Source organism: Bicyclus anynana, chromosome 1 (assembly GCF_947172395.1).
Source record: "Bicyclus anynana chromosome 1, ilBicAnyn1.1, whole genome shotgun sequence".
Classification (NCBI taxonomy): Eukaryota; Metazoa; Arthropoda; class Insecta; order Lepidoptera; family Nymphalidae; genus Bicyclus; species Bicyclus anynana.
Genome location: NC_069083.1, coordinates 3,851,988 through 3,996,166, shown reverse-complemented (window position 1 = coordinate 3,996,166; position 144,179 = coordinate 3,851,988). Strand labels below are relative to the sequence as shown.

General features: G+C 36.4%; 2 protein-coding genes across 2 annotated transcripts; one reads left to right on the top strand and one right to left on the bottom strand.

Annotated features, from left to right (window-relative positions):
* Nucleotides 1–28,326: 28,326 nt before the first annotated feature.
* Nucleotides 28,327–99,176, top strand: LOC112052649 (tyrosine-protein kinase Dnt-like). The gene is made up of 14 exons (XM_024091821.2): nt 28,327–28,417; nt 28,671–28,900; nt 58,640–58,767; nt 62,450–62,556; nt 64,606–64,736; nt 74,922–75,108; nt 84,088–84,215; nt 87,730–87,845; nt 92,899–93,076; nt 93,480–93,642; nt 95,454–95,597; nt 95,936–96,095; nt 96,683–96,819; nt 97,153–99,176. Exons 2-14 carry the CDS (start codon nt 28,792–28,794, stop codon nt 97,262–97,264), a joined length of 1,800 nt encoding a protein of 599 aa, XP_023947589.1. The 5' UTR covers nt 28,327–28,417; nt 28,671–28,791; the 3' UTR covers nt 97,265–99,176.
* Nucleotides 99,177–122,894: 23,718 nt separating this feature from the next.
* LOC128198104 (uncharacterized) lies at nt 122,895–124,595 on the bottom strand. Its single transcript, XM_052881653.1, has one exon. The coding sequence runs from the start codon at nt 124,593–124,595 to the stop codon at nt 122,895–122,897; it is 1,701 nt and encodes a 566-aa protein (XP_052737613.1).
* Between the last annotated feature and the right edge of the window lie 19,584 nt (nt 124,596–144,179).

Sequence of the window (144,179 nt, the reverse complement as noted above, 5' to 3'; positions counted from 1 at the left end):
TTGGAGGTCCATGCAAGAGGCCTATGTCCAGCAGTGGACATCTATCAGCTGATAAGGTAAGTTAAGGATGTAAGGATTGTTTAGGTTGCTTCGGCTGCTTGGAAGTAGGATTAAAACCTAGGGTCTAATTTTCCAAAGTTGTGTAAAATCAAAGTATGACTTTGATTTTACACAACTTAATTTTGTATAAACTTAACTTAATTAATTTACTTCAAGGAGGCTTAATTTACAAGCACTTTTGAAACGCCAGGTTTTGTTATGCTGTTATGGTGATAAGTATAGTCGAGTTAAAATTAAAGCTACGAGGGTACCAAACGCGCCTTAGTTTGAGAAGATTAGGTATAGGCTTATCTATAGTAACCTAACCACTGTACCGACGAGTCAATTAGCTAATATTATTATAAATAGTTAATTAGTGTGTGTATTCAGTGTTCCGCATGTTGTTGCAGCTGTGATGTCTCAGCAGAACTGTGCCACGGCTGCAATCACAGCCGGATATAGGCCAAGAGGCTGCGTCGACTTTATGCGTACGATGACGTATAAAGAGAGAAAAGAAAATTAGCTTCATTCTTACTTCCTTGTATATAACTTTTACAATTAAAATGAACGAAGAGTCAATTGAATTGTGTCGTTTTGTTAAAAAATATATTGCCGGTGCATCATACAAAAACATCGACATCAATTGGTTTTTTTTTCAGTCCTGTATTAATTGTTTTTATATGAGTATTGCCTATTCATGCCCGTTTTTTTGTTGTATGGCCATTTTATTTAGTATTTAATATAATAAAAACTTTTTATACACTCACGACAGTCAATAATTCACCTTTTTTATAATGGAAAATGCTGATATCTTTTTTTGTTGATCTTATTCCAAAACTTCATATCCTTCAACGCATCTACATTTAATTCTAAAATTATCAATAAAACCAAAATTGATCCACCCGTTTTGGGGTTGCAAATTCTCAAATAAATAAATAAAGCAAACTTTAACACTGCCCTTAATATAATTAAAAACTCGTTTACTTTAATATATATTCAATGATTTAACAACTTCTACGAGTATAAGTACCTACTTTGCTGCGAGCTACGCGAAGCGTTTGCGCGGACAAGAATTCTTTCGCAAATTTTATGCTTTACTTTTTTATGATAAGTGTTAAATAATTGGAGTTATAGAAACACGGTGACTTACAGCGCAAGCCAAATAAGTATTTTACGAGCCTTTTGAGACATCTTTTAGAGTACCAAAATGAAAGCGCATACTAGTTAACCGACTTCCAAAAAGGAGGAGGTTCTACGTTCGGCTGTATGTATGTTTTTTTTTTACAGTTTATATCTCTCTCTCCGAGGTGAAATGCTTATTTGACTGGAGTATGTAGCACAAGAGTAAACAATTTAAATATCCGTATGCACGTCATAATATTTTCAGGTAAGCGCGACGTATGAAATGGATCCGCCTGCAGTAATCTCACTTGAATCTGTGCCAAGTTCGCAATCATGCTGCACAGTATGTAGGCCAAGAGACTGCGCCAGTTTCACGTGTATTAAATTATTCGCACAAGTAATTCTTTATAGGTATCGTTTATGTAGGTCGTATTTATTTTTAAGATTCGAGAAAATTTGTTCTTAACCACTTATTATTTTTTTGAAAGTGGGCACACTGGCATTTTTCTAAACTGTACTTTAGCAGAGATATATAACAATGCATAGTGGGTCGACAGAAACATCACCAAACATAAAATTGTAAAACAGTATTTTGTTCACCTTCCTAAGTTCTGACGGTAAACAAATGCAGGAAATTGCAGTATTTGAGACACGTCATGCAGCGGGACAATAAAGGAACTTGCATCATGTCTAGTACAAGGGAAAATCCAAGGAATCCGAAGATCTGGCAAACGCATCATGGTTTAAAAAACGGCGAGTGGTACAAAATAGGTAAATATCATTGTTCCGAGAGAAGAGGAGATGGCACTTCAAGAAGAAGAAGATGGTGGATTTTATAGTAGACGACGCCCCGCGGTTTCACCCGCGTAGTTCCCGTTCCCGTGAGAATACAGGGATAAAAATCTGTGACATTCACAAATAACGTAGTTTTCTGGAGAATTTTCAAAATCGGTTCATTAGATCCAGAGATTACCCCCTACAACACCACACACTTTACTTCTTCTTAAGTACAGATTTAGGTAGTCTATTCTTTGTATGGATCATTTTTATGTAAAACTAACAGACGCCGCGCGGTTTCACCCGCGTGGTTCCCGTTTCCGTAGGAATACGTGGATAAAATATAGCCTATAGTCTTCCTCGATAATTGGGTTATCTAACACTGAAATAATTTTTCAAATCCGGACCAGTAGTTCCTGATATTAGCGCGTTCAATCAAACAAACTCTTCAGCTTTATAATATTAGTATAGATAAGTAAATATATATTTTTCAGTTTATATATCATATATGATTTTACTCGTTGTCTCAATAAAAAGCTCTACTGAAATTAAATATCCGTATTTCCGTAGAGCTACCGTAGCTTGAAAGAGGACCCAAGACCCAAACAAAAGAACGTAAATAGTGAATTTCGTTAGAGCGAAAGTTCGTGATATATTCCACAGCGTGAATACGGGAATATATTAAAACATTCCAGCTCCGTGTTCTTACGGGGGTGTCGGCAAAGCCTTTTTTGCAGATATTTGTCGGCAAACCTGTCTCGCCGATCAAACAACATCTCCGATGGAATATTTGCTTGTGTCGCTCTACAATCTTGTATTATTTTTGGTGTAAGTTATAAGAAAGTGGCAATACCAAGTTTCTTCACAGTATTAACAAGATAGTTATAATAATAATCAACCTTATTCTACAGCTTACTACAGGGTATTACTTTATTTCCTTGTAATAAGAAAGATTCTTCTGCGGATCTGCTCATTTCCGATTCGATCACGCAGAGATACTCCTAATTCCATCACCCGCTGTGTTACTCTGATCCTTCTTATGAAGAAGAAGAACAGCCGCAGAAGAACCAAAGTCGCCGACATAGCTCATCGAGTTGCGAAGCTGAAGTGGCAATGGGCGGGGCACATAGTTCGAAGAGCCGATGGACGTTGGGGTCCCAAAGTGTTGGAATGGCGACCCCACACTAGTAAGCGCAGTGTTGGCCGAACCCCCACCAGGTGGACTGACGATATCAAGCGAGTCGCAGGGATTCGCTGGATGCAGGTGGCTCAGTATCGTGATGTTTGGAAGTCCCTACAAAAGGCCTATGTCCTGCAATGGCTCGGCATCAACATCCATCGGCTGATATGATGATGATGATGATGATGATGATGATAATGATGATGAACAAGAAAGGGGAAAGGGGATATTTACAACGCTGCTCCAATGGGGGTTTGCAGGCATAATTTTCTTTATCGACTTCTAACGAAAACGCTGATGTTAATGATAAATACAGGTTTCGACGGCTTAACTTGTTCTTTGATGCGAAGGGGTGTTTAGAGCCTCAATAGCTTAACGGTAAGAGTGGTAAGACTTATCACCGAGGGGTGGTAGTTCGATACCCGCCCCGTTGGTCTATTGTCGTACCCACTCCTAGTGTACAGTACAGTCTTTTCAGACTAGTTGGTGGGGAATAGGAATATTTTACATTTAAAAAAGATATGGCATATAATCTTAAAAAAAGCATAGGTACATTTTTCTTCTCAGGTTTCAAGTTAATGAAATTTTCTTAGAAGAAAGAAAACCTCAATGTTTTATAGCCTAATTCAGCCATTCTTGATCCGAAGTCACAGCTAAACAAGGCGTTATTTTAAAATGGTGATATGCAATCATAAACCATGATGATAAGTTTACTTAATTTTTTTACACACACACACACATTTTTTTACACAGTTTATATCACAGTCATATCAGCATTACTACGCAGTCTATACTTTGATAGAATTTTTGAAAGCATTTTGGATTAAATCGCTCTCTGCTTACAACTTAAGCCGAACTAAAAGATAGGATCGTAGTGTTGAAAATGTTTTCACTTTTCTACACCGTTGAGCCGGATACCATGAATACATACGGGAAGTTTGAAAGTGGGAATCATCCGGGGCGACTGCATTTTGAAATTTTAACGTCTCAGCTTCACTTCAACGTCCCGGTCTGCTCGTGATGTTGCTTGAACACGAAAATGGTGATTTTTAAGTTGTATTCATATTCTTGGAGGAAGACATTTTGACGTACCTACGTGTGAGGTGTTACTAGTAACATATTTACATACTCTGTCATGTCATTTTTGGGCATGTGTAGAGATTCCAGGTCAAATTACAGATTAATATAGTACCAACGATGGATCAAATGTTTCATATAAGTAATGTATGTGTTTTTGACAGCCTCCATGGCGCAGAGGTATGCGCGGTGCATTTACATAACGGAGGTCCTGGGTTCGATCCCCGGCTGGGTTAATTGAGATTTTCTTAATTGGTCCAGGTCTGGCTGGTGGGAGGGGTGGAGGCTTCGGCCGTGGCTAGTTACCACCCTACCGATTAAGACGTACCGCCAAGCGATTTAGCGTTCCGGTACGATGTCGTGTAGAAACCGAAAAGGGGTGTGGATTTTCATCCTCCTCCTAACAAGTTAGCCCGCTTCTATCTTAGACTGCATCATCACTTACCATCAGGTGAGATTGTAGTCAAGGGCTAATTTGTAAAGAATAAAAAAAAAAGAGGAACGGAACCTCGTATATAAATTAGCAACAACTACAGATCAAAGAAAACGCTAGCTAACACATACAGTAACTGTCTTACTAGTCCTAATTCAGTCATTGATATCTTTGCTTGGGAATATTTAAAAATTCAAAGAATTAAAATTGTCAATTATTTTTATAGTAAATATGGGTTCTCCTTTAATAAACAACAATTCGCAGATTAATATTTAATGCTTGCCTTGCTAAGCCGAGGCTCGCCCGATAGAATACAGTGGGTAAACCATTGATTTATGCTATCACAGTATATCACAATGTTACGGCCTGCCACTGTAACAGCGTTAGCTAAGTTAGGTTTAAAAGCGGTAATAGCTCTCTAAGTTGCCAAGTAAAGCCTAATTTACGACTCCATTAACTGCACAATGTAGCTGTACCCACAATGTTGGCCTGTCAACGTTTTTGTTACCGCGAAACAACAGGACGGTGGGTTTGCTTAACCATTAATAACTTGGTTCAAGTTGAAATTAAGCTTAGATAGGCTAATTAGTGCCAGCAGTTGTTAATTGCCCGGAGGAATACGATGGCATAGGCTGTGTTTGTAGGGAATAATGTGGCTACTCCATTACTGTTTTGCTTTAGAATATCGTTAGCCATATCCTATATTTGCGCAACTCTACCTACTGTATTGAATGTGGAAATAGTGAGTAAATAAGTACATTTTTTTTTCGTATACAGAAGGAGAAATCCTCATGGACACCTAGATGAGTTAGGTAGTGCCGGACTCTTACCGGCTAAAACCCCTCCTGTTCCTGTTTCCCCTCTTACCCGCCTTTCAGCCTATAAATATATAAGTACACTTGTGATTAAGCAAACAACACAAGAAAAATAAATATATTATCATGTGAAAATGGCTTATATCTAATAATAAAATGAGTCCATTTTATTATTAGATACTAGCGGACGACTTTGTCCGCGTGGAAATCAATTTCACCCCCATTTCACCACTTTAGGGGTTGAATTTTATATATATATTTCGCATTTTTTTTCATGATTTATGGATAATTTTTTATAACTGTAACTCCTAAAATGGAGTACTTTCCATACAAACTTTCAACCCTTTTTTCATCCCCTTCTGATTGTATTTTCCCTAAAAAAAGTATCCTAAAACCATCTCCATATCAGGGTCTTTAATCGAGTAAAAGTTTTATTTGAATTAATTCAGTAGTTTCAGCGTGATGCTCGAATAACAAAAAAACACGGACAGTCAGACAGACAGACAAAAAATCGAAAAAAAATATGTTTAGCTTCAGTATCGAATAAATAATTCCCCCAATAAACATTTTCAAAATATCTTCAATGTACAGAATTCGACCTGTTACAGTTTTATTATAAGTAGGTATTACCTACTTATGATAAAACTGTAACTGTAAGATAATGAAAAACCGGTTTAGTACCCCCTACAATATAAATAAATATATTAGTACAGAAGATGTCGCTTTATTTTTAAAAATTTAGAAAGAAATTGTATATACGATTAAACCACCTTCCTAAATACATACCTAACTATAAATTACCTACCTTCCTAAATATTACCATTATCCTATAATCCTGGCTATAAAGCTATCTATAAACTATCCATCTATAATCTCATTACCAGATTATGTCCCGTGGAGTGAATTCGGCAGGATAATTAATACTTTAAGATAATAATGTAAATTCCTTTAGATTCAGTTGGCCGAAGTCGCAAAGTAGATAACATTCAAGAATCCTTGGCGCGCATTCAGACTTTAGCAGTTAGATCAGGATCGTAGCAAACTTGTTGGACTGAAAAACTTTAAGGGTCATTAAAAGAAGCGAAGTGTGTTACTTTCCGTTTATCTAACTACTTTGCTAAGTGATATCGTTCATATTTAAGAGAAACCCAATTGTTATTGTTCGATAGAGATCCTCCAACTGAGTTGCAGATCTTTCTGCACTGAGTAAAAGTTAACGGAACGAATAGTTTTTTTTAAAGAATATTTGCCATATCTTTTAATTATGACCAATATTTCCATTCACCTACAACTAGTCGGGAAAGGCTGTATTAGGAGTAGGTACGACAATAGACCAACGGGGCGGGGATCGAACCACCACCCCTGATGAGTCTGACCGCTCTTACGGTTGAGCTATTCAGGCTCTAACGGTGTTAGTATAACTCGCAAGTGCGAGTTTTGAATTTATCTCTTTCTTACTCAGTCTAACATGATACGATAGAAAGAGAAATATGGAGGTGAATTCGAACTCGCACTTGCAAGTTATACAAAATACCGTTACAGAATAGCGTGTATCAACACTTAACGTATTTTTAATTTTAAAGCCAGAACTAATCTAAAGGTATTGCCAACTTACTACTCCTGAGCATATTTTTGCCGCCAAGCAATTCTGTATTCATCACAAACGATCTATTACAGCCACTGATAGTGGTGGGTAGTGCCAACTTCATCCATGTCCGTGGGTTCGATTTCCACAACTGGAATATATTTGTGTAATACATGAAAATTTAAAAATATTCTTCTGTCTAGGTGGTAAATATGATATATATATTTCAAAAGTATTTATTATTTTTAATAAGTGAGAAGTCATTGAATATTTAATAAATAAGTATATGTTTCTCCCTGTTCTAAATGGGGAATAATATTTATTTTGGAAAAAAAACCATTATTAATTAATGAAGGTTATACTACAGCCTTACTGGATGTGTACTGTTTACCAACGAACAAATTAGATTTAAGTACTTAATTAATTATCACAATATAATGAAACCGGCTAATTGGATATTGCTTTTTATTATTTTTTCAGTAATAATGGAAGCTTGGGAACCAAATAAAGTAAAGGGTTTATGTACCCCCATCATGCTAGAGCGTTGACCAATGGTCATTTGCATGACAGTACATCGTTTGATCAAAAAATAGTGTGGTCCAAAGAGTACACAAAAAGCGTTTTTAATTATTTTATTATGTTACTTCTGTTTATTTTAGTCCGTGAATTACTCTGTAAAATACGTTTTTTTTTCGGATCATTTTTTCTTAGGTTTGATTTTAGTTCGATTTAAGTTTAACTTAATATTTCCGCGAATATCTATTCAGTCTAATAGATCTATTTTTGCGAAGCTTACACAATGAAATATTTATTACTATTAACATTATTCACATTAGTATATAAAAGTAATCATCATCTATATTAACTTTAACTTTCTAAGATACCTAATTAATTAAAATTATTATATTTACTAGTTCATTTAGATACATTCTTCTAGTAAATATGCATTTTTGTATTGAATATATTGACTAAAACATTAAAAACTTTTAAGGTTACCTTTTAATGCCACATCTGATATAACTAAAGCTGAATAGATTCACTTTTCTATTTTTATACGTGATTGATGCAAAAGATTACTAATTTTTATAGCGTTTGTTTAGAAACTGTTAGGTCTCTTACTTGGGGTACAAACGAACAAGCTCCTGTGGTTTGTACCACGGCATAATCGCCAATATTAACCGAAGTTTCTAGGTTTACGACTTTATAACGACGCGCTAAGCAGTGAAATATGTGCCAGGGAATGTGTCGCATGATTATTTAATGCCAGCAGCGCTAGATTGTAAGAGGTATTTATTATGTAAAGTTTTTCTTTCACTCTGAAATGAGGTTAAATTGTTGGAGAAGGAAATGTTTTGCAATTTTTTATATATGTTTGTTTCGTAGCAGGTAGTTAATATTTGTCATCATAATCATAATCATTAACAACCCATAATCGGCTTACAGCATAAAGAGCAGTGATAGCCTAGTGGATATGACCTCTGCCTCCGATTCCGGAGGGTGTGGGTTCGAATCCGGTCCCGGGCATGCACCTCCAACTTTTCAGTTGTGTGCATTTTAAGAAATTAAATATCACGTGTCTCAATCGGTGAAGGAAAACATCGTGAGGAAACCTGCATACCAGAGAATTATCTTCATTCTCTGCGTGTGTGAAGTCTGCCAATCCGCATTGGGCCAGCGTGGTGGACTATTGGCCTAACCCCTCTCATTCTGAGAGGAGCCTCGAGCTCAGCAGTGAGCCGAATATGGGTTGATGACGACGAATCGGCTTACTGAGCACAAGTCTCCTCTCAGAATGACAGGGGTAAGCTTTAGTCCACCACGCTGGCCCAATGCGGATTGGCAGACTTTACATACGTAGAGAATTATGAAAATCCTCAGGTGTGCAGGTTACCCCACGGTGTTTTCCTTCACCGTTTGAGACACGTGATATATAACTTTTATAAAATGCACGTAACTGAAAAGTTGGCAGTGCATGCCCCCGGATCGGATTCGAACCTACGCCGAATCGAAGGCAGAGGTGATATCCACTGGGCTATCACATCCCCTTATATTTGTTATATTGTCATCATATCACACACATAGCGCTAATCAGTGGCATGCACTTCATAGATGTAATATAGCATTGCCTAACCTGAGGACTCATTGCGATCCTGTATTGCAGCAGGAATATTTTGTATAATTTGTACGTGTAATGCCTACCCTAATTAAAAGCTCTATGCACGCCACTGCCAATAGTCCACAAACTGTTAAATGTAGTTGGATGTGAAGAACTGGTAGATGAAGTCTTTATGTATATTTTTAAGTCTGTGGTATATGTATTGTTGATATAAAATACTAAAGACGACTGTTGACGTTAATCCATACTACTAAACATAACGGAGCTAACCCAGAGATAAAATTTTGCATCCTCACAATGTAGCGGCAGTTCACTTTAACTGAAGTGCATTCGACTATTCCCACTTTATCGTCAATATGTGCACACGTATATGTCGTAGGATAATCTGACAAAACGGATCATTGCAAAAATCCTGGAACGGTCGCAAAACTATACCTACGGCTATATACATGCAGTTTTAACTGAACATTCAAACTATTCAGTTAAATCGTCCGTAGTGTTCATCAGTTTTATCTGCACAGTTTTTTCTATAAACTTTGATTGAAATAATTTTGATTCAATAAAACTGTACAGTTAAAACTTCAAACTGTACAGTTAAAACTTAAAACTGTACAGTTAAAACTTAAAACTGTACAATTAAAACTGAAAGTCTGTAGCCCAGGTAGGTCAGGTTTTCACTCACTCACTCACTAACCCTAAATGAAACGAGAAATGTCTGCCATTAGGCTAGGTTGAAGCTTTTGTGTGTACGTAGACAACCTCTCCGTTTAATTTTCTGCTGTTGGGTACCTAATAACATAAGGCGTAACAAATACTCGTATAGGGTGGTAGATTGTGTCGCTTGCACTGCATATTGCTGTACGTTGCTGCGGCCATTTTGCTTGTTCCGTTAACTATAAATATATAAAAAAGTTACGTTAAGTTTACTTTATTGATTACACAAGGACACTGCAAAGTAAAAAAAGAAACATTGTACAGAACTGGAATATAAAAGACGACCTTTTTTATTTTGTATAAGCAAGCGCTTAGCTTCAATCACGCCTGATGGTAAGTAATGATGCAGCCTATGGTGGAACGCGCTTGCCTAGAAGATGCCTATTGACTCTTGACTTGATGATACTCATATTGTAGGTGGTGGGGATAACTGAATCTGGGAGAGCATTCCACATCTTCGCAGTGCGTATAAGGAAAGAGGAACTAAACCGCTTAGTACGCGTTCGAGGAAATTCGATGACGTAGAGGTGCAGATCTCTGCGATGCCTAGCAGTCCTGTGGTAAAACGGCGAAGGTGGCACAAGATCGAAAAGTTCCTGAGCGCACTCCCCGAAATATATCTTGTAGAACACCGATAGACAAGCAAACTTTCGGCGATGCTCTAAACTTTGAAGCTTAGAGTTTGTTATTGCCTCATTACCAATGAGCCTTCTAGCACGTTAATCCACGGAATTCAAAGCAGCAAGCTGGTATTTGGCGGAGCCATCCCACAAGTGAGAGCAGTACTCCATACACCACCGAACTTGAGCTTGATATACCGCTTCACTTTATTAAGGATGCCAAATTTTTTGCCTGCAGCTTTCGCCTTAGACTCAATGAATTGTCCGAAGTTGAGTTTAGACGACAATATTTATAAAACCTTGTCGGATGATATCAGAAACGCTTTTAGCCGTGATTTATAATATCCTCTGCATGTAGAGGATCACATGCATCTGCATGTGATCCTCTGCATGCGTCCTAGGATTTTTACAATGATCCGATTTGCCTGATTATCCTACAACATGCATGCATGGGCGAGGCATAGCAAGGTAAACTTATCAGCTACGAGGCTACGAACTCTGCAACTTTAAAGTCAACTATCAGGCGATGTAGATTAGAAGTTGAGCTTCGGAAGTGTTCGGATAACTTCGGATTGTTATAGGAAACAATGCGAGAGAACTAGTGTTTGTTTGTTTAACCCTAACGCTTCTTAATTTTGTTTTGTTTAACGATGTTCGGAGTTCCTTGTTTTTGTTGCTGTTTGGTTTAGTTGCCTTTATTATCTTGCCAGTACAATGTTCAAAATGCAACAAGATTGAGCAGAATACAATATTTAACAATCTATGCGAAATTCGATTAAACCTGTGATTGCTGATACAATTTAGTAGCGTATATACGAATAATTATTTTAATTATAGGTTTGAACAAAATCGAAGTTTTCGGATTTATTTGGAAGTTTTCGGTTAGTTATTTAACTAAGTAAGTAACAAACTTACTAATGCAATTATATTCTGTTTTAAAATGGCTTCAATTTTTTAATTAATTGTTATTTTCTTTTAAAAACTCTATATTTTTGGTAGGCAAAGGTGAAGAGATTGCATCTTATTGATATTTGTTTGTTTTAGACCATTTGCTGATTAATTTATTTCGTGAGATTCTCTAGCGAGATATTAATTCTGTGCCGTTGTTTCAAACGATCAAGTTTCAGAATTTTAATGTAGCCAGATTGTATAATCGCGGGATTTACGAGCTTGTTATTGTAGTGTCGCAATTTCCAGCGGAATATTCAAAGTTTTAGTCGCCTTTGTGTGTAAAATGCTAAGCGGACAAAGAGAGACGGGTAACTAGATGCAAATCATTATAAACTCTTACAATAATAAACTATAGGACCAGAGGGGCGACGTAAGAAGCCCGAGCCACGTGGCAAGAGTGGCTAGGTTAGCCAATGTTCAAGATTTATATTTCCAACAACACCTGCAGATTATTACTGTCATTCTACTTTTTATTAAAATTCCGCCATCTTTATGAAATTACCTTTGTAAGTTATTTTACCAAAAAATTTAGCTCAAAAAATAAAATAAATATTTACATATATTTTATATTTTTTTAGCTGTGACATCGAAATGTACATTTTTGCAAGAAGGGTTATGCTTTTCGCGCGTATCTTGTATCTAAGTGTGTAATATTTTTCATTACCTCTTTTCCAAACCGTTGAATGGATTTACGTATTTAATAACCCAAGTGTTTTTATATAGATTAAATTAAAAAAAAAAACAACACGACGACTGTCAGACGCTATAGACTCGAGGTGAAAAAAAAATTTTTTTTTCGAATATTGCGATATGGGTATCAAATTCAGAAAAAAAATTGAATATCATGGCCATATTAAAAAAAACGTGCAATTATTAGAAAAACGTTATTTATTAATCGCTATACAAAATTCAAGTGCGAGCAGGTTAGGCAGTCGGGTTTTCTAATTTTTTAATTATAGACTTGTTCATAGATGAAAAAATCACTGTCTGAAGGAATTTTCAAATTCATTTTGTATTATCTGTACGTATAATGCCTACTCTATTGAATAAAACCTTATAGCCACTGTTTGAAATATTATGAAACTTTGTATTAAACCATTAAATGTTTCACTAATTTAAGTAATAAACCCATTCGATATTCCGTTTAGACGTTTCCCCGCAAAATGCAATCTGATTTAGGTAACCGCTCGCTGCCGGTGACGGCATCGTAATGGAGGGAGTGGGGGGCGCTGATTGGTGGATCACATGCGAGTTTCATTTTGTATTGATATTTGTTGGGCATGCGGTTGTTAATTGCACTCTGTTTTCATTTAAAACCCCAACGTAACAAAGGGGGTGCTATATGATTTTTATAATAATACTACCTTCGCCGCGCGGTTTTGCCCGCGTGGATGCCCCGTTCCCGTAGGAATACGGGGATAATATATAGACTATAGCCTTCCTCGATAAATGGGATATCTAACACTCAAAGAATTTTTCATATCGGACTTGTTCCTGAGATAAGCGCGTTCAATCAAATAAACAAACAAACTCCTCAACTTTATAATGTTAGTATAGATGTGATATACCAAGTAGATGACATGATAGTAAAAAACCAACAGCCTCTAAAAGCCCTATTTGACGATGGTGCCAAAAAACAAAATGAACTTTAAGAACCTATTAAGCATCGCACCGCTTTCGAACTAATCAATAGAAATGGCATAGGTACAATGTTCGCTTGATTTCTCATCTTTGACATCAGTTATTTTTTTTTTAAATATGTTTTTATTGTGTCCTAGCAAAGTGACCGTAAACGCCACAATATCAATTTAGTCCAATAATTTCAGATACCGATGAACCGTTTTTCGTGAAAATTAAATGGAACCAATCTGAAAGTGTATCCTTTCAAACAAAAAAATATTTTTTTAAAATGGGTAATAAATGACGATGTTATTAGGCAAAAAAACATACGCGTCGAATTGAGAACCACTTCGTTTTTTTTTAAATCGGTTAAAAACGGAAAAAATTCACAAGTTATAAGGAACCTAGGTATCTACAAAGTGCCTTTCTGTGTCCATCAAGTTATTGGCAACAAGCACCGGCAAGCAAAACGATTCTGTGGTTTTAAGTAGATGATAATTAAAAAAATATAGTTATTTTTTTTCTTTTCAGAAACAGAAACAGAAGCACCTTATATTATTTTAATTTCATAACGTCGCGTTACTGTCGGTTCAATAAATAGTTCTTTGAAATCAAATTAAAATGAGAGGCTTCTTTGTGTACGGCGTTTCAACAAATTAATTTAAATTCCCACTAATGAAAGCGTTGAGCGTATTCCAGATTGTTTTAAATATTATCTTCTTATCTTTATTTTGTTTTAATTTTTATTGTTATTTATAAAATTAAAGAATATGGTCCATTTCAGGTCCACTCTTGTACTTATCATCTTCCATATCATTAAAATTAAAAAATACAAGGATTTTATTGATATCTAAATAAATGAATAAATCTAACTAAATAAAAAGAAATAAATAAAATTAAAACCTAAATTTTTGAGTTCTATCAAGATGGCGCCCATATAGCAACTATGACATGACAATTGACAGCAAACGTCAAATCGACTACTGCATTGAAAACGTTATCAATCCATTGTTACCCATAGTAGTGTTGCATTTCTTGGGAGTGAATGAATATTATTTCAAAAGAATTAAAGTAAATTCGTAGATTTGTATAATCAAAAATAGTTAAAAAAAATATTTTCTTTTATTTCCGCCAGTGTACAATGACTCATCTTGGGCTCAGTCATACAATTTTGGATCATCTCCTTTGTAGAAAACGATTATCCTTAGATCTTATATTAGTTCCACGTCTCTGCTTCAATATTGATTGGCATGATAGTTTTCAACTCTGCTGGCCTATTCAAGTATTCACTATTTTGGTCTTAATTATCAACCTACTAAAATAAACATCAAATACCGGGTGACTTTTTTTTACAAAGAAGCTCATCATCATCATTGTCAACCCATATTTGGCTCACTGCTGAGCTCGAGTCTCCTCTCAGAATGAGAGGGGTTAAAACATTAGTTTACCACGCTGGCCCAATGTGGATTGGCAGACTTCACACACGCAGAGAATTGAGACAATTCTCTGCTATGCAGGTTTCCTCACGATGTTTTTTCTTCACCGTTTAAGGCACGTTATATTGAATTTCTTAAAAAGCACACAACTGAAAAGTTGGAGGTGCATGCCCCGGACCGGATTCGAACCCACACCCTCCGGAATTGGAAGCAGAGGTCATATCTACTGTGCTAGCACGGCTTTTCATAGTCTCAATTTCGTATATATGTCAACTAGCATACGTCAAAGATACGTAAATAAGCCTGCTGAAATTGTTGTGAAAAGGAACCCTCGTAACATTAATTTTCAATTATCGTTTTTAATTACCACCATTAAATAATTGACGTTTCAAAAGTGCTTGTAAAATAAGCCTAATTGAAATTAATTAATTTTGAATTTTGATCACTATCAGTAGTATGATATTGATCGGCCTAACATGCTTTCCGAAATACGGGAATGAAAGAATATCATGATTATCAGCCTATTTTATCGGCCTACTACAGGGTCAGGACTCCCTCCTTTTAAGAGAGGGGATATTGAAAGCCCTTGACTACAATGTCACTTGTGAGTAGGATGAAAATCCACACCCCTTTCGCTTACTACTCGACATCGTACCAGAACGCTAAAGCTTAGTCATAGCATAATAAATGACTGTACCTAATCCGAGAATATTTAATAGAGCTAAGTAGGCAGTTTTATTTTTTAGTTTTTAGTGTAATGTAGTACTTGTAGTGATTTTATTATTTTTAGGCATTGTTTATTTAGTTATATTTTATATGTTTGTAGTTATACTTCCACTGAAAACCAGCGCTGCAGCTAGCTGCAGCTTTAAGCTGAGTGGGAGACTTTTATTTGGTCAGTGCGCTTTTACTTTCACTTTTCTTGTTCTTTGTAAAATATAAAAGCTTACTTTTAAGTTTACTGACCAAATAAAAATATTTTTCTTTCTTTCAAATCCTATCTTATAATAACAAAAGTACTCTGCTCGTATTGACAAGCAATCCCGCTATTCAGGACAATCTTCAGTGGGTGTAGGTTCGGTTTGCTTAGGCCCTGTTTGTTGAGACGGCAAACATTCTCACAATATCGGGTGGACATCTTTATGATAATCTCTGATGGAATGATATAAAATACTAGCAGATACCACGCGGTTTCATCCGCGTAAAACGGGCATGTGGAACTCACAAATAATGTGGCTTTCTATTGGTTAAATATTTTTTAAAATCGGTTCAGTAGATCCAGAGATCACCCTAATAACCCTAATAACCTCATAAACTTTACCTCCATATAATATTAGTATGCCCCAGACCGGATTCGAACCCACTACCTCCAAATTTTCAGTTGCATTTTAAGAAATTAAATATCCCGTGTCTCAAACGGTAAAGGAAAAACTTCGTGAGGAAACCTGCATACCAGAGAATTTTCTTAATTCTCTGTGTGAAGTCTGCCAATCCGCATTAGACTAGCGTGGTGGACTATTTGGCCTAACCCCTCTCGTGAAAGGAGACTCGATCTCAGCAGTGATCCGAATATGGGTTGATAATGAATATTAGTATATAAGTACTCTTTTTATATTATACTAGCTATTATACGCCGCGCAGTTTCACCCGCGTGGTTCCCGTTCCCGTAAGAATACGGGAAAATGAGATTAGCGCGTTCAATCAAACAAACAAACTCTTCAGCTTTATAATATTAGTATAGATAGACAAATATGCAGCTTAAATTAGGACCTTTGATCCTGATTCACACTGTGATTAGCTAATAACTTTTTACCAAAAATCTTAATTGAAAAAGAAAACCGCGTTATCCGTTCAAACATTTGGCAGTAACGATGCCACTGACAAACACATAAATAAAATACACCGTAAAAATACAGCCCACTTGTTTTCAAGTTCTTTCATAAAATAGTAATTGAAATATATTAAACTTTGTAACAAACAGTTAATTTTAACCCAAACACTACTGTGATTTTTGAATATCCTCACTCATTATAATATTTCCTTACTAACACGATTTTGTTGTTTTAAACTAAAAATAACCGAACAAACAATATACTATTCATCAAATATAATGTGTTATAATTATAGGTTCTTACGATCTATGACTAACTAATAAGGGTTTGTAGTAAATATTTACGGGTTATCTAAATCCGTGCCTATTAATAATCACGTGCTTAAGAACGTTTCACGCATAGATTATAAAATGAAAATAGATCGTAAACTTATTATCTTACTACTGTTTATAATCCGTATAGGCTTTGTTTAGGCCGTTTTAAAATCCCGGAAAGTATTACTTACTGACTTGCTTTTTCTTTTTACATATACTCGTATTGAAAAGACCGTTGGCTTTGGCTCTAATAGCAATAGTAGCATTAGCAAAGTAGAAACATTTTATATATTATCACCAGCTGTCAACATTTGCTAAGCAACAGTTTTTTGTTAGCATGTTCCGATGTCAGGTAAATATCAGGTAATAATTTAATAACGCCTTTCTGCGGCGCTATCGGTTATTCAGTCTACAGTCTACAGCATGGACCTATGTCTACACACACATCAGCCGAACCGTCCTCCTGACATTAGGATTATTTTATAGGAATATTAGGATTAGGATTTAGGATTTATTTATCTTGCTATTTTAGTGCATGAGGACCAGATCTGAGAATTATTATGATGATGTTGTGGACGATGAAGTCGGAAGTTTTTATGTAGTAATACTTGACGGAGCAATTGGCCCTACCTGACGTTATGTAGGAAATCTTCGACTATGAATGAGCAAGAAGGCATAAAAGAAAAATTTCGTACTAATGTCCATCAAACAAATGGTAGGCGTACCGATCCGCATTGTATGTATCAGACGCCTCGCATCAAAGGGATTTTTTAATTTTGCGGTCGATAAAACTTATTCGATGCGATACGTACGATGGGAATCAGTGGACGCACTTGAGTATGAGTTTCTTTACAAATGTAACTAAAATTCGTTTGATGTGATGCGTCCGATTCCTACGATGCTGATATGTGGACGCCTACCGTAAGACGTAAATATAAAGCTTGTTTCCACCGTCTACCATTATGAGGCGGCAGAATTAAATAAGGTATAGATAGGTATAGACTTTTCGAGTGTGAGCTCATTTATATTGACACACACTGGTGTATTGTTTAAGTGTTTATGTAAAAGCTTGGGTTTTGTAATAAATTTTAAAAGTTTAATTTAAACAGAATGGTAAGTATTTGTATTTCATGGAAATTGAACAATTAAATAATCATAAGTTTCTCAATCAATAATTAAACTACATTTTGCGCGGCGCTATATGTTTTGTATTTTACGAATTTTCTCAATTGTGCCGTATATAATAATAATAATAATAATAATAATAATAATAATTTATTTATTTGCTTTAAACATGGGTTACACTTGTTATAAAATTAAATATACAATTAATTATTCGATCCAAACATGTCTTGCCTATAGGCGTGCAAAATATTTATGAAATGTGTCGATGGAACAATACCTAAATTACAAAAGCTACAAAATTACAAAACAAAAAAAAACAATATAAGAGAAAATTATGTCAATTTAAAAAAAAAATGTCAATTATTACAATTAGTCAAAATTTCAGTTGAAAATAGTCTTTGTAGTTATATATATTTGCATTAATTAATTTATTAAAAATATAATTTTTGAATTCATTCAATGTCATATCTTTCGCCTTTTCGGGTAAATAGTTAAAAATTTTTACCGCCATACAGTAGACATTATTTTTATAAGCACTCATTTTTTGTAACGGTACTTCTAGTTTTTGTGTTTGTAGTTATATTATAGTATATACATAGTAGGCACCGACCCACAGCCAGTGCGGACAATATTATTGTTCAAACGAGAGCACTAGTATGAAACAAAGCCACAAAGCCGATGCAAATTGCTTTGCATGCGTTCTAGCAGAAATATTGGAACCCGTTTCGATTTTTAGCTATAGCGTGTTATTTAGCCAATATTATAAACACAAAGGTAATTTTTGCTAGATTATCTTCGAACTTTAAAAAGTTAGATACTATCTAAATAATATCGCAGAAGAATTTAAATTAACTTTCGTTCATCATTATCATCAGCCTATCCACTAATTGACTAACAAACTGACTCTAGGGAAGAGGACATACAGCTTAGACTACTACACTACTCCAATGCGGTCTGCAGGGTTATTATGTATCTCGGTGTACCACGCAAATAATGAGTCACTACATCGTTTTTCATCGTATTTTCATCGTTTTTTCATCGTATTAGAATCGTGATCATATAACATAATTATTTCATCGACATGATTTTGGCAAATGGCAGTGATTTTTTTTGTTTTACGATCCATCTTAGACTGCATCATCACTTTTTATTAAGATTTTAGTCAACGGGCTAACTTGTAAAGCATTAAATAAAAAAAAATTAAACTCTTTACTCTTTCTCTACCTCTTAAACTCTCTTATATTAGTATAGATAGATAATGGAATGGCTTAACCAATCCAAGGCTAATTGCTTAACGTGCTCTTCGAGGCACGAAGGTGTAAACTCAAACCCAAGACCTCGTGATTCGAAACCACATTGGCTAACCAATGGATCAGCGAGGCAGTTAAAGTTGTTATTTTAAAAGTTGCCCCAGAGGATAAATATTGTTTTAGATTATACTTTAGTCTTCAAAGTAAATCTGTTGACCTTTACAAAAGGCCTAGGTGAATCGCTGAATCATTATTATTAAATATTGATATAGATAGAATAAACTTTGTAAAAGAATAAAGGCTACATTTTTTGTTTGAAGTTTCTTTTGAAAATTTTCTTTATGGAAAGAAACAATAAATATTTAAGTTTTTATACAAACGCAAATAATTAGAGAAAAACAAAGAAAAAGATTACACTCGTATCAAATCGAAATTGGTAATTTTGAATGTGAACGCATTATAATCTGCTAATGGACTACTGAACATACAAATATGAAATTTGGCAGGGAAGTAGTTTACGATTAGTTGATGTCCACTCAGAACGGATTTTGCAAGAGAGCCGGGTTAGAGAGCTCTAAGGGCGGACGAAGTCGTGGGCGTTCGCTAGTAAATGATAAATAGAAAAAAACAAAGATCACTATTGCCAGGATTCCTAGAAGAGAACCTAGGACTTCATGATCTGTAGCCATATACCACTGTACCAATGAGTAGATACCTACTCAGTTTAATAGTGATGGTAAGTGGAAAACGGACCTTATTGTCCTGTTAAATATACGAAACCGCACCGAGCAATTTGCTTTGCCTACTTTATTGGAACAATATTCAGACTTTCATATTTTGCACCGCGTGTGCGTTTTTAATAAATGCTTATTTACGGTCTGGCTTAAATACTTTTGCATATGTATTTTTTTCGCAAGCAAATAATCTGTATGCATATTAATAAATTGAGGAATACATTTGAATGACTTTATGCTGTCAAAAAAGCTTTAAAGATGATTTTCCTTCAATAATTGATGAGATTCCATCCATAATATTGAAGCCTCAATAGTTCCACGATTAAGGTGAACTTAGTACTGAGAGGTCTGGGTTCTATCCCCGCCCAATGGACTGTTATGGTCTAAAAGAAAATGCTACTTGCGTCGTCACATTGGGTAAGTGTCATTTATTTCACCAACACTTTAGCTATTTTCTCGTTTCTTTTTCTCTCTCTTCTCTCCTCATTGTGTCTTCAGGGAGACAAAATCAAGACCGGGAACTGCAGCAGAAGAAGCTGAAACTGGTAACCAAACCAAGTATGCCTCTCTAGCCAAGAGTTCATATTTGTTTTCTTTGCCTTGGAGACTCTTGGGCCATGGAGTCGCAGTGACAAAAAAACTCTTCGAATTATTTCACTGCAGCGAGTTTTTCTGTCTGCCTTTCTGTCACCAGCTTTACCTGGTGACAGAAAGGCAGACCACCTTTTTGTATTTACGAAAATCAGCCTGACTGTCTTACTCAGAAACGCAGCAAGTATTCTTGAGACACGTGGGCATGATTAATTGTTAACTATTACCTAGGATGAGTTGGTTTAAGTTTCTAAAAGTCTAGTCATAATATACGCAAAATAGTTAGAATACTATGTTACAAAAAAACTGTCAAAAAACCTAACCTAACCTAAAGGTATATTTTTGTTATTAAAAGAAATTCAATGTATAGTGGTTTTAGTATTTTATTGTGATATAGAACAAATATGGAAGGACTTCAACCGGGTAAATCATGGTTCTCCATACTGCTTCACGCCAGGCATACGGATATCCGTTTATTTGGCCAAGTAATCCCATCCGGACCGAAGTACCTCTGGTAACAGGAGATTTACGGCTCCAACCGCCAATATTGACTCAGGCCTGGCGAAATATGAGATAATGTATTTGGATTGCAATATTAGTCGAGTGAGGGTCCCTATCTATGCTTTCTGTTAAATTGTGAAATTCTGAATTTTTCGATTAATAACATCATGGATTTTTTTAAGTCGTTGGCTGTTTTTTAACACTATATTTTACCCTCGTCTTTGCTGGCATGTCAATCAACTTAGTCGTATAAGCCAAGTTGGCATAACTTTTTTTTATGACAAAATAATATTGTAAGTTTCATGACAATCGGTAAGGTAGTTTAGTGCAACAAAAGGAAATAACGGGAAGCCATGTTTGCTAAATACTTAATGAAACTACTCAACTAAACGAGATGCTTTCTAGGAAAACGCGACATTAAGCGTCCTACATAGGTATATGCCAACATCAATAGGTATAAAATATTGTTTGCTGCAAAAGTCAAGTAGACAAGCCATAAGGATTAAACAATTTGCTTACTAAAACCAAATTTTGTCGATGATGTTTTCAAACCATGAATATTGAAATGTGTTTTTTTTAGGAAACGGCTTCAAATGATTTTAATACGACACCGGCTTAGTGCATCGTCTTCAAACTTATCAGCAGGTAGAACATAATAATATTATGATGTTATTTTTCGCTTTTTAACAGACTTCAAAAAAAGGAGAAGATTTCTCAATTCAACCGATCGTAGGTTGTATTTTTATAATAGCTATAATCTTTTCATTTATCATTTTTTTTTGAGTTTAAATATTTAATATACCTACTTTAAATAGATCGTAGATAGAAAACTCCAACAAGTAGACTGATTTCAATCCACCGCTTTTGGAAAATAAAAGTAAAAGTCCAGTAAAGTGAAGGGAAGTGCTATGAAATGCGTTGCTTAAAAGTGCATAGGTTAGACACAATGGTTCGGTTAGCATTCAAGTCTCTAAAATGGATAGACAGCTTAAAATTAGCACCATTTCCCAATTTTGTAACAAAATGTCAATCTATTCAGGTATCAGATTCTAAAAATAATTATTGAAAAGAAAATAAAGCAATTTAGTTAATTAACGAATAGAAAAAACAAGAGAGAAAGATCAAAAAACACCCACTTCTAAATTTAAATTTAGACATTTGTATTTTGTATCATAGATGCCTATTTTAACGACCATTTCCTGTGGTTTTTAATAGGGTTATTCTGAGTTCGTTTCCAAACTCGGGTCAGTATAGGATTTTAGTATTCTTTGTTAGAAAGTTACAAGTGCGTCCACTGATCCTCATCGTCCATGCTGTTACGTACATTAATAATATTTATAGTCTGTGTAATTGTCAATGTCAATGTTATGTTACTTGTCTGTCTAATTGTCTTGTCTATTGTCTACTGTCATGTCCTAAAGTCTGTACACGTACTTATCCTATTAAATAATATAATCGTCAAGCATCCGTAATTTTATTTACTATTACAAACGTTACACATGCGATGCTTCCGATATGTACGATGCGGGTAAGTGGACGCCAACGTTAAGACTGCATCGTCACTTAACATCAGGTGAGATCGTAGTCAAACGCTGACTTGTTTTTGAATAAAAAGATTAATAATGTTTTATTTTTCTAATAAATTCCATTAGGATGTAGGTAATCCAAGAATAAGCCGTCGACATTAGTCGTTGCAGGAGTGTGATGGGTCTATACTCTAAAATTATTTGTTTACGTTGTTGATGATGAGGACTTTAGATTTATTTATTATTTATTTATTTATTTACAAATTGATTTGATAAAATTTAATTCTGGCATTCTCAAAAATGGACGCAGTCGTACCTAGTCTGTGACCCCCTTGAAAAGCTGGAAAACTGTGTTAAAAATTGAAAGGCTTTCCTCGATGGAAGTCTAAAGGGAATTAATTGAGTTTGTCTCAAGGGAGCGGCTCTTCCGTTTTGCATTAGACCCATTCGCGCATCGCTAATAAAATTATCTTCTCTTTTATGTAACGGCAGAGTAAATATTATATTTAGATCCGAGGCTTGTGTTTAATGACATTTGTATAGCAGTATTTATGTAGCATTTTAGAGATATTAAAGTAGAAACTCATTTTATATTGTCCTCCTGATCTAATATAGGCCACGGTGGCTCAATTTATGTTGAGATTAGCATCTACGCAGGAGGTTTTTTTTTATTCTTTACAAGCCCTTGACTACAATCTCACGTGATGGTAAGTAGATGAAAGCGGGCTAATTTGTTAGGAGGAGGATGAAAATCCACACTCCTTTCGGTTTCTACACGACATCGTACCGGAATGCTAAATCGCTTGGCGGTACGTCTTTGTCGGTAGGGTGGTAACTAGCCACGGCCAAAGCCTCCCACCAGCCAGACCTGGACCAATTAAGAAAACCTCAATCGGCCCAGCCGGGGATCGAACCCAGGTACTATAATTATACTGCTGCTAGGCCGTCTTCAGGCTGCAGATGGGGGCAAGTTGATAATTACGTGAAGGATATATATAAGAAAAATAATAATTGTAGGTAGGGTCAAAAGCAAGCAGCTTATCACTACTTGCACCACAATACCTCTACGGTGAATGTAATTGCAAAGGAAGTAGACCGAATGACGTCAGGATTTTTTGACGGCCTCCGTGGCGCAGTGTTTGCACGGTGGATTTACAAGACGGAGGTCCTGGGTTCGATCCCCGGCTGGGCAGATTGAGATTTTCTTAATTTGTCCAGGTCTGGCTGGTGGGAGGGTTCGGCCGTGGCTAGTTATCACCCTACCGGCAAAGACGTACCGCCAAGCGATTTAGCGTTCCGATGCCGTGTAGAAACTGAAATGGGTGTGGATTTTCATCCTCCTAATAACAAGTTAGCCCGATTCCATCTTAGACTGCATCATCACTTACCATCAGGTGAGATTGTAGTCAAGGACTAACTTGTAAAGAATAAAAAAAAAAGACTGCTTGGTTGCTTTACATTTAACAATTTTTTTAAATCTCTATTTAGCTGACTCTGCCTGCCCCGCCTTGTCCATAAGCATGCGCGTCATAACAGGGACATGCTATTTGCTCACTCTCATTGTCTGACGGGACGGTAGACTGGCCTAACCACAGAAATATTCAGGGGTAGGACAGACCGATTTACGTGTTTTCCGAGACGAGGTATTGCATTATTAATTAGGTAAAATGCAATCACTTAAATTTTGCTTAGGAGGACGTTGTTTGCATTGTTTAGGGACCACCAAACACCAGAATTATGCGTTTACTGTAAAAAGTTTACATAATATTTCAAACTTAACATCATAAACAGCATATTTTTACTGCCCACTATAGCTCCCTCCTTTAAGGAAAAATTCTTGGAAGAAAGAGCTTTTTTTTCTTCAAGCCGAACGTTAACAATTAACTTCTATTATTTTATTTATATCTGATAAGAGTAACAATAAAATACGTTTTAGTCACACGCAAATACGAGTAAAAACTTTACGTTTCAACTCGTGCCTGTTTGCAGGTACATCTTATAAGGTTTTGGAAAAAATACTGTGGATCATACATTTATAACACATAGATAGTGTATAGTCACAGGATCTGCAAGCATGTTTTATGTGCCCCGAAATGGGAGCCCTTGACGCATCGCTACGTTTACACAAGAATGCTTGTGTGCGTGTCAGCGAGTGAAATCAGCTTAGCTCTTACGCTCACATAGCTACAGAAGTGGCTTACGTTTGGAGTAAAAAAACCTATTAGGTGATGCGGGTACATGTAACATTGTGACGTCATAAAATGGACATTAGTCTAAGCTGTGGACGAATGTTATCATTTTACAAAGAGTGGCGTAACTGAGCAGCTGAGCCTTATTACAAACTAGCCGATACTAGCGACTATGTCCGCGGTCTGTGGCATTTTGGCAGTCCTGCACCTTTTCATTCTTTACAAATTAGCCCTTGACTACAATCGCACCTGATGCTAAGTAATGATGCAATCTAAGATGTAGGCGGGCTAACTTGGTAGGAGGATGATGAAAATCCACACTCCTTTTTGTTTCCACACGACATTGCACTGGAAAGCTAAATCGCTTGGAGGTACGTCTTTGCCGGTAGGGTGGTACTGGTAACTACCACCAGCCAAATTATTTATAGTTACGCCACTAATTACATTTTTTACAGTTACGCCACTAGTTATATTTGTTATAGTTACGCTACTACTTAAAAAGTACCTCGGTTTACGTCAGATGTTAATAGACGGAAGAATTAATATTCAATTTGTTGGGAAACATAGAAAACAATACTGTTTTTCTTTCTTTTGCCTCATGCATCATACAATATCCTGGAACGTTTACCGCTAGTTCGAATGTATAAATAATCGCGGAACCTCGGCACTGACGAATGAACTGGCTTTATAAAAAGAAGGATACTGTACCACCGGTTAACTATATAACTACATAGTTTACCATGTATCGTGAGTTACCCTAAATTAAATGTAATAAAATAATTCGTAGTTTCGTCATCATCATCACCATCATCATCATCATCATATCAGCCGATGGACGTCCACTGTAGGACATAGGTCTTTTGTAGGGACTTCCAAACAACACGATCATGAGCCACCTGCATCCAGCGAATACCTGTGACTCGCTTGATGTCGTCAGTCCACCTGGTGGGGGGTCGACTAACACTGCGCTTTCTGGTGTGGGATCGCCATTCCAGCACCTTGGGACCACAACGGCCAGCGACTCTTCGAACGATGTGCCCTGCCCATTGCCACTTCAGCTTCGCGACACGTTGAGCTATGTCGGTAACTTTGTTTCTTCTGCGGATCTTCTCATTTCTGTTTCGATCACGCAGAGATACTCCGAGCATAGCTCGTTCCATTGCCCGCTGTGTGACTCTGAGCCATTATTAGTTTCCACGGTTTCAATTGCTGTTATGGGAAGAAAAGAATATCTTATGTATTCTTTTAATTTTGTTATGTTATATTTCTATTCGTTATCAATTTTCAAAGGTCCGACCTAATCGTTGTTTGAAAGTCGTTTTAAGAGGCTTGTATCTAGTCATCCATAGGCTGATTATGATGAAGACAGAAGTAATAAATTCGTAAATATTTCTAAATAACTAGACTTGACTAGACTAGATAGCCTTACGTCAAGATCAGCTGGTAGGTATAACTTGGAAAGGAAGCCTATAAGTATGTGGTAGAATTCGCGAAAAAGTAAATACTTCTTGCATTTTAAGTTCCAAATAAAGCAAGTTACCAACTATTACCTCCCAGCTTGCGGTGAATGTATAAGTAATTAAGCGAGGAGCAACGACAATGATGGATGGATCTGCTTCATAAACAGGAATAAACCTACGGAAAGGTTTTGTATTTTCATTGTACTTTCTTTTTGCCAATTATTTTTATTTCTCCTATTTATGTTTTACCTGCGTACTTCCCATTCCTGTGGGAATTCTAGATTAAAATATAGCTTATGCTGAGAATACAATAGGGAACTTAAGCTAACTTATCCTAATAACTATACAAATCATGCCCACGTGGAATGGTGGCAAGAATACTGGCTGCATTTCCGCGCTGGACAGCCAGGCTGATCCTTTGCGCAAAAAATGAGCCAGCCCTTCTGTCACCAGTCGAGGCAACAAGCCGCGGTGAAATGGTACGGAAAAATTTTTTGGCACTGCGACTCCATGGCCCAAGGGTCTCCACGGCAAAAGGTACAAATATGTAACTCTCTGTCAGAGAGGCATACTTGAGCCACTTACCGGTTTCAGCTTTTTCTGCTGCGGCTCCCGGTCTTGACTCTGTCTCCCTGATATGACACGGTGCTAATGTGTCGACGCATGTAGCGTCCCACATTAGGGCCCGCCCCATTTCCCAGGGAACCAGCGTCAATCCATCAGGTCTCTTACCATCATCCCGACTGATTACTGACGGCTCGATTAGCGCAGGAATATTTATGGTGGCAAGAGCCCTTTTTATTATGTCATTAAGAGAGTCATGCCGAAATAGCCTACCGCCACTCCTTTGGCATGAAAGCCCGTGGATTCCAAATTTACTCACCTCTTTCCGAGGGAAAGAGGTGCTTATGCTCATCAGAGATAATGCAGAATTCTAATTGAGAAAGAATTTTTGAATCGATCAAGCAGTTTCAATATAAAGAAACAAACATTTAAATCTTTCCTCTTTATTATATTAGCATAGTATTAATTAGAAATAAACGGACACTATTATTATCTTTTCAATTTGAAATGAAAATCTAAATGAAATAGCTAAAGTTGGCACTCAAATAACATTTGCAAATGGGTGCTCATACAAAACGACTCAAGTATAAAGTCTTATTCACGATATTTCTATTTGCCGTTTCAAACGTACTTGTATTTCATATTGAATTCGTGTTTCATAAACATAATTACTGGCATAATATTTCGCATTATATATATTCGCTTCGTATTCGCGCGATATTCGCTACGGATGCACCTACGCTCGAAAGCGCGCTCTTACGGAAAATTGTAGAAACTCACGCGAGCGTGGAGTATGCACGTCGTGTCCTCGCAAACTTTTCGCTTGCTTATTTTTTTATGTTTCAAAAAAGGAACGTCTATTGAATAATGAAGCTGTGACGCTAGAGTTTCGAGCTCCAGTGCAGCTTGTGAAATTTTTGAATTCCGAATATATTGTTGGTTTTTTTTTTTAACGCATGGCGTTTTTAGATAAGTGTTTTTTATTTCATATTTGGGCATAGAATAAAGCTCGGAGGAATTATGTTAATTCATTCAGGAACTAGAGACTGTGGAAAAATTTCAGAATGCATAAATTATCAACTTAATTTCTACATATTATTTACATTTAATAATGTTAAAAAAGTACTTCCCTGCCAAAAATTACAAAAAAAATAAATAATTAGAAGACCATTTTAACACCTTTTTTGACTTCGTACTTTTATAGTAAAATATTAGGTACGTTAGTGCAAGCTAAATTGTACCTATATATTTATTGAACCTTGGAACCTTCATGAAAATATGTGCAGTCGTTACGGAGTTAAGTGTGAATACTTACAAAAACCTATTTCTTCAATTTTTGCGTATTTTTTCTCACAAACATAATATCCGTAACCGATTCACATCCAGGTTTCTATTAACCAGGCAAATCAAGCAGTAGGCGTTTTAATTAATTAAGTATCCTGTAAAGATTTCAAATACTTTTATGTACACAGACTTAGTTACATTTTTGTGGAGATGTAGGATCTACGGAACTTAGAAACAAATTGATACAAGACTCGAAATTAATCACTTTCAAAGGACTCATCAAAAGCTCGACCTTCCCTGAAAATAAAATAGCTTCATTCCCAGCCTATATTGTAACGTATTATTAAAATTATGAACATTTATTTTCATGACTGTCATAGTTCACACAAATATTATTCATTAGTTTATAGACGAGGGTTGGGGTTAAGTGCGCATGTCTGAAACTAACTTGTTGGCTCAGTGTTTCCGAACGTCGACGGCAGTGCGGCGCGGTCGGACGCCAAGCGCGCGCTTCACGTTCGAATTTCGAACGCTTCCAAATTTGAAATACGCGTTCGGAAATGTTAGTTGGCTTTTTGTTTATATTAATATTTTATTTTTTTCTAATTACATAAATAGTTTATTATATTTTTGTTATATTAAAAATATTGTTTAAATTGTATTATTCATTTGATAGACAGAAAAACCGATTATGTTTTACTTTATTTTTTAAAGTCTTATTGCAAATATTACTGAACTAAGATTGTTTTTTTTTATTAAGTAGTGCTAGAATCCAGAGATTTATATTTTAACACAGTTTAATATTTTTTTAAAAGAATTAGGGTAGGTAAATAAATATATATCGATTTTGACTGATACCTAAAATGGATACTACATAAAGTGGACGGTGCGAAAATGTATTCAAAAGTGAAACTGAAATAATCGAACAGTGAAATAATGGCGTCCAAAAGGCTCGTTATCGCTTGGGCGGTCTGGCTCGCGTTGCCCCTGGCAACGGGCCATCTCAACGTGCTTATCAGCCAGGCAGAAGTTATGAAATTGTTAGGTAAGTGTTTTTATACGAAAATAATTTTCAATTAACGCTGTGTATTTCATTTGGTAGGTAAGCTTCTTTCAGACTGCAAGAAGGGTTATGTTTTTTGAGATACTAGTTAAAAATTCTTCGGATTCGGTTTGAAATTCGAACGTAACCTGTAAGCCTAGCTAGCTATCACTATATTTTTTTGATCTAAATACCCTCGTTCGATAAAAACAAATTTTATATCATCTGTAATCTTATTGATTTGTTATCATTGTACAATATAATAAAATTTTATTCAATCTAGTAAAACGATAATGAACTATTTAAGACCATTTAAAAAAGTGACAACTAGCCTACTAGTCTGTAAAGACTATGTTAAAAGTGGGTACGACAATAGTTTAGCGGGTGGAGATCGAACCTACGACCTCTCGGTGTGAGTCCAGCACTTGCTATGGGGCTATTTGAAGATTGGAGTTGGGAAGTAGGTGGTATCAGACTTGGCGACATTTTGACGGCCTCCGTGGCGCAGTTCGATCCCCGCCTGGGCCGATTGAGATTCTCTTAATTGGTTCAGGTCTGGCTAGTGGGAGCCACGGCCGAAGCGTGGCTAGTTACCACCGTGCCGTCAAAAACGTACCTACCGCCAAGCGATTTAGCGTTCCAGTACGATGTCGTGTAGACACCGAAAGGGGTGTGGATTTTCAGCCTCCTCCTAACAAGTTAGCCCGCTTCCATCTTAGATTGCATCATCACTTACCATTAGGTGAGATTATAGTCAAGGGATAAATTGCAATACAAAAAAAACCCTGAGCCATGTGCATGTTAGGGCGGTCACTCCCGGACATTATAAATAACATATTCTAGTAATGATTGATTTGACGGGCTCTGGGTTCGATCCCCGGCTGGGCCGATTCATTTTAAATTTGTCCTGGTCTGGTTGGTAGGAGGCTTCGGCACTGGCTAGTTACCATCCTACCGGCAAAGGCGTACCGCCAAGCGATTTAGCTTTCCGGTACTTACTATATCGTGTAAAAACCGAAAGGGTTGTGGACAAGTTAGCCTCCTTTCTTATTAGATTGCATCACCACTTACCATCAGGTGAGATAGTAGTCAAGGGTTAACTTGTAAAGAATGACAAATTGTATCACCCTAAACCCAACTCGCATTAGACTAGCGTAGTGGGTCAAAGCTTCAAATCTCAAAGAGTAAGGCCCTGAAGCGGGTTTGATAAACTAGGCTGATTAGATAAGCGTTAATTTACAATTAATCTTCAATCTAGGTAACCGATTTAAATAATAAACAGTTAAATATAAAAATACCGTAAAATAACAAGTAAATTAATAAAAATAAAAATAACAAGTAACTGCAATAGCTCAACGGTAAAGCGGCTGCATTCGGACCGAGAGGTGGTGGTTCGATCCCCGCTCCGTTGGACTATTCTCATACACACTCCTAATACCTACAGTCTTTCCTGACTATTTGGAGGGGAATGGGAATGGGGGATGGTCAACTCTAGGGCGTTTTTAAGGAAAATTAAAGAAACGATAGAGTCTGACTAAATAACCCAAAAATGTCCAAGGAACGTGTGTTCTAAAATGAATATTTTCGGAGTAAAAAATATTTCTTTTGTAAATAGAACTTAAATTGTGTCCCTTATAACGCATCTTTATATTTTGACCTAGCCACACTTATTGTGTTGTACAGTGATAAATATCATGAAGTAGCTTACTAGTGAAGTGCGGAGTGCCAGTTGCAATATCTCGTCGATATCGTCAGTCTCCTATAATTACGTATTTTAAAATGCAAGGAATAGATAAGTGTTAATAAGATAAGATGGATGGTCGGAATTTTTTTGAATTACTTTGTATGAAAATATATTTTTTTTTAGTAAAAAAAAATAGTTATACATTCGGCTCCTTTAGGTGAATTTGTCAACACCTTGAAGTTATGGGAAATACTCGTAATATCTTGTATAGGGAACATACAAAATCTTAAAACTATGAATGCAGTGGAAAAGGCGACCTTATCACTAATAGTGATTTATTCCAGGCTACTTAGCATGAAGGGGTGTGACCGTGAACGTGTGACGGGTATAGTATAGTCGCAATAACATAAGAACTTTAAAAAAAAATACTTAGTCCTATTTGATCCAAAGTAACTTCAGTTTGGATCGTACCACGTTGCAAGAACCAGCTCATGATTAAGGCTATGGGTTCGAAACTAGTCGGGGATAGTCCGACGTTATATGACGTCAGTTTTGGCTGTGTTTCATAATAAATTATTATGAATAACACTCACGATAGTTTAAATTCTGAAGTACTTAGTCTTCATATATTAAATACCGGTAGAAATATAAGTAACTAATTGTCATAAAGTGAAGTGCCTTTGAATATAATTTTCGTGTATACGGCGGTAAAAATCGTATAAACGTCACAAGTTTGGAAGTTACGAGTATTTGCTATGGACTGATCCGCCTAAGCACAATTGGCTATGAATGTAAATATAAAAGCGCGTATTTACAATAAGCTGTAAAGAAAACAATCGTTATTATCGTTTAAAATATTACGTATTATATAAAATAAACTAAAACGTGTTTATTTAATTTATATTTAATATTATCTACATTTTCAAGCTATAGGTAGTCAAAATTATAAATTAAAAACACTAAAGAAATTTAAAAAAACATACTTTTTAAAAATTTCTTTTCAGTTGTGCATTGTTGATCTGAAGAAAACATTACTAAAGTGGTTTCGCAGTAAAACATACTTTCGTATAATTAATCAAATAATAACTTGAATCATGCCACATATTTATTTACTGAGTAAGTAAATTGATATAAAAACTTATGTTATACTACCCTGAGCCTCTTATTTATGCATTATCAACGATTACCTCGAAATGGCAATTTAAATGCTAATAAAAAAAAACTTTATAAACATTCTACAAAGTTAAAGTTATTATGAGTTTGTTGTGAGAAAATGCAGGTTCTCATCAACAAATCAATAAATAGTTTACCCATGTCCAATATCTTTGACACTATCAAAACACTAGCACAAAGACTTGACACTCCGTGTGACGTCATCCCCCGAAGATCAAAAAATGTAATTATCTACCCCCGATCTACCCTCAACCATTTATATTTGTTCTACAAATTCGACGTATTTCCTATACGCAATTGACAGTGTTTCCATTGTAGTGTACGTCACGACTTTATTATATGTGTAGGTATGCAGCCAAGTACTTTTTTTTTTGAAGAAAAATTAAAAATACTTTTACGAAATTTTTTTTTTAGTTTCGATATGAGTAAATTATATTCTATTAATAAGTAATTATAGTAAATAAGATAATATAATAAACAAAGTACTTAAACTACCAGAGTTTGCTGTGGGCTTTTTTTTTCAGAAAATGTTAAAACATATTCTGCTAAAAAAAGACCACAGCAAACTCTGCTAGCTTAAGTATTTTATTTGTTGAATATTTTCACACTCGACGAAATTTTCAAATTTAAATCCGTTTCTTTTTAAGTGGACTTGATTTACAAGCATTTTTTAAACGTCCAGTTAGTTTGTTATTAGTGATTACCAGTACCAAAGATTTAAGCTAAGCAAATTTTATCATAATACGAAATTGTAGCACAAAAAAATATATTTCTTTACAAATACAGGTACGTATAGAAAAAGGTTCTGTAGACTGCGGACTGTGCTACACACTCGGAGGTACATCCGTCTTATAAATTATTCGGATCGCTCCGTGGAATGAAAACGTAGCCGCACTGTACCAGTGGTTTATTACTTTAGGGAGCCCGCGACATGGAATAGGGATCTTATTAGAGATAAAGGAACTGTTTGCTGCACTATGCGACCGTAACAACCTGTCGAGAGCAATGAGATGAAATAATATGACGGGAAAGTAAAAAAAATAAAGCAGCTTTGAATGAGTTGAGCCTTTTACTACTAGTTTAGAGTGGTAGAAACAGAATTTGATGTTTTGATTTTCTTTTTAATTTTTTACAAGTTACCCATTGACTACAATCTTACCTGATGGTAAATGACGATACAATCTAAGATGGAAGCGGGATAAACTTGTTGAGAAGAGAATGAAAATCCACAGTCTTTTCGATATCTACACGACGTCGTGCGGGACGCTAAATCACTTGGCGGTACGTCTTTGCTGGTAGGGTGGTAAATAGCCACGGCCGAAGCCTCCCACCAGCCAGACCTGGACCAAATCAGAAAACCTTAATCGGCCCAGCCGGGGATCGAACCCAGGACCTCCGTCTTATAAATCCACCGCGCATACCACTGCCTGCGCCACGGAGGCTGTCAAAAGTTAGTGGTTAAGATCTGCTGACCGCAAACGTATTGAATCGTTTGAAATGTGGTGTTGAAGCAAAATGCCCATGATCCCGTGGACTGCATTTTGGACCAACGCATCTATACTAACCCAACTCAATAAAGAGTCAAAACTAGTCTCTTTACCATCTTATATTTATTCAACTCAAGATCATCCAGCAGCACCATCTGCATCAAGCGAATCCTTGAGTAGGTAATTCGGACAATTTATTAAGAAATATGGAGATAAACTCGAGACACTGATGGTTACTTGCATTGTGGAAGTGTAAAGTGTACTAATATTATAAACGCGAAAGTTTGTATGGATGTTTCGATGTATGTTTGGATGTTTGTTACTCTTTAACGCCGCTATTACTGAAGCTATTTGCTGAAGCTATTACTCTGGATTAACACATAGGCTACTTTTTATCCCGAAAAAATCCATGGTTTCCCGAGATTTGCGAAAACTGATGATTTTAATGATATGAATGTTTGTTACTCTTTCACGCCTCGACTACTTAACCGAAATAGCTGAAATTTGGTATTGAAATATATTATAGCATGGATTAACACAGGCTACTTTTTATCCCGGAAAAATCCATGGTTCCCGAAGGATTTGTAAAAAACTAAATTCCACGCGGGCGTCTGCTAGTAAATAAATAAAATATCTATAAGGGGAGTGTCACTAACAATATTTTATACAAGACTATTGATATCGTTCATAAGGCATTTTCCTCAGTGTAATGTTCGAGTCATTACTTCACCCCAAGTGCTAACATCGAGCTAGGAAATGACCTAATAAATACTTCCGGTGGTGGAAATCCGCTATGGAATGCTTAGTTTACAGTAATGGTTAATGGTCTTTATTGCCTTCGTTTATCGTGTTCGCTGACAAACCTTTTTATAGTAAATCAGCTAACCTGGTGGACTTCGTACCGTTTGAAATAGCTGAGTTTATTTTAAAAGAGCAAATCTAATTTAAAAACTTTTTAAAAGAAAAAATGTTGAATTTCTTGCTGACTCTTTTTCACAGAATCTGTCTTCCGAACCGTTAGTAGAGTTATGAAGCTTAACACAAATAGTTAAACTTCACGTTTAAAAAATTATTGCAAACTAAACCTTTCTTAAATTTTGATATTGAATTTGATTAGGCCAGTGGGCCTAATTAATTTCAAAATCAAATGTTGACTATTTTATAGGAGCAAATATTGAGTTTCTCGCTGACTCTTTACAGCAGAATCTGTTTTCCGAACCGGTGTTAGAGTGTTTAAGTTTATCAAATAGTTAAACTTGAGATTTCAAAAATGCTTGCAAAGTAAACCTATTTGAAAATGAATTTTGATTTAAAATTTTATTAGGCCGGTGAGCCTAAAGATAAATAGACAAGTGTCAACCAATAGCAGCGCAACGGGCAATATCGCTATCTCTTTCGTTGTGTTGGGTCGAAAGAGATGGAACTGGGACTACCACCATTGGTTGACATTTTGTCCATTTTCCTTCAAGAAATGTGTTCAGACATAAGCGTAGCGGTAGTTCTTCCCTAGACGAGCTCTGTCATAAGAAGCTACTACTAAACTAACATACCTACGTTTAGTAGCATAAGTCTTAGCGAGTTTTAAAGTCCTACATATAATTATTAGAACTTGCCTTACTGTAAAATAAACAAAAAGACTGCGAAAGAATACCGCATTTTATGAAGGTTGAAAGTCAACTCATGATTGTAGCATAGCATAGTCATGATGGAAATGGCTACATATGGAATTAGAACTGTGGCTTTGCCCGGAAGCCCAGAACTTCAACTGTCGGCATAAATCCTATTTTTAACCCCCGATGCAAAAAGAGGAGTGCTATAAGTTTCTCGTCCTTGTCTGTCGTGTGTGTCTGTTTGTGACATCGTAGCACTTAAACGAATGAATCGATTTGTTCGGCTAAATATGACAAATTATTTCCTTAGTCGCTAGTCGCTTAGATTCGCTGCAAACCTTTAGGTGAAGAGTTGATAAACTATAGCTTGGCAAATTCGTTGATGACACTCCCATGATATGCGGGATACGGGGGGAAAGGATTGCGCGGGTGTGAGGTCGTGCGCGCCGTGCATCGCGAGTGTTACGAAGGAATTTGCCAAGATATATGTGCCTTCATAAAATGATCGTGATGGTTGTCTGGCCCCCACAGTCTCTCGTTCTAAAAGGTTTTATCGACTCGAAGAAATGTCAAAGAGATCGTAATAAAAAACATCACATCTTTCTGAAGAACAATGAGTGCTAAATAAGTCATGATGAAATGAGTTAATGAACTATTGAAAATTTTCTTTTATGTAACGTTTCTTCGCGTTTCTTTGTGCTTGTTCTTTTACCTACTTTATTTTATAAATAAAGGTAATTATTAGGTGTTTTATTAATGGTACATTTTTCAAATGGTAGTCTGTTTTTCAAAAACAACATCTTTATTTTATTATGATTCGAATTTTCACCGCAATTCTTTTACTTGAAAATTATCCAAATATTACCTACAAAACTAATTATAAACATATATATATTTTTTATTCCGAAATCATTATTTGAGGGTAGTTAAGGGGCACCTAAAATAAAAAACAATACAATACGTTTTTTGTTTCTTTCGAAAAACAAATAACAATTCCCAACGCATTACTGTCTTCACTACTGGTTATAGGTAATACATTACCCATGCTCCGCAAAGCTCAGTGTTGCTCCCCATATAGGTGGTCTGACGACATAAGTGGGGTTGCTGTTCAACTGTTAAAGTTTCTGGATACAGGCGGCTTAAGACCCTAGTATTTGGAAATCAATAAAGGACGCCTATATCAAGCACTGGACGTCTAACGGCTGATGATGATGATGACGATGAAGTCATGCGGAAAATAACCCGAAATAACTAACGTACGTAACCGCCGTACATTTTGGTCATTGATTTTTATTTATCATGCCGATATTTCAAGTCTTCCAGTCAAGAGTGAATAAGTATTTTATAGCCAAGCTCTACCTATAGACTGCATCATCGCTTACCATCAGGGGTGAACATCGCCCTTATAATTTCGATGGGCGTGATACCAGTAAGTAATAGCGCGGGATCCGTGGGACAAAGTATCAAGTTAATTTTTTGTGTGTAGCTTCATCTTGATGAGACGCTCTACTTTTTTATTTACGATATAATTCTTGATTTTGGTAGCTAACTGGGTTACCAGATAATAAAAAATTCTTACGAAACGAGACAATGTACCACGCAATTTGTAGGACATTGTGGCTGTTAAATTGTATAACTATTAATTAATCAACAGTAAAAAAAAAACAGCTGGTTAGTAACAACTTTTACTAATAACTTGAAAATAAATAGTCAACGTAAGAGCAAAGAGAGTTTTTGACGGCCTCCGTGGCGCAGTGGTATGCGGGTGTATGTGGGTTCGATCCCCGGTTGGGCAGATTGAGATTTTCTTAATTTGTCCAGGTCTGGCTGGTAGGAGGCTTCGGCCGTGGCTAGTTTCCGGTACGATGCCGTGTAGAAACTGAAAGGGGTTTAGATTTTCATCCTCCTAGCAAGTTAGCCCGCTTCCATCTTAGATTGCATCATCACTTACCATCAGGTGAGATTGTAGTCAAGGGCTAACTTGTAAAGAATAAAAAAAAAAGAGCAAGTCAATAAAGGCGAGATTTAGATATACGTCTCTAACAACTCCCGATATCTTATTTAGCGAGAATTAGATGCAGCAAACAAAATCCCATGTGCATGTACGAGTACAGGGGTACATCGCGCCCCCGCTCTGGCGGCTTGCGATAAGACTCTCCCGAATTGATGTTTGACCTGCCATTAATTCCCCCACCCCGACAGATGTCGCTGTAGTCTATTATTTTTGACGCATACCAGTGTTGTTTTGTCATAGCAGTGATTTTTGTCATTTTATCAGATGATGATTACTCGTACAATAATTCTTTATTGGGTACTAGGCTGCCCCGCGGTTTCACCCTCGCAGTTCCCGTTTCCGTGAGAATGCGGGGATAAAACATAAAATATGACACTCGCAAATAACGTGGCTTTCTATTGGTAAAAGAATTTTTGAAATCCAGTGATTATTCCCTCCAAACTCACAAACTACCTCTTTATAGTATTCTCATGGTGTATATATATAATAATACTTTGTTTGTAAGTGTAAACGAAAAAATATAACCTAAGACAGCCTCCGTGGCGCAGTGGTGAGCGTGGTGGATTTACGAGATGGGTCCTGGGTTCGATCCCCGGCTTGGCCGATTGAGGTTTTCTTAAGTGGTCGAGATTTGTCTGGTGGGCTTTGCCCGTGGTTAGAACCCTACCGGCAAAGACTTACCTCCAAGCGATTTAGCGTTTTCAACAAGTTGGCCCGCTTCCATCTTAGATTGCATCATCACTTACCATCAGGTGAGATTGTAGTCAAGGGCTAACTTGTAGAGAATAATAATAAAAAAAGATATGTCTATGAAAAAGTACCCACTCTACCCTGCGTACTGAGAGTTAGAAAAACAATGAAGTTGCAGTCAATATATAGTAATAAAATAATATACTACTATATTTTAAATAATACATGTCTTTCACTATTATACGCTTAAAGTCGTAACTAACAACCGTTTTCAAATCGCCTTTTCACTAGGTGGAACGTACCAAAGTTCCACGATTTTCCTTATACAGCAACTGACACTGGAGAATTTTAATAATGTCCAACAATTTAGCGCGTTTTACGTTCCCTTTTAATTGGACACCGGGCTGACAGATTGCAACGTATACGGACGCGTAATTCGTCACAACGTATGATGGAGTGGGTGTATGTTCGATACAAATTGGTTTGACTCCGCCCGACGTCATTAACTATTCCGATTTGTTGGGTCTCATGTTGTGACAGTTTGCGGCTTTTTGCGGGGACTTTTTTTTCCGAAGGCGCAAGCATTCGCACGAGCGTTGTTTCAAATATAGTATGAACACACATGAACATCCGATAAACAAGCGCTCGTGCGAAAGTGCTAATGTTTCTGAGATTTATATTTATAGCTTGGCAAATTCGTTCGTAATAATCCTGATGATCCGCGCAGATAGGGGGGTGTGTAGCGATAAATGAAAAACCCACGACCGATGCGTGGTTCCCCGCACGCATGATTTCACACCCGCGCATTCTTTCCCCCCGTCGCCCGCATATCATGGGAGTGTCATCAACGAAATTGCCAAGCTATAGCATGAAATACAATTGACATGCTTCAATTCAACTTTTTTTTTTTAATCTCACCTGATGGTAAGTGATGATGCAGTCTAAGATGGAAGCGGGCTAACTTGTTAAGAGGAGAATGAAAATAAGCACCCCTTTCGGCATCATACCGGAACGCTAAATCGCTTGGCGGTACGTCTTTGTCGGTAGGGTGGTAACTAGCCACGGCCGAAGCCTCCCACCAGCCAGACCTGGACAAATTAAGAAAATCTCAATATGCCCAGCCGGAGATCGAACCCAGGACCTCCGTTTTGTAAATCCACCGCGCATACCACTGCGCCACGGAGGCCGTCAACTGCATGGATTCATGAGAGCAGCAGTTTAGAAATAGATTATTTGAAGTTATTGTAATTGTCACGCATTATTAGTAGCTATATCCAATATACAATTCATCGAACAATATCGATACAAAACCAAAAACGAGGAAACATCCTGCAGAAGTGCAGCAAATTGGTGCGGTGTATAAATACTTTCGGCACGCTAGGATAGACTGCATGCGGTATCTAGATAAATATGGATCACGAATCCATCCATTTGAATTGTTCTTTTTTTATTTAACGAATTCAAAACATGGGCCTTCCTAGTATTCCTAGTTTGACTAAGTTATCAAGAAAGTCCCCAATGTCAAATAAAAATTCTTCTTTTAATCACGAGGTCTTGGGTTTGATATTTGGGCTGGGCTATGAAATATTTAGCTCTTCTTTCTTCCCAGAAACTCTTAGTTGAATAGTTGACAGAGTTACACCCATGCCTGAAAGAGCGCTGGCTAGTGTCATTTACATCTGATATCTACTTATAGTGTGGCAAGTTCGTTGATAACACTCCCATGATATGCGGGCGACAGGGGGAAATATTGCGCGGGTGTAAAATTGTGCGTGCGGGGAAATGACGTGCGTCATGGGTTTTTCATTCATTGCTACACGCTCCCCTGGCTCGCGCGGTACATCAGGAGTGTTACGAACGAAGTTGCCAAGCTATAGTGTCCGTTACAAAGCAAACATTAGTCCTAAGCTCGCCAATCCGCATTAAAGTAGCGCTGTGGGTACAAGCCCCATCTCTTTTATGGAGGGAACAGTGCCTGAAATAAACTGTATATGATAAAATTCGAGAATATGTTTTCCGTTACTTTTTAATTGAACCCCAGTTCAACTGATTGATAGGTATGTATACCCAACATGGCGACGTGATGTCGAGTGGGTGATAGTCGATACAAATTGGGTGGTTTCGGGTTAACTTCATTAACTATTGTGATTTGTAGCGTCTCGTGTTATGACAGGTAACGGGTTTTGTGATATACGAGTTGCGGTGTTTGAGGTGGCTAAATTTAAAACACGCTGTATAATTTATTGACTGTTACAAATTGGGTATTTGACTACTTTTGAATATTTATATTTTTATAAGAATTGTGGGTTAATCAGTATTGACTAATTCGTGCATATAACATTGTCGAGATGTTTGTAAAATAAATAGGGTCCTTTTAAAGTTTCAAGAACAATAAAAAGATTTTAACTTGATTATATAAAAAATCATATATTTTAGCTTTTCTGCATTCGATGCGACATTTCCTAGTAAACATAAACTTAATTTTAACAAAAATATTTGTAATTGTTGTATTTTCGCCGCATTTTTTTACTGTAAAATTTCAAAATAAAACAAATCACAACAGACGTTGTTTTATCTGCAACTATGATAGTCAGCACTAATAATGATAGGTAGGATATATTGCATATATAGGTAGGATATATTGCATATATTACAATAGGTAGCCTTGTCGGTTTTCGACTTCCTGCTAAGTTGGTTTTTACAAAAATCAGCACCAGACATCTGTTTAAACATTTATTAATTACTTAGCAGACGTAGTTCCCATTCCTGTAGAAATATAGGAAACAAAAGTCTAAGAATGTAGCTTTCCATTCCAAACAATTTCCAAAATTTATTTTGCCACTTAGGAAACACTGAGTTCGGTATCTAGCTTAATATGAATCACGGATTCATTTATTTGAATTAACTTTACTTTAAACAGACTTATTCGCATGCGCTGCCTTAACTATTGTGTAAAATTGAAATTAATGTATGAAAACTTTATGTATCTTTAAAAGTTCTACAAAAAAGTCCGCGACACCATATATCTATCTTCTATATATTAGCAGATATAGTACCTTTTGTGTTTTAAAAATTATTAATTTTATATACTTAGGTTTACGTCATTATTTATACAACTAAACTTTAATCCTTATTAAAATAAATTATTTAATAATCACAAGGATATTATGGAGATAAGATTTGCCTTTTACAGTATGTTAATTAATTAAATAGTTTCGGAAATAATACAAAATTTCTAAAAGACGCAGAAATTCCGCTATATGACGCCCGGCGCTTTCATTTACGTAGTTCCCGTTCCCGTGTGAATATGGGGATCAACATAGCCTATGACACTCGCAAATAACGTAGCTTTCTATTGGTAAAACAATTTTCCAAATCGGTCCAGTAGATCCAGAGATTACCTCCTACAACCACACGAACTTTACCTCTTTTCGGATTTAGAGTTGATGTTTTCAAAACGTGGCCCTTTAGGTAAGTAAATTAAGCGTGTGTGTTGCGCAACAAATAAACAAATTAACATTCGCATTTCTAATATTGGTTAAAATACTAATGTGATTTATTGCATCCACAACATGGAATACCGCTTAGAATTCCGAACGAGCAACCAACAATGCCTCGCAAATGATAACCATTACAACCACAAACCTACATTCATAATCCGCTCACAAATAATTCAAATATAAAATCATGGCGTCGCATTAATCAGGGAAAGGAGATAATGAATCCCAATAGTCCTTCGTTAGCAAAAATGGCGTCAGAGCACAAAATAGCCACTGAAATATATGGATGCGTTTATCGCGCTTATCATTTTTGGAGCGTCCACCTTGCCCATTGGGGGTCGTTTGATTTGACAACACATTATCAATGTGTTTGGTTTTTTTATTCGTATGTACACCAAGCCGCTTTATCTGTAGGTTCTGCTCGCGGCAATACAGTTGTGTTTCTTCATCTTTGTCGCTACACTCTAGATATATTTAATTAAGGCCTTATTGCAGTGGCCACACTTAAAGGACTTAACATTAATGATGTACCGACACTCGAGCTATCACTTAACGTCTAACGCCATTCTTAATGCCGATGAATATTAACGCGTTAAATCGTGGCTACACTAAGGTTTAACGCCTTAATTCACGGCGTTTCCCGTTAGTGTGGCCCCAGCATGACAGAGTGGTCGTGGTCGTCATTTAAGTGTGGTGGCAAGCCTCACTATCCGTCACAATTCCATTCGTGTGAACCATGGAGAGCGGTTCTCACTTGGTCAGTGATTCTCAGTTGTTTGGATGCCTGTATATATTATTTAGCACTGTTTCATTGGTCCAGTGAATAGCATATACAGCTTCAGATCATGAAGTTCTGAGATTGTGTCTTGGATGGGGAATATTTCTATAAGCTTTTCTTTTTTAGAAAGTCTCAGTCTGTAAAAATCCACTGTAGGGCTACTGAACCTATATTCGCTTGGCAAGCACGTTAAGTCACTGTTATTATTGATATTAAAGAGTTAAATAATATTCTTCGCGTAGAAGCAGCATTGTAGTTCTATTCTTAGCCTATAGTAAGCTAATAAATTAGGCTGATAACGATGATGACAATCCAGATAACTGTTAGTAGACTATTAACAATATAAAGCCCTTTTAGCACAAAAATGGCATATATTGGCACTACAATCTCGTTTCATACAAAAACTTACTTAGGTCCGTTTAGCACCAACTCTACAGAAATGTGATTCGCGCAATTTAATTCTAATATTTACGAGTATATACTGATCAACTAAACCATTGTTGAAAAAAACTGCCGATGATTAATTTAAAAGGCGTCAATTTTCAAAGTAAACAATAGTTTTAACGATAAATTTAACGAGCTGCAAAGTGTTTACATTTACACCACGCGTGAGCAATACGTTCACTAACTTGACCCGATGTGTTCCCACTGATGGAAATATTGCTCTGTTTAGTTTTTTACTGTGTATGCACGTGCGAGTTTATTGCTCCAGCAATATTGCTTCTATCATGTCATGCATGATATTTTAGGAAAAAACTGTCATTTTAGAGTCAATAAATAAACTCTATTCCAACTCTAGCTAAGTCTCATATCTCCACAGTTAAGTTAAACTTAACACCGAGAGACACGACCGTTTGAATATTAATTATAGTACCCACTCCTAAAATCGAATACCCAGCTTATTTCTTGTTATGTTTTTATATAATCTTAATCTCGGAAACTCGGAAATTAGTTCGAAGAGCCGATGGCCGTTTGGGTCCCAAGGTGCTGGATGGGAAGACCCCGCACTAGAAAGCGCAGTGTTGGTCAACCCCCCACCAGATGCACTAACGACATTAAGCGAGTCGCAGGTATTCGCTGAATGTGGCTCAGTTGTATCGTGATGTTTGGAAGTCCCTTTAAAAGGCCTATTTCCTGCAGTGGACGTCCATCATATATAACGCTATAGATATATTTTTTTAAGATTGTTTGTATGTTTTGAATATGCTCTGGAACTACTGAACCGATTTGAAAAATTTTTTCACTGTTGGGAAGCTACACTATCCCCGTATTCCTACAGGAACGGCACCTACGCGGGTGAAACCTTGCGAAATCTGCTAGTATAACGATAAATAGGTAAGCTAGTATAACAAGGAGAAATAAATAAATGAGAGAAAATGAGAGGTAAAGTTTCTAATATTGTAGGGGATAATCTCTGGATCTACTGAACCGATTTTGATAATTATTTTTCCACTAAAATTCCAGGATATTTCTTACTGTCATAGGCTATAGTTTGTAATCCCCATATTCTCACGGGAACGGGAACTACGCAGGTGAAACCACGGGGCGTCCGCTATGATAAAAGTTTGTAATGCATAAATTATTTATAGTAGATAATAATTAAACTTTTTGGTCATGGTGGTGGTATTGATAGGTACTAGAGGATTATTCATAATTTTCAATTTCGCACTACTTATTTTAATTATTACCATATTTCAATACCTGCAAACGTGTTATTGTGTGATTTTCCACGAGAGTGGAAATCCGTAGGTGGAAATTTTATCTCGACAAGGGAACATCCGAATCAAATTAATGATGTTTGAATTAAATTTCAATTTCGCATTAATACCTTCTGTTATTTGATTTTATACGTAACGTTTTCCGAATTATCACCCCTATTTACAGGAAGCATGTTGTGATTGATTGCAAGTTTTTTTTTATCTTTTTTTTCATTTCTTTTTCTGTCTTTTTTTAAATTGTATATAAAAATATAATACAAAACACTATTGAAAATTTATAAAAAAATCAACGTGCTAATTATTATTTTATGCGTTCTATGTTATATTCGGTTACGACCACTTGTTGCAAATGAGCCAACTCGCGTGCGAAATCCACTTAACCCTGAAGTAATGTCATTGTTATCCCCAAAGCCGGAATGTTACGTTCTTTTATTAGGAAAAAAAAAAGCGGAAATCCGATGGAATATCAATATCGGGTAATATCTTTGGGATTAATAGTCGACTTTGGCAAATGTCGAGGTCAAAGAGGGAGAGTTTGTTTATTTGCCGATCGTCGGATCGCACTGTGCGGCGGCGCGGAACAAATTTGAGCAAATAAAAGCACGTACATTTGATGTCGTGGAGGCATTTTATTGCTTGATTGAACATATTAATTTATAGATTTATTTATTTTCGACGTAAATATTTATTTTATCTTTAATGGTTTTTTTATTCGCTTGCGCTTGATTGAAAGCACGTTTAGTACGCAATAACGCATCGTTGATTCAGTGCTAATTAACAAATCTGAAACATATGTTACTTACTTTTCTAAAGCACTTAACTAAGAATACTGCAGTGATTTTAGTCAACTAATGTTGGAATTTATATTGGTATGACGTTGACACGTTAAAGCTATGCAGGAGTTTTAATTTTACACACAAAACAATTGTTTGCGGACAACAAAAGCAATTCAGTAACAAATGAAGGTAGTTTATCGACCGAAATTGTGATATTGCGACAATATAATAATTTTTTTGCTTGTTCACAAGATGGCGCATTTGTCGGTAGATCATAATATAGTAGGTAGTCAATAGTCACTAAATTTTTAAAGCGAAATAAATAAGAATATTAATTTAGTATACTGTAATATTATAAGTCAATTATTGATGTTGAAGGTTATCCCGAAGTTGTCAAATCTATGTGCAGGAGTTTTGAATTAATACAAATCACAATAACTGTTCGTTTTATTTCTTAACAGTCAAAGGATCCTTTAACCCTACACACAACGTTCACAAGTGCGTGACTCCACTCAAGGTCATTCTCTGCCATTCTACGGTCTTAATTTGAGTTACAGTTTGATTTGTTTTAAGTTTTCCTGACAAATACTGTGAAACATAACCTTCGACATTGGCTTTCTTATTTTTGTAATCCACTTCTGACTCTGCTAAAAGTAGTCTATTGCATTGTTGTTAGTCAACTAATGTTGGAAAATATTACGAAGTTGACACGTCCAATCTAACTGTACTGAAGTTTTAATTTAATGCACATCACAACTGTTCGCTACTTGCGAGCAATGAAAGCTTTCATAACAATTCAGCAACAAATGTAGTTGCTCGACAGCAATTGTGATATTGCGGCGGTCTCTAATAGTATTTTAGCTCGGTCACAAGATTTGACTAATAGCATGCTAATATCGGTAGATCCAATACTATTTACTATTTTTTTCTACAGCAAAATGAATAGTAATATTAATGGATTGTAAAAAATAGTAGTCCGAGACGGATATGACGTCGTTGGATCTCGTATTGGCTTGTGCCGACGCTAGGTGGTGTGACTTGTCTTACGAAAAGAGTAGAGATTTAGAGAGGGGTAGCGATCGGTTGGCGGCAACGACTTGCGATATACTTACTTTACTTGGAATAGGAGGGGAGAGTGACTTGAGTGGAAAGAGGAGTGTTTGTTAACAGTCATAGGATTTAACTTTAACCGTACACACAATGTTCACAAGTGCGTGACTCCACGTCCAATCTAACTGTACTGAAGTTTTAATTTAATGCACATCACAATGTTCGCTACTTGCGAGCAATGAAAGCTTTCATAACAATTCAGCAACAAATGTAGTTGCTCGACAGCAATTGTGATATTGCGGCGGTCTCTAATAATGTTTTTGCTCGGTCACAAGATTTGACTAATGGCGCACTTGTCGTGAACACTCCGTGGCTCCCACGACTCTTTGTGGAATGTAATTTGTGGTTCCTTGTACACGGCGGGTTTAATTTTAATTTTCATGACACCATTTGTTTCATTTCCAACGGGGTTGGGATTGTGTTGCGAGATTTTCACGTTCGTATCGTTTTGTGTTCGAGTTGGTTGTTTAATTAAGAATAGTAGAGAAAGCTTTGTGTTAACGCGAGTGTGTTCAATCTTCTTGTTAACGTAGTAGCGGTTATCCACGATAGCTTAAGCGTGGGATAAAAATCTGATCTCAGGAAAATAAAACTTGCTTTATTTTGTACTAAGCTTAATCTGCAAATGAAAATATTTCTTGTAATAAAATATCTTCGTATAAAAATATCTTTGAGCTCACTAATGAGGATAGCACGTGTTACGCCTACGTTCACAAAATATAATAAAATTGTGTTATTAAACTGTGAAAGGTTGATCCTAGAGAACATTTTTTTGAATGGGAAATGCTATGAATAAGTCACATTGGAGAGTGCAAAGGCCAGGCTCTCTTGTTATGGTATTCATCATCATCATCATCATCATCATCATCATCATATCAGCCGATGGACGTCCACTGCAGGACATAGGCCTTTTGTAGGGACTTCCAAACATCACGATACTGAGCCGCCTGCATCCAGCGAATCCCTGCGACTCGCTTGATGTCGTCAGTCCACCTGGTGGGGGGTCGGCCAACACTGCGCTTACTAGTGCGGGGTCGCCATTCCAGCACTTTGGGACCCCAACGTCCATCGGCTCTTCGAACTATGTGCCCCGCCCATTGCCACTTCAGCTTCGCAACTCGTTGAGCTATGTCGGTGACTTTGGTTCTTCTGCGGATCTCCTCATTTCTGATTCGATCACGCAGAGATACTCCTAACATAGCTCGTTCCATCGCCCGCTGTGTGACTCTAAGCCTTCTTATGAGGCCCATAGTTAGCGACCAAGTCTCGGAACCATTGGTCATCACTGGCAACACGCACTGTTCGAAGACTTTTCATTTCATCATCATCACCAACACATATTTGGCTTACTGTTGAACAAAAGTCTTTTCTCAAAGTGAGAGGTTTTAGGCTAATAGTCCACCACGCTGGATCAACGTAGAGAATTGAGAAAATACTCATATATGCAGATTTCCTCATGATGTACTTGACCGTTTTGAGACACGTGATATTTAATTCTTTAAAATGAACATAACTGAAAAGTTGGAGGAGCATGGATTTCGGATTCGAACCTACGGGCTACAGCACTTCACTAAGCTATCACGTTTAATATTTACAGTTAAACTATTTATATTATGAGGAATGCCACGCTGCTTGACGGGATAGATAAAAAAATGCTTAATTGTTGTGTATGTGTATTAATGAAATAGAAACCTAACCAACTAACCGTAGAAATAGAATAGAGAAACACCAAGAACACATGAAAAATATTAACAAATTTCAAAATGTTAATAATTGGCAAATATACCTACCCTATACCCTACCGGCAAAGACGTACCGGTAAGCGATTTAGCGTTCCGGTACGATGTCGTGTAGAAACCAAAAAGGGGTGTGGATTTTCATCCTCCTCCTAACAAGTTAGCCCGCTTCCATCTTAGACTGTATCATCACTTACCATCAGGTGAGATTGTAGTCAAGGGCTAACTTGTAAAGAATAAAAAAAAAATATATAAACACAAAAGCGAAGAAAAATTACGCTGCGAAGCTAAAATTGGCTCGTGTTCGTATGCACATACAAAACACCTTCATCAGCATATTAAAAGAGAATCTAATTACTTAACAAAATTAAGCCGCCAACGCCGTCGCCTCGACGTCGTGGAAAGCGTTGAGTCATTTAAGAAATTAAAAGAAAGCATAATACACGCGTTATGAATAATCCATGGAATTTCACGGCGGTGAAACCTCCGAACACCTTTAGCTGGTTTCATTATAATTACCCTTTGTAATTGTAATTAAACCTAACGTGCCGTGACATAGTATTACAGAGTTAAATCCTTTCAACGCCGATGCTTAAGTTATGCCTTTCTTTAATAATGAAAAATCTATATTTACCAAAATAAATATCTATTAATAGTTTTGCTATTAACAGATATTTATTTTGGTCACGTGGTTTCACCTGCTTAGTTCCTCTTGCCGTAGATGTCGTAGAAATATAGTCATAAAATATAGCCTATTATATTAATTAGGGATAAAGTAGGAATCTAATGGTGAAAAAAGTTTTCTAATTGGTCCAGTAGTTTTAGAGTCTATTCGATGCAAACAAACAGAGAATCAAATCTTTCCTATTCAAAATATTCGTTGTTAAAAATAACGACCAGAACTGGAGGCAGGGAAAAGTAACTCCATATACAACTCCAATACAACTCCAGGCTGCGAATAGGAATTTCTCGGAGAAACAAAAGGCCAATATTTCATACCTAAACTCGGAGCTCAATTTCAGGATCGTGATCAAGATAATATAAATTATAGCAATTAAAAACAAAAAAAGCACTACAGCATTTATTTCTACGCGGAAATTACAATCAATTTCCGGGGACGCGAACTTCAAAAGGACGTTAATTTTAATAAAAACCGTCCTAACGATGGAAAAAGTTTACAAAAGGCTTTCTCCGGAAGAGGCGATGATTTGAAACAAGTAAAAGATGTTCAAAGTGGGACAACATGATGGGTTTAATCGAAATAATTATCGCAAAAAATGTAGTAAAAATATATTTAGTTAAAAAAAATATTTTTCATTACAAATTATAAAGTTAAATAACGAGTACTTACAGGTATATAGTAAATAATTAAATTCATATTTTGCTGTTGGTAATAACATTAAAAATTTCCAAATTCTCAAAATAATTTCATTGAAATCACCAAAGTATAAAATCTACTAAAATAGTTGTGTCACTTGTTGGTACTTCCCTTAATTCTAATAAACATTTTCTTCACAAAATACAATAAATTATGATTCAAAGATTATGATCATTACCAACATAAAAGATAAAATTACACCCACATTTCTAAGCGTACTTCATCAAAATGTCAAAAATATAAAATGCCTAGCCACAGAATTTATGGGGTCTACCGAACTCCGTTATCGTAACTATAAATTTCAATTTGCTTTGGGCCTCATTTTCGGAGATAAATCCTTTAGTTTGCTCCGCCTTGCGCGTTGCCTTCCGAATTGTAATTGAAAATTATTGGCGTACAACACTTCCTAAGGATAATCTGAAGTTGGTTTCTTATTAAATAATAAATAATACGAATAATTCTTCAAAAATGTTGTATACATAAGGGTGTGTTTACATTTATCACCGACTAGCTGACGCCGTGCGGTTTCACCCGCGTGGTTCTCGTTTCCGTAAGAGTACGGGAATAATATATAGCCTATAGCCTTCCTCGATAAATGGGCTATCTAACACTGAAAGAATTTTTCAAATCGGACCAGTAGTTCTTGAGATTAGCGCGTTCAATCAAACATCAAACAAACAAAGTTTTCAGCTTAATATAGTAGTATAGAGTATGGATATAGATTGTATAAATGTACAGTAATTTCCAGCCGTAAAGACAAACATTATTTTAATGTCCATACTTTTGTATGTAAATTTTAATTTTAATTGTTAAGTAGATATGCTCTAATTTCATCTGATCATTAATCAATCAAAACTGCTGTTTGTTCATTATTTAGTTATAAAAATTCGAAAAAAGTTCGTGTTAGAAATTCTGTTCATAGTTATTAATACTTATGAAAAATGCTGAAATATTCGTGTCAGTTTAAAGAAATTCATCGTACATCTAGCTAAGGTCTTTCTCCCCAAATTCAGCTATTTTAAATAAATCATATATTAATATCTAAATCGTTACTTTCGTTAGGCTACGACATCATAATAGAGACACTAATGGTATATATACAATATGTCGTATATATTGACTACAATCTCATCTGATGGTAAGTGATGATGTAATCTAAGATGGAAGCGGGCTAACTTGTTAGGAGGAGAATGAAAATCCACACTCCTTTCGGTTTCTACGCGACATCGTACCGGAACGCTAAATCGCTTGGCGGTACGTCTTTGTCGGTAGGGTGGTAACTAGCCACGACGAACGAACACGAACACAACAACACGAAGCCTCCCACCAGCTAGACCTGGACCAATTAAGAAAACCTCAATCGGCCCAGCCGGGGATCGAACCCAGAACCTCCGTCATTAAATCCACCGCGCATACCACTGCGCCACGGAGGCCGTCAAAAATTATACAGTGTAACGAAAAATATATCGTAACATAAAACTACAAAAACCATTCAAACGAACTCTTGTTTCACGGATACAGTTAAAATTTCTAATATTTGCATACAAAATTTTCCAGCTTTTGTCACGTCCACCGAAACGAACTAGATAAACTCCGGCATGGTAAATTCAAACGCCCGTAAGCATTCGCTCGCGTGTATTTAACAAAGAACGAAACAATAAATACACGGTTATCGCCATTTTAATAAATGCCCCTGAAACTTTGCCGAATAAATACACTAGCAAGGCAATACTGGCTTATCTTTGAATTACGGTATGCTAAGATACCGTTGTATATGATGTCTGGGATGGCTTTTGTGGAGGGCTAATATTTAGACCTTGTTTATTTGAGACGTGATTTTGGGCCGTGACTATTTGAAATCTGATTTTATCCTCAACTTAGCTGCACTGAAAGTGTACACTTTCCTTTATTTGTTTAAATGTTAGAAGTAAGCTAGTGATAAAGCTACTTGTCTTTGTCAGTTTTATACTTGTAGATATTGAAACAAAAGTTTGACAGTCTTTTAAATTTTTTTGTTAATTATAACATACGCAACGAAACATTGAAAGATCTACGAGTATCTCCCCCATTGCATTTATTGTGGAACCTATTCTCAACACTGTATTTCCAATTAATTGTAATTTATCGGATATATTGGGCATATTCTTTTAAAAAATAATTTTAAAAGATCGCTTTGTTTACAAGTTGTATACTGTTGTCTATTTAAACGAGTATAAAAATCAATGCCACTTTTCGTTGTAATTTTAAAACTCAAAAACTGGCTCACCTATACAAACCAGATGTTTTAGTCGTTGTTCGGACTATTTAGTAGACGGTTTATGTGTATTTTGCACAAAATAGGTTGAGCGGCTCTGCGCTTATCACATTTTTTGTTGCAAATGAATTCAGGAGAATGGATAGGTGTAGGGTGGGAGTAGGGGTAGGGTAGCCGTAGGGTAGCGATAGGATTAGGGTAGTGACGGTTTATGTGAAGTTTACACAAAATCGGTCGAGCGGTTCTTCACTTATCACATTTTTTGTTACAAATGAATTCAGGAGTAGGGTAGAGTAGGGGTAGAGTAGGGGTAGGGTAGGAGTAGGAGTTGGGTAGTGTAGGGGTAGGGATAGGGAAGAAGTGCACATAAGCGAAGCTTGACCGGTACCGCTAGTTTTTATATAATATAGGAGTAAAAAAAATTGAGACATCAATGTGTGTAACGATAAATTACCTCATAGTTTAGTCAAATGCGTGTAATTGGGTAGCTAATTATAACTTTAAATCCGTAGACAAGTTAATAACGTAAACGGACTCTATTACTGCATTGACTATTAAAGCTCAGTAAAATGACCCAAATTACAGGCTCACTGTAACCACATTGTCAGTAATTACGTGTAATGGCTCATTACACTGAAACCGGAGTGCGTGTCGCTAGCTGTTAAAGTGTATTATGGACACTTTGCTCTTCACGGCTCCTGAAATCCGCTCCTTTTAGACTTCTATTACCAATTATTATTAGCGTATGAAAACACCCAATTAACTTAAAAAGCAAATCTTAAGGAAATACTAAATTTTCATTCAAATCGTCTAGCTTGTTTTCAAGTTACATTAAATTTTAATATTATACAGGGAATTTAAATGTATCCTTAAAATAAGTTTGGCTTGAACATTATATAAGGATGCGATATCGGGGTCACAATTTAAGATCTACTTACAAAAGAAATATTTTTACTCCGAAAATATTCATTGAAGACTAAATGTTCCTTAGACATTTTTTTTTTCGTGCCTATAGTTATGGGAAATACTCCCTAGCACCCTGGATAATAAATAGAATATATTTGTTTAATACACTTTACAGTTACAGAATAATTAATTCTAAAAATAATTACGTATATCCAGGTCTTCAAAGTCACTAAGACAAAAAAAAAAACTAACAAAAAAAACATAGCCTTGTGAACCCAGCCTTACTGTAACATTTGAAAAAAATAAATAGAACCTCCTAACAGTTTATATTATCCTAGTACTTTATACCATTGTTGTTAATGTGTAAATCCTCCTATATTATCTATTGCCCTGGTACTTCAATTGACGTATTTCCGTTACGTCGTGACGATTTCTACCGGTTTTACTGTAAGCCACATAAAAAACCTTTGTACCAAATTAACAGAATATTATAATAAAATATCTAATCTGTAAAATACTACAGAGGTCACTGAACTGCTAATAATAATTCGTTTCAGTAAATGCAAAAACCGGAAGTGTTTTTTTCATTATATAGGCCATTAAATGAAAATCGCGGTGCGTGTCACTTGTTTGCCCACTGTTTGAATTATTATACGTGACATAACTCACGGTAACGAAAGCTAACATGACTCGATAACGTAAAGCCATGGCTAACGAGCAAATATGCTAGTGTAAATGTGTGAAAAAAACAAAATATGAATTAGAACTAGTTGTAGACCAAACCAGCGATTTGACGCGCGACTAAAAGTTTGATGTAGGACGCATTAGCACAAAGCAACAGCTATTATTACAGCAATAGTTATTATTTCTGAACATGATCCTAATGACGTTATTGAGTTTGATTGTAAAAAATATTTTGGAAAAAAAAATACGTAAAAATATATTTTTTGTTAAAAGTCGAGTTCAAATATAGCTTTGGACTGATCTAATCTAAAATCAAATATTACCTATTTATTATAACGAGGTAATATTTGGATTCTCCGACCCCGTGCCCCGTACCTATTCCAACGAGAATAGGAACTAGGCGAATAAAACTACGGAACGTCTGCTACCATTTGATAAAACTAATGACACCATTGGTAAAAAAGCCATCACCCTTTAAACACCGACGGTAATAATTATGACAAAATTTTGCATCTGGTAATTTAAATTTAGTGTCTAAAACTCCCAAAACTATTTTCGTTTCCTTGAAAATTTCGATAAAAATTTCCATATTTTTCTTTCCCTCTGACAGGTACTGATAATTTTCCACGTTCATGATAATCGTTGTATAAAGGCAAGGTGAACACGTAACAAACTCCCAGTCGCATTAATAATAATGTTACATAAGAGTACTCCATCGAGCGACAAAACGTTAGTGTGTTTTTGTCCTTACACTACCAACATGCACAGCAAAGAGGGCGCGTTTTCCGTATAACCCCGTAGTAATAGTACTAAGGGGGATCTCATTAACAAGTTCCTAGATTGAATCTTGTAACGAGGTGCATATTCGCGCGCTCGCAACAAAGGAATCGCCGCGGGGATGCTCATCTGTTCGTTAGTATACGTTCCCATATAATTAGAGCGTGATTGTTTCAAAGGATACCGTGTACTGTTTTTGTTGAGTGTCTCGTGAGATTTATTAAGATGTTTTACTACTTATCGTTGAACACGTCTAAAACTCACGTCACGTTGGTGTAAGCTCGACTAGTTTCGAAACCATAAGGGGCCCTTAATCATGAGCTGGTTCCTGCAACACAGCGTTAGATCTGTCTTGTGACCTAATTAATAAAAGAATAACACTCATGATAGTTTAAATTTCTAAGATATTCAATTATGAAATACGGACCTAATAATGGACATCTCGTGGTTTAACTTGAGTAGTTATCGTACCTGATGTATGCGGCCATAAAATAAGGCCTATGTTACTCGCGGATAATATTGTTTTCCATTAGTTTAAGATTTTTTTTAATTAAATAATGAGAGCCGTCATAGCCCAATTGATATGACCACTGCCTCCGTTACCGGAGAGTGTGGTATCGAATCCGGTCCGGGGCATGTACCTGCAACTTTTCAGTTGTGTGCATTTAAAGAAATTAAATATCAAGTGTTTTAAACAGTGAAGGAAAAAAAAAACATCGTGAGTAAACTTGCATACGAGAGAATTTTCTTAATTCTCTGCGTGTGTGAAGTCTGCCAATCCGCATTGGCCCAGCGTGGTGGACTATTGGCCTAACCCCTCTCATTCTGAGAGGAGACTAGAGTTTAGCAGTGAGCCGAATAAGGGTTGATAACGACGAAAATAAAATAATGAGATAAACCTATTAATTGACTAGCAAACGTAAATGAGAAATCATTATTTATTATTATTTTAACAAGATTTTTATTTATTTGTTGTTATTGAAAGAGAATTAAATTAATGTCCAATTTGATTTGATTAAAATTATAATCTAAAAAAATAAGTAATTGATTGAGAAAAATTAATTTGATTTTTATGCTGTATGGAACATTGTGTGTTAGCGCATTGTAGTTTCTTGAAGTGGACGAATAGTGGGTAAACTTGTTATGAGGAGGACCCACACCCCTTTCAGTTTCTACACAACATCATACCGGAACGATAATCACTTGGCGGTACCGTTTTGTAGGTAGGGTTGGGTATAAATAGTTGATCTAGTAAATAAGAAACCTAAATCTAGGAAAAAATAAACAATACTCGGACTACTCTGACTACGACTTTTAAAATTTACTCATTGCTTAAATCGTGCACCATTCCAATTATTTATATTTTGTACCTACACTTACACTACGTTATAACAAAACCCTTTTTTTTTTAATTTCTGCATAAAAACAATTAAAGGAAATTACAATTTTCTTATGGTACTTAGGCAAGGAATGTTAACGGTCTTTCTTGAGACCTCGAGAGGTTACTTTTTCTCTCGAGCTTTCCGAGCTTGCTGAGTGTTTAAAAGTATTACATTTTCCTTTATGTATTAAGTCATTATACTGAAAATTTTCGAGGTATTATTTTTATTAAATAATAAAATTAATATTATTTATTACTAGTCTTTTATTATTAATACTATTTATTTTTGTCAGCGTTTTGTTTTTATTCTTTACAAGTTAGCCCTAGCCTTAGCACTACAATCACCTGATGGTAAGTGATGATGTAATCTAAGATGGAAGCGGGCTAACTTGTTAGGAGGAGGATGAAAATCTACACTCCTTTCGGTTTCTACACGACATTGTACCGTAACGCTAAATCGCTTGGCGGTACGTCTTTGTCGGTAGGGTGGAAAATTGTAAGGATTTATATCTCTCATTTATTTATTACTTCTTTTTTTTTAAATTTTCAACAATATAAGTATAAAATACAAAACATTATTAAAAATTTATAAAAAAAAAATTCACCCTCCCGCTGCGGGACATTTGAGTGTCCAAGCAACCGGTGGTCAGGGCTCCAGAGTGAGGAACCTCCTCACAAGAATCACTGCCTTTTGTATCCGACTCTTGATCCAACAGTTAAGCGAAAGCTTCTTAAGGTGTTGGTCGAAGCTTTTCGCTATAAGACCATTGACTGAAACAACTATCGGAACAATAATAGTTGACTCAACATTCCACATGGCGGTAATCTCGTGAGCAAGGTCCAAGTATTTTGATACTTTTTTAAGGATTTTATTATTACTAGCGGACTTCCGCGACATCGCCCGCGTGAAAATCGGTGTATCTAAACTGTCAACCTCTTTTTTTTACCTTCTTTTTTATTTTCTCGACAAAAGTATCCTATGACCTTCTTTGTAGTATGAACTCAAATCATGCCAAGTTTCACTTGTATTCATTCAGTAGTTTGGCGTTATACACGGTCGACAAAAAGACAGACACACAAAGTAATATTTTCAACATATCTTCAATATAGGTACAAAATTGGATATGTTACAATTTTACTATAACTACAAACTCGTATAATCATTCCTCATAATTGACTCTTCTGCGTTGCATAAAGTCTTATAATATTAGCTAATAGACGGATGGTGGGTGTAAGCTCCATATCCTCTATACTATAAGGAGGGAGATCTGGCTCTGTAGTAGGTAGTAAGTACAACAAACTCAGCCAGGTTTATCCTTTTTTAGTTTATCACCATTTAACAATAGGTATATAAGTAGCCTGTCATGTAATATTGTTTCATTTTCAAGCAATCATTAACACCACAATACGACTTTTCTATAAGCTTACGTTTAATAAAAACTTTGAACTTATTGGGAGACATGCCAGTGGTTATATGTGGCAGTTAATTATAAAAACGTCTGCAATTGCCCATAAAAGAATTACTAATTTTTTGTAACCTAGTGTGGCGTGCAACAATTTTATTTATAAAATATCGTTGGATAAAACACGATTAATTACTGTAGAAGGAACTAAATCGATTATAAAGCTCCATCCCCTATAAACAGATGCGTAGTCTATAGTAAACAGATAAACAGCGACGCACTCAAAGTGGCTACAGGGATGTCTAGGGTGTCCGACGACTATATTGTCTGAAAGTATAAGGGAGAATGGGGTGCGTGATGTGTAGGGTTGTCAAGCATACTGCAACTTTTTCATTTAATATTTTCTGTAAAATGTTATATGTTATATAGTATTTATTATAGTTGACTGAACAGTTGACTGAATTATATAGCAGATGACTTATAATAAATAAGGTAAGCTTTTATGTTAAGGTCAGAATATATTGTAGTTTTATTTATTTATAATTAATTTAATTAGAAAGCACTTAGCAAATTAAAAATTATAACTCTGACCTTCGCTAGGTTCAATATCAATTCATTTATTTCAAGTATACTTCACAAGCACTATCTGTATGTAACTACCATACGGCATTTGACGGTCTCCATGGCGCAGTGCAATGTGCAGTTGACTTACAAGACGGAGGTCCTGGGTTCGATCCCCAGCTGGACCACTGAGGTTTCTTAATTGGTCCAGGTCTGGCTGGTGGGAGGCTTTGGCCGTGGCTAGTTACCACCCTACCGACAAAGACGTACCGCCAAGCGATTTAGCGTTCCGGTTACACGTCGTGTAGAAACCGAAATGGGTGTGGATTTCATCCTCCTCCTAACAAGTTAGCCCCATTCCATCTTAGATTGCATCACCACTTACCATCAGGTGAGATTGTAGTCAAGGGCTAACTTGTAGGTTCAGAAAGAATATTCTATTTATAATTATGTTTTACAAATTACCTACTATCATTTCTTATAAAGATAACACAGCTGATCTAATGCATCTAATCATCTTTTTTAAAAATATATTTAACCTTTAACAAATTGATTTCCCTCAAGTTGACAACCCTAATAGGTATATGTGCATGTTCAAAGTAGGGGTAGTGATTCATCAATTGTGCAAAGTGGCACTTCATATTCAGTCCGTTTGACAGTCGCGTCCGCTTTGCCGCCTCCAAATGAACGCTGATTGGATGATCCACCATTTTCATTTTTAACTTTTTTTTTTTATCCTAGCGATTTTAATACTCCGAGCTAATATTTCCACGAGCGCTCTTGAAATGGATACTCCACACGAGCATTTTGTTTGTGTTTAAAATATGATTTTTTTTTGGTTGACATTGAAAAAATTGCAAAAGAAAATGTATTTTTTTTGCCTAATTTTCGTAACATATTTTGATGATTTACGTAATAATTGTCTTTTTTAATATAACGTTGCCTTTGCTAAGCCCAAAATTATTTTTAACTGTGTTTATGTGCAAAAAGACAGTTATTATATTCCACTAGTATTGCCACCATTCCACGTGGACATGACTTGTTAGGATTATAAGGATAAATTAGCTTAAGTTCCTTATTATATTTTTAAATAACAAAAAAAAAAATAGGTACGTACTACAATAGAAGAAAAGAGAGGGTAGATAGATTCAAACTCCACACGATAGTCACCGCACTATACTCCTAAAAATCGACACAACAGACCTACGTTGACCATCTCTCCAAAAATAGTGGTCTACCCTCTCTAAAACGACTCACGTAGCAATTTTATTGGGCATTTTTGCCCAAAGTACGAAAATCGTTCGGCCGGCACTCTTTTCTTTTTTGACTGAGCAAATGGAGTTAGTTGGATAATTTGACGCGCTACGCCCACGGGAATTGAACCAGCATCTGGGGAGATGAGCCATCTGTACGAGTGCATTCATTCATCTTTAGGTTAAAATTGCATACAATTTGCTTGACAACTTTCAACTCTATAACTATTACATTAAGAAAGTTTGCTCTGTTAAGTATTTCGTCCATCACTGAAATTAGAATAATGCAATTTTCGTAGAGAATGCATTTGAAATATTCATGTGTTTCTTAACAAAATAATGTAGAAAAATAGCGGAGGGTTGAGTATTCCATTACTATAAACTATACGCTTCATTGTTAATATCATCAACAATTCTTTAGTCTGTATACAGTATCAAAACCTTATCTATTGTATTTGAGCATAACCATGGTTAGATTTTCGTTCATTTTGAGTATTTTTTGTAGAGTTTCATTATTTTCAGTGAAGTTCTGTAATGTGGCACGTTGGCTAAACTATATAACTTTTTTCAAAGAAACCTCATTTTCGAGAGAAGGTTCTGATCTACTTACGTGAATGATGCGTCATAATGAAGAATCATCATCATCATATCATCATCCGATGAAGTCCATTACTGAACTTTTCTGAAAAATTCTACTCATCTTATTCATCATCATCATAATAATGAGAACACGAACATAAACTGCTGACCAATAAGCCGTTTGTAGGGATATCCACCACGGTGACTCCGTAGAACACAGTAGTAGTAGCATACAGTTCTGTTAGTACCTATTGAAATGTATAGTAACATTCAGTTTTTCATTGTTGCAGGCTTGGACGCGGAACTGTACTACGTGCGCGAGGGCGTGGTGAACACCTACGCCACCGGCTTCATAGTGCCCGTGCCCGCGCACATTGCCGACCTGGAGTTCATGTGGCAGGCACTTGGCAGACGACCGGTAACTTTGCATTCATATAATGCTTGCCACTCACCATCCAATAAGTCCACGTGCCTAAGCACTAACGGCTTCCGATAAAACTGATCGTGTGTTGGTCTCAATCTGCATGATGTCATGCAATAGTCTTTTTTAATCTCGCACTAGCGGACACCCGCGACTTCGTACGCCTAAAATACTGTTTTTTACAAATCTCGCGGAAACCATATATTTTTTGGGGATAAAAAGTAGCCTATATGTTGCTCCATAACCTTCTCTATCTTCCAGTGAAAGTCCCATCAAAATCGGTTTAGACGCTCCAGAGATTAGCCCAAACAAACAGAAAGATAGACAAAAATTTTATAAAAGCTTGGTTATGTTTCAAGTATCGTGTCAATAGTTATCTAAGCACTTGAAAAAACCGTTATTCTGAAATCTTCAATTTTTGAAAATAAGGGCCTCTCATTTAGAGAATTTCTTCTTCTATAAAAATCTTATTTTAAACTAGCGGACGCCTGCCTCTTCTCCCGCTTGGAATTGTAATGGGATGAAAAGTAGCCTATGTGTTATGCAGAGTAAAATCTATTAAAAATTTTCAGCCAGATCGCTTCAGTAAACACTGCACAAAGGAGGATCAAACATACACACTTACACACAAACTTTCGCATTTATATATTAGTGTGATGTGATATTAAAACAATGTGTAGAAAACATAAAAGGTGTCAAAAAACCAACAACAGTAAATAAAAAGGAAGTTTTAAAAATATTCTATTTGAATTGTAAGAAAAGTTCATTGTGAACAAAGACCAAAATGTATTTCACTGTTCTTTACTTATTTAATGTTAAATATCCGCGTCTATAGCATTGAATTAGTGTTCCATTCAGCGACTACTGTTTCAAATAGCAACTTTAATTGTTCCGATGTTGTTTCCGCACTTTCCAATTTGGCTTTAAAGCGATTTATTTTACATAACAAAAGGCCAGATTAAGTCGACGTTTTTCAATGAAATTCTGAAGCGTATTCTGTTCGCACTGTGTTTATTGTGCTATTTGTTTGATAGATTGTTTAAGTAACGCATTTAAGATACGATTGTTGTTTGTAATTACGTAGCAAAATGATCGTTAACATACAATAATATTTGTTTACGTGTGTACGTTATAGTTGGAGCATGTTTAGATAGAAAATGTTGTAGTTAAACAGACATTACCATGCTATGTTTCAACTGTTTCAAAAAAGAGCAACTGTTGAGTTTCTTGCCGGTTTCTTCTCAGCAGAACCTGCCTTCCAAACCGGTGGTAGAATCTTTACAAATAGTCAACTGACGTGTCAAAAGTGCTTGTAAACTGAGCCTACTCGAAATAAATGATTTTTGATTTGATTTGATTTGATTCACAGTTTGTAGTGAGTAAATAGAAATGGACACCAGTACAAAAGAAGCCGTACTATCTCAATGGTTAAAAGGTACTAAAACTGGAGTATCTGGGTTCACTCTACGAACTATCTAATCCAATAATAATCAATGCAATCCACATACCATTATTGTAGGTACCTACTTATTATCATAACAGGCTGCATTTCCAAAAACATGGTTAATATAGGCAGGTACTTTTAAAAAGGAAAGGTGGAGGACACTGGATTGACCAAGAGAAAACCGCTTTCCGTTACTTTCTGTGTGTGCTAGGAGAGCCACACTTCGGGAGGAATGGCAACGGATAGTGAGGCTTGCCACCACATCCAAATGACGACCACGACCACTCGGACAAGAGTGTATCGACAAAGAAGAAGAAATAAAAAAATAATTACACAGAACACATAGTAGTTGTAGAGCTAAGTAAGACATCCGGGAAAGTACCTACAAGCGCCATGTTTATTTCTGCTACTAAGCTGCTTTGCTGTCTTGGTACACAGAAGGGCATGGTAGTTGGTATCCTACTAATATTATAAACGCGAAAGTGTGTATGTATGTATGTTTGGATGTTTGTTACTCATTAACGTCGCAGCTACTAAACCGATAAGGCTGAAATTTAAAATGAAGATAGAAAATACCCTGATGAATATATATTATACCCTGGAAAAACAGAACAAAAAGAAATACCCTGGATTAGCACATAGCCTACTTTTTATCTCGAAAAAGTCCACGGTATTTGCGAGATTAAGAAAATGATGGTATGAATGTTTGTTACTCTTTCACTTCACGACGACTGAACCAAATTAGCTGAAATTAGGAATTGAGATAGATTATAGCCTGGAATAACACATAGGCTACTTTGTATCCCAGAAACGTTAAATTACGTGTGTATACTTAAATTTCACAGTTAATAGGTAATAAGGCAACCTGTGAAGTTGACAGGCGCAGTGCATTGTTGGGCAAATTCCTTGCATGTTAGTTTTATCTAACACTTTTTCTTCCGTACTTTAACTCTAAAAACAAATCACGTTTCCCACAAGAGACGACGTACATTAAAATTAACTTTTAAAGCAGTAACAAAAGGACTTCGTTCCAATGAAAATTCCCGTTACGTCTATATTATTTCGCAGCTAAATGCTTGGGGACTCACGTAGGGGATTATTCACTGCGTCACTTGTAATTCTGCGCGCTGAGCTGTACGTGATGGGTAATCTAGACTCGCCATATTGCTGCTATATATTCCCTTTTACTAATAAACCTTGCATAGTGTATGTTTGCACAATTGTTTGTCTTCTTCTTTATAATAGCGATTGTTGGAAGACGGAGAAAATCGTGGGGTATCTATTCACCCGTTTATAATACCGGATACTACCGATAAATGAAGACAAAATATACAACCATGTTGTAATTGCGACGTGTATTACTACATCATCAACTTTTGTTTTTAACCGACTTCAAAAAAGGTTTTTTAATGTTTGTTTCCTCATAACTTCGTCATTTCTTAACCAATTTTGAAAATTCTTTTTTGGGTTTTGCTCTTCAAGAATCGATTTTTCATATATAGTCCCCGGTATGAAATAAATATGGACAGAAAAATTCGATGAACGAATGACAGAGTTACGTTTTTGTGTGCAACCAATTCTGCGCACCTTTCAGGCGTAAATATTGAGACGTAAGTGTATGCTGCGGAGAGACTTGCACCTGTTTAGACAGTCGATAAAGAGTAAACTCCATTCGTGCGTCGGAGCTGACACACTCTTGATTTTTTTGTTAGAAAGAGTATACTTCCAGATTAGTCAAATTTAATTTTCGTGAAAATCGGTTCAGTAATTTTGTGTTAAAATAAAAATAACTATATTGCCCGTAGTGTGGCGCTTTCGTTACTTATGCATACACACTATAAACAGAAAAATAAAATCTTTTTGACAAAAACCTTCAACCAACTTCAAATCACAAAAATAAACGATAGAACGAAAAATAACATCATTACCTTCTGATCACTTTGAAGGCGGTGCCAACACAGTGATGCATTAACTCAAGCCGTTTAAATCATGAAGTCTTATGTTAGCCATTGAAGATCAATTAATCTCACATGCCTGCAGCGGTAACGGCTTGACAGCCTATAAAACTTGATCGTGTGTAGGTCGCGATGTGTATGACATCATGCCGATGAGTCCATAAAAATCTTGGAAAAAAATGATTCCTCTTCTAACATGCCATATTATTGCACAGCTAAACGAATCTCTTGTGACGGCGGCCATGCGTTATTCATACAAGCTGTTTGTAATTCCGCACAGTTGCCGTACGTGATGGGTATAGACTACGAGAGCCGGGGCGCCATGCTGCCGCCGCAAGTCAATATCTCCGAGCGGGGCTACGTGCCTACGACACTACAGACCTTTAGGTAAGTTGTGCTCGTTCAAGGTCGAGCTTTTCCCCCGAAATCGATATCTAAACACGTAAAGGATGGGTTCTAAACACGTGAGCAAACAATGTTCCTCACGTTGCTGCGATTTTGCCCTGTCTGTCCGGGCTCACATGCTCCTCACTCACGCAAATATTCGCGTCGCCCTAACTAGACCTTTGACTCGCGCTGAAAACCGACAAAATAGCCGGCATTGAGCAGGGTTAGTGGCATGATTATGCGGCAGGATGAGTAAATTGGCCACACGATGTCTCTGACTTCCTCCTCGTGCAGTTCCTACTCGTGCAGTTTGTGGCGTTAACTAAGTTCTAGTAATGATGCCATGCTGCCACCGCAAGTCAACATCTCGTAGCCCTGCTATGTGCCTACGACACTGCAGACCTTTAGGTAATTTGCGCTCGTTCAAGGTCGCGCTTTTCTCCCAAAAATCGATAACTTCATAACACGTAAAGGATGTGTTGGACTTTAAACAGTCAACATAGTAACTATTTTCCTGTTCTATGAATCGTAAGAGTGAGTTATTCTTAATCTGACATCTTCTTTATATTATGTTAATGGTTATTCCTGGAATAATAGCTCTAATGTTTATGCTTAGTAGGTACATAATATCTTATAGAAATTAAAAAAGGATTAGATGAAAAAAGTTTAGATAAGTAATACGATTTTTGTGTTTGGAAGTCCATGCAAGACCCTACGTTCAGCAGTGGATGTCTATCGGCCGATAATGTTTTGATGATGATAAATATTATTTTTAAAAATTCCCCGATGGCGTGGATCACCTATGACTCATTGGAAGTCGTAAAAGTGATGAAAAAGACTACGATCTTGAAAATTTCTACCACAGTCAGCACAACTGTAAGCCTACGTGTATGATCTTACACCCAAGATTTTCCTAAGTTTACATATTTTATTTATGCTATGAGTCATGCGTGATTCATTGGCTTTTATACAACAGACAGTAAAATAGAGCATGAAGGTTATTCTTGGTCAACATCTCCGAGCGTGGCTTTGTATCTCGCCCCCAATAGACATAGATAAGTAATAGTAGGGGAGCCCGGGATGTAAAATTTGCAGTTACTGAAGCATCATGGGCATCGATTAGATTTGGTAGATTAGATGATAGGAAATATAAATGCTTAAATACTTTTTTTCACTTTCAGCGGTGGGAAAAAAACTGAAAACTTTAAAGACAATTTTAATTACTTCGGCTTACTGGAATTATCATAAAATATTAGCGATTATTTTCAAGATCATGCATCTCGGAAATACCTTTATGGGTTTTGTTTTATACGGTCAACTCGTTAGATTTTCAAAATGTACACCTTTTAGCTATCAACTAAACCACTTTATCCTTAGCTGACGTGCTAGATGAATATTTTTGAAGTCACTTTATTTTTTTGGTTGCCTTAACGTACCCACCACTATTAAGAGCTCATACTTGGTGGAGGTACTCAACAACGTACTAAGTTCAAGGCTAAGTTTTAGCATCGAAATCGATACTGTTTATAACCATTTAGGTATTATCCCATGTCATGGGTACATTATGTGACTCTGTAAATCATATGAGTTCTGGAAATCGAACATGATTATGTTTACTTAGATGAGTATAAACAGGACAGGGAAAATGTTTCAATGTAGACTTGTAGAGCAGATTAGTGAAATGTGCGTTGAGAGTTTTTTTATCAAATCAGATAATCTGAGTCATAGCACAGATTCGTCAGATTTTTGTGTAGTTAAGTGTAAAACTAAGTATTTTTTGTTGGAATGATGCACAAAACGGAACGCACGGAAAGCGCAGTGTTGGTCGACACTCGACGAGGTGGATTAATGACATCAAGTTAGTCATAGGGTGTCGCTGGATGAAGGTAGGATGTAGCTCAGAATCGTGGCGTTTGGAAGTACCGACAAAAGGCATATTCCTTGCGGTGGACGTCCATCGCCTGATGTGATGTTGAAGATTCTTCTAAAAGACTAAAATATTTTTATAATTATGTATAGAATGTATTTTATATACATTTGTTTTTTTAGGGTTCGATTACCGTGCACGGGAGCAAGGAGCGCGGAGATCTTGGTGACGATGCAGTTAAACATTTCAGCGCCAGACCGGATGCATAAGGATGTGCGGTTGACTTTTAAAAGGAACAAAATATGTTTGAAAGGTGAGTTTCGTTAATATCATTCGCAAATTCGATGTTTTAACCAGGAAGTTCGAACTTCACTGAATAATGTTTAACGGATGTTAATTATATTTAATCAAATAAAATCTATACTAATATTATAAAGCTGAAGAGTTTGTTTGTTTGTTTGATTGAACGCGCTAATCTCAGGAACTACTGGTCCGATTTGAAAAATTCTTTCAGTGTTATATAGCCCATTTATCGAGGAAGGCTATAGGCTATATTTTATGTATGCTGTATTCCTACGGGAACGAGAACCACGCGGGTGAAACCGCGCGGCATCTACTAGTAAGTTAAATAAAGTACTTAGAGTTGCCTAAAAAAATGGTAAAACATTATTTCATCAGTTAAGCAGATAAGCTAAGCTATAACCTATATATTTATGATAGATATGTGTAGTATAAACGATACATACTATACCCATGGAACTACATGGTCTTAACTTCATCGAGTGAAAAAATATTTCGTAGCATAATAATTGCTACAAAACACGATCTAAATAAATAAATAAATAAATAAATAAATATACTTAAACAATACACATGACTATCTAGCCCCAAAGTAAGCATACAGAGTAGCTTGTGTTATGGGTGCTAAGATAGTTGATATTATAATATTCATATACATTTATATACTACATATAAATACTTATATAATGTATAAATACACACAGACACTGGAAAACACCCATGCTCATCACACAAATATTTTCCAGTTGTGAGTATCGAACCCACGACCGTGGATGCAGAAAGCAGGGTCACTACCCACTGCGCCACGCGGCCGTCAAACGATCTACGTCAAAGTAATAAAATGTCACTTGAGTTAAATTGCTTTTAATTTTTGAAAGTGACTAAGTTAGCGAATGTAACACCGGACAAAACTAAAATAATTTAGACATTTCACTTTGAAGTTTTTGTTTATTTATGCAAATTAATTTATTTAAACAACATTGCAGTTATAGGTGGCTGGTGGGAGGCTTCGGCCGTGGCTAGTTACCACCCTACCGACAAAGACGTACAGCCAAGCAATTTAGCGTTCCGGTACGATGTCGTGTAGAAACCGAAAAGGGGTGTGGATTTTCATCCTCCTCCTAACAAGTTAGCCCGCTTCCATCTTAGACTGCATCATCACTTACCATCAGGTGAGAGTAGTCAAGGGCTGACTTGTAAAAAAAAAAGGTGTTACACTTCCTAATACCTACAGACAGTTTTATAAGACAAAAAATTAACGCTTGTTAAGCACACTTCTTGAAAAGAAAGCCTTGTTTTGCCGTATTTATTCCGGTCCGTAGGTATAGCCAAACAAGCTAATTACGGGAATAATAATTGTAGTGTTTAATAAATCAAAGGAAAATTATGTGGAGGAATTTTGAATACATTTAAAAATAACTATTTACCTACTCGTATAAGCTGTCTACCAGAATTGTAGAATTCCAAAATATAACCATTATCGTATATCATCGTGCAAATAATGTATTCAAATGGGAAATAATATCGCAATTTTCTTATCTCCGCAATTTGAAAAATGACGAAACTTACAGCGGGTGCTTCCCCTTAAATCTCTTTCTAACAACCAATAGATACACTAAAAACACATAAAGCAATATAAGTCCAAAGTTTTCCCGAACGCTTCCTCTGTGGCAATAATAATAACAATAAATTCACCGACTCACAACTGCCGTTGGATCTATAAGAGATCCTGTTTATTCAGAATAAGTACACTCGCCTCCAAATAAAACTGACAAATCGAATTGTCAAAATATTCGCGTCTTCAAAGAGGCGTGCGGAGTCAACTTTTTAAAAGCCACTTTATTTCGAGCATTGCCGGCTTCGTGTGTCGTAAAATATGCGAAAACTTTGCATTATTTGCGATTTGAGCTCTGACTCAATTCATATTTCGTATCATTGTTGGACAGGGAGCTAATAATTCAATATCTCAATCTGAATTTATTGTAGCTAAGCCTTCCTTTGTATATCTTTATAATAATAATAGCTAAAGAATTCGTTTGTTTATTTGTTTGAACTCTATCCTTTAGATACCTGTCGGATATGGAGAAAACTCTCTTTTTTTGTATTTGTGAGGTTCAATTAATTGAAGAAGGGTATGGGTAGTAAAATTATAATTTCTTTTTAATATTGTATCAGCAGGTAAAACTAAAATAATGAGGATCGATATAAATGTGTTGGAAAACAAGGTTCTTTTTCATCATATTCAAAAAAGGTTTGCAAATGTATGTTTACAAGATACAAAACAAATAAACCTAATCTTATCAGCATCAGTAAATATTTAACGCATAACCCATAATATGTACAATGTTCATCAATTTTTATAGCTAACTGTACTCCACCGTGTCATATCTGACTGATGGCATCTGATAGCGAAGAGCCGATTTGCTTTAAAAAACTCCAATGTGAATTTTAATACGGGAAAAGCGTTCAATTTTGCAGATAAATCGTCTCGAGGTATTGCTGTCTCATGACTATAATTCTTAGAAATTTTCATGTTGAGTAAGGGTATCTTTTCATCTTGAATAAGCTTGTCTTTCTATAATGAATGAGAGTGTCTTTTGTGTTCGTGTTTTTCCGTTAAAAATGTTTGATGGGTGACCGATTAGTGAGACTGTTGTGTGTATCTCTGCTGCCACGAATCGATGAAATAAATAAATTTACGTATAGTTATTCGTGATGCATACTAAACTAAAGTAATATTCTACAGAGTTAAGATAATAATTATGATTTTTTGTTACATGACATTTTATTATTTATAACAAGTGCTAGCTGTAGAAGTTTAAAAAAAATAAAAAAAAATAACTTAAATCTACTCAATCAATTTCCAAATCTCCGTACAATATCCTATGGAAACAGGGACTACGTGGGTGAAACCGTAGGGCGTCGGCTAGTGATAAATAAATTAAGTCACAACGCGAAAGAAAATTCGGTTAGCTAGATTCTCGCTTCAAACAACTTTATAGAACTTTTCAGTTACTTAAGTCATAGAAAGAAAAAGTAAAGCAAAGAATTTCACTGCGCAAAGACGCCGAATCAGTCGCACCCGCAATCCGCATTGCGTTTTTTTACAGTAAATATTCAGTATTAGATGTAATAAAAAGTAAAAGTTTCTTGAACTAAAAAGTGAAGCACTCTAACCACTATGCCACTTTGCATATACGTCGACACCCACATAGATGCATATTGCACATATGAAGACAGACCGACGTTATTAATTTCCTATATCAGCTGACAATAAACTTTACACATAGATACTCGGCGCCATTTTGATGCTTCAGTTGTTTGATAATGAGATACCGTCTGCCTATTGTATAAGTCTATGATTGCTATGATTTTGACTCCGTGGCGCAGTGGTATGCGCGGTGGATTTACAAGATTTTCTTTATTGGTCCAGGTCTGGCTGGTGGGAGGCTTTGGCCCTGGCTAGTTACCACCCTACCGGCAAAGACGATGAATAAAGATAAGCGATTTAGCGTTCCGGTACGACGCCGTGTAGAAACGGAAAGAAGTGTGAATGTTCATCCTCCTAACAAGTTAGCCCGCTTCCATCTTAGATTGCATCATCACTTACCATCAGGTGACATTGTAGTCAAGGGCCCCATTCGGTTTCTACAAGACATCATACCGGAACGGTCCAGCCGGGGATCGAACTCAGGACCTCCGTCTTGTAAATTAACCGCGCATACCACTGCGCCACGGAGGCCGTCGTCATACTGAGAATTAAAAAGAAAAACAAATGGAAAATTATATAAGGGATAATAAAAGCACAATATTTATTAATCCGATCCGAGATTCGAACCTAATTATTTATTTTGTTAATTTTACATTATGATATATTTTCTAGCGCTTTTCCTATACAAGCATTTTCCATTGAAAATGATAGCTTATGTTTATGTCATGACATTAGGAGGTCGGTGGAAAAATGGGGCGAGCAGTGTAAAAGTTTTGGCGGAGAATCATTAATCATGTTGCTATCATTTACGGAACATATTATTTTTCAAAATTATCCTGTAGACGTAATATCATCGTACTCTGACCTTGTGTACAAACCATCTAAAAATGGAAAGTAATAGAATATCACATCACACTAATATTATAAAAGCGAAAGTTCTTGTGTGTGTGTGTGTGTGTGTGTTTTTTTTTTTTTTTTCCCTCAGAGGTTTCGGAAAAATACATTTACCATCATCAGGGCTTGATGGTCTGCCCCGGTAAGTCGGGCTCGGGTAACCACTACCGGCTAAAAAACCTCCTCCTCTGGTCTTCAGCCTCTGTGTCCCCCGCGGACCCGCCGTTAGGCATTACTTCGCGGGGAGAGGGTCTTGCACTATTGCTTCTTCAACTTTCTTCTTCTTCATTTTTCTCTATGCGGCGAAGCTCTTGGAGAACTTCGGTCGCAAATAAGCTTGTCGCCTCCCACGCCTCTTTTGATGACGTCATGTTTCTTATAAGGGATTCCGGCCTGCTTCTTCGTTTGAGGGCATTCTCCCAAGCACTGCGTGTTGACCTAGACCTAAAGCGAGGGCACGTAGAGAACACGTGCTCTGCATCTTCGTTAACTTCAGGACAGGACGGACACTTTGGAGAAGTCTTGTGCTTGTACTGTGTGTGTGTGTATTTTTTTTTTTTTTTTTTTTTTTCCTTAGAGGTTTCGGAAAAATACATTTACGTATCATCAGGGCCTGATGGTCTGCCCCGGTAAGTCGGGCTCGGGTAACCACTACCGGCTAAAAAACCTCCTCCTCTGGTCTTCAGCCTCTGTGTGTGTGTGTGTGTGGTGTGTGTGTGTGTGTGTGTGTGTGTGTGTGTGTGTGTGTGTGTGTGTGTATTTGTGTGTAAGTGTGTTCATGGAAAAATCAATGTTCCTGTGGGATTTGTGAAAATCTGAATTCTACTCGGACGAAGTCTAGCGACCGCTTGTAAAGAATAAATTAATATTTAAAAATACATTTTAAAAAAATATCCTTTTTACCGCCATGAGTGTTTTATCTTATTTAATTTAGAAGTACCTATCCAGTTCTTGACTCTATCATCAAATCAATTCCATGGTTGTATTTTATTTTATTTTATTGTACAAAATACAAAAAGTGTTACATATGTACATAAATAGCCATCCTCATAAACTTGACGTTTTTGTGAGGACGGCGAGTTCACAATTATGTTAAATTATTATATAAAATAAAACTTACCTATACACACACATAAGGGACACAATTAGAATTGGAAATTGTTGAATTGTTATACTATAGTTCTACTTTCTTTTCATGACCCAAAATTATTAAATCTCATTAGCTACAGTCAAAAAACTTTTCCTTTGTTAAAAAAAATGTGCACGAATAGAAAACAAAATCTTAATAATATGAGATTCATACCCGTACCTCCGATTTGGTTTAACGGTTACCTTTACGATATTTCTTATATCGAGGCGCCCCAAAAAACCGTTTGCTTCTTTCACGATGAGCGGCTCCGAGTTTACTTGAACAAATCACTCCCCCCGACTCTTTATTAGCATGTAGACGATTCGGTAGACGAGACGATACATTGATATAAATTGAACAAGATACACAGTTCCATGTAATTATAACGTTCGCACTTATAAAACAACTAGCTGATGCCGCGCGGCTTTATCCGCGTGGTTCTCGTTCCCGTTAGAATACGGGGATAATTTATATAGCCTTTCTTGATAAATGGGTTATTTAACACTAAAATATGTTTTTAAATCGGTAGAAGTAGTTCCTAAGTTAGCGCATTTAAGCAAACAAACAAACAAACTCTTCAGCTTTTAGTATAGATACTAGCATATGCCTGCGACTTCGTACGATTTTAAGTCCATTAGACTACCATACAATGTGTGGATGCTTCGGTTTTATTGGAAAAGCAATATTGTAAAAATAGTTTAAAACAAATAAACAACTGTCCCTCTTGAAATCTAATAAATTGGAAACACGTCATTAAAGTTCGTGAATCGTAGAAGAGTTCAGTTTTTAGTTTCAGTAATTTAATTAATAAAGTATAATTAATAATATATAATTAATAAAAAAGCTTGTTAGAAATCCGTACCTTTACAACAAACAAACGCAGAGAAAGAACAATACTTTTCCGTCTCTACAATGTTTATAATCAATATATTAACTTAGATTCTTAAGAAATCCGTTTAATTGTAAATTTAAACTTTACAAATGCCACTCATGGCATATCTTGGAGTTCCTTAACAATATATCAATGACGCAACAGGATATTTAGCCAGGGATGAAGACGTATTATGAGGGTGTACTCCGCGCCCCTCTTTAATGTGTTTACAAGGAAGTATCGATTGTTCTATTGTACTTTTATTTGACTTGGAAATTTACGTTCTCCCCACAGCGTCAATTTTATTGTGCCTTTTATCAAATTCACGTTTCAAATGTAGCCTGTGTATAGACGGCGATTGAGAGTAAACTGAAAATAAAGAGTGTTTTATTTTTAATTTGGTCTCAATGTACTTGTTGTTAAACTAGCGGACACTTGTGACTTGTGTGTGTTTTAGAAATTCCGCGGGAACTATGGATTTTTCCGGGACAAACGAAGCCTGTTTTCTTCTCCAAGGTCGTATATGTCTCTATAGCAAATTTTATGCAATCTGGTTCAATAATTTAGAAGTGAAATGTTACCTACTGAAATGTTAACTGAAGGACAGGCAGAGAAACTTACATTCATTACATTTATAATATTAGTATGGAGTGTGAATAAAATTTGATGTTACCACAACCTTTGATTCGGGATACTCTAAAACTGTATAACGGCTTTAGGCAATATTTAAAAAATTCATTTGATGTTATTTCGTCATTATTTTACTCGTTCAGTAAAAGCAAAAAATCGTAGCACAATTGAATTTTTGGTTATTTATTTGGCAAATTATTTGGTAGATCTTTATATGACTTTAAAGTAAAGGAATGACCACAGACACTGTGAAAGATAACATGCACTAAATGAAACCCAAACGTACACAACAATACCTTCTATCTATCATTTGAATTGCCTTTAGATTTGTGTTCCTTTAAAACCTGACGCTGTAAAAGTCCCAAAATTAATTTATGATTTAAATCCCATATTAATATCAAAAGTTAGGCTCATAATATGGGCAGTATATTTTAATTGCGCTTTTAACTTTTCTAAAGGGGATGCGCTAACTATTTTAGTTTTGAAAATGAGAAATTCCACACCGAACAAGTTTGTATTGCCGTATTTAAAACTTTGATGGCGTAATTTATAACGTCGCGCAAGTTTCATAAAATGTTTTAGAAATATTTACCACTTAACTAGCGCTTTTACTAACAATATATCTTTATAACTATGAAAATGTAGAACAATTATATTTTGATACGGATAAGTTATTTGAACTAAATTTTGTAGTCATAAACGGCACAACGCGTTTTTGGCCAATTTAGATCGGATATAAATCATCTGAAACGTTTCAAATCAACTGAAGATCAGCGATCAGCTTCCAACTTCTGCTTTTTTTAACTAGGCGGAAAATTAAAAAAAAAATGTTTTTATAATAGGTAGATATCATTTATTTCGAATTCTTTGCTTATTTTAAATTTAGTTATTGAATCAATACTTCATTTTTATTAGCCTCTTTTAATAGCCTACTACAGGGCCAGGCCTTCCTCCCTGTAGGGGTGATATGGAGCTTAAAGACAAACAATGCTGCAATATGTATTGAGCCTTATGTTAATAAAATTACGATGATTTTTGTATACTATCTTATTCTTAACAAAAAAGCATGATATGGAGCTTAAATCCACCACGCTGTTCCGATACGGCTTATGACTAGGGTTGCCAATATTTTTTAAGAAAAAAATAGTATTTTTCAGATTTATTAATAAAGAAATATAGTAAGCTTAAAGAAAATTTAGTGTACACGTTTGTTTTTATAAAAACTATTTTATTTACACTTATTGCATTTTTCAAGAATTTTATGCTTTTTGACATTTTTCATGTTAAATATTTCGAAAACCAAAAGCTCATTATTTTAATTGGTAATTTTAAGTTCGGAATTTGATAAGATAGACAAGGTCCTATTCGATGAAGTTTTAAAATAAGATGAGATGATTTGTAACATTTTGTTAAGTTGTTAAAATATATATAGTATCTTTGCCTACTATATATTTCTTCAACTGTATATAGTACACAGACCCGAAATATAGTATAATACTATATATTATAGTACGGTTGACAACCCTAGTTATGACATACCTACCTAATACTGAATTTCGTTTAAAAAAAAATCTACAAATGTTAAAATTTCATAATAGGTACATACTTTTATATAACCTACTTAATTAAAAACATATAACAAATCAAATAAAGCCTCATTCTGAGATTACCTACTTAATCTAATCATCAATTTGTAAAGTTTTCCGCTCAGTTTGAAAACAAGACGGCATTTAATAAAAAATCTTACCTACCTGTGAAGATTGCCGTATACTCCGCAATTACTCCCCCAATTCCTCGAAAGTTTTTCTATTATACCTAATATTTCATTTACTGGGTTTCACTTAATATTGCGAGGGTGTTGCTCCGCGAATACGTTTCCCGTTGATAAAAGGAAGAAGGCAATTTAGAGACGTGTTTTTTAATGGATAATTTGGGGAATGAAAGACAATACACGTGATATCATTTGATATTAAAACTGTCTTATAATATAATTTTTAACAAATTGTAAAAAGTAAATTTTGTTATCACCTATAAGTAGAAACGATAACAATAAAACTTTAATGCCAAGAAGCCTCTAAAAAAATATTACGAATTTTCGTGTGCTACCTACCAGCTTTATCATATAAATCCGGTTGCAACTATCATTGAGATCGTAAGGAAACTTTACTTTCACAGCGTAATGTCTTACGGTATTTTATTGTGCGGCAAGGCTGCCGATATACAATCTATATTTGTACTTCAAAAAAGAGCAATTCGAGCAATATATCAATTAAAATCACGCGAGTCCCTTCGTCAAAAGTTTAAAGAAATAGGTATACTAACAGTAGCCTGTCAATATATATATAACTGTATAATATATGTAAGACAAAATATTAATTTGTACAAACGAAAAGGAGATCTAAACCCACGTCTTACTAGACACGGGCATAAGTTAGTTATTTCTGCATATCGTCTCCAAAGAGTAAAAAAATCTTTTGTAGGTTTGGGTGTACTCTTCTATAATAAGATCCCCAAGACTGTGATGGACCTGCCAATGCATAGCTTTAAGCAATGTGTTAAAAAACATTTACTTAGTCGAGGGTACTACAACATTGATGAGTTCCTTAATGATAAAAATGCTTGGAGGCCGTTGGATCAGCTTCCACCTTCACACAGGAAGTAAAACTATAACAAATGTAAACAGTAATTGTTATCAATTGTAAATTATAATACTGTATGACTTTTTCAAAAGAGCAACTGTTGAGTTTCTTGCCGGTATCTTCTCAGCAGGACCTGCCTTCCGAACCGGTGGTAGAATCTTTACAAATAGTCAACTGACGTGTCAAAAGTGCTTGTAAACTGAGCCTACTTGAAATAAATGATTTTTGATTTTGATTTTGATTTTGAAAGTAAACTACAGATCGTGCGGTAGGTATAGCATGGTGCGGGTGATAGTTCGTTTCACTGTTGAAAGTTTGTAGCGATTCACTATATTTACTACACTACAAGATTACTTAATCTGGTGGTGATTCCCGAAAAAAAAACACATAAAATTGCAGAAATGACAAAAGTTACAAAAAACGATATTTTGTGGTGTGAGAGGTAGGGTAAAGTAAATCAAAAACTGAAGACATTTTTCGGGATTTGCCGCTCGTCTATCGGGCCCCCCAACTAATTTTATACAGGGCCCCCCTCTAAGGCACGCTACGCCACTGCTTTCAAGAGAAAAAAACAAGTCAAAATTGGTTTATCGAAAGCGAATATTGGAACAAATATAGTTAATAAAAATATAATCGTAAAACTGAGTACCTCCTCCTTTAGTTATTTTTATTTTTTGTAAGTTTTTTAGTTATTAACTGCTAAATAGAGTTAATCAAAAGGCAATTAGTTTTTCCTTAAAACAAAACAAAAGTCAAACTGATTTAATCTCAATAGAAAAAAAAATCGACCCCAAAAACCAGTTAACCATTCGTTCCTTCCGCAGGCCTATCAACAATAGTGACACACAACGAAACAGCACGACTAGCCGGGGACGCTAACAGGGGTTCCGGCGGAGTACTCTTCGCAGCTGGAGGCTGTGCCGCGGCGGCGCTGGCCCTGCTGGCGGGCGCCGCCGCGGCGGGCACTCTGTACAAACGAGGAAATAAGGCCCGCCATCATGACTCTATACAGTGAGTCGTTTGTAACCGTTTTTTTATTTTTTTTTTATTGGTTTGCTAAACTGGCACAATGACTTAACCTAACATATATTTAAAATAGCTTGTACACATCTTCATGTAATTGTGCCTACTTGAAACAAACACATGGTTACATAGGGTACCTAACACAAAATATTAACATACTGTAAACAAAAAGAAAAAAAAAATTGGCTAAATATAATATCTTAGACTGCATCATCACTTACCATCAGGTGAGATTGTAGTCAAGGGCTTACTTGTAAAGAATAAAAAAAAAAAAAAAAAAAAAAAATAATATAAGCAATTTTTTTTTTCTTTTTGTAGCCGCCGCGCGTTTCAAACGCCGTGAAAACGAGTTAAACATATTTCTTTAGAAACAGGAGAGTTTTTAATGAAGTTATCTCGCTTTTCAACTTTAACAAATTAATTACAAGAACTTCGGCCGGAATTATCTTCAAAACGAGGCGCTGTCAAATAGAAAATATAATTAATGGAGTATTTTCACGAAGGTCCAGTAAGCGTTTTACGTTGTTCTATATGTATTTAAAATTTATAAAAAGTTTTTAATTGGCCGTCATCAAGGACTCTTGTACCTAACATTTTATTATTTGTTTGCTTTGAATTTACTTAAATACAAAACCGATTCTTCACCTTCTTCTTTCGCCATTAAAATTCTACATTAATTCTGATGATAATAGATTTTATTTTATCTCCGTATAACGATTTCTAGTTAGTTAGCTAAAAACGCTCTGCGGTTTTAGCAGCGTAGCGATTCTTTAGGAATAAAATATAGCTTGTGACCCTCACAAATAACTGGACTTACCATCATCTTTATATACCCATATTCGACTCACTGCTGAGCTCGAGTCTCGTCTCAGAATGAGACGGGTTAGGCCAATAGTCCACCAAGCTGGCCCAATGCGTATTAGCAGACTTCACACACGCAGAGAATGAAGAAAATTCTTTGGCATGCAGGTTTCCTCACGATGTTTTTTCTTCACCGTTTGAGATATTTAATTTCTTAAAATGCACATAACTGAAAAGTTGAAGGTGCATGCTCTCAAACCAGTGAAGGAAAACCATCGTGAGGAAAGCTGCATACCTGAGAATTTGAAGTCTGCCAATCCGCATTTGGCCAGTGTGGTGGACTAAGGCCTAACCCCTGTCATTCTGAGAGGAGACTCATGCTCAACAGTGAGCCGAATATGGGTTGTCATTGACGATGATGATGAATATTAGTATAGACAAACACTAAACTTGGTAAATATAATTTACTAGAGCATTATAATATCGCATAACATACGATATGGCTCGAACGAACATTATTGGTCTACCCTCCAGTTGATAGATGACACGGAAGGCTCTATCGATAGATAATAAATTATACCGTGACGTTTAATTGCGCACCGCTTTAGTGTTCCGCAATGAAAAATGGTTTGTAGGTACTCGATTATCGGATAAGCAAACTTTTGGTGTATTGATTGGCTTTTGTAACTCCGGTACTTGTGATCCTAGTATTTGCTTATGACTTTGTTTGTTTTCTATTCTTTGGAATCAGTATTTTGAACTCGACAGTGTGTTTTGAATTCGTCTATATCTCTCCCTGTGTATAGTATATTGCTAGACAGAGAGAGATATCAGATACAGACGAATATGGCACTCGGTGAAAAATGGCTTGATACTCCATTACCGGGACTTTTTTTTTAAAATATTTTTTATTGCTTTTTGTATCTCCAGTAGTTACTTGTGATTAGCATTTTGATCTTGACTTCGGTCGCATTATTAATGAAACGTTTGTTAAGTTAGTGCCAGACGACCGTCTTGAAGTTATTTTTCTTTTCTTTGGAATCAGTATTGCTATTCTGTATCGATGTTCTTTTAATTCGTCTCTATCACCTTCTATCGTATTAGACAGAGATAGATAGACATTGGCCGCAAATGTGAGCCGCGATGCCGCGCGTCTCGTGCAAGTGCGATGTGATGCGCCGCCGTTAAATTGCATACCCACTATTGAAAGCTTATTGCATAAGCGTTAAGAGCGCGCAGCGCGTCGGTACGATATGGAAAAAATTTGAAGCGCAAACGAGACGCCGAATTATGACTTTCACGTGAGTGAAAAGCACGGAGCGATTGACTCGCGACGCAAATTTTATGACGTTAGCACCAAAACCATTTTTACCTAATTGCAAGTAAATTAAACAACATAACGAAAAACAAAATGGCCAAGTTCAAGATATATACTGTAAGGTCCCTTGTCCTTACCGTAATAGCAGTAAGTCACCGTCTCACCACTACACTATAATGGCCAGCCGCACACGTCCGCCTCCTCTCGATGCCAGCCATAGACTGGCCGCTCTCGCCCACTACCGGTGTATATATACACGAACACTACCCCACTACTGGTGTATATATACACGAACACTACATCCCTTCATATTTAACAAATTTAATTATTGTTATATTTCCTTTACTCCTACCATACTATGCACCTATTGATTTCCAACCACATGTGGTTCAGGATTAAAGTAGTCGAAAGTATCTTCCACTTTCTTCCAATACTCTCCCTCTTTTTTTCCTTTCCGAAGTTTTTAACTCGATTTCCATATAATGAAATTCCGAAGCTTTTAACCTATTCCCAATCTAATGGAATTCCAAAGCCAATTCCAATCTAATGGAATTCCGACGCTAATTCCAATCTAATAGAATTCCGAAGTTTTATTAACCCAATTTCAATTCAATGAAATTCCGAAACCTTTAACCTAATTCCAATCTAATGGAATTCCGAAGCCAATTCCAATTTAATGGAATTCCAATCTAATGGAATTCCGAAGTTTTATTAACCCAATTTCAATTTAATGGAATTCCGAAGCTAACTCCAATCTAATGTAATTCCAAAGTTGTATTAACCCAATTTCAATTAAATTAAATTCCGAAGCCTTTAACCTAATCCCAATCTAATGGAATTCCGAAGTTTTATTAACCCAATTTCAATTTAATGGAATTCCGAAGCTAATTCCAATCTAATGGGATTCTGAAGTTTTATTAACCCAATTTCAATTTAATGGAATTCCGAAGCTAATTCCAATCTAATGTAATTCCAAAGTTTTATTAACCCAATTTCAATTAAATGAAATTCCGAAGTCTTTAACCTAATCCCAATCTAATGGAATTCCGAAGCCAATCCCCATTTAAAGGAATTCCGAAGCAAATTCTAATCTAATGGAATTCCAAAGCAAATTTCAATTCAATGGAGTTCCGAAGGTTTTAATCCAATTCCAATTTAATGGAATTCCGAAGCTTTTAAACCAATTTCAATTTAATGAAATTCCGAAGTTCCAAATACATTTTTCTTCTTCCAATTCCTGCTTCTTTTGGCCCGACTTGACTTTTGGACTGAACAGGCAAATCAGTTAACTGTGTGATCATCAGCAGAGAACTGCCTACTGCAAAAATAGATAAATCGCATACGTCTGGAGTTCATCACGCCCATTGTAATCCAGTGCCACAGCATGTACCAGAGCCACTGCGAACAACACGGTCCTCCGCGCTCTGCATAAACTTCTGCAGCATTGCCTTCATGAGCACTCGCCTGCACGAGCATGCGTCTGCATGAGCACGCACCATCACACATGTTTATCTGCAACTTAATAAAATAGTTGAACCTGTCACAAATGTCAGTATTCATTAATCAAGTATTATTAAGTACCCGTCAAAAGCTGTCACATAATTGACAGATAATTCTAACTTTGCCGCAATGCTCTTACTTTGTTATAATATTTAATTGTAACAAATAGTTTTGTAAAATTGAAACTTACGCTGACCCGATCATTCGTTGTTAGCCTCAATGTTGTTTGACTTCAAACCAATGGCTATTGTTTCTCATTCTAATATATAGGACTGTTCTCCCTGCCATTCACAGTCCACTGCTAACACCTGCTAAACTCAATCATGCACCTATACATAGTTAAATTGCGTCAAAACTTAAACTTAACTGCGCTAGGTCTTGATGAAAGTATTTCCACCAACCTACATTGCAAAATGACTAATCAATAATTATAGCTTGTTGTAATCCGACCAAATGATGATCCTGTGCAATTTCACTTCACAACGCATTGCAAGCACCATCATAAAAAACCCTTTGAAAGTAAGAAAACTAAATTTCATCAAGTTGTACAAACTTTCAGGTTAAACAATGGCATCTGCTTGATCAATTCAAAAGTCTATCAAATACACCATAACACACACATAAGGGTGAAATGACAACAAATTTCAATTCAATGTTCAACAACAAATCTTTAATCGAATGATACTAAATAACTCAAATGTAAAACAACTACAACTTTTAGCGACTCCCTCAATGTCGTTCACATAACACGCCGTCTGACTTCGGATGTTCCTTGGCTATTTATAACTTCAAGCTAACACAGTGATTTAGTATTAATACCCTAATACAATGACAAATAATTATTATTTGAGTGTCACCTGCACGATGACAGAACAATTCTGCACCACCTCACCATCGAACAGCAACTCTTAGTGACATCTCCATGTCCACATTCGTTCAGAATGGTCTCTTACTATGAGATCCTTTACACCATTTTGCGTTCACAACACTTAACCACCTTAACCACAAGTTGAACGTCCCCTTCTATCACAGCATAGCCCATGTCATGCTCAGGACCAACACCCACGACGCAGTGGAGTGACCCCTTTGACCACGACACAACTACAACAACCTCACAACACTCCCCATACCAACATTTTATTTAATTACTAGCTTTGCTCAACCTAAATCCCAATTAAATCTCTCGATTATTCTTATCTTTCACTAGTAAAACTTACACAACCTTTTGTCATCAAATCATCAAAGGTTATATACATTATTTATTTATTTTATTTATTTATAATATTATTATTATTTGAAATATTTAATTTAATATTTTCCACACCATCGTCACACTTACGTACATACCAACACTACATATCCATTTGCACGCCGCACCCACAACATTTTGTTATCACACTTCACACGATAGATTCAATTCACGCACAAACCCGTGCGCAAATTGCAGTATGCCAATGTTTATCGACGCGGGCGACTTATGCTCTTGACACAGAACACTAAGCTGCATCAAGAGACGAAGACGAATGCATTGTTATTGTCATGTTGGTTGTAATTAAATAGTTATTAGACTTGCCACCGCGTTTTATTTCATATTACGCCAACTCCTGCACGATTCGCAATGTAATTAAACTCCTTATAAGTTTAGCTTAGTCTTGCCAATATTATAAATGGGAAGGTCTCAGTGGCATGGGTATGACGTACTTTAATGACTATATGAAGTGCACGCTACTGGGAAGTCTGGCTATCCATTGGATATTTTTGATGTATTTAACATCACACAATGTAACTTGGGTAATACTTCCCAAGAGTATTTATTATTTATTATGCTCACGTTTGATAAACATCAAAATTATGTAAAACATCGTAAAAGTTACATTTGACCATTTAACGTTTATCACTTCTATCCCTTTTCAAATTATACAAACCATCAACCATGGTTTTAGATTTAGATCACGTTTGTAATGTATTAGCTGAAATGTTATGGGAGTAAAAATAAAACATTAATAAATCAGTTCGAGATTGACCGCGTTAAATGGCACAACCGACTCCTTATTTTATTAATTTTACTACTTTTCAGTATTCGCGTCGTCTTTTTTTTTTTTTTTTTAGAGTTTAGCCTAATCAGTAAAAGCCAGACCAGCAAGCAGAAATCGGCTATGTCAATGTAATGTACACGCACACACTAGCGATTTACCTAATCACTAATTTGTTCACTCAATTAATTACTTTCACTTAATTGTATACTGTAGCACCGTATTGCTATCGCTGTAATACTGGACTCTTAACACCACCATTAAATAACGTTGGAGCTCACGAATACCGCCTTCCTCATCATAAAACGTTGAGACAAGGCTATCGCTTATTCAAACGCTTATTCACACTACAACTACTATGGCCATACCCGATGTTTATCATAAAGTTTGTACAATGTGATACCTGCAACGAATATCGATACCCATTAAACTTTAATTTTGAGGGTAATACTTGATGTGACGATAAATAAATTTAAATTCCTGTATACGTCATTTAGTAAATACGTAATGTATGTAAGACCGTCACTCCAACTGGCAAACAACACAACAACTTTTGTCTTACCGTACTGGCCGTACCAGCTCAGGTATAGTGAACTTGACAGTCTAGCAGGCAAATCGGCAAGGCGTACTTCACAAAACGGAATATGTCTATTCCAGCTAATCGCTGCGGCATACTGTCCCGGCTAACGGATCGCTCGACTCAACGAAGGTAACTAATTTAGCTATTTGAATTACTTTAGGTGTAGTGATAGTCAGTTCCAGCTATCCCCTCTCTGAATCCCTGCAGGATGTTATCCCGGCTTAAGGACTACTTGATCCAGCGAAGGTAACTAAATTAGCTATTGACTTATCACTTGCCCACTTAACGAAATTGCCACGCTACGACATGTCTATCACTTGTACACTCATACAATGCCATGTCATTTGATTATCTATCATCACACAATGTCTTGATAAACAACATTAAATTTATTCAACAGTATTAAAAGAATAATTATTACTTCGACCTTCTGTCCTTTTCAAAAATAAAATTGACTAACCGCATTGCTGTATTCATTTTACTTTTTTTACGTATTTTCTTTCTTTTTTTTTTATTTTTAGTCGCTGTAAACTAGACCATAGTCTGCACAGCGACTTAGTTTAAGCTCAATCGCTGCAAACCAGACCGGCAGGCAAGAACCGGGTCCGTAGTCTGGGCAAGCGATTTTGCCAATTACCAAGTAACAGAACACAACAATTTACGGATAATAATAATAACTACTTACAGTTTTTTTTTTCTTTTTTTTTTTTTCACCTCGTCGCCACTTGTAAGGTCCTTACCGTAATAGCAGTAAGTCACCGTCTCACCACTACACTATAATGGCCAGCCGCACACGTCCGCCTCCTCTCGATGCCAGCCATAGACTGGCCGCTCTCGCCCACTACCGGTGTATATATACACGAACACTACCCCACTACCGGTGTATATATACACGAACACTACATATACGTAATTTTCTATACAAAACAAAAATTTAAGAAAATGAGTTTGCTTTTCCTGAGATTGAAAGCAAAATGTGAGCAAAACATGTATTTTTCAAAAAAAAAAAAACTGTCGAGAAAAGTTTTACAAATTGTGTATTTTGTATAGTCATAACGACGCACTTTGAAATATCATTTACCCAAATATCAGGCTCCTAACTTTTCCAGAATCTGAGATCCAGAACCATTTGTAACCACCAAATTACATATTGCACACTCTTAATGTATCTCGAGGACTCTTAACTAGTTCTCGAGCAAAAACTTAGTTTTAGTGGATTTGAATTCTATACCCGTAAATCTTGCAACATAGTGAAAAGCCGACATAATATTTTTTTTTACCAGAAGAATAGATATCTATTAAACAATACTATCAAAGTAACACAATGTAGCTTAAAGCGTAATGTTATTCTATGTAGTAATTCCGGTTTTAAAGTAGGTATTTTAATTTCCACACAAAGCGCCAAACCTCAGCGGTGGCTTGTCTGGATTTGGAATCTAACCTCGGACGTTGAAAGGTTTCGCGTATCGTTTTTCTTGCGTTTTATTTTAGCGCGATATTTTTTAAAATTTTTACAAGCATATACTCACTGTGTTTTTATGTAAAGTAACACATTTTACATATGCATACGTTAAGTATACTTAAGCCAATGGTTCAATATGAGTACCAGCAGGCTTATCCACTATCTTTGACGTATGCCAGTTGATACGGAATTGAAATTCAATGTAAAAATGTCATCCGGTGCTTACTGGTGGATATCATACTGTGGGTAAATGACATTTTGTCAAATTGATTTGATGTTTATTTAATAGGTTGATAATAAAGACCGAAATAGTGAATCGTCACTATTTCAAATTAGCATTGATGATTGATATTCACATATAGGAGACAGCGCTAGCATCAGACGATATATCATATTGTTTTTAAAAGTCTACTACACGAAACTGTTAACCCTATGGTTTAAAACTTGGATCCCATGACGCAATGAAGTCAGTTATAAGGTGAAGTAGTTTTTACTCTCAACATATAAAATTAAAGTTAAAAATTTGAATTCTGATGATTATCTTCATTATCAACCCATACGCGGCTCACTGCTGTGGCTCGAGGCTCTTCTCAGAATTAGAGGGGTTAGGCAATAGTCCACCATTCAGACAAACTTCACTTCACACAGATAATTAAGAAAATTCTCTGGTATGCAGGTTTTTTCACAATACATTTCCTTCAGCGTTTGAGACACGTGATATTTAATTTCTTATAATGCACACAACTGAAAAATTAGAGGTGCATGCCAGAATTAGATTCGAATCCATCGGAGGCAAAAGTCATACTGGCATATCACGATGATTATCTTGTAGTGACAGAATACATAATTAATTGCATGTCTAAACATTCTTTAAGCGCACAAGTTTAATTCCTACAAAAATCCTCTTAACTAAGCTCAGACTAATTAGATAAAGACCTGCCTCGCAAGACATTATTTTTCTGTCAAAGTATATGATCAACGATCTTATGCGATTATAAACACCGTCTCTATAGAATCGATGTTTCATAGTTTACAATCGTGTCCGTCGTTTAAAACCCTCCGTAAAAACACCTTTCTGTGTACTTGAATGGTGTAAAAAACGAACAAAAACTGCTAGTTTAGTATATGATATGTATGAAATCTAAGCTCGTTTTCCTTAGAAAATGCCAGAAAATTTTGTTCGTGAATTTGGGTCCGATATTAGTCCTTATGTATTTAGTCTGAGTAACTAAGTGATAATGTGCAAGGTGTTGAAGCAATCACCCTTTTCCAGTACGTCATACACGACGGCAGCTTACGGCAGCCATCAGAACGTGCTGTTACGTCTAGACACGCTTGGCCGGCCGCCCAGCTCTACGGGCTCCTACGCGACTATAGCCAGCCTACATAAGTTCCCCTTCGGTAAGTGCCCCGGTAGGTAATAGTAATAATAATATTAGCCTTTTTATTACCATAAATAATGTAACAAATGATGTGCATGCATAAAATAATAAATGAATTTACAACAGTACATTTTTTTTGCCCGGTAGGTAATAGTATCAAATAAATAAAATCGTCGATCTAGATGTGATCTAGTTCGTAAATGCAAGACGAACTTTACAGGAGAGACAAGAAATATTTTTTAGGTATCACTAAAAGTCGTTTTTTTTTTTTTTATTCTTTACAAGTTAGACCTTGACTACAATCTCACCTGATGGTAAGTGATGATGCAGTCTAAGATGGAAGCGGGCTAACTTGTTAGGAGGAGGATGAAAATCCACACCCCTTTCGTTTTCTACACAGCATCGTACCGGATCGCTAAATCGCTTGGCGGTACGTCTTTGCCGGTAGGGTGGTAACTAGCCACGGCCGAAGCCTCCCACCAGCCAGACCTGGACAAATTAAGAAAATCTCAATCTGCCCAGCCGGGGATCGAACCCAGGACCTCCGTCTTGTAAATCCACCGCGCATACCACTGCGCCACGGAGGCCGTCAAAAATTATTTAATGTACGTACTAAAAAGCTGCTTGAAGCTTTCTGCATCAAAATCAATTTTTACCAAAAATTGTTAGTTACGAGGTATCACATCTAGACCGACGATATGATAGTCTATTGTCTGGCTAGTTCCTTCATAACACTACCATGATATACGGACGACAGGGGGAAAGACTGCGAAATCGTGCGTGCGGGGAAGTGACGTGCATCAGTCGTGGGTTTTTCATTCATCACTACACGCTCCCTGGCCCACACGTAACTTCGGGAGTGTTACGAACGAAGTTGCCAATAGGTACGAGTATCAGCGGCTAAGAGTTGGACTATGGACAAATATCCATAATTGTCCTAATTTTATTTAGTCGCTTAATAAATATCGAAAGTTATTTAAAATAAAACACATACCTAAATATTGTCTACAATGTCAAGTAGTGTGTTTAGGAGGTGTGTGTGCATTTTATACATATAAATATATAATTTAATTAAAGAGTCGTTAAATTCTGATCACTTTATGCAGTGATTTTGTATGTAACACATCTATAGTAGGTATTAATTACTCATTAACGTACATAATAGTAATTTTTATTATTACTTTACAAGCTGGAAACTATACGAAAATAATAACCATAAGCATTTCACAGCTCCAAAATTATTCCACGTTTTACTATTTTGATGTATTTTTTTAAATCGCCATGAATTTTCACTATTGCAATTCAAAAAGCTGATTATGAATAATGAATGATTTCACAATATGGCCCCCGGACTATCCTTTTATCGATATTAATACCGGCAGGAATTAAATTTTTGTATTTCACCTTTATCGCTTTCAACAGTGCAGTTCGGTCTATTATTCATTTGAGAACAATTTCAGTCGATACATTCAATTTGCATTTGTATTGCTTCCTTTGTTGTATTTTAGTCGACTGATAGGAGAGTCCATGATGCTAAATGTGTAATTATTTGAGCATCGCAAGGACCTATTTTGGTAGGTTAGATGATAGGAGGAATAAATAGTTATAAACTAGTTACTCCGTAGCAGTGAGGAAAAAACTGCAGATGTTAAAGTCTTTATTCATTACATCTGTTTGCCAATGTCGTCAGTAATTATTATGGACTAGCGACTTCTAAAGATTAGGTAGGAGACAAAACGGACAAAATTTTTTAAAAAGTTTGTTTGTAGTTTAGTATTGTGTAAATAACTATAAGTACTTTAAAAACATATTTATTTTAAAATAACTTTCAGATAAATTTAATTCATTTGTATTGAATATTATTTTTGTAGCTCGTGGGTCGAGGATAATACTTTATATCCATCCCACTTCTTTAGATTAAACTAAACACTTTAGTTTTTCGAAATGTACACTGTTTAGCTACAAGCTTACCTATCTTACGCGCTAGTTTAGTTTTACTGAAGTTGTATTGTTTGGTTTGCCTATTTCTTTTATTCCTTACAAGTTAGCCCTTGACTACAACCTCACCTGATGGTAAGTGATGATGCAATCTAAGATGGAAGCAGGATAACTTGTTAGGAGGGGGATGAAACACCTAACCCCTTTCGGTGTCTACCCGACATTGTACCAGAACGCTAAACCGCTTGGCGGTACGTCTTTGTCGGTGAAAACTTCCCACCAGCCAGACTTTGATCAATTAAAAACCTCAATCGGTCCAGCCGGTGACCGAACCTAGGACCTCCGCCTTGCAAATCCACCGCGCATACCACTGCACCACAGAGGTCTTTAAGCCTTAAACATTACCACCAATAGTGAGGGCTTATACTTGGTAGAGACCAACAACATGTATATTATCTTCCTCGTGTTCTCGCTCAAGTACATCCAAATATCCCCCCTTTGGCTCCTCTACTACATGTAATATACGTTCGTGAAATTAGTTCAAAAAGTGGCTCTTATTTCACTGACAAAACATTAAAGCGGACTGCTTCCACCGTCTGCAATAAAAATATCACCGCATAAACCTCCCACAAAGACAGCGCCGCAATATAAATTTTCTTTTTAGTCTTCAGAAGCTGGTATTAAGAGGTACTTAATCCTTGAAGTAAAATCTATATTAGTACTGGCATTATAATTAAAACCTACACATGTATATTACATACATACGTACATTACATTTTTTTAAACAATTGTTTTAAAAATAATAACGAGAAAAAAATGCTTATTTTATTTAAGCACGTAGATTGTGGTACCGAACTCATACTTTTAGTAAACTAAGTTATTTCAAAGGAGACCGACAATTTTTCATACATTGCTGAAAAAACCGTTACAATGCAACGATTTTTTTACTATTAGATATGTTACGTGACTACAAATTTCACGCAATAAAGGCATCCGACTTTAGCTTTAGCTTTATCCACTGAGTGCACACATACACAATTTTGTGTATACTTACGTTATATATTTGTATGTATGTATATGTAGTTTTACACTTCCTGAACACAGCACTACATTGTTGACAATATATAAGTGTTATTTGTTTAAATTAAGTACTTTTATTGTTTACTATGCAACTAAATGAAATTAAGACAATTAGCCACCTTTGTTCGCCTCAGTTTCGACGCGTTAGTGACATATATAAGAGCGTCAACACACTAACGGCTAGCCGCAATGCGGCGCGCCGTAGCGGAAGACCGCATGCGTATTTTATTATGAAATCATATAATTTCAATGCACTGACTTCAGGCTGGCCGTTAACCGCTCCGGTTGGCGCGAGACTGCGGCGCGCCGTATCGGTTGAAATTGCGGTGTTCCGCATGCCCTCTACGCACTATGCGGTCGGCCGCGCGGAGCTTCGGACCGCTATAGAACCGAGACGATACGGCTAGCCGGAGTACGGTGTGCCGCATTGCGGCTAGCCGTTAGTGCGTTGACACTCTTATAGTATTAAATCTTTGTTTATTTTTTTTTTAAATGCTAATGAAAGCTTTTTGTAGGGAGTCGGAGATCACCCTCGCCGTACGCTACGACTCACATCGGAGAGCACATCTACGCGAAACCGGAGTCGAGAGTTTCATACTACGCTGCCTCAAATCTAACTCACGTTTCACAGGTTAGTACTACAAAGGACAGGCAGCGCTCTCTTATAGCTAAGTTTTCTATCACTTTATCTATAACTAGCGGACGCCCGCGAATTTATCCGCTTGAAATTGAGTTTTCACAAACCTCGCGGGAACCATGGATTTTTCCGGGATGAAAAGTAGCCTATGTGTTAATCTAGAGTAAAATCTATTACCATTCCAAATTTCAGCCAAATCGCTTCAGTAGCCGCAGCGTAAAAGAGGAACAAACGTACACACAAACTTTCGCCTTTATAATATTAGTGTGACTAGCTGACGCCGCGTGGTTTCACCCGCGTGGTTCCCATTCCCGTAGGAATACGGGGATTAAATATAGCCTATAGCCTTCCTCGATAAATGGGCTATTTAACACTGGAAGATTTTTTAAAATCGGACCAGTAGTTCCTGAGATTAGCGCGTTCAATCAAACAAACAAACAAACTCTTCAGCTTTATAATATTAGTATAGATATGAAGGTGGACAAAGCGAGATACAGGCACACACTATCGCGTAGTAAGAACAGCATTACTTTTTGGCGCTACGGTTACCTACCTATTTCTTATTTCTTATGCACATTACATCAAGTATTAACATAATAATCATATGTATTATAAGTATAAGTAAGTAAAAGTATTATAATCATATGATAACACTTAACTTCTAGTTATTAATAAAAGTTAATATGTATCATGACAGATTGTATACTAATTCTGTGTTTATGGTCTAGTTAATATGTTAGATACAGTAAATTAAAAAAAAAATGTTTTTTTTTCTTTTTTTATTCTTTCCAAGTTAGCCATTGATTACAATCTCACCTGATCGTAAGTGATGATGCAATCTAAGATGGAAGCGGGCTAACTTGTTAGGAGGAGGATGAAAATCCACACCCCTATCGGTTTCTACACGACATCGTACCGAAACGCTAAATCGCTTGGCGGTACGTCTTTGTCGGTAGGGTGGTACTATACGAACTAGCCACGGCTAAAGCCTCCCACCAGCCAGACCTGGACCAATTAAGAAAACCTCAATCGACCCAGCCGGGGATCGAACCCAGGACCTCTGTCTTGTAAATCCACCGCGCACCACGGAGGCCGTCAAAATTTGTTTACAAATAAGTGGTTATAAATGAAGACACTAAGAGAGAAAATGTCAATAATAGAAAATAATAATATCAAAATTTAAAGATGTCTTATGAATAAATGAGAAGTTTTACATAATTATGTACTAAACTCCAAATTAATCAAACACCCAAGTAATGAGGGGCCTAAAAAATACGAGTAGGTACAAGGTACTTTAAGAGCCACAATTACTGACCACCTTTCCTCTATTTCCTCTCATAAATTAGAACCTGCTACCGTCTGATGTAGATCGACGCAAATAAATTAAACCGCATAGTCTGCGGTGAGTTAACTCATGCTCATGTTAGTAAGGATAGTATTTTTTTTTTTTTTTTATTCTTTACAAGTTAGCCCTTGACTACAATCTCACCTGATGGTAAGTGATGATGCAGTCTAACATGGAAGCGAGCTAACTTGTGAGGAGGAGGATGAAAATCCACACCCCTTTCGGTTTCTACACGGCATCGTACCGGAACGCTAAATCGCTTGGCGGTACGTCTTTGCCGGTAGGGTGGTAACTAGCCACGGGCGAAGCCTCCCACCAGCCAGACCTGGACAAATTAAGAAAATCTCATTCTGCCCAGCCGGGGATCGAACCCAGGACCTCCGTCTTGTATATCCACCGCACATACCACTGCGCCACGGAGGCCGTCAAAATAAAAAGTAAGTTATAATTATTACACACGAGTGCGCTTTAGTAATTAATATAATAAGTAATTCATAAATCCGACTAATATTATAAACGCGAAAGTTTGTGTGGATGTTTCGATGTATGTTTGGATGTTTGTTACTATTTAACGTCGCTACTACTGAAGCGATTTGGCTGAAATTTGGAATGGAAATAGATCTTACTTTGGATTAACACATAGGCTACTTTTTATCCTGAAAAAATCCATGGTTTCCCGAGATTAGCGAAAACTGATGATTTTGATGATATGAATGTTTGTTACTTTTTCACGCCTCGACTACTGAACCGAATTAGCTTAAATTTGGTATTGAGATATGTTATAGCCTGGATTAATACATAGGCTACTTTTTATCCCGAAAAATCCCTGGTTCCTGAGGGATTTGGGAAAAACAAAATTCCACGCGGACAAAGTCGCGGGCGTCCACTAGTAAGTAAAAATCACATTATGGTGATGATATTTTTTGTCATGTCACGCACTGAAAATAAAAAAAAAACAAAATTAAACTTCATTTATTTGAATTAGGCTTAGTTTATAAGCACTTTTGATACGACAAGTTTGTTTATAATATGTAACAAGACAACTTTATTTAAGGTTCTCAATAAAAGTCTGTTTAAAATTCATCGTACCTACTTATCTTCACTAATTAACATCGTTAATACTTCTAATTATACTTGAATAAACAAATAATAAAAAATATTTATTAAAAAAACTCAATTTCTATTAGTAATCTGAATCTTAGTGGGCCTGTATCATATGAACAGTATAAGACGTGTAGATTTAAAAGGAAAGCGTAAAACCGGAAATAACTGAAAGTTGGAAAGTTCTGCGATTACAAAATTAATCGTTCTCATTGCAAATGTAATAACTCTGATGATATTTTCTTTAAGTATTATGTTAAATAGGAAACTTCATCTATCGTCAGTCAAAAACATTACCTAAATTGAAATAATTTTGAAAATACAAATTTATAAAATTACCCATTATTATAATAATGAAAATACTTATACAAATACGAGTAGCAATAATTTTAAAATATGAAAATCTAAAATAAAAAGGCTTAAGACGGTATTGTATCTCTTATACGGCAAAGGCCACTTTCTTGAAACTTTTTGAGCTTCGTGGAAGATTGAATTGCGCAGAAAATGAGCCCTTTACCTCATTAAGGATCCAATTTGAGCGAGATGCAGCCACCCCTTCAGGTGATACAAACGCAATGCAATTAGCGATCTTCTTAGCCTCACTCTCAAGTTATACTGGAAGGATTAACATTTTCATTAAACTTTGTCTTTCAATGTTTTTGTTTTTGTATCTTTTTTTTTCTCTCATCTATTTATTTTTAATTTTATTTAATTTTAACAATGTTAATATAAAAATATAATACAAAACACTATTAAAAATTTATAAAAAAATAAACCCTCCCGGTGCGGGACATTTGAGAGCCCAAGCAACCGGTGGTCAGGGCTCTAGAGTGAGGAATCTCCTCACAATATGCGCCATCTCAAGAATCACTACCTTCTGTATCCGACTCTTGATCCAACAGTTAAGTGAAAACTTCTTAAGATGTTGGTCGAATCTTTTTGCTATAAGACCATTGACTGAAACAATCATCGGAACAATAATAGTTGACTCAACATTCCACATAGCGGTAATCTCGTGAGCAAGGTCACAGTAGCTTGATTGTATAATTTATTATTATATAAAGTAGTTCAATAAAGTTTAAACGAATTAGATACTGTATAGGAGCTAGAAGCTCACTATCTCCATCTATTGATTTGAAAATTTAATGATTTCATTGCTTATTTAATTAATCGGTGTAATAGTTAGTCGGATAGATGTTTTTTAGTTAGAATCCCTTTAAAATGTCGTCAAGTTCAAGTTACAAAAATTTTTGCTGTTCTGCTTTACATATTTTGTTTTAATATATTTAAAACACTAGAAAACACATTTATTAACAGAATATATTAATCGCTTTTGCTTATTTCATAACTTGGCTCTTCTAGAGTTTTTATATCTCTTGATTATTAGTCTTGGCACGGAACGGCATTTTTAATTTGGTACCCCTTTTGTTCGTAAATTTATCGCACCGTTGAAAGTCTTCAGGAAATATGAATTAGTGTCCTTTAGGCGACTCGCTAACGAAGGTAGGAAAAGTAACTGGATACCTTTTTCTTGATATTTGTTGCTAATTAATTACTTTTACGAAACTTCAAAATTAAAATTAAAAGTCATTTATTCAAGTAGGTATATTTTACATACACTTTTGAAACATCAAGTTTGACTATTTGTAAAATCTCTACTACCGTTTCGGAAAGCAGACTCTACTACCAAGCGCCGGCAATAAATTCAACAGTTGCTCTTTTAAAATAATTATTCCTTACAATGATTATCATAACATAAATTAAGTAATTCGATTTATTATAAGAATAAGATGACAAAATAATTAAGTTGACCTTTACCTCAATAGTGACAACATTGAGCAATAGTTACAATAAAGAAAGAATTTTTGTTTTTTTTTAAATTGATTTTTAGTAAAAACTTTAAATTTAGTTGTAATAAAAAAATAGAAATGAAAAAGAAATTTAAGAAAAATCGTATACATTATAATAATAAAATTCTTAGTTAGAAAAGACTTGATAATTTTGAAGAAATATAATTTTGAACAAAAAATATAGATTATACTCACGTGCAATATTATATTATCATTGTCATAAGTTTAAATATTATATTATTTTTATTCTTAAAAGTATTAAAGTAAGGAAGCAGTCGCTGGCATAAATCCAGAAAACTGCATGCAACGGGTCCCTTGAGTCTATAAACATCTGCAGTTCAAAAATGCGCTGTAGCCAGAAAGTCTGAGCAAGAACTAAACTAAAAACCAGGTATTATTTCTTGTATTTAAGTGTATCATCCTTAATTGTTTGAAATAACAGATAATAACTAGTCACTGAAGTTACGTTACTAAGTTATTGTCTGTGTCCTTTTGCATTTTTTTTTTTTATTTTTTTTTATAAATATAGATAGAAAAAATCTATTTTGTACGAATAAGTACAAACCCATTATAATTTTTTGTTCAAAACACACACACGCACATGAATACATATCTGTAATGCATAAGTTTGAATAGACTGATTCCCAAGTTAGTTACGGAGTTATTTGGTGATTCAGGGTATTTTAGGTGACATTGTTATTGTTTTTAAGACAAATAAAGATTACTACATTAATTCGTATTTTTCCATCAGCAAACTATGCCCAAGGATCGGATAACAGATCCAGCAGAACAACTGCGCTACCTAAACACGACGAGATCTAACATTCGGCTTGAGATCCTAGTTCATGAAGGCACCTTCGGGAGAGTCTATAAAGGCGTGTTCAAAAGAGGAGACACGTACGAGGAGGTTTTAGTCAAAACCGTTTCTGGTAAGTTAAAAACAGCAACGTCATCAATAAACTCCACGGTAAAGAGGTATTACACAGCCTTATCGGGTAATTGGAGGGAAACGGAAAATATTCTTTAAAATGTCAATCTTTTAATAGTTGCTCGTTTAATAAACGTCTGCAAAGTAGTTTTTTTTTGTAAAGTATCTAATACTCAACAAGCGGTTCAAATACTCATAGAAGTTAAAATAACCTCAATATATTTGCAGAGTACCCTCGCCGTTGCACCGGCGTAGTTCCCATTGTAGTGAAAATACGGGTATAAAATCGGTGTAGTCGTTTTGGAGCTTATTTATAACAAAAAAATCTATTATTGCTTGTTTATAATATTGGTTTACATAATCATTTACTCTTACAATGTTAATATATTCTGCTATGTTTTTAGAAGCAGCATCAGCGATGCAAGCAGCATTACTAGTTGCCGAAGGTCTCCGTCTATGTGGTTTGGTTCACGCTAATGTGCTGGCACCGATGGCCGCTTGCGCTGAAGAAGCTAGAAAGCCTTTACTAGTGTATTGCTGTGTTTCACATTCTTCTAATCTTAAGAGGTAAATATCATAGAATGTCTGTAAAAGTCTATGGAGTCATGTAGAAGTCAAATGTATGCTTATTAAAGACTAGCGGACGCCCGCGACTTCGTCCGCGTAAATTTCGATGTCAACTTTACTACTACCCCTACCCTACCCTACCCCTACCGTACCACTACCCCAACTCTACCCTACCCAACCCCTACATCTACCCTACCCCTACCCCCACCCTACCCCAAACCTACCCCTACCTTACCTACACCCTACCCCCATCCTACCCCCTACCCCCATCCTACCCCTACCCTCCGCGTACCCTATCCCTTTCCTACCCCTATCCCACCCGTACCCCTATTTCACGCCTATCCTACCCCTACCCTACCACTTCCCTATCCTACCCGTACCTCTACCCTACCACTACCCTACCTCTACCCCTATCCTACACGTACCTCTACCCTACCACTACCCTACCTCTACCCCTATCCTACCACTACCCCTACCCTACCCTACCCTGTAACTTCTCTATCTTACTCCTACCCTTAGCAAAATCGGTCCAGTCCTTCGAGAGTGGTGGTATGACCAAGAGAAATAGAGACTTCTATGCTAATAATATATAGAGGTAAAGTTCGTGTGGTTGTAGGAGGTAATCTCTGGATCTACTGGACCGATTTGGAAAATTGTTTTACCAATAGAAAGCTACGTTATTTGCGAGTGTCATAGGCTATGTTTGATCTCCATATTCACACGGGAACGGAAACTACGTAAATGAAAGCGCCGGGCGTCATATAGCGGAATTTCTGCGTCTTATAGAAATTTTGTATTATCTCCGAAACTATTTAAGTAATTAACATACTGTAAAGGGCAAATCTTATCTCCATAATATCCTTGTGATTATTAAATAATTTATTTTAATAAGGATTAAAGTTTAGTTATATAAATAATGACGTAAACCTAAGTATATAAAATTAATAATTTTTAAAACACAAAAGGTACTATATCTGCTAATATATAGAAGATAGATATATGGTGTCGCGGACTTTTTTGTAGAACTTTTAAAGATACATAAAGCCTCCATACATTAATTTCAATTTTACACAATAGTTAAGGCAGCGCATGCGAATAAGTCTGTTTAAGAGGGTTTTTAGTCCGACCTGTATGACAAAACTGTGATAACTCGGCTAATATATATAAAATACCAATATAAAATATAGCCTATAGCACTCCCCGATAATGTAGCATTCTATTGGTGAAAGAATTTTTAAAATCGGACCAGTAGTTCCGAAGATTACCCCATTTAAAAAATGTGACAAACTTACAAACTTACAAACTTTACCTCTTTATAATATTAGTATAGATATGTAGATAGTATCATATTTATAAACAACGAATTGTAAATTATATAGAGTCTCATCTGAAAAGTATACAAAATATGACCTAAAATATATATTATACATAGAATTTGTGAAAGTAAGATCAAAACATGTACCTACATAACAAATACTTGTAAACATATAAACTCGTAAATAACGATTTCATTTGATTCATATTCATTTTCAAATATTAATTTTAAATTAAAATACAGTTAAAATTTATGTAGTATATTCATTGAGTATTCGAATATGAATAGAATATACATATTTAGATATGTAGATATAAATAGACATAATAATTATATTGTATGTAGTAAACATATAAGATTTGAACATAAAGCTAATCCAGTAACGTCAAAAAATTACTTTGCGTGATTTTCATGTCAACATAATCTATTTATTATATATTCTCACATGTAAAGAATACAATATACTAATCTCTAAAATGTATACTTATGCTATCAGGTTCCTAACATCATGTCGCCTAGGCCACCAAGCGGCGCCGGCCACTAGAGAATTGGTAGATTTAGGAGCACAAGTTGCTTGCGGTCTGGCATACTTACACGTACAACGTTTGGTGCATGCAGATATTGCAGCTAGAAATTGCGTGTAAGTACTTTTCAATATCTACATAGAAATAGAATACGACACATACATTCAAATTGTCTCCTTAGCTTTATGACACAAAGAAACTATGGAATTGATTTCTTAAATTGAATAAAGGAAACCATAACTTGTAGTCCCAAAAGTAATACAAATTTTTATGGTCTTCCAAAGGGAATTCCACTTTGACCGCTCATTTTTATTGTTTATATAAATAACGGACAATTTATATGGGCATATCATAAAGATGTGTTTTCTTTATTTTATTATATTATTTAAGAAATGTTTTCTTTTTTTTTAATTACTAATAATGTCAATGATCTGTATCTATTATTTTGTATCAGAGTGGATGAGAAATTAAGACTGAAGGTAACAGACAATGGTCTGTCAAGGGATCTATTCCCGGATGAGTATCACTGTCTCGGTGACAACGAGAACAGACCAGTCAAGTGGATGGCCCCGGAGTCCCTGCTCCAGAATCAGTACACGACCGCGTCAGATGTTGTAAGTTGTACCTTTGCTCTTCTGCAACATACTACAAAATTTATAACTCAATTCAATTTTGCTTTTCAAAAATATTTGTCTTATTGTCTCTTTGGATAAATACCTTATTAGATTGGATTTGTAGTTTAATCTTTTATACGGATTGAAGATTTAATAATAGAGATATAATCTCTATTATACTATAAAAATATGAATTGACAACGAGAAGACAATTTGAATAATACTTATAATGATGAAAAAGTTCAAACCTACTAGACGATAACAATTTTATGTAAAATTTTATAAATTTCAAGGAAGTTTTCTTATTGAAGTTTGAATATATCAATTTGAAACTATACATATACTTTATGCGTTTGACTTTCCGAGTATTTTATTCAAACAAGCGTCCAATTAATATGACTTTATAGATGGATTTAGTATGAAATCTGTATGCAACTATAAAATATGACTGTTTACATTATTACCCAGCAACGTTGTTGTACCCTATAAATTTCTTTCAAACAAACATATTTAAATAGTATACTACGAGATTTTCATATACTGGTCTACCTTTCATATTTTTAATCGATTGCTTTTAATTTGTACAGTGGTCGTTAGGAATAACACTATGGGAACTAGCAACTCTAGGAGCTTCGCCTTTAGCAGAGTTGGATGCAGCGGATGTGGGGGCTTTTCTCAATGGAGGATACAGACCTTCCCAACCTCATAACTGTCCAGATGAACTGTAAGTCTAATTTGCTTTACTATTTTAGTTAATTTTTCTTCTTTTAAGATTTAGGGAATAGTTTTGTTTTATTGATGTTTAGATTATTTTTAAACTTTCGTATATATTTATAAGCCGCTAAAGGTTACCGATAAGTTTAACTGTAATATCCTATGAGATAAAGTTTCCTAATTAAATAAGTCAGTGCAAAGCTTAACTGGATTCGCTAGTTATTTTATAGTGAAGTAATTGTCTATTACTACTGTTTTCCTCTAACAACTTTTTAGTTACTTTTATAAAGGCTTATTCTTGATCTATTTTTGTTTATATTAAAATCCGCATCTATTACATCAGGTACGGTCTCATGTCGTGGTGTTGGACAACATCTCCGTCAGCACGGCCGACGGCTCCTCAGCTATTAGCTGCTCTTCATGATTTTAGACAAACTCTCAGTACTTATATTTAATACTTAGGTTATCAAGAAGCGCACACTAAACTATTTCAAGACTATGAACTTTTATAACGTAAACTATTTTCTAAAGTATTCTTTTCTGATCTATAATAATTTCTCTCTATAATAGGCAAAACGTCTTCTAAATGCTTTACTAGTTTTCATTCCTTATAGAAGATACCAATGTGCCTACTGTATTTTATTTAACAAACTATAATTTTTAATTTGTTATATTTGGACGATGTAAAGGAGACTACATTGCAAAACAGATATCGGTTACTTAATTTTATTGGTATTCGATGCAAAACAATTGAAGCATACATCCCCGCTGTTCTCAGATTTGTGTGTGAAGTTGCGTTACCATATATTCAAAAAGTAAAAAGAATTTGGTATTGTGATCAAAACAGAATATTCAAAAATAATAAATCAATATTTAATTCACATTGAACACTCAAGATAGTAAAGGCGAAATATAAAAATTGTGAAAAAACACAGGATGTATTAAAAATTAAAGTGAGATGGTATTAAAATATAAGTAGCATAACAAATTATATAACGGATAGCCTATAAGATTGATTAAGATAGATAGAAGTGAAAAATTATAATTTTATATGTTTCTATGAATTCTTAGAATTCTCCGTACCACCAAGAGAAAAATAAATTCAATTTTTATATAAGTCACAGTTCAAATAAAATAATAAGTTTGGATACTATGTGCGTACAAAAAAGGATTCACAAACATAAGAGTTACAAAAGCTTGATATCTGGAAAAAAAGTTTTGATAATAATGCTACATCCTTTAAATGAAGAAGTATATATAAATATAATAGATAGCCATTATTTTCTTCCTTTAAGTCGATTGACAAAAATCCAATTTGTAAATAAAGCCAGAAAAGTTATTAATAATAATCATAATTGGAAAATTCCCAAAGAATCTAACATTTAAGATAATATAAAATAAAATAGGTAGGTGTTTATGAAATTTAATCTCTTATTCGATTCTATTTATGAATTTTTAGGAGTAAATGGTAAGGCGACGTTATAAGATGTATATACAAAGTCGATGCAAACGGAATTAATTTTTGAAGAGATAAAGTATTACGGAGTTAAATGTAATAGTGTCAATATATTAATGTTATTTATTAAGTTAATAGTTGTAAGCTAGGTTAGAGTTCCTGAGGACATTCAGTCCGTCCAGGCCACCAAAAGGATCAACACCAAAACAGTAGTTAGTCATGGTTTTATTGTTTAATGAATTGGCCTTGAAGAATTATTACAATATCATTCCAAATTTTGTGAATTTAAGGCTCAAAGCTGAAAAACGGTTATACTTAGATTTAGTCGGTCACAACTGTATGCAACCAGTTAAGCCATTCTTCTGCTTTTAGTCTTAACATATTTTTTTTTATAAATATTAAGAATATGACGTATTAAATTAAATTGAATATAATCCTTCAAGGCCATTTTCAATATTAACCATGAACAGAAATAATTGTCTATTAACCACAAATATATAGCATATTATATAATGTCGTATTTTACATATTTGTGTAAATGATTTTTTAAAAAAATAGTGAATGTTGTAAATATTATTGTTGTATATTAAATGTAAGTAAATATGTAAAGGCAAACGAGGTTTGTATAATTGATGTGCTATTAAAGCGATTCAAGATATTTCTCTGAAGAATCAAAAATAAAAAGTAAGTGAATACTTTTTTTTACTAATAATTTAGAATAGTAATCGACTAAGTTCCGATAAGAACACAGCACTTGTTTCTAATAAAACACACGGAATTTCAAAATTGGAAATTTATATACTATTGAATCACATTAAGAAAATAATGTTTAATTAACATAACGATTAATTCTTTTTCCAAATGAAGTAAAGGTTGACCTTCACGAAAATGTATATTTACTGACTGACTGTGTAAAATTATGTTTGCTTAAATATACTCAGTAAGACAAAGAGTTAAATTGGTTTGCCGATAAAATCTTATTTACAGAGAATTTGTGTAAATCTATTGTTGTAGTAAAGAATGATAGTTTTAAACTGATTTTCAATCGATTTCGAATTTATATGTGTAGCGCGTGTAATCTTTCATCTTCATCTTCTAAGGTTATTTCTGTTATTTATAACCTCATCTGAATGTTTTTCTGTATAATCACTTATACCAAAGTTTCAAGTATCTATTTGCTTGTCTATTATCACATTTGTTTTTGTCTCATGATTACATACTACCTCTCAAATATCGTATTATTAATTTAAGTAAGTACACTGAAAACTTTGTGTTTATTTGTTTGTTGTCACTATTACATGTAGAATGTCATGTTTTTGTTACACAGGCCATTTTCTGCTGTTGTTTTCAAGGTTTTTCGATTAATAAGTATCACACAGTTATTATAGTTTCGTTAGCATTGTATGTATCATAATATACTCTAATCGATATTCTTTGGACGTGCTTTTGTAGATCATATTTTAACGCGTTATGGATTATACAGGGTGTTAAACTCCTAGGCATTTCATGCGAATGGTAGAATTATTATTTTAAAAGTTATTTATTTATTTGCGCTCTACTGCGCTTTAGGTTTAAGATGTATGTTTCTTGTGAACTCGGTGTTTTAAATATATGTACTTACATGTCTACTATAAACTATGTGTACTTAAAACTTTTATCTAGAATTCGCCATAGATCGCTAGAAGCTATCTATATGTTTAAATCTAGGTGGTTCCATTTTATATTCAAAAATAATATTGAACTAAGGTGAACCAAAGAATGTAATAGAACAGAAAATAAGTACATTTTTCTCATCAACAACAAGTCATATTAATCTAAATTTAGCTAATGATACCAAAGATGAATGTAATAATAATTATTATCAATCGCTTAAAGTCCTCAAAGATAATCCACTTGCAATTTAGATGTATTTAAAATAAGTCCGTCAGTTTTGACTAATTCAGCTGTGAGGTAATTTTCAAGTAAATGTTTGCATTTTTTAATATCTTTATAGTAACAAATATTAGTTTTATTTTGTCTATGTAATGTTCTTTATATAATTTTCTATGTTTTTTTAAATATTTTTACCTCTTTTATATATATTATTATTGTTACATTTATGTTCTTCTTCTATTAGATAAGTATTTCACTTACTCTCCTTGCTTATATTTTCTTTTAATTAAATTCTTGTAGCAGTATCAAATACTCTCATCGAATATAACACAACTACCTTCTTATTACTATTGCTGTTCATAGGCTTTATTACAGTTTCTAATAAAGGGTTACAATGAGAATATCGTACATTGTTTAGTCCTCATAGAATTAAAGTACCTACACCGTTTCTTGCTCAACAATATTCATGAATTTCTAAATTCGACTTTGAACTATATTACAGAATGTAAGGTGAGAATTTAATATTGCATTATTAAGCTCTATAATATTGAATGAAGATATACCTGCTTGTGATTATTTATTGAAATTATTTATTATAGTTCTTAATGGAATAAAAATTAAAATATTGATTACTATAACAGTTTTTACATTAGAAATTTCAAATAAATAACAATTTAACTTCACAGTAAACAATCTACAATGGTGTTTCTTAAGAAGTTAAAGTTATTTGCACTGAAGAGTACGTAGTGAGTTTTGTCCCTTTATTTCGTCCGCTTTTCCCTAAAAATAATTAATTAATTGCTAAATATCAAACCTCTATTCAACATTAATTTCTATTTTATTACTATGCTCTGAAAATATGCGCTATATGCTACCTATCACAATAGTGTAATATAATGTTTTATGATATAAGTAGATATTATAAATGGTACTTACACCAAATTATATTTCGTACGATATATATATTTTTGTGAAATATTTATATCTTTTTTAAGGTGGATAAGTTTCAATATTTGTATGTTATTAATTTTAGAAATGATTTTGTAATATTTTATTTAATTCTTAGGCTAAGATAGTTAAAAGTGAATTGTCATTTCAATTCAGACTACAACAGTCTGTAAAGTTTCTTCAGACTCCATTATGATAAATTATTATAAATCCTATTGATACGAGGGGTGTTCAATAAGTAATGAGAATGATATAATTACAATATTTCTTGGTAAAAATTAACTGATGATCGTTTGTCTCGCTAAAACTGAAAAAAGCTGATTGTTATTTGTTTCTCTGTACATACATTCAAAGCTGCCCTTGAGAAAAATAATTATTATTAAAATCGTAAGAAACAACTAAAAACTAAGAAATTTTAGGTAGTTGACCTGGTAAAGTTGCTGCAGTACAATTGTCATACCTAATACGAAGAGGACTATACCTAACATAATGCTTTGGGATAATTAAGAAACTTTATAAGTATAACACTTAATCGGAAGTTTTAGAATATCTACAAAATAACCCATTACTTTTTTCTGTAGCTAAAACATTTCTCATCTTTCATCTTTCAAACTTATAATGCAAAACAATATTGGTTAGTTTAGAAGATATTCGCCAAATTAAACTAATTTTCGTAATCACCCCAATGCACCTGAATATGGAATTTTCTTTTTATATGAAATCGATAGGATTGAATGGAGTATGACTAATTCTAACAAATGTCTAACAATTTGACATTTAGTGCCAGATGAATGTGATTATGTTGAATGTTAGGTGTCTATAGGGTTATATTTAGAACCCACTTAACACGATATACCTACTTTGCTAAATTTGTCTCTTGCTATAAATCTATAGGGCATCAATGGATTTTCCAGATTGTTAATTTATGCGTAAATACTAAAGCGTATAACTAAATTTTTTATATAATTAAATATTGAAGGAGAATTTGGTTTCAATATGGAGAGTGGAAACCTTCAAGGGCCCTGTTATTTGTAATAATCTTATTTAAATAAAACTATTGAATTTAGCCATAACTATGCATCGTAGATATCCTAGATAGGTACCATTGTCACTTTAAATAATTAAAATTGAGTAAGTGATGCGCCTCGGCGTATTATCGGCGATAGAAGCAGGCGTTACTTTGCGGGAGTTCATCATGATTATATCATCATCTATCATCCGCGAAAAGTCGGCGAACCCATGCGACAACGTCACCCAGGTCCGACAAAATACTCTCTACGTACGTTTCACCCCGAAACCACTGCATCCTCAGGAGATGTTGACTCTACAACGTGCAATTGCAAAGCTTTGCAATTGCACGTTGTAGAGTACGTACGTAGAGAGTATTTTGTCGGACCTGGGTGACGTTGTCGCATGGGTTCGTCGACTTTTCGCGGATGATAGCAAAATAAATAAATCATTATATGATATCTCTTGTCGTTTAGTAAAAGAAGTCGAAGAAAATTTGCGTTTTATTTTTTGTAAACACTAACCAAGCTATGAAAATTGAACTTTATTGTAAATATTGCTGGCACTGATCCCAACAGAGAAACGATATGTTTCTCTTTCTAAAGTTTTCATTTTATTACCAAAGTTCGTTATCAACGTTTGTTGCGTCTATAGAATTGCCAATAAACTTGCCCATTTATGAGCGTCTTAGTCAGAGTTCACGTAGAACATAAAGTTTACTACCTATGTCGTGTTGAGAGGGTTCCATTGTATTTAATAACAATAAATATAAGTGACTGTATGTATTATGTACGCAATATAGCTTTTGTGAATTTTAAGGACGAAACAAGATGTTATTTTACAATAAAATATGGAGTTTCATTTCAACTAACCTATTTCCAAGAATATTTATGTATAGAGATAAATTCTTTACAATGTTTGCTCATAACTTCGTCATTTACCAACCAATTTTGAAAATTCTTTTTTGTTTGAAAATACTTCCAGAGTGGTCCCATTTAATTTGTACGAAAATATTGTGTTAAAATAAAATAAGTGAAATACGTCTTCGAAGTCAGTTCCATTTTTACGTTAAAAAGAGTATTCAAAAGTATAGAATAAAGAGAGCATAGCGACAGTTTGGTACTGGTAGTGTTTCGAACTACAAACAGGCGAAATCCATGACTTTTGTTAAAGTAGCATTCCAATCTTGGCGACCGCGACAGGGTCGCACGACCCACTGCTTAGTATACATTTATATGGAGCACTAAACTAAAGTGGTTGCGCGACCCATTGCTTAGTATGAATTTATATGGAGCACTAAACAAAAGTGGTCGCGAGACCCACTGCTTAGTATAGATTTATATGGCGCACTAAACAAAAGTGGTCGCGCGACCCACAGCTTAGTATGAATTTATATGGATCACTAAACAAAAGTAGTCGCGCGACCCACAGCTTAGTATGAATTTATATGGATCACTAAACAAAAGTAGTCGCGCGACGCGGTCTCGGGCTTTGTTTAGTGCTCCATATAATTTCATGCTAAGCAGTGAATTGCACGGTCGCAGGTCGCGGTCGCCAAGAACGGAAGGCTACCTTATAGGATAAACAACGGCAAAGCTAATTAATATTCAAAATTCAAATTCAAAATTCATTTATTTTAATTAGGCTTAGTTTACAAGCACTTTTCAAAGGTCAGGTTTATGTCAAAATTTAATTTAATCTAATGGTGGTAATAATAGACGAAAACTTAAAATTAAAGTTACGAAGGTTCCAAACGCGCCTTGGAATTAAGCCTATAAATAAAGTTTAGAAAGCTTTAGAAAATTAAATGAGTGATTTCACAAGATTTGCCTATTAGGTATCTGCTAGGCTATTCTAACGATATTTTTGTAACTTGCAAGTGTGAGTTTCAAATTGAAGTTTCGAATTCACCTCTTTCTTTCTCTTTCTTTAGTATCGTGTTAGACAGAGATAGAATTGAATTCCTATCTCGCACTTGCGAGTTTACGAAACATCGTAACAGAATAGGCTTGCTGAGCCTGAGTAAAGTAACACGTTAGTTCTACTGCTGTCAAATAAATTCAAGTTTTATGTCCGAAAGACTGTTATCCTCAGAATTCAACAGCATACCTGAGCTGGTGTATATATTCAAATTGGTAATCACATCGGAGACCTCCTAGTTATAAAGAGACGTTGACAGTGTTATATCCCAGTGAGATGGATAGCACGTTAAGCCGTCAATTCCGATCATTATCATTAGCACATAATAATGATCATTAATCATTGTCCTAAGCCTAGCTGTAATCGTTTTGAATGTAAGCTTCGTATATCATGATCGCTATGTTAGAAGAACTTTTATTTTTATTCTTCACAAGTTAGCCCTTGACTACAATCGCACCTAATAAGTGATAATGCAGTCTAAGATGGAAGCGGGCTAACTTGTTAGGAGGAGGATGATCCACACCACTTTCGGTTTCTACACGACATCGTACCGGAACGCTAACTCGCTTGGCGATACGTCTTTGTCGGTAGGGTGGTAACTAGCCACGGCCAAAGCCTCCACCAGCCAGACCTGGACCAATTAAGAAAACCGCAATCGGCCCAGCTGGGGATCGAACCCAGGACCTCCGTCTTGTAAATCCACCGTGCACACCACTGCGCTACGGAGGTCGTCAAAAAAAAATTTCAAGTTGGATCTTGAGAATACTACCTATGATTACCAAGAACTGCCATTTGATCCAATAGTAAGTTGGTTCAATGTATGAATCCTGAAATTCAGATTAGGCTGACATTTTTCAATACTATCTCTTTTTGACATGACCAATATTACGATTGCCATCGACTAAAATACCAAATGTACGCGGTCCAAAGTTAACGACTGTTTAACGAGGAGGCAGGTATTTAGCAAATAGGTGGATAGTTCCTGATTGCCTTCAATTAGGTAATGAAAATTTGCTCTATATAATAAAGGAAATAATCGAATTTTCACCAGCTTTATACCTATAGTTTATATTTATAGAAGAATAAAAAATGTAAAAAAAATGCCTCTGAGTACAGTTAATTTTGCCGCCAAGTAGCCTTATTGTGTTATTTATTTATAAGTTTATATTATTAACAAAAATAATAACTTTTGCTTAAAGTTGATAATAAACAACTATTGTACTTTATTTAACTACAAAAAGGGTATTTTTACGACGGCACTGTCTAGCAGAAGCGACGTCGCAGACAGTCTATTTGATATTGCATAAACCATGACCTGCCTTCATGTGAAGTTGACAGTGCTACAGAATACACCCGTATGTTGTATTGTATTATCAATACATCTCGAATTCCGGTTCTCTATTATGAAAAGCAGACATTCTGGCAGGTAAAAGTTTGTGTGTTACTAAATCCATTACTAGTAAAACTAAACATGTAAAGTTGCCTATACGTTGTTAAAATTTGAAGTAACGGCAGGAGCTCGATCATATGTAGGTTTTTGCGATTTTGCGGTTACCTACATCAGGTTTTGCATCTAATTTTATTTCTTCATCTATCCAATTTGTCAATTTTCAAAGAAAGACATTCCCTACAATAACTAGTTTTTCAAAGCTTCATACAATGCTAAGTATCTGGCGATTATCGTCATGATAAGGTTATATACCTGTTATCTTGAAAAAAAAACATGATAAAGTTACCCTGTGTATCGGATGGATGATATTAATGTGAACACAACCTTCTATGTTCCAAATCCGCCACTGTCCAAGATATATTATTGCCTCGTTATCAACCCATATTCGGCTCACTGCTGAGCTCGAGTCTCCTCTCAGAATGAGAGGGGTTAGGCCAATAGTCCACCACGCTCGCCCAATGCGGATTGGCAGACTTCACACACGCAGAGAACTAATAAATGCTTTGGTATGCAGGTTTCCTCACGATGTTTTTCCTTCACCGTTTGAGACACGTAATATTTAATTTCTCAAAATGCACACAACTGAAACGTTGGAGGTGCATGCCCGGACCGGATTCGAACCCACACCCTCCGGAATCGAAGGGAGAGGTCACTGGGCTATCATGGCTTAAATGCCTATTACAGGCTATATCAGCGATTTGGTGCATTAAAATATCACTGTTAGCCAAAATTCATTTTTAAATACAACTAAAAACGTAGTTATAGAACCAATTCTACGTCGTTTAAGGCTTCTTTTATCACTCTAGACCTACTTTTAACTTGCCCCGCTTTTTGACAAAAAAATAGAAGCAAAATCGCCATAAACCCCTCAGCATGTGAAAGGAATTAAAACGGTGCAGAAAAAAGCAATCGCGTATATCCTTTGGTTCTACCAGCGCGATGAAAATCTCGCAACGAGCCAAGTTCGTTAAACCAGCGATTCACTAAGCTGGCGGCCATTTTCTTCGCTTTGTAGAACTTTGAAAATTCGCCGAAAACGTATTTTCCTGCGTCAACGCTGGAAAAATTGCAATCTCTCTGTATATAAACAGCCCGCGGGAGAGCGCGCGACAAAGTGGCAATATTCTATCTCGGCGGGGCTCCTCAAACAAGGGGACAAGAATGAGAGGGAAATATGCAATTTCCCCTAACGCAAATGCGATAGAGTGGAGTTATTAATTGGAGAGAATTGACGGAAGTTCGGCCGTGGCCGTGTTTTTGACAAATTTCGCTTTGATACGGCGATTACTTTCACCTCAACGCTTCGAGGGTCGACTCTTAAGTGAGTTGAGATAAATAATGTCTCAGACGACTTTCTTGTAAAAAGTGTAAACGTTTTCGCTATAAATAAGAGTTTGATAAATAATTCGGCTCCATTTATTTTTTCTTAGGTTGTAATTATGTTGTCATTTCACTTTTTAATTGGTGTGATGACCTCTCTGACGCAATTAGAAATGAAATCGGTAGGTACTATATATCAGAGAGGTCCTGCCCTTGTAGCCAAGTGGCATGTCGATTTTCTACGATCGCGAACGTTTCGAAAACTAGAAATGTATGGGAATGACAGATCTTGATCTCGAGACCTGTCGATAGTAAATGTCTTCTGTCAAATCTTGAGATTGGCGAGTTTGCACCCATAACTGTTGATCGGCGAGAGCCAAGAAGTAGAAAGTCTTTCTTTCTCGATATTATCGGACATCTTATAGGAACTTCAAAATTAAAAATTTGAAGAAGTAAGGGGCAATCGACTTTATTATTGAAGATTTTAAATGGGAATTTTAGGTCCAGTTTGTGTCTACGAGTTTCTAGGGAATGTATATTGAAAAAGATTAATCGCTCACTGTAGCTCTTTAAACTTTGGCCCCTGTCGCGAAGGTAAGATGCCACAAAAAGCGCTTTAAACTCGTTTAATCCTAAGAATATGAGTAGCGTAATGATGTCTCCAAGCTATACTACCATACTCCATAATACTTAGAACTAAAGATTTGTACAGTAGCATCTTGGTGCTGGTCTTAGTAAATTCCTTGCCATTCCTCATAGTGAATCCTAACATTTTAGATGCCCTACTAATAATACTATCGATGTGAAGTACAAAGTTAAAGTACGATCTATACCTTTTGGATTATTTCTAAATTTTTTTTTTTTTTTTTTTTTTTTTTTGTTTTTTTAATGGTTAACAATAGTTTTAATTACTAAAATTTAATTAACTTGTTCTACATTAAATATACAAAACACTATAATATATTAATTAAAACTAAGAATTACACAGTATATTAAATTTAAATTTATAATAAATAAAATAATTATAATAAATACACACCATCTAATTGTTCACCCAGAGGCAAGGTACCCAATACACTAGCGCTATTACCCCTCTGGATAGCAAGGCTTAACCTTTGGGCCAAATAAGCGCCAGCTCTTGGGTCACCTGAAGCATGGACCAATTTGTCAGACATAGCATTAAAAAATTTTTTAGTATCTGTTGACCATGGGCCTAAAGTCTCAAAGGCAAGCGCCGCAAATACATAGTCATTCGATATGACCGAGTATTTACGACGCTTACAAAATTGAGCGTATTCAGCAGCTGCGCCAGGCGTTTGGGACGTGCGTGATAGATGAGACGCTGCCAACGTATCTACGCAGGTTGCGTCCCATACTAAAGCACGCCCCATAGACCACGGCACTATTGTCATCCCGTCGGGCCTCTTGCCGTCATCCCTGAACAAACCGGGAGGTTCTAATTGTGCAGGAATAGCGGCAGTGGCCAGTGCGCGACGAATTATATCGTTAATACTACCGTGGCGATACAAACGACCAGCGCTTCTGTTGCAGCTAAGTCCATGATGACCAAATTGATCCACGCGGCTACCACAGGGGCAGACGTGAGGCTCGCAAATTTTGACACCCAAACGTAAGCATACGGCTATACGGAGCGTTGTCCTATCAAGAACCGTCCCTAAGTTATGTGATGGCAAAGCCTGTAGCCAATGACCAGACTCCTTCTCAGACAACGCCAAAATACGAGCCTTGTCTGAAGAAGAAGTACATTGCTCTAAGACACGTTTATGTGTAAGCAATAAAAGTGGTTTGTCCCACAGGCTCTGACACCCCACAGACACAGGATAACTCTCGCTAGGGCATAATGAACTCCATGCTGACCTTGCTTCTGCAAGACTCTCCACAACAATATCAGTCGGACTTGATGAGTTGAGGATCTGACTGATAAGTGCAGTAGAGCTGGAAGCAGACGCTAAGAAAGCTGGAAGTGCAACGCTTGATATGGATCGTATGCCCAATCCACCATATCTGACGGGCAGATTCGCTTGGGTCCAGGTTCTATCATCAAACTGTAAATTTAGAATTTTGGAAAGAGTATCTTTAAGAGACACATCTAGGTATGAAAGCAAATGAGGATATTTCCAAAAGGAACAGCAACGTAACAAATACATGAATTTTGGAGCAAATAAACATAATCGAAGGATATAAAGGGCCATGTGAGGGTTTATATCTAAAAGGCGATGCGAAAATTTATTAAAAATTTCCAATTTTGAATTTAAAAGAGGAGAAAATGCGTCATCAAATATTGGGCAACCGAGAAGTGTTAAATTATTTTTAGTAACTACAGCGAAGTTTGGCAATAATGAATGTAAATTATTTTTTATTTCGTTTATTTTTTCTATTTTTAGTGATTCTCGAAAATACACCTCACACTTAGAGTAATTTAAGTGTAGGCCTACTTCCGAAAATTTTTCAATAACTTTGGATAAGTCTTGGATGACTGTTGACGCATTACCTCCTATAGAGCCGTCATCTAAGTACCATAGGTTGAAATTGGAATTTAGAGTCGAAATTATAGGATTTATCACGAGGCTAAAAAGAGCGGGACCAAGAGGATCACCCTGTTGACAGCCAACTGCTGATTCCAGAACATTTTTACCAAACAATAATTTTGAAGGAGAGCCATAACACTGCCACATATAATCTGAAATTTCTGGAATTTGTTTTTGAATTTCATTTAACATGGCTCCTCTATCGACCGAATTAAAAGCATTACGTACGTCAATTTTGACAAAAATGTCGTAATCGCTAGAATTTAGATATGTTCTGGCCGCATGTACTGCAGCCTCACAACCTCCCTTAACACCAAAACCCAACTGTATGGGTTTAAAAATGGCCGACATCTTGTTTTTTATTTTATGGCAACACATTTTGGAAGCTAGCCGGCGATATGTGCTGCCGACAGCAATGGGTCGTATACCACCGTCCTTCTTATTTAAAGCCACCAAATTTGCTCCATATAAAATAGATGATATTTCAATGGGAACCTGGCCAGACAACATCAGATTGACAAGACTGGTCAACTCCTTTACGAGTGAGTTGCTGTCTTCACTGAGAAGGGGACCGGTCAAGTCCTTAAGGTGTTGTGGCGAAAGCCCATCTAGGCCACCAGCGGATCCGTTTGGAAAACTAAGAATCCCTAAACGTATAGCATCTGCGGAAGTCTTGAGTTGGGTTACGGCATTAAGGGAGGGAACGAATGGCTGTGATGTTGGCGAAGGTAGGGGGTGCTTATCCTTTAAAGAGGCCAAAGTCTCAGATGAATCTGTAGCAAGGACGTCATCAGAAAAAAGAAGCTTGGCAGCATTTTTAACATTCCCGTCGCTCAATTTTTGTTCTATTAATTTAATTAAATTTTGGTGTGAATTTTTTTTAGATAAATTAAGTTGAAATTGTAATTGGTGATTAATTGTTGAGGTATTATTGTTATTTATATTTTGCTTGATTTTTTGCGTGAGAGATAATTTGTGGTCAGGAGATTCAATATTTAAAATTCTGTAAGGGAATGTTAATAAATGCTCCCATGCTTGTGGAGTATTTTCAGATGTGACCCCAGCCACACACTCCCTGAGACTGCGTGCCACAGTGACACGAGCCCCTCTCGGAATGCGCTTGACCACTCTGGTCCCGTTTTTTAAATTTGCGAGCCTCAACCATAGGGGTGAGTCACTCGAGAGGCCATTATCACACTGTACATTGTCTGAAGAAATACTTTTTGCAGGTGTACAATTATTGACGTGAACAGTGTGCCGACGGCTACAATGGATATTGAGGCCTCTTTGCCCTTTGTATACTTTGCCGTCGACACATATAGGACACTCAAGCAACTCTGAACAAATAGATGGATTTTTCTCTCTCATTTATTTATTACTTCTTTTTTTTTAAATTTTTAACAATATAAGTATAAAATACAAAACATTATTAAAAATTTATAAAAAAAATTCACCCTCCCGCTGCGGGACATTTGAGTGCCCAAGCAACCGGTGGTCAGGGCTCCAGAGTGAGGAACCTCCTCACAATACGCGCCGTCTCAAGAATCACTGCCTTTTGTATCCGACTCTTGATCCAACAGTTAAGCGAAAGCTTCTTAAGGTGTTGGTCGAAGCTTTTCGCTATAAGACCATTGACTGAAACAACTATCGGAACAATAATAGTTGACTCAACATTCCACATGGCGGTAATCTCGTGAGCAAGGTCCAAGTATTTTGATACTTTTTCCTTTTCGGCTTTAACCAGATTATCGTCATGTGGAACAGTAATATCAACAATTATTGCACGACGCACTGACCGATCGACTAGCACTATATCAGGTCTATTGGCTACAATATACCTGTCAGTGATAATCGTTCGGTCCCAGTAGAGCAATGCACTGCTATTTTCAAGAACTGACGCTGGGTCGTAGCTATAGTAAGGCATCTCAAAATCGATAAGGTCATATTGAAGAGCAAGCTGTTGGTGGATTATCTTGGCTACTTGATTATGTCTGTGCAAGTATTCGCCGTTAGCAAGGTGAGAACACCCGGACACAATATGCCTGAGGGACTCCCCAGGACGATGACACGCTCGACAGATGTCTAGAGTGCCATCTTTCATAATGTGTTAGATAAGGCATAAAATGATTTAAATATTTACAGATAAAAATAATAAAAATGATAAATATAAAAGTAAAAAACACTTTTGCTGATTTAGGATGCACTACACAAAAACATTCGCATTGCACCTTACCATAGTTTTTTTAAAAAAAAAAAAAAAAAAAAAAAATATTTTAGTGTATGCGCCTGGTCACGCTTCAATAAGTCTTTATGTTGTCATCTTAATAGAGTATTGTGGGGTATATAGTCCATTGGAAGCAAACAAAACGGAGGATCACTGTCCACAGCGGGCCTCACTGTGGGCCTCACTTATGTCTTTATACAAGGCTCTCTGGGGTCGGGGGTCGCTAGGGCCACATGAAGTACAGGCGCCGTGGTGTAGATAGCCCAACTGTTGGGAAATGCCCCCAACGAATGCGACAGCGTAATAATAGTTTCGAAAAACATATTATTTGCCAAATATTAACGTATTTCACTACGATTTCACTACTATTTTATTTATTTAATAAATAAACATTGTTTTTTTTTTTTTTTTTTTTTTTTTTTTTTTTTTTTTTTTTTTTTTTTTTTTTTTTTTTTTTCTAAATTAATAAAGTTTTAAATAAAATAAAAATACGTGAAGCATAAAAAAGGATTTAGAGGCATGACCCGTGCCGATCCAAATATTTGGCAACAACCAAATCAAACTCCCGTCACCCTTGCCCGTCCGATTCGCATTGTAATTTAATTAAAATGATATAGACAAAGCTTTATTCCACTGTGACGTTCAGCGGCTCACGTAATCTGATTATTTTGATTGGTCTGCCATTCAAAACCGTATACCTTTTTTGGTTCTTTGATCTCGATTTTGATAGAAATTATATGTGACTAGTTTAGGCCGCGTGGTTTCACCCGCGTGGTTCCCGATCCCGAAAGAATACGGGGATAATATACCTATAGCGTTTCTCGATAAATGGGCTATCTAACACTGAAAGAATTTTTCAAATCAGACCAGTAGTTCCTGGGATTAGCGCGTTCAATCAAACAAAAAAAACAAACTTTTCAGCTTTATCATATTAGTATAGATCACACATTAAATGTGATCACACATACATGACCTCTACCTTCGATTCGAATAGAGTACGTGTACGGTACGTTCGTATCGTTCCGGTACGATGTCGAATAGAAACCGAAAGGAGTGTGGATTTTCAACCTCCTAAGTCACAAGTTAGCCCGCTTCCATCTTAGATTGCATCATCACTTACCATTACATGAGATTGTACTTAGACAAGGGTTAACTTGTAAAGAATAAAAAAAATGCATTTTAAGAAATAAATATCACATGTCTGTTATCGCCCTTTAGTGTTGGAAATAGTAGTCTGTGACGGATATGACGTCGCTCGATCTCGTGTTGGCTTCAGTGTGCCCGTGGCGTTCGAGCCGTCCACATCTCTTGTTGTGTAATTCTTTATGGGTTACTTGGGATAGGCGGCAAGAGTGACTTTAGTGAAAAAGGGGAGTGTTTGTATACTGTCAAAGGATCCTTTAACCCTACATACATCGTTCACAAGTGCGTGACTCCACTCAAGGTCATTCTCTGCCATTCTAAGGTCTTATTTTAGTTACAGTTTGATTTGTTAATTAAGTTGTCCTGACAAGTGTTGTGAATCATAACCTTTGTTCGACATTAGTTTTCTAATATTTGTAATCACCTTTTGAGTCTTATAATATGTCCGAAACGGAAAAACATCGTGAAAACACTTGGATACTTGGGAATTCTATACTTATATCATTATCATAATATATTACGTATAATATCATTAGGTAATATACTCGTATATCAGTTTCGTAATTCTATAGATACTTGTGTGAAGTCTGCCAATACGCATTGAGCCAGCGTGGTGGACTATTAGCCTAACCTCTGAGAGGAGAATGGTGCTCAACAGTGAGTGACAGAACTGAATACTATGGGTTATTCATGAACCATGTATTGATCATTAGAAATTTCCGATACTCCTTCATTGTGTTAGTGGTTAATAGTTATTAAATTTACAATAAACCGCAGAGATTTCATTTGAAACCTATTTATGTTATAAATATAATTGACGTGTGTGAATAATTATCACATAGCAACACACATAGACACAGATATAGGTTATGTTATATCATGACAACAAACAACAATGCTGTATAAACCTTTAAAAGATGGCTTCTTTTAGCGTTAGAACTTTTTAAGTTTACCTGTATAGGTTATTAATAACACTAAAGTCACTGACATAGCTCAGCGAGTCGCGAAGCTGAAGTGGCAGTGGGCAGGCCACATAGTTCGAAGAGCCGATGGACGTTGGGGTCCCAAGGTGCTGGAATGGCGACCCCGCACCGGAAAGCGCAGTGTTGGTCGACTCCCCACTAGGTGGACCGAAGACATCAAGCGGGTTGCAGGGAGCCGCTGGATGCTGGCGGCTCGAGACCGTTTTGTTTGGAAGTCCATGCTAGAGGCCTATGTCCAGCAGTGGACGTCCATCGGTTGACAATGATGATGATGATTATGAGATTATTAATGTTTTTTGTTGTCATTGTTGGTATATCAATAAATAAATAAATAACGTCATTGGAGCCATTAAAGGAGTCCATTAAACTGGACAAATAAAGTCTAGGATGACGATATTACGACAAATTCAGTCATTTACTCGTAAGTACCACAGAATAAAACATTAATGACTGTGTATCCTTCGGTATAAAATATGAAATAACTTTCACATAAAGTAATATAGTAAAAGGAAGTAATAATTAGAAATAATATGAATATTGACGAATACATAAATGTATAATACTTATGTAAATGTACATTTAGCGACGCAGCTCACAATTGCTAAATATGAGCCTCATAAAAAGTCACAGAGTTAGTCAGCGGGCGATTGACCGAGCTATGCGCGAAGTATCACTGCGTGATCGAATCAGAAATCAGGGGATTTGCAGAAGAAACAAAATCACCGACATCACCTCATCGAGTCGTAAAACTGAAATTACAATGGTTGGGGTACGAAGAGACGATGGACGGTGGGGACCCAAGAGGGACTCTGCATGGGACAACGCAGTGTTGGTCGACTCCAACACTGCGTTTCATGACAGACGGCATGAAGCGAATTGTAATGAGTCGGCTTAAGACCGTGGTGTTTGGAAGACCTTGGGCCTATGTCAGTACCGCGTATGTCCATCGGCTGATGTGAATGATGATGATGATGATGACGACATACATTAAACACAAAAAAATATATATTGTAATAACAGTAATTTGATTATACACTTGATTTAGAAGAAAAAAAGAATTATTTAATTTAAACTTGCTAAATTACTTGTGGTTTATAGCCATAGCCTAAACCGATAGCATGATTCGTCTCGTTCAGATGGAACTATGAAAAAGAACATTAAAAAATACCGAATTTATCAAAACTACGATGTAAATGCATTCAACAAACTGCAGAAAGTCCTTATTACTTTACCTTATTACATTTACTTTCGTTTTTTGTAATATCTTCTATCATTTCGATAAAATACCTAAGAATAATCGTAAAAATATTATAAACTTTAAAGTTTATATGATTGTTTGTTTGGATATTTGTTTGGATGTTTGATACTCTTTAACGCCGCTGAATTGAATTCCACGCCAAGAACATCGCGGGCGTCCGCTAGTAAATAATAAAGAACTTGATTACAAATGTACAAAAATGGTTTAGTTTTCAATCGGCTCGCTATAAACTTGAACACTGCTTCTGCGGTATTGCTGTACCGGCTCATAAAATGGACAAACGTAGTATTGTTCGCTCTACGTCGAAGTCGCTCGTATTTTCCTCGTAAAAGCATTTATGACTCTACTGTGGCTTTATGAGCTACAGAATAGAGTTACAAAATGGCCGTACAATGTGTTACGTATTCCTCAAATCTGTGTCCGCTGACCTGATAATAAAAAAAAAATTTGAAATACCCTCGAAAAAAAACAAAACAAACAAAATACTACTAAATTGGCTTAACAGGCGTAGAGCCTCAATAACTCAATCGTAATGCGGTCAGACTCATCACTGAGGGGTGGTAGTTTTATCACTGCCCCGTTGGTCTATTGTCATACCCACTCCTAATACAGTCTTCCCAGACTAGTCGGGGGGTAATGGGAATATTGGTCATATTTAAAAGATATGGCAAATATTCTTAAAAAAAAAACAAAAAAGAAAATATATAGCTCACAGTTAGAAAGTCAGTGGTCCAGGTAATCACAACTATTAGCGTTTGTGATCTGATATTTATCGTTCAAATCAAAATCACCTATGCCGGCTACCCCGCACTGGTGGTGTTAAAATGTAGATTTGGCGCTTGGTCACCTATATGAGTCTCCTGTTAGAGGCCTATGTGGCTTGTAGGCCTAAGATGTGCGCCATGAGATAGCTGATGAAGAGAAAATACATATTTATTGTCAACCATTTTGTCTCAAACGGTGAAGGAAAAACATCGTGAGCAAATCTGCATACCTGAAAATTTTCTTAATTCTCTACGTGTTTGAAGTCTGCCAATCTGCATTGGGCTGGCGTGGTGGACTATTGGCTTAAACCTTCTCATTTCTGAGAGAAGACTCGTGCTCAACATGGGTTGCTAATGAAGATTTGTCGGTGACATTGAAATATCTCTTTCGTTCGTTGCGATGGGAAGAAAGTGAAAGCGATATTTTCGATATCTCTGACGCATGCCTACAGACAGTTAAAAATAGCTCATTAATTCTATAATAAGCCATTTACCCAATGAAACTCTACGAAACTTAAGTTACTTTATAAAAATAAACATTTAGTACCGCGGGAAATGTGTTCCACAACAAACAAGAACATAATGTGCACGTACAGTACATATAAAACAAAAGATACATGCTCATTGTAAAACTTTCGAACAATATTTCATTATTGCCTCCCTGAAGTTAGCAACAAAGTTGAGCAACTGTTGCGAAGTTACAATTAAAACATCGAGAGCTCTGTCGCTGCGATGTAGGTACGTCTCTAGGTTTGCGTTGTGTTTGTATCTTAAATAAACTTTGGATGAAACACGGGGCATAATGAAGAGACTTCCTCCTTCATTTTAATTGCTGGACGTTGATTAGTCTTGGTACAAAAAACTTCATATTTCAGGGATATAAATATTAAATCATTTTAAATATCAAAAACCCATTTAACAAGCCAAAAAGGGCTATTGAAAATTTTTGAATTTGTATTTTGTGCTTTGTTGTGTTGTATTTTTTGTTATGTTGTGTGTGTGTCTCAGGCTCAAAAATAAGATGTACCTACTTGATACATTATTATCGGTATTATCTTTATAATAGCCTTCTTTGGTCCTCCTTCTATATCCTCTCTCCCTTCTTGTAGGAGAGGCCACGCTGAGGCCTATCTAAACTGAAGTCGAGTGGTCAGTGGCCTGAAAGGCCACCCCTCGACTTCAGTTTAGATTACTTCTGTACGATCACTATCAGACGACGTCATGTAGAAATCGAAAGGGGTTTGCATTTTCATCCTCCTCCTAACAAGTCTGCTTTTTTTTATAGTTTACAAGTTAGCCCTTGACTACAATCTCACCTGATGGTACGTGATGATGCAATCTAAGATGGAAGAGGGCTAACTTGTTAGGAGGAGGATGAAAATCCACACTCCTTTCGGTTTCTACACGGCATCGTACCGGAACGCTAAATCGCTTGGTACGTCTTTGTCGGTAGGGTGGTAACTAGCCACGGCCAAAGCCTCCCACCAGCCAGACCTGGACCAATTAAAAAAATCTTAATCTACCCAGTCGGGGTTCGAACCCAGGACCTCCGACTTGTAAATCCATCGCGCACACTACTGCGCCACGGAGACCGTATTTTGTGTTATGTTGTATGTGTGTCTCAGGCTCAAAAATAAGACGTCCTTGATACATTATTATCGACATATCTGTATAATAGCCCTCTTTGGGGTCCTCCTTCTGTATCCTCTCTCCCTTCTTGTAGGAGAGGGGATACACTTTCAGGCCACCACTCGACTTCAGTTTAGATTACTTCTGTACGATCACTATCAGACGACGTCGTGTAGAAATCGAAAGGGGTTTGCATTTTCATCCTCCTCCTAACAAGTCTGTTTTTTTTATTCTTTACAAGTTAGCCCTTGACAACAATCTCACCTGATGGTAAGTGATGATGCAGTCTAAGATGGAAGCGGGCTAAGTTGTTAGGAGGAGGATGAAAATCCACATCCCTTTTGGTTTCTACACGGCATCGTACCGGAACGCTAAATCGCTTGGCGGCGCGTCTTTGCCGGTAGGGTGGTAACTAGCCACGGTCGAGTTTCCCACCAGCCAGACCCGGGGATCGAACCCAGGACCTCCGTCTTGTAAGTCCACTGCGCATACCGTCGCCTTTAAAAAAAAAATGCTTCCATCTTAGAGTGCATCATCACTTACCATTAGGTAGATTGTACTCAAAGACTAACTGGTAAATACTTTAAAAAGACGATTTCGAAATAATGACCGGGGCTCACAGCTAAACATGCAGTTCGAAGCAAGGGGTGTAACAACACCAACTTCCTATAGCCAGAGTGAAATCTACTGAGAATTTCTTAGAAGAAAAAACATTCAATGGCCTAAGCTATGAGGCCTAAGCATAAAGTTTTTTTTTTATTTTTTTTTTAAATACCTTTACACACTGATGTCTGAGATATAGGTAAGGTTAAAATAGGAAATTAATTTAAAAAAATCAGGAAGAAAACTTCTGCAAAAGTATGGGTTGAACTTGGAGGTCATTGCCCCGTGCAAGTAGTAAAATTTATGAGAGCATCGTAAGGCGAGCCCATCAATCCCGTTTAACGTCTAATGGCGGGCCACCGAACATTTGTCACCACGACGCGTTATTAGCTCTGTAGTCTTTAGATGTGATGCTATAAACTTGACAACTGTACCCCAATTTTTTTTTAAGTTTATATAACTACTATACAGTCTATATATTATAGTAAAATCTCCCAGTCTATCTATGCATACGTAAATTTTACCCCTTATTTGAATATTCTATTCCTCCCATGTGAATATCCTATTTACCAAAAAAAAATGAGTCATAAAGAAGTAGGTATAGCCATATGAATTAGCCATAAGAAATTAAATGTCACGTGTCTCAATCAGTGAAGGAAAACATCGTGAGGAAACCTGCATACCAGATAATTATCTTAATTCTCTGCGTGTGTGAAGTCTGCCAATCCGCATTGGGCCAGCGTGGTGGACTATTGGCCTTACCCCTCTCATTCTGAGAGGAGACTCGAGCTCAGCAGTGAGCCGAATATTGGTTGATGACGACGAAGACGACGATATGAATTAGCAGATGCCCGCGACTTTTTTTTATTCTACTGTACAAAAAATATTTTGGCAAGTTTATTTGATAACAGACATTCAATTTCTACTGTTATAATAAGAAAGTATGTAATAGATTGCTCATCAGCTATTTTTATATAGGCCTCTTATAAATTCCAAACACCAATTTCGAGCCGCCTGCATCCAGCGATGTCCTGCAACCCATAAGATGTCGTAAGTCAATACTGAATTTTCTGGTGAGGGTTCACTTTTTTAGCTTTCGAAATTACATCGTTTCTTAGAACTGTGTGCCCCATTGAAATTTAATATATAATATGTATGTAGATGGCAGTCAAAATGTATGTAAGTAACTAATTAAAATCGCAGCAAATGAAGCGTTAAATTATTTCAAAGTCTGTAGCTAGTAACAATCCTACCTCGACCGTAACCCCAAATTGAATGCATACGCGGTGTGCCGTATTTTGGAAAATTTATAGACAAACAGACTGTGCAATGTGCATTTTACGATAGTGAGTGTACCGGCCCACACAGTCGATGGCGAATTTATGATGCGTTCCGGCCGCGGGAAAAAACTACCTTCGTAAATAATGCTGCGCTCGATAAAGCTTCACGCTTTGTGTAACCGCGCTTAGACGTTAAATCAAAACTCTTTATTCGTGTATTGTGGATAGCTGTGTTAGAAGCTGCAAAGTTTTATTTTGCGAAGCAATATTTATTTTACCAAAATAATTAACTTTTGCTTAGCGTCTTCGGCGAAATTAAGGTCCACGATTTCATAATATTATTTATTAAGCTATTGCATAGCTTTTATCGCGGCGTTTGAGCGTAGCGACCGAATCCAGAAATTCCGTAACGAAAATAAACCTAACACCCCCATTACGACCGGCACAGCGGTGCAGCGCTGAAACTTCGTTTCAGTTCGTTAGACTTCGGCTCTGTGTTTGTGTGCATTTAACTTGACGTATGCGTGTAGACTAGCTGCAAATAATTATAATTGCATAAGTTTATAAAAAATGCTACGCAATAGCTTAATTTATTTATAGGCAGTCCTCGAATGCCACACGTATTTAAATTTATTCATTTAATACTCTTTATTTGTACAAACAAGAATTAAAAAAACAAGTAAAACATATATATAAGAAGAAATAGGATACAAAAGGCGGCTTTATCGCTTAGTAGCGATCTCTACCAGCGCATATTATGACAGCTGAATGTGGATAGTATCAACTACAGTTTTCCGTCATAGAGATTGATAAAATTTATTTATTTAGATTTGAATTTTTAAGAAAAATAAATCTAGATTTAAAATTTATTTATTAAGATATAAGATAGACTTTACTTCGTAATTTTATTTATAAAAATTGAATCAATATAACAAAGTCAGTACCTAACAGAACTTTTTCGTAACAGTTATACCAAGTATGTACGTAAGTACTACCGGTTGCAGCTGTGTAGTTAATATTAATTGTTAATATTAGTTGACAAACAAAAGAAGCTTTAATTTATATTTCAACTTGTATTAGATGTTACGATATCGAAGAAAAATGGTTCCAAAGATTTCATTCATGCTGTTGAAAGTAAGTAGACATTTATAATATAATGTAAGAGAACAAAAGTTACCTTTATAAAGGTAGCGACATGTAGTAGTGAGAAGAGAGAACAATCGATGCGTTACCAGGGCGCTGTAATATGCCCACGTTTGAAACAAGGGCTGCGAGAGGCTTCCGTGTGCGACTCCTAAACGAGCGGATTCTATACTGTTGAGCTATAATAGTCCTATCTCAGACAAGTAAGACCTCATCATTTGCTTTCCCTGGGGCAATATTCTAATGATATGCAAGCTAATTATAATGCATGTTTTTACCATTATATTTATATTTTCTGGGCATTTTAATATCAATTTTATCCATAACTACATACCTAACTTATATTTAGGTACCTAATCTACCTAACACCCTAACCTTAGGAATAAAAAGTCAACAATAACAAATAATTTTATTACAGAACTCGAAAATTATTTTATTTATAATAATCCATAGTCGTAGACAATTTTTGTACTTCAATTACGAAATTTCAAATAGCTTTATTTATTTTAGAATCATTGTGTTATGGCCGCAAATCTAGAAAGGTTATGACTATTATTCCATGCTGTAAAGCGGTTTTTATTAAAATTGGTTATTTTTCTAGATATTTTCATATTGTAAGTATTGAAACAATTATTATTGCAATTGATTGAGTTATTCGATAAGTCTTAAGCTTATCTTGCATGTTTGTATCCTAATTCCATAAGAGTGGTTGTTGTCTAAAAAAATAAACATATAGATAAACATAAAAATTAAATCCGCGCATTTAGGAGCCCCCTGAAAGCAATCGTTGTACGCTGCAAGATCAAACGTTGCTAGGTCGCCAAACATTTGAGAATAGACACTCAAAGTTCTCTTATTTCGTAACGTTACACGCCGTCGTTAATTTATTGTTTGATGGCGGCTCCTTCCCATTTTCTTTTATTTGATGAACGAAATACAATGGAACTGTTATTGTTCTAGCACTTTTTTGCGTTCTATATTCGTATTTTGTGTAACCAGAGCAAACAAACCTTTTAACCTTTATATATCATTGTATTTTTTTTTATTTTTTCTCTTTAAGTCCATTGCTGTATATTCTTTCTGTACAATAGGTAGGGTGCCTTTGAGAGTATATTCAAACACCGTCTCAAGCTGTTTGCTTCCATTGGCTCCCTGCAAGTCGGAGGAAAGTGAGGTCGTGAGGAAGACTGGCTGTCAAAGGCTCTTAATCCTTTAATTTCCAAGAACTAAATGATTATCACCATTATAACAGCCTTCAGCTCAGTGGTAAAAGGGTCGAACTCATCACCGAGAGGTGGTGGTTTGATCCCTGCCCGCTGGACTATTGCAGTCCCCACTCCTACCACAATCTTTTGATATTGGTCATATTTAAAAAATATGGCAAATATTAAAAAAATATCTAATATCTCTCTTCGGATTTAGGGTAAGAATCTGAAGGTATAAAAAGTTCTACGTTATCGGATGCTATTCATCCGACTGTCGGACGGTGTAGAAAGTCATTTAATAAGACTTTTAAAAGTCTTCAACCAAGAGCACTTGTATATTTATGTCGTCAAAGTGCTGAGCCGAAAATAACAAAGACCAATACCATAATTGAGATCGTCGCCAGAACCACCCCAAACAACGCTTTATTATCTAAACAATAGAATTTAGATTAAGTCGCCGGCGCGCATAGAGCAACACGCTAGAAGAAGACATAGTACGTACGACACTCCATAATGCAATAGGTTCTGGTATGTGCGAGAGTTATAATAAATGGAATACTATATGGCCAGACCTACCATGTTGCTACAATACGGGTCAATTGACAAATTAAATACAAATATATGTTTATTCGTATGAATTTAAAGTAAAAAAGGCTTGTGCATCTTATTCTTACTACATCTTATACTTTACTTATTATAATCACACTATAAAAAACACAATATTTTATTTTTGTTTGTTAGTTTTTTACTTATAAACATTAATTTTTTACAATACAATGATGATATGTTGGATGCAAACTATGATACATTATCGCACTACAGTTTGCATTCATCTTATATGACCACTTGCCCGCAATATTCTCAGAGCACAGTTGCCTATATCTTCTCCCCTCTAACAGGAAATGCCAAAATGCTCATAGACAGCGTGATAATAGTTTTGTTTACGAGTACTCAGTTAAAGTTTAATTGAATCCGGGTAAGTGTTGGGTCGGGAAGCGAACCAAAACTTGATGGAGATTTAACGATTCTGTTATAGGCAATGTAATATCCCGGATTCGATTATCACTTTCTTACATGCCCCTTTTATTTTTTTTTTTTTTTTTTTGTCGCTGGGAAATGCGTTTACGCATCCCGTCCGGAGACTCCACAGTCGGAGCTGTGCAGTCTACGGCAGGGTATGTGGGACTCGCTGAACAACAGAATACCCACTAAAACCCAGCGGGGCCACCTGCGTCATATTGGGATGTTAAAGGATCGCGAAGTGCATGCACTTTGACATCCCGACGCGCTCTTCGCTTCATCTGGAGGACGCTAATATGGTGTGTCTGGTTCATGACGACATATTAGTATCCTCCCGCGCTGGACTCTTTTCACTGGCCCGCGGCTGGGGGCCGTTTCCTCCTTTAACAGAAGGGGGGCAACAGCTGTTGCTCCCCATTATGTGCCCCGACGACAAGCCCGCATCAGCACAGACGGCGCAACGCATAGTACCCACGCACCCCGCCGCCTTGTGTCCTTCGCCACCGCACCGGAAGCACAGTCTGCTCCGGTCCTTCTTTGAGAGGCAAACGGGGCCCGTGTGCCCCATGCTCATGCATCTAAAGCAGCGCAAGGGGCGTTGCTCAAGTGCACGGACATCGGCAGAACTCCAGCCAACCAACAGCCGCCCAGTGTCACAAATCTTCTTGGCTGCGTCCGCCGGGCAGTGAACTATAACCGAGCCCATTCCTCTGAGGCCCGGCTGCACGTCACCCACCTTCACTGCAGACTGAAGACAACCCCCAGCCCGGGCTACCGCCGCTGCAACTTTCTCATCCGTGGCAGAATCGTCTAAACCAGTGACCCAGAGGGTCACCATTTTTAATGGTCGGTTAACATCCGCTATACCGTCCAATGCCACCCTAAGTCGTCCAGCCAGTACCTCGGCTTGCTCCTGTGTCTGCCCCTGTGGTAGCTCAAGGAGTCTAGCTCCCGTGGCGGCTCGTCGTATTTTCATACCCGCACCAATGCCCAGCTCTTGCAAATTAATTTTTTTCTCAGCCAGTTCAAGGACCTGAGCATAGGTCACCCCCTTTTTTAATGCGTCTGACGTCATCGTAATAATAACCGCGGCGGTTTTAGGAACAACGACGCTTCGCTCAGCCTTTTTTGGGGTAGCTGCGGGAGGGGCCTTCGGAGGATCCGCTGGAGGTGCAGCAGCGGACGTTGCCGGGCTAGAGGTCTTCTTCCCTTTCCTTCTTACAACGGTTGCCCAGCTATCTGCAACCGGCGACGCCCCACTTGAGCCAGCAGTTGCCGGTGTAGCTCCAGGGGACGCCGCCGCTGCTTCAACGTTATGGATTATTGACTCCGGTGGATTGACTGTCTGTGGAGTAGCTGATCTGCGATCCGCCCCCAGAGGGGGACGAATAATCTTCTGTGGAAGAAGACGCTCCTCGATGCCGGCAAATCGGGCATCTAACATCACCCCGACCGAGGACACAATTGAAGCCTTGAATGCTTCAATTGTGTCTGCATCCAGTGTAGGTGCCGCGGTGCTTTTTGCCGTCCCACTTTTAGCCGCCGTTTGCATCTCGGAAAATTCACGTCGGTGAGCCTTCAACTCCGTTTTAATTTTTTCAATCTCGTTACGTAGCCGGTCATTGTCCTCACGTAGCCAGCGATTCTCTTCAGTCTCCGCCCGAGACGCGAGAGCCTCCACTATTTCCTGAAGTTCAGTCGCCGCCTCTTTAAAACGCCGTACAAATGAGCCCTTCAAGTTGTTAGACCGAGTGGCCATCTGCATGATGGCAGCGACATTCCGGCCCGCTGAGGCTCTCAACTCCTCAGACGTGAGTCCCGAGTGGTCCTCAAGGCATGAGGTCCCACTGACCGTCCCCTTCTCTGGCTCGAGGACAGGCTCCATCATCTCTCGTCGAACGATTCGGTCGTTAAGCATCTTATTAAAGGCCTCTTCTCGAGCTTCCTTCCGAGCGGCCAACAACTCCGCTCTAGCGGCACTAATCCCCGTGCCACGGGGCACCGGCGTCATGGAGCGTGATGAGTCTCGCGAGCTGGGCGAGACAGACTCCTCACGCCGTGAGAGCCGCGTAGCCGGGCCTAGGTTACGATAACCTGGGACCACGCGGCGACTTCTGCGTACAGGCGCAACCTCCATATTTGCCGACTGATCGTCGGCCATAATTGAATTTTACCCGCCTGGCAAGTCAGACGGGTCTGTGCCTAGCGATCAGCAGCTCAAATTACAAAGTAAAAATAATAATATCAAACTAGAAACATTAAACTAAACACCGACATCGAAATAACAACAACTTCCCATAAAAGGGGTTTTTTTTTATTTACTCTGAAATACAATAAAGACTACCCGAGAGTTCTGAAAACCCACAGACTAATAAAACAAATAAGCTAACAACAATTCCTATTATTCAACCAATTTTAAACATTTAAATGTTACAAGCACTAAGTAAATTATTACTTAGCGCTTGTAACAAGTATCTACTTCGGACTCAAGCCACCGCCCGCACCGGTCGGCGAAGTCTAAAAATAGATTCGAATACAATACAATCTCTTGCAATACAACAAAACAGTAGTAGATATTTTAACTAACAAACAACGACTCCCCAAAGGCCCTGAATGCCCCAGGATTTATTTTAAACAATCTAACAATACCAACACCTAACTTTTCAGCCTTTTTAAAAACAACTTCAAAAACTGAGAGCGAAAAGCGACTGCGCGCACGTCTGCTCGCGACGGCGTCCCGGCGCGGAATCTTCTTCTTCTTACATGCCCCGGGGGAAGTGCGAGTTGGGTTTATTGTGGCGTCACTGATTCCTTGCTTCACTGTATGTTGGATTGGTTTTGGTAAGAGCTTTTTAATGTTAGGGTTAGTGGGGGTTAGTAGGGATAGTTACTATTTTGGTTAATCTATCAGTACCCGACACTTAGAATGTCCTTTCGTTTTAGCTTGACCATTAACATTTTAGACAATGACTAACGATAATCCTCAAATTGAATACTCTTTGGACATAGAATAGCATTGTTTTGGATTCTCCCTATGGTATTGGTACTTTCATGGAGTCTTAATACAGGGTTGTTTACGGGACGCGATGATAAACTAATGCCCTTAAAAAACTTTTATAATAATAAAAACATAATGTCGGTAATGATTAAGCATATGTGTCCCGTATGATATATCACAAAAATATTTATGGATGATGATTAACACTTACAAGGTGAGCATGCACATTTTTTCAAGCAAATGGTGTAGACTATTCTGATTTAACAATTATAATATTACAAAATTAAAACTACTGTTGCCAACGAGTAAACTGCAAATATTTTATCCTATTTCTTTAACAGAAATTAAACAAAGATTCTATAGAAGTTAAAGTCGGTTTGTCTGCAACTATGTCAACTATTTAACTAACTTCTTGCAAGATTTCAGTGTTATGTACTGAATCTTCAGCAAGTTTTTGTTAAATTATTTTCTTTAGTTTGAGAATAGCTTTTTTATAATGTGTTTGAATATAAAATAATTTGAACTCATTTTTAATTCATTTGATCTATTCTATAATTTTATAAATAGTTAAAGTAAGTAATGGTTGTGATAGCCCAGTGGACCTCTGCCTCCGATTCCGGAGGGTGTGGGTTCGAATGCGATCCGGGGCATGCATCTCCAACTTTTCAGTTGTGTGCATTTTAAGAAATTAAATATCACATGTCTCACACGGTGAAGGAAAACATCGAGGGAAACCTGCATAGCAGAGAATTTTCTTAATTCTGTGCGTGTGTGAAGTCTGCCAATCCACATTGGGTCAGCGTGGTGGACTATTTGCCTAACCCCTCTCATTCTGATAGGAGACTCAGGCTCAGCAGTGAGCCAAATATGGGTTGATAATGATGATGATGATGATGATAATCTCTGAATCTATTGAACCGATTTTAGAAATTCTACCACTAACTACTGAGGCTACATCCTTTTTATCTTTTTTATTTTTTACAAGCTAGCCCTTGACTACAATTTCACCTGATGTAAGTGATGATCATATCTCATATTGGCTCCATTTGATTATCGTATTTTTTAACTACATGGTTAAAATCGCGCGAGGTTAGTTTTTTAATAAATCTTTTTTTTTACAAAAGGCCTACACGCTCTATTTTGTGGCCCTGATATCGTGTTTTCAGAATTTCATGATGATTAGTTGAGTAGACAAAAAGTGAAATGAAGATAAAAATGGCATCTAACAAACAAATAAAGACATTTTCTCATTTATTATATTACTAAGGATGAAATAGAATTGCTAAAGTTACATATTATTATGTAATACTATGTAGCAATAAATAAGCCTCGTTTATTCAAGGCGTACATGCCCTTAATACGGGTATTAAGAACGTATTAGTATGCTAAGTCATCCAAAATGACTTCATTACCAAACTATTATCGTCTTAACACCTGAATAACATGCAAATTGCGTCCCGATCGAGAATCAAGTCGCTTTAAATGATGTATAAAACCGGTTTAAACCAGTTTGAGCCGCTCTAAACCGGATTACACCGCATCGAGGCGGAGACGTTCATTTATTATGTAAATACGCGACAAATTAAATCCAATGGGTGTTTCCTTTGACAAACGGGTAGGCCGTTAAATGTATTGCTCGTGTCTGTTAGTTGTACCTGCGCGGGGGAATGTATTCGTTTTTTGTAGGTATTTAATTAGGAAAAATAAATATTTTAACGTTTGCTTTTGAACATGAAAAGAAATTGTTACTTGTGTTTATGATTCCGCATTGATTATCACCCTATTTTTGTATGTATTTATTAGTTAATTCTAAATAAAATATGACTTGTCATTTTCACAATAACGAAAAAAATAGTACCTACTTAATGTAGTCGTAGAATGTTGAGTCCACAAAAGCACTTTTTTCGCATCACTTGAATTGAAAATATAAATTAGCCCGCTGCCCAGTACCAGTAATGATCATAAACACCTGAGAGTGACAATATACATTCCTGACGCACCTAACTCCATATAGTCCATATTGCTTTCTGCATCCACGGCGGGTTTGATTCCAACAACTGGAAAATATTTGTGTGATAAGGATATTTGAGTGCTTTCCGATGTCTGGCTGTATTTATACATTTTATAAGTATTTATATGTATGTAAATATATAATATGATAACATCTGGTATCTTAGTACTCATAACACAGGGTTTTAGGCTTAATTTGGGGCTAAGCGTGTATTGTGTAAAGCTGGATTAATATTTGTCTGACGTGTCGTGTTGTGACGCATCAGAACAGAATGGGTATCATATATTTAAAATGACAACGTCTACACTTATGTGTTGTGACAGGTCGTGATGGCTTCTGAAGTGCCGCATATATGATACCGATTCTGTTCTGATGCGTCACAACATGACACGTGAGACAAATATAAATCCGGCTTAAGTATATATTTATTAAAGCCTAAGTATCTAAAATATTAATTCTAGGAAAGTGCCTGAGGGACTCCCCAGGACGATGACACGCTCGACAGATGTCTAGAGTGCCATCTTTCATAATGTGTTTCCGGTAGTTTCTCGTCTTTATAACTTCGTCCATAATTGCACAGACAAAACCCTCGGTTTCCCCAAAGAGGTCACCGAATTGCAACCAAGATACAGATGTTATTTGATCTACATCCGGCCCAATAAGGGCCTTGTAGAATCGTCCATGCAACTCCTTGCTCTTCCATATTGCCACACGATCTGAGTTACTGATTACTATAGGCTTGCGCCAGTTCTCTTTGCCTAGGGATAGCGGGGTAAGTCCCTTATCCACTGCAACGACATCCTGATACATACTCACATTCATCTTGAGAAAATGATCTCTGAGATTGCACACCTCACGATTATGGAGGTTCCTGGCGTTTAAGAAGCCACGTCCTCCACACTTGCGTGGGAGGTACAATCTCATTACAGATGAACGGGGGTGATGCATCCGGTATGACGTCAGCAGTTTACGGACTTTACAGTCCAGGGAATCCAGTTCGGTTTGAGTCCACTTTAGAATGCCAAAAGTGTATATGAGTAAGGGCATGACCCAGCTATTAAAGGCACGCACCTTGTTACCGCCTGATAAAAGACTTTTTAGGACTTTTTTCAGGCGGCCAAAGAAGCGTTCCTTCACTACCTGTTTCATATTCCCTGCCTCAATACAAAGTGCTTCTGTCATTCCAAGGTATTTATAGGTCTCGCCTTCAAGGAGTGATCTGAGAATGACAGTTTCTGAAATAACTATATTCTCGGAGCTCACTATCCTTCCTCGCTCTACATTGATGACCGCACACTTGTCTACACCAAATTCCATCCTTATGTCATTGCTAAAGGTTTGAGTAATCTTCAGCAATGACACTAGGTCTGTACGCTTTGATGCATACAGCTTGAGGTCATCCATGTAAAGCAAGTGAGATATGAGCTCACCACCCCTGCGAAGGCGAAAGCCTAGCCCTGAATCCCGCAGTAAAGTACTGAGAGGATTAAGGGCTAGACAAAACCATAAAGGGCTCAAACTATCGCCCTGGAAAATACCTCGCCTAATCCCTATCAGTTCATTCGATTCAGAACACTCAGAAGCGCCTGGGTGACGAAGAACTGTCATCCACTGTCCCATACATGACTCAAGAAAAGAGCATAGTGTTGTATCGACCTTGTACAACCGCATGACCTCCATGAGCCATGAATGAGGCACCGAATCATAGGCCTTCTTGTAGTCTATCCAAGCAGCCGTGAGATTTTTTCTGTTTCGCCGAACCTGTTGGCAAATAGCAGTGTCTATGAGGAGAAGTTCCTTTGTACCACGAGACCGGGCCTTACATCCATTCTGTGTTGGGGCCAAAATATGATTTGCATTTATATGCATCGTTAATTTTGATGACAGAATGGATGTAAGGAGCTTATAGATGGTGGGTAAGCATGTTATCGGTCGGTAGTTTTTGGGGTCTGTGGTACTTCCGGATTTGTGTAGCAGGAACGTGACACCAGTTGTTAAAAATGCCGGTAGCGATCCAGTGTCAATGGCATTTTGAAATTGCACTGCCAAGATAGAATGGGCGCTACGAAACCATTTTAACCAGAAGTTGTGCAATCCGTCCGGTCCTGGGCATTTCCAGTTTGACGCCGGACGAATTGCACAACTTACATTTTCTGTAGTAATGGATATCGGAATCATTTTTTCCACCATTGCACACTCTTCCTTGACAGTACTCATCCAATCGCCTTCAGTGTGGCCTACGGGGGCCGACCAGATGCTACGCCAGAAATCTGACATAGCATCAGAAGTCGGAGGTTCCCCATCTGTCACACAGACACTGGATCGTTCCCAGTTCCTGTACACTTTCCGTTGGTCACTTTGGAAGATCCTATTCTGATTATACCGGTCAATACGCTCTTTATAACGCCTAATGCGTTGTGCCCATGCATAGACTTTCTGCTTCAAGAAGTCAATGCGTTCGGTGACACAAGCCAAGTACTGGAACGGACGTGTGTCAGTCCCAGCAAAAGCCTGAGTCACAAATCGCATAACTCTAGGACGATTGTTGCCCTCCTTGAAGCAGATTAGCTTAGCTATGAGAGTTCTAGTCAGTGTGATACGCCTTTCGATTCTGGTCCGCCAAGCTGGTGCTTGACCCGTCCTCTGCGGAGCCGTGCGTGGTTCAGGGAATTTGACACCCGCAATACGACACGCCGCAACGGCTCCACAGAATAGAATCGAATGCGTATCACTTAGGTCCTCAGATGTTACGAGATATTCACCTAAAATCTGATCTAGAACCCCCACTAACGCCATATTTCGTCTATGTACAGGCAAACGAGGCAATTTTGGTCTTAAATTAAGAGGCATGTACCTATATGTCATAATAGAATCCTCCAAAGTTCTCCTCAATTGCTCATAATTCTGGCTACTTACTTGCATATCGATACCATCCTGTAGCACCTCTGGGATGTTGGTTTGCATTGTTTGCTGAGGTAAGCTACGGATGGTATCGATCTGTACTGAAGTAGAGCGCAGTCGTTCAAGGTTAGCTTCATCCAGCAGATGACGTCGCTGGATTGCTCGCACCTGATCCGATAGTCGCTGCGCAGTCACGATCACTGTTGGCTCAAGAGTCTGAAACATAGACAACATCCTTGACCGGTACGCAGTAAGGTTAGTTCCCCCCTCTGTTGCCCCATAGTACGCACGCATGACGCTCTCATTGAGTGGACGAAACCATCTCATGCGGCGCACTATACCACCGGTAGCGGGAGCACTCACTGGAGCCCGCAGCTCCACTTGCCCCAAGCTCTCCGGTAGTATATCGTCGTCACTCTGCTGCTGGTATTGTTGCTGTTGTTGTTGCCGCCGCCGTGTGGTGACACCCCGATGAGTCCCCCGAACCGGAGTGGGTGTCACATCCCCCGCAGATGTTGGCGGGGTTTTAAATTCCTCCGGCGACGACGGCGACGATGACGACGATTCATAGTTCTTGATTTGTGCGCTCGTTCTGCCGCCTCCACGTCGCATGTTTTATCTTATTTGGGTTCATTGTATTATTCACTTGTTATATTGATGATAATTTCTATTTTATTTGAATTATTTATTGTATTTCTTTAAATTATTAAAATTATATTTAGTTGAGTTGAAAAAAACATGTCATTCCCGACGGGTGGCAGGTGTCATTTTTTATTATTATTATTATTATTACCAAAATTTAATTTAAAATTGAATCTTTTCCCGGCGGCTAGTTGCCTCGACTGATGATGGAAGAGCTGGCTCATTTTTTGCGCAAAGGATCAGCCTGGCTGTCCAGCGTGGAAATGCAGCCAGTATTCTTGCCACTTTTCCAGGTGGGTATGATTTGTGTAGCTATTAGGATATGTTAGATTAAGTTTCATATTGTATTCTCTAAATTGGATTTCAACTGCATATATTGCATTGGTGCAGTTCATTAAGGTTCATTGTATCGATCCAATCGATAGTTACAGATCAAAATCCCGTAAATTTAATCACCCAAGTCCTTTAAAACTTAGTCGCAAGTTTGCTATTGACATCAAAACATGATAGGGCATATGCCTTAGGTATTTGCACCGGCAAGTTTATAATAGGTCGTGTCAGCGTTTAAAAGCTTCCATCGCCTGAGGCTGGGAAATATAAGCCAGGACTAAAACTAAGTACGTAACTTAGTTTGCTTTAAGATCGAAGAGAAGTTTCCAAGGAAGTTTCTATAGAGGTTATGAGATAAATCGACTTTTTAAAATATAGTTTTAGTCTTCCTTTTACATGAAAATCGGGCTTTTTAATAATCTATATTTATAATTTCTGCTGAGTATAAAATGAATGATGAATGAGCCGTGATAGCCCAGTGGATATGACCTCTGCCTCCGATTCCGAGCATGTGAGTTCGAATCCAGTCTGGGGCATGCAACTCCAACTTTTTAGTTATGTGCATTTTAAGAAATTAAATATCACGTGTTTTAAACGGTGAAGGAAAACATCGTGAGGAAACCTGCATATCAGAGAATTTTCTTAATTCTCTGCGTGTGTGAAGTCTGCCAATCCGCATTGGGCAAGCGTGGTCTATTGGCCTAACCCTTCTCATTCTGAGAGGAGACTCGAGCTCAGCGGTGAGCCGAATATGAGTTGATAACGACGATAAAATAAATATATGCCTCTAATCTTGGGTTTTTGTCCTTTATACCAGGATTCTTTTAGTGCCGCATAGCCCTACCGTTCCTATCGGTAGTTATGACCTATAAATGTTTTCCCATCTCGATACCTCGATCTCTATAAAGGCACGTATCATATTATGACAACAAATATCACCTACACATGTCTCCAATAAAAGCAATCTTGACCCAGCGCGTGGAAATATTCCAACAGCGGAAAATATATGAAATCAATCATCGTCGAGCCGACGACTCGAGTCGAGATAAAAATCGAACTATTCGAGTGTTCTCGAATAGTTTTATTCATTTCAGTAGATTTCACGGGTGATCGGATCGCAAATTGCGCCCCTCGTTGCCGCGCGGCGAAATCGATTGCGCTGCCATCTGTTGGCAAAATAATGACTTCGTCTGATATCTTTTTAGTAACAGGGTGAAGGAGTTGCATGCACCGACTATCTTATTGCATGGGTGATTGTATTGTAAGATTTGTAACAATTCTTATGGCGCTATTTCGTGGTATTTCGGCTTTAGTCTTAAAACGTCCTGAAAAGTGCGACTTGATTGTTTTTCCCAACAACAAGCATATCTGTATTCCATATGAAGGTTAACTTAACGTTCGCAATGTTGTGTTCTTCTATAATAATAATTATAATAATTTTTGCTATGTACTTAAATACTTTACATAATTGCCATACTTATTACTAGGCATACACAATTCAATTATTGTAATTGTAATAAAAACTATTTACTACTCGCCTACCTAGCAACATGGCTACTGGCTGCAAATAATATTTTTTTCGTCGCTCTGCAACAACTCACTATAGACAACCGTGTACTACAAGTAAATTAAATAAAAAGCTACGATAAAAAGTAGGCCTGCCCCTTTAGCCAAGTTGCACGTCGATCCCCTTTCTACAATCGCAAATGCTTCGAAAACTAGAAAAATATATGGGAATGACAGATCTTGATCACGTGACCTGTCGATAGCAAATGTCATTCCCATACATTTTTCTAGTTTTCGAAGCGTTTGCGATCGTAGAAAGAGAATTGACGTGCCACTTGGCTACGGGGGCTGATATAAATATAGAGCTTAGACCAATCACACTGCTTCAATGCGGATTTGCAGACTTAGTATGATAACAATTAATTTCCTTTCGTCGTTATCAACCCATATTCGGCTCACTATTGAGCTCGAGTCTCCTCCCAGAATGAGGGGGGAATAGTCCACCCGCTGGCCCAATGCGGATTAGCAGACTTCACACACGCAGAGAACTAAGAAAATTCTCAGGTATGCAGGTTTCCTCACGATGTTTTCCTTCACCGTTAGAGACACGTGATATTTAATTTTCTTAAAATGCACACAACTGAACAGTTGGAGGTGCATGCCCCTGACCGGATTCGAACCCACCACCCTCTGGAATCGGAAGCAGAGGTCATATCCACTGGGCTATCACGTATCTAATCTAATCTAATTTCCTTTACGACCACCACTATAATATGCTAATGATATCACTACAAACTTCCCACTCTGGGCTGAAAATATCAATATTCAATTGTCACTAGTAATAACGCGACATAACTTTCTCTGCAAGAGTTCAATTAATGTCTGAACAGACTCGGTGGAAGACCAAAGGGCCTGTAATGAAACTATTTATCTCGGGAACACCCATCGGATGCCATCGTAGGAGTGATCGCAGCAATACAAACCATCCCTTCGTCAATCTAAAGCTAACGCCACATTTGTATGAAGTATATTCTGTAAATGTTTTTGTAAGAATTAAGTAGTAGGTGCATAATTTTAGGAAAAAGTCTTACACGCCAAACTCCTCGTATTTTTCGTCGTTGTCGTCATTAACCCATATTCGGCTCACTGCTGAGCTCGAGTCTCCTCTCAGAATGAGAGGGGTTAGGCCACCACGCTGGCCCAATGCGGATTGGCAGACTTCACACACGCAGAGAATTTAGATAATTCTCTGGTATGCAGGTTTCCTCACGATGTTTTCCTTCACCGATTGAGACACATGATATTTAATTTCTTAAAATGCACACAACTGAAAAGTTGGAGGTGCATGTCCCGGACCGGATTCGAACCCACACCCTCCGAAATCGGAGGCAGAGGTCATATCCACTGAGCTATCGCGGCTATTCTCGTATACTCGTATTTTTGCTAATAAGTAATTGCAAGAGTTGGAACGTTAATTTTCTATATATGTATTTATTAACAAAATCTGCCACATACAAAATAAAAACAAAACTGTTTATAATATTATTTACTACGAGTTAAATATAATGCACAGTATAAGTATGAATAATATGTATTTTTCTCACATACTTCTACAAACGTTGACTTCCTTATTACCGATCCATAGTTAATAATGATTACAATTGAATACTTATTAAGTTTAATAAAATAGTTTTAATGTTATAATTTTTCTTGACACGATGTTTTTATAAATTAATATTTTATGGTGAAAAATACGAGACAATACAGAAAAATGCGGGTCAAAACAAAGTACAAACTACGTACTAAAACTGCGGATTAGTGTACTTAATCTTTAAATTACGAAAAATAAAAAACCGCGATCCGCTAAGTGTTGGCATACCTTTAACACGACAAGCTAAGAAAATAACCTACAAATGAATGTTATTAGTAAACCAAATTTCGGTAATTTAGCAAATTGCAGCTATTTGAAACATAAGCAAGCAAGGAAATTGTTAACGAAAATAACAATTAATATTGTTAATAGCTATAATTGTTCAAGATGTTTTTAAATATTAGTATCTATTAATTTTATTACGTACAAATAATATCTACCTGGTTGAATTGTCGGGTTTCTTCCTTTTTTTTGATCATCATCATTAAGAGCCTTATTACTATTATAATTATAATATTATCATCATTATGCTTATAACGATGATTTTGAAGGCTAGTTCTAGCCTCCTTATAGTAAAGTAAAGTGGTACTCAACCAGTGGTATGCACTTCATAGATCCAAAAACACACTGCTCACCCTGATGATTTAAAACCCATATTGAAAAAGGACTTTTCCATTTTGTGTGTTTTTGACGTATAGTGCCTACTCTAGTTGAAATTTTGTGCACGCCACTAGTCTCAACGTGGTTCTGCGGGCTTAAAGTGATAGTGTTGGATTCTTGAAACTGACACTATTAGGTGTTAATAGTAAGAAGTAACGACTATTTAACATGCTATCCCAAGCACTCGGGTTTGGCTGAGAGTTTTTGAGAAGAAAGAAAAGCTTAATATTTCTTAGGCCGACCCCAGAATTGAACCCAGGACTGACCCAGTTTTGAAGCAGCATGGTGTTTCTTCATTCCATTTTTTAAAGGCGAGGTAATGCCTGCGGATACTATGGTAAAATGGAAGTGGGCTAATTTGTTTGGAGAAGGATGAAAATCCACACCCCTTTCGGTTTCTACACGACATGGTACCGGAACGATAAATCCGGCCCAACCGGAGATCGAACCCAGGACCTCCGTCTTGTAAATGTACCGCGCATTCCAATACGCCACGGAGGTTGTTAAAGCAGGTAAAACCTTCTTTATATCTCTTGTTATACAAGATGATAAGTGATAAACAAGTAAACACACCATGTAAATTCACGGCCGGCAAGTGGTAATATAACTTTAGATTAAAGTTGTTTACATACTCATAAACACGTCCCCGCGGGCTGTGTATAAATAATAATCATTAACGTTCATTTGGTTACAATTATAAAGGTAAACGCACATGTTAAGTACAGGCTTAGCAATCCTACTAATAATATTAGAATAGGTATGATGACAGTTTTTTTATTGTATATAAATTAGGAGTATGCTAATAGTAAATCAATTTTCTAAAAGTAACAGTGTATCTGTGATCATTACTTTCGGAGCTATACCTATGATATGCCACGGATCCCTGATAAACGCCAAAATGGCAAGAATTCATGACGTCGTCGATCATAATGATTGTTAGATTTTAAAATAGAAATTACAAATATATTAGTTATTTGTGAGTTTATGTTTATACTTCGAATATTCAAAAATGTCACGTTTAATGTAAAAAAGCTAAAAATGTATGAATTTTTACGATAAAAGATTTTTAATGAAGTTAACAATCTTATTTATTTATTGCAAACATCCAGACAAATTTTGCTTTTTACGTAAAAATAGTTAACATTGACCTTATTTACCCGAATGTCTCATAAAAGTCAATATAGTCAAACCTAGTCATCCCCATTGTGAACATTTGTGTGTTCTTGTATTTGAATGTTTGCAAAAAGACTAAAGGCTGCTAAAATTCAAAAGACTTTGACCAATAACTGCCTATTCTCATATTTTGACGGGGATCGTTCATAATAATTTTCTCTACGTTGGAGTTTTCTTCAATATCTCGTTAGTTATTGAACTTATTCAAAAACTAAACAGGTGTTACTGTGTTACAAAGTTCTCAACTATGTTTAAACCTATAAGTTAAGTTATTTCATATCACACACAGTTTTGAAACAAGATATCAATTTATGACAAAAAATAACACTTCTATTAAAAAATATATTTTACAGAAATAGATATAAAAGACGTTACCTTGTAAGAACTACTACTTTCTAACTTCCTAATAAGTAAATACTGATTTAAAACATAAACCCAAAACTTACGAGTTTTATTTACACCAGTCACGTACCTTAAACTCACTCCACACAGGCATCTTTTGGTTGTTCTAATCTCCATATTTTCTTTCTTCAGGACCCTGTATTGGGTCGTTAATATAGGACTGTTAATAATAAAATATTTTTTTGCTTTATTTAACTTTTCAGTGTATTTATTGCCAACGTTTAATTAATATTTACGCATTTCATAAAACATAGGTTATCAAACCGCTTGACATTTTCTTCACAAACAAAAACCATTTTTTCAAATAATGTGCGTAAAGCTCAATTTGTCTCCCGCGCCGCCTTGGGGACGTTAACTGCCTGACCCCAATAGAAAGCTTTTGATCTTCGTCGAGAATCAGGCAATGAGTTAATTAAACATCAATTTGACATCGTTTCGCCGTGTTTTGAGAAGGTATCCATTGAGACGTGAGTAACCTCGTTAAGTGGTCTATTTACCCGTGCCGTTACAAATACATACCTTTATGTATAGGTATGGTTTTGGGTTAAGACTGTTTGATCAGAATCAGAATCATTTATTTGCAAGAAACGTTATAGTCCAGAATCCGAAAAGCATCTTTACAATTGATTACTATCAAGTTAATTTTCCGTGAGTAACTTCATCTTGATGAGCCGCTCAACTTTTTCTACGAAAACTCTTGATTCTGGTAGCTTACAGGGTTACTTCTAAGCTTAGGAACGAGATAACGTACCACGCAATTTGTATGACAATGTGGCTGTTAAGTTGTATAACCCTTAATTAAGCATATTATGTAAAAATAACAGTTAGTATTATTTTTTGAACAACTTCCCTCCTCATAACTTGTATCAATAACAAGGTCATTAAAAATTCTTCGGATCACGAGGTTCTGGGTTCGAGACTGGGTCAGGCTATGAAGTAGTGCTTTCTTCTAAGAAATTGTCATAGAGTTTTCTCTTTATACTTTTTGTCTCGTAGAGCACGTTGAGTCTTCGGTCTCAACCATTACAATTGACTTACTAATTATGAAAAAAATAGCATATTCCTTGTGTTTTTACATCTATGATGACGCCACTGATTATTGATATCATGATATTTTTGGCTAGTGAGAGGCTTCGGCCGTACCTAGTTACCACCCTACCGGCAAAAAAGATATCGTATAGAAACCGAAAGGGGTGTGGATTTTCTCCTAACAAGTTAGCCCGCTTCCATCTTAAATTGCATCATCTCTTACCATGAAGTGAGATTGTAGTCAAGGGTTAACTTTTAAAAAATAAAAAAAAACTAATGATTTGTTTTGCTAGGGTACCTAATTTAGATACTTAGAGGTCCAAGTAAGTATAGTCACTAACATTTTTGATCTGAACTGTACGCCCACGTTCAACCTATTTCTCTTTCGTAGCGCTGAAAAATACACCCATAACATAATGGGCCTTCGTCATTTATAAAAAAAAGTAGCGAGTCATTTCCATAGTCACCCGTTTGAGGTCATTGAACCGTACCACCCCCGGGCGAAATTTTTACAAACGACCGTTGTAATTAGTGATAATCACAAGGAATTTGCAAATTTGCAGGCGCCTTTTATAATTTTAACGAGAAAAACTTCGTTTTGTCAACGATTTTGGCGCCGGAGCAGTTATTAAGGCCTTCCTTTATTGTTAGATGGGCGACCGACGACGATCAAAAAGAAGTTGATGTTTATATTAAAGTTTTTACGATTTAAAAAAATATAATTTTTATTTTATTAAAAATAATTAAATGTCAGTTTAATTTAGTTTTATTTTTGAAATATCACTCAATATTTTTTTTTAATTTTTAATTAAAAGCAGCTCTGAGGAGCCACTTGCGTGGCTGTTCTGTTTTGACATTAATGTTTTTCATTTTATTAGAAATTTCGATAAGGTTAGGTCGGTGTTTTCGGTAAATAGACTTTTCAAATCCTTCTTAATGTGATGTTCGTTAATATTATTCTATAAATTTTATATTCAACTGGAAATAAACACAAAACAAGATCATTAATACTTTTTTCATGGAAACCTACTTACAATAGCGTTTCCTGAAATTATCCATGTAAACAGCAAAAATATGAGAAACGATGTAATAGACCAAATCGGACCAATAGTTTGTAATATACGTATAGGTCAAATATTGGACCTCCTTTTAAGGTTGTACGAAAAATAAACATCGATTTTGCGTAACATACTTTTTGCTTTCAGGGGAAGCTAGCAAGGAAACAGGTAGGTAAGTAAATCCAGGGGTAAACACTTAAAGGGCGGGCCGGTAGCATTAAATTGTCATTAAGTAAAAGCTCGCCTGATGCCGGGAATCATTTAATTAGAGCCCAGGAGATACACAGATTGAAATGTATTGCGTTTACTTGAAACATACGTTTTATTGTTAGATTTCTGTTGGACTGTTAAAGAAACCACAACGTTATTATTATCTATTGTAACCGTAAGACGGATACCTGTCTTAAGTTCATAATGATATGAATTCAGAAGCTTTCACTTAACTGTTGGATCAAGAGTCGGATACAGAAGGAGGTTCCACACTCTGGAGCCCTGACCACCGGTTGTTCGGACACTCAAATCTCCCGCAACGGGAGGGTTGATTTTTTTTTTGTAAATTTTTAATAGTGTTTTGTATTTTATTTATAGAGTTCCGAACGTCCAAAAACGGAACCCTTATTACATCAACATTGTTAAAAAATTAAGAAAAGGACTAATAAATAAATGAGAGAATGAATTATATTCATAATGATAGGCTATATATACTGACGACCTACTCCGGGAAAGCGCGAGCCAATTGTTTTTTATGTTGATTAGACAACGTTAATGAAGAAAATATTTAAAATTATTATTATTAATCATTATTAATTAAGACGAGTAGTTTAGAATGAATCTAAACTACTCGTCTTAATTCTCATTTCTTCAAAATAATCTTCTTCTCAACCATTCTTCTTGACTTTTAGATGAAAATGTTAATATTAATTCTCTGTTTTGATAGGGTATTCTCTCAATCATGCACGTAACATCATTTAAGTAGGAACCCGTAAATAACATCTTAGCAATGCGACATCAATTCAGTTCAGAAGGTAGGGGGTGTAAAATTGATGAATCACCGATGACCCCTTAACCGCTCCCGCGGGCACTCTCTGTTTGCAGACATCCGATACTGCACTGCTAATGCAATAACTGTGTGCTTGCCATTACGACATCTATAATGCAGTGTAGCGTGTAGACACGGGCTTATGTTATAGTACATTTTCTAACTGCCTTTAAAAAAGGGGATTTTATATTATACTAGCGGATGCCCGCAACTACGTCTGCGTGAAACCTTACTACTGCTTTACCTACTCCCACTCTACAGCTACCCTACCATACAGGGGACGAGTAAGGACTCAACCCTAACCCTAACCTACCTCTACGAAAACCTCGTCATCAGCATCATATCAGCCAATGGAAGTCCACTGCAGGATATATAGCCTATATATAGCCGCCTGCATCCAACGAATCCCTGCAACTCGTTTGATGTCGCCAGTCCACCTGGTAGGCTATCGACCAATACTGCGCTTTTTAGTGAGGGGTCGCCATTCCAACACTATGGCCCCAACGTCCATCGTCTCTTCGAACTCTGTGCCCCGCCCATTGCCACTTCAACTTCGCGACTGATTTTGTCGGCAGTCGTCCTTTAAAAAGTTTAAAAAAAAGGCACCATCCTCTCTATCTTTGATATGATTCAATAGAATTTTTAACCATGTCTAGGAACTAAATCTAACACTAATAGGCAATCAAATAATTTCCATGCAAATGCTCCTCAAGCCGCCATTTTGTATTCTCGCTCTGGGATAGTCGCTAAGTGAATTAAATGCTGATGGGACAGCACTATCCTCGAACCACCTATGAATATAGAATTTTTATATCATAGAAGATATTCTTATCGCCACTGCGAACGCTGTCGCAATATTCCAGATATCGCTTCGAAAGTGGATAGCTGTAATGTAATGTAATATTTTCAACGCTTTTAGCAGATTCGATCTACCTATCCATACCAAGGTTGGAGAAAATTTTAAAAAGCTATTTTACGTTCAAAGATATCTTGGTAAATTCTAGACTATACTGAGCCTTTTGACATATCTTCGGAACACTACTTTGATTTGATTTTGAGTCTTTTTTTTATATTCTATACAAGTTAGCCCTTGACTACAATCTCACCTGATGGTAAGTGATGATGCAATCAAAGATGAAAGCGGGCTAACTTGTTAGGAGTAGGATGCAATACACACTCCTTTCGGTTTATACACGACATCATACCGGAACGCTAAATCGGTTCTAGTTCAGATCTTTTGCTGCACTTACGAATACATATTTACTTCCAAAAAAAAGTTATAGATGTGCTGTATTTTTTTTATTCTTTGACATTGACTGCGATCACACCTGATGTTAAGTGATGATGCAGTAAAGAAGGAAGAGCGCTTACTTGGAAGCGATACAAGTATATTCTACCCGTGCCTCCGACGGTTTCTACGCGGCATCGTACCGGAACGCTAAATCGCTTGGCGGTACATCTTTGCTGGTAGGGTGGTAACTAGCCACCTACCTATGCCAACCATCAGACCAGACCAGAGCTAATTTAGAAATTATAAAAAGCTGCTAGGCTATTCTGTAAGGATATTATTAAAACTTGCAAGTGCTATTTTCGAATTCACTTCTATCTCTCTCTGTTTAACACGATACTATGGAATGAGATAGATAGCAGTGAATTCGAAACTCGCACTTGTGAGGTAAACAAGATATCTTTAGAGAATAGCCGTGCTGACCCGACTTGGGAATACAATCGAATTTAAATAACATGCTTCAACAAATCATACATATAGTTATTAAAGCTTGGCAAATTCGTTCATAACACTCCGATGGTCTGCGCTGGCGTCCGGTCAGATGTCAGGTCAGGTCAGGTCCACTGGGCTATCACGGCTCTTATCTTTAGACAATATAACAATATTATACACTAGCGGCCGCCCGCGACTTCGTCCGCGTGAAACTCGATGTAAACATTCAACTACCCCTACCCTACCTATATAATAAATATTTTTTCTGGTTGATTTTTTACACGTTGTGTTTGAAAAACCCAAATATCCTACAGAACCCTATTTTTGTCCAAAATTAAATTTAGCCTATATTACTTGTGGATAATGTAGGTTTCGAATGGTGAAAGAATTTTTAAAATCGGTCCAGTAGTTTTTGACTCTATTCATTACAAACAAACAAACATACAAACACAGTTTTCCTCTTTATAATATTAGTATAGATCAATGATAATATAAGTATACCTGCGTTCCAAAAAATGCTCAAAATGCATGTGAAATAAAATAATTTGTGAATGAAGTGACGTTATAATAAAAAAATATATTCAAAATAAAAGCGCTTTGGTGATTTTGTTGCGATGTGTTTTTTGTTGGTGAAATTGAATTAAAAATGCAGCAAGCCACAAAAAAATTGTTACGCTCCATTCATTTCATTGTTTTCTAAAAAATATGTTAGTTTTATTTTATACTGTACATTATTTTTATTGTTAGGGTTTATTTTATTTCCAGTTTTATTTAAAATAATATTCTTCGCAATACAGTATCTGTTGAAATGTTTGTTTTAGATTCTAAATTTTAATTTTTTTTTTATAATGTAGCTAATAATTTAATTTTTTAATATACCTAAGATAGGTATAGGAAGTTAAAATTAGACGGTAATAATAAAAAAATATATTTTTTATTTAAGGATTATTTTAGAGGCATTAAAAAAATTCAAAACTCATTTATTTCAATTAGGCTTATTTTACAGACTCTTTTAAAACGTCATGATTTGATAATGGTGGTAAGTAAAGTTGAAAACTTAAAATTAAAGTTACGAGGGTTCCAAACGTGCCTTGGTCCGAGAAGAGCCCACAACAAACCCCGCCATTGCTTTGGATGTACGAGTAAGTATAAAAATTATGAAATCTCATTCGGTTTTTGTGAACAAAAATGAAAAAAATAAAATTTAAATACTACGTGTCTCAAACGGTGAAGGAAAAACATCGTGAGGAAACCTGCATGCCAGAGAATTTTCTTAATTCTCTGCGTATGTGAAGTCTGCCAATTGGGACAGCGTGGTGGACTATTGGCCTAATCCCTCTCATTCTCAGAAGAGACTCGAGCTTAGCAGTGAGCCGAATATGGGTTGATAATGATGATGAATGATGATGATGATGAACGAAAATGGGCAAGATGAGGATAGCAGAGCTGACATTATAGCAATAAATCGAAGCTACACACTATAGAGTGCTTAGAAAACACATTTTGTACGAGTGTCTAGCTAAGTGGCTATCTTAGACCGCGGCTTGAGTGCTGTTGTGGACTCTCTGTAATGATATTTACTCACCCAGTCTTCACAGAGCCGAAACGTTATAAAAACCATTAAAACATCATTAAAATACCAACCTTATTACTTCATTATAGAACAGAAATTCGATCGGTAGAAAACAGTAAAGTGTAAGTCATCTCCCACGGCGCAAGCTACACTTTAAGATTTCTTGTAGAAAACTCTACAATTTAGTTGTTTGAAATTCATTCTGACGTCCGAAGTTTGGTTGGGGAACTGAATAAAAGTTTAATGTTGCAGATTGGCGTTGACTGCGAAATGTATTACCTCGTGAATATTGTTTGCATAATTTACCAATTTGCGTCCTTCTCGCAGATATCCTGAGTAATTTGTAAAGACTTACCTCAGTTATGAGAAAACATTTAAGTCCCGTTTACATCAATTTCATCATCATAAAAGTAGTGGAATTTAAGTCTTTTTTTTTAATTCTCTACAATTTAGCCCTTGATTACAATCTCATGGATGTGATGATGCAATCTAAGTTGGAAGCGGGCTAACTTGTTAGGAGTAGAATGAAATCCAAGGTGCATTTTTCCTTTCGGTTTCTACACGAAATAGTACCGGAACGCTAAATCGCTTGGCGGTACGTCTTTTGTCGATATAACTAGCCACGGCCGAAGCCTCCCACCAGCCAGACCTGGACCAATTAAGAAAACCTAAATGGGCCCAGCTGGGGATCAAACCCAAGACCTTCGTCTTGTAAATCCACCACGCATACCACTGCGCCACGGAGGCCGTCGAAAGTTTCAAAGTTAGATAATGTATCTAATACGAGGTTTTTTTTAATTTCTACTAAAAGCACAGAAAAAATCAAAATCAAACATTTATCTATGCTAATATTATAAAGCTGAAGATTTTGTTTGTTTGTTTGGTTGAACGCGCTAATCTCT

What these genes read in the sequence shown, in the direction of transcription:
- LOC128198104 (XM_052881653.1), bottom strand. Translation starts at nt 124,595, where the DNA reads ATGACGCCGGTGCCCCGTGGCACGGGGATTAGTGCCGCTAGAGCGGAG.
- LOC112052649 (XM_024091821.2), top strand. Translation starts at nt 28,792, where the DNA reads ATGGCGTCCAAAAGGCTCGTTATCGCTTGGGCGGTCTGGCTCGCGTTG. An exon ending in CATTCTTCTAATCTTAAGAG is followed by an intron (nt 93,643 to 95,453) that starts GTAAATATCATA and finishes TTATGCTATCAG; the next exon opens with GTTCCTAACATCATGTCGCC. An exon ending in ACACGACCGCGTCAGATGTT is followed by an intron (nt 96,096 to 96,682) that starts GTAAGTTGTACC and finishes TAATTTGTACAG; the next exon opens with TGGTCGTTAGGAATAACACT.